This window comes from Procambarus clarkii, chromosome 52 (genome assembly GCF_040958095.1).
Source record: "Procambarus clarkii isolate CNS0578487 chromosome 52, FALCON_Pclarkii_2.0, whole genome shotgun sequence".
Taxonomy (NCBI): domain Eukaryota; kingdom Metazoa; phylum Arthropoda; class Malacostraca; order Decapoda; family Cambaridae; genus Procambarus; species Procambarus clarkii.
Window position 1 is genome coordinate 6,956,269 of NC_091201.1, and position 136,887 is coordinate 7,093,155.

A 136,887-nucleotide genomic window follows, 5' to 3' on the forward strand; every position below is an offset into this window, starting at 1 on the left:
CTTTGTAAATAAATGTACAAATACTAATAGATGTATTTATATGTTGTGTAGAATTATAAACTTGTAAAATTTAAGTGAGGGTCCTTAGCGTCCTTTATTGACCGGTCAACCTGTCCTCCTACAACCTGTCTTTCTACAAAGTACGTCGCTTTTTGCTCGTATGCGTTACATAAGGCTAAAAATAGTCATACTTGAAAATGGAAGCGTCTGGCAAGAGTGACATACTGTTCCGTTTTCTGTTTTGGGTCCTCTGGTAGGTTAGGAGATGATACTTTAAATTGACCGTTTTTTTGACGTTGGGAAACCTTAGGAGGCCGAACTGCACCATCAGCGCCGCCGGATGTTGTACGCTTCCAAGTGTACATCAGTGCTCGGTGTACATGTATTAAAGTGTACTTGTCATGCTCTACAGAGAAGTAAAGTGGAAATGAGTAGAGGTCATAATATGTTAAATCTAAAAAAATAAGTACAGTAAAATACTATACTTATTTGTTTAATTAGAGAAGAAACGAATTTATCTTAGAGGCAAAAATATTATGAAAATTAAAAGCAGAATTAATAAAAGTAAAGAAAATAAATTTTGTAGGAATATTAATTAATGATAAGAGTAATAGAAAATACAAATAATGGACAATAAAATGATAAATAACACCTTAGAATTGCAAAACATATAGACATATTACGCTGAGTTTTCTAGGTGAGATTAGTACATCCCCATCCACCTGAAGTGTGACGAATAGTGTGAGAGAAGGATCCCTCATCACAAGCTTATGTCCACTCTTTTTATAAGTGCTTACTGGTTGCTTGTATGGTGCGACCTCTTTAGGAATGGACGGAGATGTTTGGTGTCTAAGGTTTCTCTGTGGTCTGCGGAATTCAGTGAATTCAGTAGGTATAGTGGTACTCCACGGTGCAAACCGTTAGGCTAAAGTCCCAAATTCCTTACCCCACCCTGCCTACCACAGTGGCGACATCGCTCCAGAGTGAGGGGAGAGTATGCCTCGCCAGTGGCTTCAATCAGATGCGGCAGCCAATGAAAACGTGAGCGCGCAGTACTTAATGCTCTGATTGGTTGATTAGAAAGGTGAGAGTACCTCGAGGTAGCCGTGACTGCAGTGTTGCCAGACTGGGCCATAAATAGCGAATTGGGCTAATTTTGACGACCCAGCACTCCTAAATATTTAATCTCGCTACTTGGGACTTTTTGGTCCAATTTAAAATAGGTTCGGCTGATTTGGGCTACTAATGTTAAGAAATTGAATAAGTTATTAGTTATGCTTTTATAATGTAATGTGTACAAATCACAGCCGCGTCCAGCTGCCTGGTTGACCAGACCGACGACCGCAGGAGGCCTGGTCAGAGACCGGGCCCCCTGGGGTCGTTGATCTTCGGAACCTTGGCAAGTTGACCGGGACAATTACGGTGTTTGTATGGAAGCATGATATCTCGGTTACCAAGAGGCAACAGTTTACATGTATATTGCGACGGGTCGGTGGCGGAGGATGGCAGGGCAGGGTGTGGTGTCCTAATAAGGGAATATACGGAGTTTGGGACTGTGGACAGGATAATTGAACTCCGGCTTAGTAATTATATATCATCCACACAAGCTGAACTGCAGGCCATTCTGGCGTGTTTGGAGGAAGTACGTCATGACGACAAAAATGTTTTTGTATTTGTCGATAGCCGAGGAGCACTGGAGTCCTTAAACAGTCGAAACCCAGTCTGCATGTCTATAGTTGAGGACTGTAAGAGAAGAATAACTGAGATACAGCTGAAAGGTTATAGTGTGAAATTCATGTGGATTCCATCTCATGTTGGAATAGTGCTCAACGAGGTGGCGGATGACTTGGCCAAACGTGCCACATCAAAACCACAAGTTGACATTGAATGTGAATTCACAATGAGACAAATAAGAAGCAAAATCAGAAATATTCAGGCACAGGCAGGAGTGGAGAGGAGAGAGATAATGTATGAGAGAAGTCAAACCATGCAACACTACATGTATGTGAGTCAAAACACCCATTTCACTTATGGTAAAAGGAGAAATGCTTGGAGTGACTCTGTGTACATGCGGCTCAGGCTTGGGTACAAATATTACTGGGAATATGGGATAGATGTTCATGATAATGACACGAAGTGTAAACTATGTGGTATGTTAAGGTCTCACACCCTGGCCCATTATGTTCTTGATTGTCCGTTGATTAATGTATATAGAAACACTGAGATAAGGACTGTTCCTGAACAAATAGCCTGGATGTGTCACAACGGAAAGGTTGATGATATTCTTGAGAGATATAAGAATTTTGCACCAAGATTGTAATATTTTGTTGAATTATCTGCAGGTGTCTTGCAAATTGTCTATACAGTATACCTAGGTCATAAAAGTATTTGTGTGTACGTCTGATAACATACTACTTGTGAAGGAGGAAATGTATATGTTTATCTCTCAGAATGTTTGGTAATGTGTTTATTTGTGATGTGTGTCTATGTATGTATTAACACGTTGTACTCAATGGGGTGAGAATAGCTTGAGCTACCTCATCCCTTTGTGTGTATTTTACCTCAATAAACTTATTTCAATTTCAAATTCAATTGGCAAGTAAAATTAACCGCACGGTAAGGTTAAGTCTATCGCCCCTGGGAAGTGGGCGATAGACTTCCCAACCTTAATTGTCATTAATGCTTTATCCCAGGTAATGTCTCTGCAGGCAACCAATCTTCCTGAAATGATAGTACTTAACTGTTTGGTGGAAAGTACTAATATGTAGTGATGGACCAAAGGAAAACTCTTATAGATGAGAAGATTGAAGAATATTTATATGTCTATGATCGATATTATAAAGACAGACACAATAGGATTTCGTCTCAAATTTTGTGACTAGTTTGTCACAAGCTCTGCCTCAAAGCATGAGATAGCTTGTATCATCATCTTAAAGATTATACTGGCAATATTGGAGTTGATTTGAAGCAGCGTTTTGCAGTTGACACGGATATCTTTCTTCATCAAGGTGTACAGTGAAAGAGGAGGTAACCACACAGATTTGATGCTCCATCAAATCTGTGTGGACCTCATCTCTCACTCTACATCTTGGTGAAGAAAGATATCCCAGTTTTATTTCTCATCAAATGCACGTTATTCCTTGCATTTAGCCTGTGCTCACGTATCAGATGAATTACCCTCCAACATTGTTTTCATGATAAGAGAAAGCTACAGCTCCTTCCACAGAACTTCGTTAAGGAGAGAGAAAAAATGCAGATCAGTGTACCATTAACAATGACTTGCAATGCCGTAAAGAATCGTGCATCCTGATTATGCAAAGCTTCATGTTAATTTATGTAAAGCTTCATGTAAAATTCTTGAGAGAATTTTACTCGATAGACTAATGTTTCGAATTAGGTCCCACCTTGCTCCTAGCCTGTATGGCTTCCTTTCTGGAAAAAGCACCCACACTTGCTTTACTGAATATTTTATTAGAGAGGGACCACGATCTCAGGCGGCATTTATTGACCTCCATATTGCTTTTGATACAGCAAACAGAGAAATAAACTTAGAACAACTAGCCTCTTTTGGACTTATGGTAAGACTGCTGACATGGCTCAGGGGTTACCTCAGTAACAGAACTGCCTCTGTCCTTTTCAAGGGCGACAAAAGTAAACTTTGTGCAGCCTTTGAGCTAGGGTACACCCCAGGGTGGAGTGCTTAGCCCAACTCTGTTCAATGTTCTGATGTATAAATGAACAATTGATATTCCCATACTACCTGACGAACTCGTCATCTGTTATGCTGATGATATATGCAATGTTGCAAATACACAAACTAGACTGCAAGCTCTACTTCATTCACTCGCTGTTAAAAGCATTGAATGTGGTCTTGTTATCTCTATAACTAAATCCAGAGTTCTCCATCCCCAAGAGAAAACTCATGTCCCTATAACTTTCAAGATCAACAACCAGAACATTGAAATCTGTAGGCCACACAAATACCTTGGAGTTGGTATCAACAGTGACAATGTAAACGATCTACACCGTAGGCTAAAAGAAAGACTTAAAGCACTGAAAACACTTACTGGTAAGAATATTGGTATCCATATTAAATATGCTAGATTATTCTGTATGATGTTTGTTAGATTTGTAGTTGATTATCTTGCCTTGCATCTAATTAACTTCTCCGCCTCTGTGTTGGACAAACTTGAAGTAGTACAGAATGAAGCCATGAGGATAATTCTTGGTGCCCCAAGATGCACTAGAATCATTAACATGAGGGAAGAACTGAAGCTTCCAACCATACTAGAGAGAATCATGCAAGTCAACACGACCTTTTGCCTTAAAGTCATGAGACCCTACATCTCCTGCATTGATCAGAGACAAATTATTCAGTGCTGTTAACACCCTATTGACTGGTGCCGTTATACCAACTCATTCCTTTTATGATAAATGGCTGAGTAAGAATATAATCTATAATATAATGCCTATAATCTCATTAAACTCAACATTCCTTTAAGTGCAATCTACCTATCTCTGATATTCCCCTATATCTATACCCCACCATTCAAGCATCATACACGCCCATCACCAAGAAAGGTAATGAGAATCTTGCTCTTCTTAAAGCAATCACACGTGAAAGAATTGCATCCTCCATAGAAAATTTAAGATCTCACGAGTACTGTGTCTACACCGACGGCTCAATCCAATCTTCTACAGGACAGACTGCAGCAGCATGTAGGTTTTATAGAAATAATATTTACACACAGACTATCAGTGTCAGGTTAAACAACTGGCTGACCTCCACACAAACAGAACTAGCAGCATTACAACTAGCTACCAGTACATTAAAAAATATAGGAGGAATAATATTTTGTAATTCAAAGTGTTCTTCAAGCAACCGTAAACTTCCCCCGGAAGATCGACAGCAAGAACCTCATACTAGCAGTTATAAATAACCTAATTGCTGCACAATGTAAATGGTCTCGATCGAATCTCATTCCCAGCAAAGACAGAACGTTTGTGGACTTTTTAAATGGTGCCACAAAGGTAATACTGTAACTTTTGACATAATACGTATTTCTGACGTCCTTAAAACCATTAGATATAACTAAAAACATATATTCTTGAGATACAGAGTAAGAGTGACTAAGAGTGAGTGAGAGTGAGAAAAAGTGAGTGTGAGTACGAGTGATTGAGAGTGAATAAGAGTGAGTGAGAGTAAGAGTGAGTAAGAGTGACTGGGAGTAAGAGTGAGGGAGGGTAAGAGTGACTGAGAGTAGGAGTGACTGAGAGTGTGTAAGAGTGAGAGTAAGAGTGACTGACAGTGAGTGAGAGTAACAGTGATTGATAGTGAGTAAGAGTGAGTATAAGAGTGGGTATAGAGTGAGAGTAAGAGTGACTGAGAGTGAGTAAGAGTGACTGAGAGTAAGAGTGAGCAAGAGTAAGAGTGATTGAGAGTGAGAGTAAGAGTATGAGAGTAAGAGTGATTGGGAGTTGGAGTGAGAGTAAGAGTGAGTATGAGAGTAGGAGTGATTGTGAGTAAGAGTGATTGCGAGTAAGAGTGATTGTGAGTAAGAGTGATTGAGAGTAAGAGCGAGTATGAGAGTAAAAGTGATTGAGAGTAAGAGTGAGAATAAGAGTGAGTATGAGAGTAAGAGTGATTGAGAGTAAGAGTGACTGGGAGTAAGAGTGAGAGCGAGTATGAATCAGACAAAGAGTGTTTGATGTGAGAGGGTAGCTGCTGGCCAGGGAGGCAGGATGTGACGGTTGGTCACAGCTAGGCTTATTTGGCCCTGTGATCTCTAATGTTGGTTTTATATATATATATATTGGAAATAACCAACAGTTTCATACATCTTTGTATTTTTATACAACTTTTGTATTAACCACAAATAGTTACTAAAATTACTAACTAGTAGATTTAATCATCATCATGATTTACATTAAACATATTGGCAGATTCTTCCTAGTCAGAGTGACGACGCGAGGAACGACAAGCAGAAACATGAATTCTTTCCACATTTAGTTGGATTTATAACAGAGTCCAGTTTATCATTAATTTTACTAAAATTAGTTACTTACTAATAAGTTTAATTTCGTAGTATATTACTGCTTACTGGAACACCTTTATTTAGTTGATATCACACATTCTAGAGGAAATTATTTTAATGTAAATGATTTCACTTTAATTTCCTTGAATTAGCTATGCAACTTAAATAAACCAATTTGTGTTACGCAAAATTAAATATTATCACAGAAGAATTAAATGTGACATCAATACTCGTCACCATCTCTTCTTTCCTTAGTTAATTACGATATATATTTATCTATTTACGCTCGAGATGTCTATCGAGAGCCGCACATGCGCAATCGGGAAGAGGAGGAAGACGCGAGAACGTCGCCATCCACCACACGACTCGGCCGCCATTAGCAACGTGCAACAGAGATCTACGTTTCGATCTTGCTAACAGTTTGTATTTCGCTCCCACGACTAGCAGAGCGGTGCCACGTCACTTGGCACATCTAGGCAGTGTCCCAGGAACCAGTAATTACTCCAACCCATAAGTAACGTGTTATCACGGCAGCTGAGGACGAGGGATCTGGAATCGTTCCTACATCACTGGACACTCGGCCCGGCAACTAACCATTTCTAAACTATAATATTGTGCATATTTTTATATTTAGATTTTGTCGTTAGGCTGTGAGCTTACCATCAAAGGCCTGTACGTTTAATCGCCACATTTATTCCGCTTTATTGGAATATATATTGCATAATAATTTAATTAAGATCTCTGCAATAATAATAACATTCTGTAGGAATATATTTCGTAATTCAGGATGTACTTGTAGTTACCATTAGTGGAAATCTACAATGTAATTGCCTTCCAGCTCCGAGTCGACGTCAACCGAGGTGCTAGGCTTCCTCACCTTCATGTGCAACAATTTGCCCCATGCAACACGTCGTCGGTGGAGCGTGGCAACTGATTACACCTCTCTAGTTTACAGCTAAGCTGATCATGTTTATCCGTAGTAATAACTCTATAGTTATAGTAGTGATCTCCCAAAGAGATCAACTACACTAACCCGCTGATTTACCATATACTGTACTATTCTATCCAGTAGTATATTGAGGTGCATTTACCTCTAATTAATATTATATAATCAACCTTATTCACTTTCATAATTTGTTTACTCTGGCGAAAAACCAGCGTCAGAATAATGCTAGGATTGCATTAATCTTTTAGCATGTAACCTCCCAATTTTGTGCAGGTTAATTTGACTCCTTTTATATAAGAAATACAGTTTCACTAAGATCCATTGGACACTAGTTCTTGGTATCAGTTTTAGCCATTGTCTCATTTTGTTTTCCACTTTTTCTCAAAAAGTGGTGGTCCTTCACAGCTATCGAATTATTTTATTTAATTACAAAATATTGGAGTCAGATTTTCCCACAATATATGTTGGATTTTTTGTCCTGTTTTAACTTATAATTATTTAGCAGGAATGTAATAAGATATTGCACAGTAATAATGTGACAATAATATATGCATTATTTCCTTGATAATCAAACTATAATATATGGATTATTTCCTTGATAATCAAACTATAATATATGGATTATTTCCTTGATAATCAAACTTGTTGTTCAAAGATAATATACAATCTTTGAAGGAAACATTTTGAGAGGGCGAACTGGCAACTTTGGGATGGTGGTGAGAGAGAGACATGGTTAGTGTAGCTTAGGCCCTCAGTGGTGAAGGGTGTGTCCCAGCTGGCCGCCACTGCCACCTCCAGCTGCCACTGCCCGCCACTAGCCGCCACCAATGACAAAGCCATTGTCATTGCTTCTCTATTCAATTGTTTCTCCTCATCCATTGGTATTTTCCTTGGAAATGAGATCTCAGCATCCCTAACCTATGTGAAGGACTGCCTCACAGGCAGATATATTGAGTCTCTGAACTCATCCACAACACATTCCTGAGATGTTAATTATACAATTCCCTCAAAACTAAATCAAGTAACCTTTCTGGAATACAAAACTTAATTTATATAAAAGTTTATGGATTATGGCTTCAGCCATAACATTGCTCTAATGTTATGGCTGAAAAGTTTATTTGTTGCTGACTACTAACAAACGCATCCTTAATTTTGAAAAAAAAAGTATTACATATTGTTTGGAAACAAGGTAACCATTCAATTTAAGCTGAAAATTATCAATACCCAAATTTAGAACAGAGTTGATGTAAATTTCTGTGGTTTTCACTTTGACGACAAACTTAAATAAAATTGCCAAATACAAAACATAACTAACAATTTTCTAAAACGATAGATATTCTCTCTTAAATCATGAGGCTACATGTACCTCGCCCTTCCTTGGTAACACTATATTGTTCATTCATCAATCCATATCTTACCTATGGTATCTGGGCTTGGTGGATCTTCTGCCCCAAATTACCAACGTCTCATCATTACTCTACGTTATTAATTATTTATAACATTAATAACACAATTACAACATATATCAGCATTCAATACCAATACTAATTCCAAATGCAGTCCCCGTGGCATAGTGGTTAAGACACTCGCCTGGCGTTTTGCAAGAGCTTTGTCCTGGGTTCGTATACTGACCAGGGAGGATTTACTGGGCGTCAGTCCTTTACTCTAGCCTCTTCAGTTGAGGACTATAGAGGCTACAGTCCTTAACCCTCGGGTAAAAGTGTTTAGGACCCTTTTACCCAACAGTAAAATGGGTACCTGGTTGTTAAACGATTTTGCGGATCATAATCTTGGGAATATAGGATTAAGAACCTGCCCGAAATGCTACACATGATAGTGGCTGTACAAGAATGTAAGAACTCTTGTATATATAAATAAATAAATAAATCCTAGATGCCACTCAACACCATTTACTGCAATCATTATATGTGTGTTCAATATCAAGTCTCCCCACAAATTCTCTAGCGTTCACTATACTTACATAACTCTGAGCTGTAATACTAATCCGGACCTCAAACACTTCCTAGAGGCCTGTAACAGAACTCATGGGCACCAGGCGAAAAATAAACATCTATTTGATATTCCTAGAGTGAGACTCAACCCAAGCAGAAATGCTATGCAAGTCGGGAGTGGAATTGTGGAATGACCTCCCAGATGTGATTAAAATCTGTAATTCTCCCAAACAGCTTAAAAGAAAAGTTAAGAAATAAACTAATTAACTTCAGATAGTCTCAGTGGTGCAGAGACCCATTGGCTGCTTGTCTCAAACGAAATGAATTATTTTATAAATTGCACTCATATTTCCTCATCTAAAACTAAGACATTTTTGAATGTATTGTGAATTCTACATACTAAAAATGTATGCCTCTCATTTTTATCACCTAAATATTGTATATGACTTGGTAAAGTACTTAATCAAGTCATATATGTTAGCTTACTTCTTGTTTAATAGTGTTTACCCTTAAACAAATCAATAAGTAAACAATAATTAAAATTAATATGTTCTTATGTATATTTTAGGAATACAATTATTATTATCATTTGAAAATCATTTGGAGGTGTGCGAGGTTTGAACCAGCGACCCGGTAAACACCAGCCTCGTGCTGAGTAATTTTCGCAAAACTGGATCCCGCCATTGTGATTCCCTTGTGCAATATTATTTTCAAAGTTAATGCATTTTGACATTTTTTGACAGCACTTTGATAAATGTTTATCCGATAATTTGCTTTAATATTAAACTTACTCATGTATTGGATCTTTTCTTCACATTATTATTATTATTCTTATTAACCCTTGTATGGCGCCTGGCTATTTAGCATGTGTCACTCACAGGGGCATACCAAAAAAAAAGAAATATAATAATTTTTTCTTCTAAACCTGTTAATTTGTGTTCACTGATCTTGGGAAAAATAATAAAAAAATCGTAAGTGGCATATATTGCCCGCTATAGGGCGGGGAATTCTGGCAAAAAAACAGGCGCTGACTCAGCGTGCGTCACAGACGGTCTGTTGCTCGCCAGCTGTCAGACCGGAGTTGCCACAAAGAGATAATTACCTAATTATTTCAATGTCTCTGATTGATTTTTCGTAGTTTTTTTGCTGTAATATTATTCAATAGTGTGTAGTGTGATATATTTATATAAAAAAAATTGAGTGAATCATCGCTATACTCAAAAATATGGTGTGCATATTCTTGATTCAATTATTATGTTCATCAAACAGTGAACAAATACTTTGTCTGTTATTACACTATATACACAGGTTATATATAAGTATCTGCATGTTTTGTTCACCATAACGAACCACTAAGTTGGTGTTGTGAGTCAAAAAGTAGCGAGGAGTGACCGCCACACACCAGCCAGCCACTCACGCCCTCAACACCTCACTCGCCCACATTCTCCTCCCACCATACTGTTTTTTTATTTTATTCACTATATACAGACGTTATATATAAGTATCTACATTCGTGTTCACCATAACGAACCACTAAGTTGGTATGCTGAGTGGCAGTGGCAACCCGCCACTGGCTGCTACTCCCTCCCTCCCTCCCTCACTTCACCTGACTTGCCACCATTCTCCACCCACCATACTGTTTTTGCTTTTATATATAGACGTTATATATAAGTATTTACATGTTTTGTTCACCATAACTGTACATCTAAGCTTGTATGGTGAGTAAAGGCACAAAGACATAGCTACTCACACAGTCAGCTGGTGGCGGCCGCCCTCAAGGCCAGACGCACTAATATTTCTCCTCCAACAATACTGTTTGTGGTGTTATTACGCTATACACACATTATATATAAGTATCTATCTGTTTTATTTACCATACTTGTACAAGTAAGCTGGTATGGTGCCCAAAGACCATCGTGGTCACCAGTAAACAACATGATAAGTCGTGCAGACGACGTCACCTCCCTCACCAAAATGGCGGCTCCCAACCTACTCCTATTGCTGTTTATACCCTCTATACACACGTTATATATAAGTATCTACATTTGTGTTTATCATAGCGAACCACTAAGCTGGTATGGTGAGTGCAGTCAATAAAAGGTGGCCACACACAGTCAGAAGACAACGACACCAGCCTCCCTCCCACAGCATTACTCCTTCCATTGAGCACAGCGCTAAATATCACCACAATCCTGCTATTATCAGAACCCTGGTCAGTTTTATCATAGTCAGGGGTCTTCTGTAATAATATCATCGATAATAATAGCAAGAACATGTATATTATGGCATTTTTAGGCGATGCTGTGGTCACAAGCTGAACAGCATTGCTGCGAGCTCATGCTGCGTACATCAGGCTTGGTAGCTCACTCAATACAGAAGCCCCTAACACCCGGGAATTTGGCCCACGATTTTTGTTTTTAAATGGAGTCTGTTTACAAGAGCCCTGATAAAGGTGTGTTTTTTTTTTTTTTTTTTTTTTTTTTTCTTTTTAGCAGGGATATTCCTGCGCGGGCCCTAAGCCTCTGGCTAGCCCACTAAGTGATGCTCGTTTCTGGTTTACCTGGGCGGAGGATGAGTATGTATGACCCGTATGGTCGCTTCAGTAAGATTTTGCCATATGTGTTTAACAACTTCCTCTGCTCTGTCGAATCGAAGGTGAAATCTTAACGGGTTTGTAACTGTGCACTGTGTTAGATAATGTTCCAGTGGTCTGTCGGGCATTACTCCACAGTGTCGACATTTCCTCTCACCTTCCGGAACCCGTAAGCCTATTTCCCATGCACATGGGTATCCAAGCCTGATGCGATGTAAGTGCACTTCTGTTGTTCTACTGCCCAAAAGGTGTGGTGAGCCCCGTGTATCCGCGGGCCGTTTAAATCTTGCGCGGTACTCCAAAACATCATAAGATGCAGAGCGTAAGTTACTGCTGCAAGTCACTCAACGCATTATATGATGTCTTGTGCAACTAAAGGGTACAATGTTAATGTCTTCTTACAGACATAACAGGATAAAAAACACACATGCATTTTTTACATAAAATTCACAAACATAAGTTTGTGCTTTTATCCTATAATATTATTATTATTATTACTATTATTATTGAAGAAAATTTGTTTAAAGTATATTTTGTTATAAATTTTATGAAATTGAATGCCATTTAATCTTATTTTCTTTGCTACAGAAAATCATAGAAAATAATATTTTCATAAGGGAGACTCATTCTCAGTTGTTTGTTTAGTGCTTAAATATTGTAGCAGAGTATGTAAGACATATTTGCTGGTGAACGTTGCCAAGATATTGAGATGCCTTAAGTTGGGAGTAGGTCTTATCTTCCGACAACGTTACACATTATCAAATCTCAAGTTGATAAAGAGCTTTGATAAAAGTATTATTTACGATCGAAACAGCTTCAAACTAGTCAACTCTCGCCCTTGTGTTTATCGTTGTTAGGGGTCATTTTACCAACTGCTGAAGATGACTAGAACAATTATGAAATATACAATGTTTATTTTTAGATTATCTTTACATATTAATTAGCATTGATATGATAATAAATTAAAATATTTTGTATATTAAAATACACATGTGTGATTTATACATTACACACACACACACACACACACACACACACACACACACATATATATATATATATATATATATATATATATATATATATATATATATATATATATATATATATATATATATATATATATATATATATATATATATATATATATATATATTATTAAATATGACCGAAAAAGTAAGATTAATAATTCTAACACGAATTTTCTCAATCTTTCGTACATTACGCTTCACTGTTGGAGGTAAATCAAAAATCACTTCTCCAAAATTCATTTTTATTTCTAGTCTGACGCGACACGGGCGCGTTTCGTAAAACTTATTACATTTTCAAAGACTTCACAAATACACAACTGATTAGAACGTATCTCTGATTTTATATCTACATTTGAGTGAGGTGGTAAGGGTGATGTGGCATTAACACAAGACAGAACAGGAGGGGATATTAATAGGGTATTAAAAGTATCAACACAAGACAGAACAGAAACAATGGGTATTGAAAAGAAGTGTTTGTAGAAAGCCTATTGGTCCATATTTCTTGATGCTTCTATATTGGAGCGGAGTCTTGAGGTGGGTAGAATATAGTTGTGCAATAATTGGCTGTTGATTGCTGGTGTTGACTTCTTGATGTGTAGTGCCTCGCAAACGTCAAGCCGCCTGCTATCGCTGTATCTATCGATGATTTCTGTGTTGTTTACTAGGATTTCTCTGGCGATGGTTTGGTTATGGGAAGAGATTATATGTTCCTTAATGGAGCCCTGTTGCTTATGCATCGTTAAACGCCTAGAAAGAGATGTTGTTGTCTTGCCTATATACTGGGTTTTTTGGAGCTTACAGTCCCCAAGTGGGCATTTGAAGGCATAGACGACATTAGTCTCTTTTAAAGCGTTCTGTTTTGTGTCTGGAGAGTTTCTCATGAGTAGGCTGGCCGTTTTTCTGGTTTTATAGTAAATCGTCAGTTGTATCCTCTGATTTTTGTCTGTAGGGATAACGTTTCTATTAACAATATCTTTCAGGACCCTTTCCTCCGTTTTATGAGCTGTGGAAAAGAAGTTCCTGTAAAATAGTCTAATAGGGGGTATAGGTGTTGTGTTAGTTGTCTCTTCAGAGGTTGCATGGCTTTTCACTTTCCTTCTTATGATGTCTTCGATGAAACCATTGGAGAAGCCGTTATTGACTAGGACCTGCCTTACCCTACAGAGTTCTTCGTCGACTTGCTTCCATTCTGAGCTGTGGCTGAGAGCACGGTCGACGTATGCGTTAACAACACTCCTATTGTACCTGTCTGGGCAGTCACTGTTGGCATTGAGGCACATTCCTATGTTTGTTTCCTTAGTGTAGACTGCAGTGTGGAAACCTCCGCTCCTTTCCATGACTGTTACATCCAGAAAGGGCAGCTTCCCATACTCCTCCATCTCGTAAGTGAAACGCAACACAGAATTTCGCTCAAATGCCTCTTTCAGCTCCTGCAGATGTCTGACATCAGGTACCTGTGTAAAAATGTCGTCAACATACCTGCAGTATATGGCCGGTTTCAAGTTCATATCGACTAAGACCTTTTGTTCGATGGTACCCATGTAGAAGTTCGCAAACAGGACACCTAGGGGAGAACCCATGGCGACCCCATCTACTTGCTTATACATGTGCCCATCCGGGCTCAAGAAGGGTGCCTCTTTAGTACAAGCTTGGAGTAGTTTCCTTAGAACGTTTTCTGGTATGTCAAGAGGAGTACAGGCTGGATCACGATACACTCTGTCTGCTATCATCCCGATTGTTTCATCCACAGGTACTCTGGTAAACAGTGATTCTACGTCCAACGAGGCTCATATCCCTGTTGCCCGTATTCCCTGCAGTAAGTCAACAAATTCCTTTGGATACTTCAGGCTGAAGACGCAAAGGACATAAGGAGTCAGCAAGCCGTTGAGTTGCTTCGCCAGTCTGTACGTGGGTGTGGGTATCTGGCTGATGATTGGCCGAAGTGGGTTTCCAGGCTTGTGTGTCTTGACATTTCCATACGCGTATCCAGGTTTGTATTCCCCAATAATCTTTGGCAGGTGGAGTCCGGATTTCTTGGCGTTCACAGTTTCGATCAATTTGTTGACCTTTGCTTTCAATTCGGCTGTAGTGTCCTTCGTTACCCTTTGGAATTTAGTTTGGTCAGAGAGTATGAGGTTGATTTTCGCCAGATATTCGTCTTTTTTAAGAATGACGTATATTGGCCACTTGTCACCTCTCCTGACGACAATCTCCTTGTTTTCACGAAGGCTCTTAGCTGCCACTTTGAGCTCGGGGGACAGTATGGTGCTTCTGTAGTTGCCTCGATTCTTTCCTCCTTCTGCAATAAGTTCTGCTTGTAAGGTGTCTTTGGTGGTGACCCTCTTTTGTGTCTCGAGGTCCAAACTCTCTGACTAAACTAAATTCCAAAGGGTAACGAAGGACACTACAGTCGAATTGAAAGAAAAGATCAACAAATTGAACGAAACTGTGAACGCCAAGAAATCCAGACTTCAGTTTCCAAAGATTATTGGGGAATACAAACCTGGATACGCGTATGGAAATGTCAAGACACACAAGCCTGGAAACCCACTTCGGTCAATCATCAGCCAGATACCCACACCCACGTACAGACTGGCGAAGCAACTCAACGGCTTGCTGACTCCTTATGTCCTTTGCGCCTTCAGCCTGAAGTATCCAAAGGAATTTGTTGACTTACTGAGGGGAACACGGGCCACAGGGATAAGAGCTTCGTTTTCATATTCTCAGCATCTTTTAATTAATTTTTTGTATTGTTCATTTTTAGAGTAACGTAACCATTGTTTTATTTTATATAATTTTTTTTGACTTTGTAATTTTGTTTAACTCGCACTGTACATAGCCAAGGGATTATCTTTGTTCATATTTATTTTCAAGTCAATTAAATTTTCAATATTCATACGATTTTTTTGCATGTTTTTTCCTTTTACTTGATCACAGGAGGCAACAGCCACACAGTCAACTTTTTTTTCTCTATTTTTTTGTAAATGTGATTGGCATTGACACCAACCATTAGGGGGACTGCCGTACACCTACATTTTTTTTCCATCACGTTTAATGGGGGCCTGTCCTAGGAGCCTCACTCAGGTACTGATACTAGAACACCAAATTGTGGTAAGTGTACTTGGCCTTGATACAGTTGCTTTTCAATAGTTTATAGCTTTTAATATTTATATGTTGCTGTGTATTTTGTACATTCCGGCGGTAACATATTATGAGTGTTGGATAACTGTGGATTACGTGGTGACTGGAGGCCTCAGTCACTCTCTTAATTGGACGTTCATTCCTCGGTGTTATTACTCGGGTATTCTACCTTTTTCGTGCCTAGAATATTTCTCAATTAAGGCATATCATAATTTTGGTACCCTGGTACTTTGGTTTGTCTTTGGGCCATGTACCCTATCTTCTGCAGTCCGACCAAAGGAGGATAAAGAGGGCCATTGTTCCTCTAGCACGGACTATGCTGTTGAGTTGGGACCTCAACAGCTTTTCTCGTCACCAGTTGACACTCGCACCCCTACACGTCGGTCAGAGATTATGATATTTACTTAGGTAGGGACTTGGCTTTCTTTTTCAGAGCACAAAGAACGCTAATTCTGTAAGTATCATATAGTTAAGTAGGAAACCCCTTGCTTCTGTCCTATAGAGACCCGGCAAGGTATCCCTACATTCTTGGACTACCCTTTCACTTTTGAAACAATCAAAAGTTTCATTTGTTTTTTAAATTATCAATTTCATTTATTTAGTAGGATTTTCTTGCCCTTATTCTCGTATATTGAGTGCCGGGTACAAGATTTCCTGTGATTGTTTTTCCCATGTTTCTACATTTTCAGACCTTGTCAACCTTATTCTAGTCGAAGAATTCTTTCGACGTATTCCTGCTTCCATCCGTCTTCACTTAGCGGATAAGGAGGAAACGGACTACATCAGATGTGCGAAGTCGGCGGCACATGCAGCCTTATACACAGGTTGACAACTGACACATCTTCCAGTAAAAAATCTTGGTCTGATTATGACAAAGTGAGTACCGATCAAGCAACCTCTCAATTATATTGTAAGTATTGAAAGCTCTATGGACATACCATAGTTAAATGTGGAAAAGCCCAATACAAAGACTATAGTGAAACTCCTAAACCCAAACAGACTCCTCCTAAGTCCGGTAAGCCTGTGATGAATGTTGGTGTTCCTGTTAATGATCTTTCTCTCTTCAGCAAACACCTATACCCTGGAACTATCTCTGCCAACAGTACAGATTCGGAGGGATGTTCTAAAGTGAAGATCTTGAGGGACACAGCTGCTCTTCAGTCTATCATCTTGAAATCGGCTGTGCCTAACATCACCTTCACCGGGGAGACGGTCCTTATCACTGACCTCACTGCTACCACTCCGTATCCACTCGCCAGAGTCACCTGGATTGTCCTTTCGTACAAGGTGAAATCCAAGTCGCCATCCAGGAAAAGCCTTTTCCCATGTCTGGAGTACAACTTCTCCTGGGCAACGACTTGGCCGAAGATCTGCAACCTTCCAACTTGATCATCATGGACAAACCCCAGGTATGTGACTCTGTAGTGGAAAACCCCATCTTGAAATATGTTCCAGCACAGGTTCAAGAAAGTGATGAAGTCTCTCCTCCGGTTTTGGTGACAACCCGTGCGCAAGCTGCACGCCCGCAACCAGATGACTCTACTGCAACAGCTGTCCCTCAAGACCATCAGAATCTGCCACCGAATCTCACTATCCTGGAGTTCCGTAAGTTGCAGAGGGAGTATCCCTCATTAACACCATTATTCTTCCAGGCCGAGACTCAATCTGATAGTATTCCTGGGTTCTTTATAGAGAACCAGTTGCTCTACTGCAGGTACCGACCCATTAAAGTAACGGAGGATGACGATTGGGCTAATGTCGACCAACTTGTAGTTCCCACCAGCCTACGGCCCAATATTCTACACCTGGCCCATGGAGCGCTTTCTCACTACGGTTTAAATAAAACCTATCACGCCATCAGACAAGACTATTACTGGCCAGGTATGATTAAGGATGTAAAAACTTATGTACAACAGTGTCATACATGTCAGATGGCAGGAAAACCTAACATCTCTATTCCCAAGGCTCCTTTGATTCCTATCCCGGTGCCTTCGGAACCCTTTCACAGACTCATCAGTCTGTGAAAGGGACTGTGTTGTGAAAGGGAAAGACTGTGTTGGTCCTTGACCCCGGACCAGTTCTGGCAACGCTTATATATATGGCCGTTTTTTTGGTTTTATAATAAATTATCAATTGCATTTTCTGATTTTTGTCTGTAGGGATGACGTTCCTATCAACAATATCTTTCAGGACCCTTTCCTCCGTTTTATGAGACGTCGAAAAGAAGTTCCTGTAAAATAGTCTAATAGGGGGTACATGTGTTGTGTTAGTTGACTCTTCAGAGGTTGCATGGCATTTCACCTTTCTTTTTATGATGTCTTCAACGAAACCGCTAGAGAAGCCGTTGTTGACTAGGACTTGCCTTACGCTACAGAGTTCTTCATCGACTTGCTTCCAGTCTGAGCTGTGTCTTAGAGCACGGTCGACGTAAGCGTTAACAACACTCCTCTTGTACCTGTCTGGGCAGTCACTCTTGGCATTGAGGCACATTCCTATGTTTGTTGCCTTAGTGTAGACTGCAGTGTGGAAGCCTCCGTTCCTTTCCGTGACTGTTGGGTAGCTGGCCATCTAGTTCCAGGAATAATGGGTAGCTGGCCATCTAGTTCCAGGAATAATGGGTAGCTGGCCAGAAAGGCCAGCTACCCATTATTCTCCATCTCGTAAGTGAAACTCAATACAGAATTCCGCTCAAATGCATTTTTGAGCTGCTGCAGACATCTGGCATTAGGTACCCGTATACAAATGTCGTCAACATACCTGCAGTATATGACGGGTTTCAAGTCCATGTCAACTAAGAACCTCTACTCAATGGTGCCCATGTAAAAGTTTGCAAACAGGACACCTAGGGGAGAACCCATGGCGACCCCATCTATTTGCTTATTCATGTGCTCATCTGGGCTCAAGAAGTGTGCCTCATTAGTGCAGGCTTCGAGTAGTTTTCTCAGCTGTACCTGCCACTTACAGCTACTGTATCCGCCATGCGTTGCTGTGGCTGAGTCTGGTTAAATGTAAAAGAAAGAAGAGAAAGTGCACGTTTCTAATGTTTATTTTCACAATGCTTGTGGGTATACAATATCTTTTGTTGTTCTATTGTCTGTGGAGATATAAAGATTGTCTGGTTTGCAGACTCTAGAACACACAACTTATAATTGTCCATGTGAGAAGCAATCCGTGTTGTTACGACCCTGGGTTCCTCAGTGGAAACCAGATGTCAAAATTGAGCTAAATAAACTGCCTTATAGTACTGGAAACGCATCACGAGGTGCATTTGTTTGTATCTTCTCTGCCAGACGTAAGACTATTCTTGTTTCTCAAAGAGCATTTAAAGACTGAGCTTGGGGTTGATTATTAAATAATAAAATAGGCACCAACTATGTTTACTAATACTTTCTAATCATTTGTAAAGTAAACCTGAGTAAACTTGGGATAGGAATGCTGTACGATTAGTTGAGTAGTCTGCTGGCAGCGAGTGAACTGAGGGAGAAGAGTGGAGATGCTCTCTCTCTTCTCTGGCTGGCGTTGTGGTAAAAGGAAACCTTCTCCCCTTCCTCTGTTTCTTTATTTCTGTGTCGTTGTTATCCAGTTAAGTAGACTGTGTAGTATCCTCATTGTCTGGCATAAACATGTTCTATGTGTAGAGTACTGATGTGTAGCAATTAGGTGTTCACTTGTGTTTATTTTTACAAGTTACTCTAGGGGGTTCCAGGGGAACCACGTGGGCTCCAGTGTTACCAGTAAGCTCCCTAGAGTCATTGCTAGTGTCCCTTGCCTAATAGAACTTTACCCTAGCTTGTTCTCAGTGTAAACCTTGTATCCTGCTTATGTGGACCAAGGCTTTTAACGTAAGATAGTGTGGTAAAGTAATTATTATTATTGTTATTGGTGTGAGTGTATATGGGGGGTTGTTAAGGGGTTAATAAATAAGTTAGTTAAAGGAGTATCCATTCTTCCTGTGTAGGAGATCTATGATCAACCTCTAGACTGACATGATCTAGTAGCAAGTTATTATTCACTGTGGATAGTTTATTTTAGGGGTCGGGCCTTTTAGATCTCCCATATTTGATAACTCTTAATGATAACTACTGCCCCTACATCCAGGTTATACTATATCCCCCATAGTACAGACTCCCATCTATAACAAGTGGGGGCCTGTCCGGGAGGAACAGTAAATTGGAAAAAAAAAAATTAAATTTTTGAGTGCCAAAACTAAAAATTCTTGTTTTCCGCAGAACGGTTGTGTGCTAGCCTAGGGTCCAGCTCATCTAGCAAAGGATTTATTTTTACTGACTGGACACCCAGCTGGATCTCTTCACGATTGAGGTAAGTGTGGCCTTGTGTTAGGGGCCGTGCAAATTGTTGTTTTTTCCAATTTTTATTTTTTAATTTTTATTTGGCTAGGAGCTAAATTAATTAGTGGTGGAGGCTAAAATGCAGAAACTGGCAAAGGATCCTTCAGTGGTAGAGATCAAGAAACTTACCAAGTCTAATTTAGTATTGTTAGGCAAGGAATTTGGCCTAGAGTTAAATGACACGGATAAAAAGTGGACTTTGGTGAATGAAATATTACAACATTGTATGGATCAAGAACTATTGCCAGATGATACACCTTTATGCCAACTTAGCCAAGTGGAAAGTGCAGCTCATAGGGACAGAGAGTTAGCAAAAATAAGACTAGAGGAGCAAAAACTCAAAACCGAGGAGGCTAAAATTAGAGCGAATGCCACTGGACCTCCACCTGCCGGGGATTAAAACCCCAGGCATTATGAGAAAAAGCATAACCTGCCTGAATTTTCAGAGTCAGACCCTGAAAGGTTTTTCAACCATTTTCAGAGATTGGCCATGTCCATGAACTGGCCAAAGGAAGAGTGGGTGAAAATCCTACAGGGAAGACTTAGGGGTAAGGCCCAAGATATTTTTATAAATATGCCTGACGAAGAGTGTTTTGAATATGATAAAGTCACGGAACGTATTTTGCGGGCATATGAAATTACTCCTGAAGCTCACCGCCAAGCTTATCGCAACCTTAGGCCTACTCACAACCAACCGCTCACTGAATTTGCTAATGATCAAATTAGATTGTTTGACAAATGGACTCGCTCGGCTAAAGCCGAAACATACGAGGCATTAAAGAATGTAGTCCTAATGGAACAATTTATAGATATTATGCGAGAGAATGTTTCATATTACATTAGAGGTAGAGTAGAGGTAGATTCTAAAATAGGGGATTTGGCCAAGATGGCAGAAAACTACCAGTTGGCGGGCAAAAGGTCCAATAAAAATAATTATACCTCACAGAGTAGCAAAACTTATACCCACAGCCAGTCCAGATCAGCTCATTCTTACCCTTTAACTACTGCACCTTCTGTTTCAGACATAACTAACCCTGTTAAATTGTCTAACCCCACGACACCTAAGAGTAACCCGAAGGGTAATTCTGTTAGTAATGTCTCTTCTCCCCGACGTATCTGTGGTCACTGTAAACGTCCAAACCACGTTATTAGCTGTTGTTGGCAACTGTACCCGGAAAAAAGACCCAATGCTCTAGTTGTGACACAGGGCTTGAGGCCTTCGGAAGGGTTAGGGAGTAAGACCTCCAACCCGCAGTGGTTGGACTTGCTTACCCCATTCTTATCGAAAGGGAGACTACTTTTGTCTGAGGGTTCTTCCTGGAAGGACGTGGTGTTCTTCCGAGACACCGGTGCCATCCAGACTTTAATTTTAGAGAGTGCGTTGCAAGGTGCCAACACTCTCGACACTGGAGAGGTGGTACTGGTCGAGGGTGTCACTAGTGATACTCGCGCAGTACCCCTCCATAAGGTTACCCTGGAATCTGATTTCCACAAGGGTGTTTGTACAGTCGGAGTCACTTCGTACCTACCTTTCCCTAATGTTGATGTAATAGTTGGTAATGATTTAGCAGGGGATAAGGTAGGGGACTCCAGACTGCCTATTATGTTGCCTACCCCTAAGGTTTGCCTGGATCCACCTGCCGCAGAGGATAATGTTGTGTACCCTGCGTGCGCAGTGACCTGGTTTATGGGTCTTAAATGTAAGGGCAGCCCTGTGCTTGCCAAGGTGGTAAATCCCGAGGACACGAGGAACTATCCGAGTGGTGAAAGCCAAGTGGACCTTGCGGACACATTCATGGCCCGACTCGATGACGTGGCCGAGGACATTGTGGAGAGCCTGCCACCGCTGCCTACCGAGAGTAGTGGGGAGGTGGAGGAGAACACTGTTGAGCCTCGGCCAATGGCATCTGACCAAGGTCTGGATGCCTCCTTGAGGGAGTTACAAAAAGCTGATCCCAGTCTTGCAGATTGTCATGAGGCAGCCGTCTCTATGGAGGAAATTGTAGACGCAGCAGCTGGGTACTACTACAATGATCTGATTTTGATGAGAAAATGGAGACCACAGAGTGCTCCCTTGTCAAATGAGTGGGAGGTAGTCCACCAGGTTATGTTGCCAACCTGCTATAGAGAAAGAGTTTTGGCAGCTGATCATGATGATCCTATGGGGAGACATCAAGGTATTAATATTACGTATCACAAAATCTTAAAAGTATTTTTTCTGGCCCAAGCTGAAAAGCGATGTGGCAAAATTTTGTAATGCATGTAGTGTTTGTCAACTTGTTGGGAAACCAAACCAGACTCCACCTAAAGCTCCTCTAAGGCCTATTGTCGTGCCAGAGGAGCCATTTTCTCATATGGTAATGGACTGTGTTGGTCCATTACCTAGAACTAAGTCTGGTAATATTTACCTAATCACGATGATGTGTATCACAACTCGTTACCCAGAGGCTTTTGCTGTAAGGAACATCCGAGCAAAGACTGTTGTTGCTCGTATGTTGCAATTTTTTTCCACTTTTGGACTGCCTCGGGTCGTGCAAACTGACAATGGTACTAACTTTAAGTCTGATATTTTTTAACAATTTTGTAAGGACCATGGAATAACTCATAAGGTTTCCAGCCCATATCATCCACAGAGTCAGGGGGTAATTGAACGGTTCCAACTAACTCTGAAGCAGATGTTGAAGACATCATGCGAGAGTTCCCACACCTTGTGAGATGAGAATTTACCGTATGTTTTGTTTGCTGCTCGAGAGGGGTTACAAAGTTCACTGGGTTGTTCTCCTTTTGAGTTAGTCTTTGGCCATAAAGTTCGTGGGCCCTTGCAAATGTTACAGGAGAATCTGTTAGGGAACGTAACGTTAACTGAAGGTTCGGCTTTCTTTGCGCAACACCACCAGAGACTCAAGGACTGCAAGGCGGCGGCACTAAAGTATCTTGGGAAGGCCCAAGAAAAGATGAAAGAACGAAACGATGCTAAGGCTAAGTGGCGGGTATTTCAGCCTGGCGACCCTGTCCTGGTATTAAAGCCTCGACTAGGGAACACTATGTCCCACAAGTACGATGGCCCCTTCACTGTGACAGAAAAGACTCGGGACCTCACGTACAAAGTGAGGCACTCTGACAAGCGTAACCAGGTAATGCTCGTACATGTAAATCGGCTGAAGAAGTTCCAGGGCCCCAGGCCCATTGCACTAACCAATGTTTCCATTTCCAGTGAGGGAGGGGATGATTGTTCTGGGGACCCAACTAATCTCATTCTCAATAATTTTAGTTCTGTTAATGCTGTGGAGGAGGGACTGTCCCATTTGCAGATGGCCCAACGTGAAGAGGTGCAGTCGTTGCTTAATGAATTCTCCAGTCTGTTCGGGGAGGTCCCGACCCAGACTGATGCCATTTGCCATGATGTCAAGTTGACGGGCTACACCCCCATTTGCCTTCAACCCTATCGGATGAGTCCAGAAAAGAAGGCCATCGTACGGAAGGAGGTCGACTTCTTGCTCCAGCATGGCCTCATCCGGCCGAGCCAGGGCTCTTGGTGCTCGCCCTGCCTTTTGGTCCCCAAACCAGACGGCTCCTGGCGATTACACACCGACTATCAGCAGCTCAACAAGGTGCCCATTGTGGATGCCTACCCGCTGCCCCTCCTCGAGGACTGCATCGACGAGCTGGGAAACGCCAAGTACGTCTCGAAATTCGACCTCTTGAGGGGGTATTATCAAATCCCGCTCACTGAACGTGCTAAACAACTAACTGCGTTCGTGACACCCGAGGGTGTTTTTGAGTATCAAGTGTTGCCATTCGGCTTGCGTAATGCCCCTGCCACGTTCCAGAGGCTAATGAACTTTTTGCTCGCTAATGTGCCAAATTGTTGGGCGTATTTAGATGATATTGTGCTCTTTGATAGTAATTAGGCTGACCACATAGCTAGGTTATGCCAGTTGTTCACAATTTTGAAGAATGCCAATCTAACCTTAAATGCAAAAAAGTGTCATTTTGGCCAAGGCACAGTGACATACCTCGGTTATGAAGTGGGCCAAGGAAAAGTGTTACCTCGGCAAGATAAAATCAGTGCCATTCTGGAGTATCCTGTGCTTCAGTCTAAAAAGGACATTCAACAATTTATCGGTATGTGTGCGTACTATCGACGCTTTTGTCAGAACTTTTCCAGTGTTGCCACTCCTCTCACAGACTTGTTGCGGAAGGCCGTTAAATTTAAGTGGTCATCTATATAGGAGGTATATAAAAACACGCACGTATTCGAATGGAACGTTGTGTCAAAATTTCAAAGCAATTAGGGAAGAACTTTTGGAGATTACAGCGTGTGTTGCTCTTATGTCCAACAGATGGCGGTGTTTTTAAAAAAAGCCTGGTTTTTTCCTGTCACAGGTGAGGCATGTATATAATAGGTATATAAAAAACACGCGCCTATTTGAATGCAACGTTGTGTCAAAATTTCAAAGCAATCGGGAAAGAGGTTTTGAAGATTTCCTTCACATGAAAAACACAGTTAAAAAAAAAATTCTTGCCACAGACTTGACATCTATATAATATGTATAAAAAACCTGCTCGGATGTCAATGGAACGTTGTATGAAAATTTCAAAGAACTTGGTGAAGAACTTTTGGAGATTAGCGATTTTGAACAAATGAACATTTACATTTTTATTTATATGCTAGCAGTACCCGGCCACGCGTTGCTGTGGCTCAGCAATGCATGTGCGTTGCTGAGCCACAGCAACCATCCCTGTCCCCCAGTCCTCCACATCATTCCCCCCTCACCCGTTTCCTCAGCCTCCCAACTATTCCCCATTCCACCGTCCACTCGTCCTCCCCACCATTCCCCTTTCCACCATACCCTCTTCCTTTCCACGATGTCCCACTCCCCTGTCCCTTTGTCCTCCCCACCATGTCCCACTCCCCCAGTCCCTTTGTCCTCGCCACCATTCTCCATTTACCCAACCCCTCGTCCCCACCATCCCAAACTCCGTCCCCTCATCGTTCTCCACCCTTACCCCCCCTCCCTTGTTCCCTCGTCCACCCCACCATCTCTCATTTCCGTTCCCTCATCATCCCAACCATTCCCCACTCCCTCGTCCAATGCCTTCCCAAATGTTCTGATGTTTCCATTAAATAATTTGGAACATCAAGTGATCTAATGTCCCTATCACTGAAATATAAGAAAACAGTTAAAAAATGAAATGAAAATATGAAAATTTTTAAAAATAAACTATTCTCACGAAATGAATGGTCTGGTAAACAACACAGCTCAATTTCAACACAATTCACACAAAATAATTAAATCAAAATGAAAATAAATCAAAATCTAGGAAAATTCAATTTATCAATGCAAACAGAAACATTGAAATGGAATTGTAACATATCTAGTATGACGTGTGTTGCTCTTACATACATCAGATTGTGCTGTTTTTCAAGAAAAGCGTAGTTTTACCTGTCACGGGTGTGGCATCTTGATGTTATCTTGAGATGATTTCGGGGCTTTTTTAGTGTCCCCGCGGCCCGGTCCTCGACCAGGCCTTCACCCCCAGGAAGCAGCCCGTGACAGCTGACTAACACCCAGGTACCTATTTTACTGCTAGGTAACAGGGGCATAGGGTGAAAGAAACTCTGCCCATTGTTTCTCGCCGGCGCCTGGGATCGAACCCAGGACCACAGGATCACAAGTCCCGCGTGCTGTCCGCTTGGCCGACCGGCTCCCTTCCATCTTATATCATCTATACTTATACTTACGAAATGAACGGTATGGTAAAAAACACAGCTGAATTCCAACACAATGTTACACAAAATAATTCAATAAAAAATAAAAAAATCGAAATCTATGAAAATAAATTTTATCAGTGCAATCGGAAACATTGAAATGGAATTCGTGTCATATTTAGTATAGCGTGCATGCTGCCATTATGTGCAACAGATGTCGCTGTTTTTCACAAACGCATGTTTTTACCTGTCACAGAGGTGGCATCTATATAGTAGGTATATACAACAATGTAGCTACAACTTAGCTGGTTATAAAGCCACTCACAACTGCGGGCCTAATAAAAAAGGAGGTGGCACAGCAATATATTACAAAGATACCTTCATCTGCACTAGTGTCATTAGTGATTAAGACAACTATTGTGAATATACCTTTACCAAGTTCTCCAGTAAATCCCTTAAATCCTCCTTGACTTTTGGTGCCATCTATAGATTTCCCAATACCAACATAGCTTCATTCTCAGATAACGTAAGAATCTTATCATAAATAACAATCTTAACAAAAATCACATCATTCTAGCAGGTGATATTGACCTGGGTCTACAAAATAACCCCCTAGTTGACTATTTTCGTAACAGCATGCACTCCTGTATGCTAATCCCCACAATCACCAAGCCCACCCGAGTCACTCAAACATCTGCCACTACTTATGGATCACTTATGGACTAATATAACAGCTCCCCTTACACCTGGTATAATCTATGACAGAACAACTGACCACTATCCTCCCTTCATCAGAGTAAACATGGACACATCACCACCAGAAAGCAAGAAACTCTCATTCAGGCTACACAGTGAATCAGCTTTAGGCAATCTCTCAAATGCACTTCACAATATTAACTGGAAATCTGAATTCAATAATACACAGGATATAAACTCATTAACTAACCTTTTCATCTCCAAAATTCTAAGCCTCTACAACACTCACTGTCCCCTCCTTAACAAACAGGTAACTTACAAAAGAATAAACAATCCGTGGCTCACAAGTGGCATATTCAAATCAATCAACAAGAAACATGAATATGAAAAGAAATTTGGTATTGCCTAGTTACAAAGGAAGTAGCTAAAAGGTACTCATCAGTGCTTACCAGTATCATAAGAAAAGCTAAACTTTCATATTATGAGACTAGATTCAAAGAAGCAAAAGGCAACATGAAAAGCACGTGGAAAATCATCTCTAATATCCTAGGAACTAAACAACACTCCCACAACCAGATAACACTCTCTAAGGATGGCTATACACCGTCCACCGTCAACTGATTTAGAAATGGGAAATGAATTTAATAGCTTCTTTTCATCGGTTGGTGCTAACCTCGCCAGTAAAACCCCGCAGACACAGTCACATATCAACACATATCTCTCAGGCAGCTACCCAAACTCTCTTCTTTTTTCACCAGTCAGCCCGACAGATATTGTGTCCATCATACACTCACTAAAAACCAAGGCAGGGAACATCAGTGAAATCCCATCCATTGTATACAAGAGCGCCTCCCATGCCCTTGCGCCACCCATAGCTCTGCTGTTCAACAAATCCCTTGAGTGTCATACCTTCCCTGATATTCTTAAAAAAAGCAAGAGTAACGCCAGTTCTCAAAGGAGGTAATCCGGCAGACATAAACAACTATAGACCAATATCAAACTTACCCATACTATCAAAAATATTTGAAAAAATTATCTACAAACAGCTCTACTCCTACCTCGTAAAATTCGACATACTCAGCCCCTGTCAGTTTCGCTTCCGCTCCCAAAAGAGTACCAACGATACAATTATTAGTCTCCTTGATATAATTTACTCAACCCTTGACAAAAATGAGTTTCCGATTGGACACTTCATTGACCTGAGAAAGGCCTTTGATACTGTTAATCACAACTACCTCTTACGTAATCTCCATCATTATGGAATCCGAGGCCATGCCCTGGACTATATCCAATCCTAATCTTAGTGATAAACACCAATGTGTAGCCATCAATGATATAACCTCTCCCACTCTACCAATAACAGTTGGAGTGCCACAGGGCAGCATCTTGGAACCTCTCCTATTTCTTTTATACATCAATTATCTGCCTAATGTCACCAACATTCTGAAACCTATATTGTTTGCTGATGATACTACCCTCATTTAGTCTAACCCCAATCCACATACACTAAATAATGTTGTTAATAATGAACTAAAAAAAGTCCACTTATGGATGTCAACCAACAAACTAACACTTAACATAGAAAAGACCTACTACATCTTATTTGGAAGCAAATCAACAAATGCAATTCAGCTTCAGATAGACAATGTCAATATTGATAGAAAAAAATTATGGAAAGTTTCATGGCCTATTCCTAGACAAGAGACTCAACTTCAGCACCCACATACAACAGATAACTAAGAAAGTCTCTAAAACAGTTGGTATACTCTCCAAAATCAGATATTATGTACCTAACTCTGCTCTCATCTCTCTATATTATGCACTAATCTATTCCTATCTTAATTTTTGGTATCTGTGCATGGGGTTCATCCACCGCAAACCACTTCAGGTCCATCATCAACCAGCAAAAATCTGCTATCAGAATAATAACAAACTCTGCTTTCAGACAACACTCAGCCCCTTTGTTTAACTCCCTAATCATGCTACACATAATCTCACTTCACACATTCTCTTGTGTCAACTGTTACGGACCCGAGCCCAGCGTCCGAGCACGGAGCAGTGACGACCACGCCATCTGTGGGTCAGCTCCCGAAACCCCCTCCAAATGGACGACGCCATCTAGTGAGGACGAGATATACCGGCCACAAGGGCTGGTTTCCCGTCCTAATCAGCTCATAACATAGCCGCTGCTGACCTGTGGTGAGGTGATGCTTAGACAGCAACGCTATCTATGGAGTGGATAGGTGGACGTTTGTGTCTAAGCCTGTGAGTGAGGTGCCCTAGAGTGTAACTAGTACTGATGACGTGTCTGATTACAGAGTCGACCTGGGACTGCTGTAATGGAAGTTGGATCAGTCTACCCAAGGCAGCCTAAGAATCTCCAAGTGTTAGCTGCAGAAGCTGTGAGTCACCCCCCGGATGAACACTGTTGTGTTACCCTGCCTGTGACGTGGCAGTGGAGGAATTGTCGTGCCCGGGGCTGACTGGTGGAGAAGACTAGCCACTGGGGTGTTGTGGTGAGGAGAGTGATCTGTGGAATCACACGAGGCTCCTGCCTAGGGCTCGCAACCCTAGTATCGGTCGTGGAGTGGCCTACGCAGCATAGCTGATTGGAACCTGCCAGCTACAGGCTGGATTTGTGGTTGACGGCCTCCACGACGGTGCACCCAGTGGGACTGTGATTTGGCTGGCCTGTGGCCGGGGTAGACTCGCCAAGGGAATCTAAGGATTCATCGTAAGGCCACCAGAGAACCAGGGCTAAGCATCGTTGAGCACCGTGAAACCTCCTGAGTCTTCGGAAGAAGAAGTCATTGTACATACGTGTAGTCATAGTAACCGCGTGTGACGGTTTATATATTTATTTATTGGTGGTGGTGAATATATATATAATTTTGTGCAGTTTTATCCCTTCCCCTTTAATTTACTAGCATTACGGAGCACACCCCTTGAAAGCCACTACTAGCTTGGGGCCGGATACCCAAACTCTATTAACATTAGAGAAAGAACCCAGTTGCGACCCAATAGGGCCGTAACATCAACTACATTTACAAAACCCTGTTCTTAAATGCAAATCCTGCTCTGAAACTCTCCCTGGACAGATGTAATAGGACCCATTATCACCATACCAGAAATAAATATCTCTTTGATATCCCCAGAGTCAAGCTTAATCTGTGCAAACACTGTATGCAAATAAAGGGACCTAGTCTATGGAACTCACTCCCTAATGAATTGAAAAGCTGTCTAACTTTTGCGTCATTCAAAAAAAAAAAGTACCTATTTTCATCTTAGTTTTCTATCTTGTTGCTTTAAAATTGCACTGTATCTAGTGCTACCCAATCTTCCAATCTTCATGTACCCAATCCAAACAACTTTACCATTGTGATCATTGCTGTCTTGTTATATGTACTTTCAATTTGCTGTATGGTGCCTATTAATCTTCGTTTAAATTACCAATCAAGCTGTGAATGCAATCAATCAGAGCTTTAATGTAACAATGTGCTTTAATATACCTACTAATCTCTCTCATCTATTTTTTTTCTTTCTTGCAATGTATCTGTTATCATTTTATTAATTCCGCTAGAATTTACCTACTTAAAATTATCTGTTAGATTAAGGACCTGCCCAAAACGCTGCACGTACTAGTGGTTTTACAATATTGTAAATACCATGCTATGTATTCTCACAAACCCAATGTAACTTTTTGTATATAATAAATAAATAAATAAATTAATAAATAATATCTTTCAGGACCTTTTCCTCCGTTTTATGAGCAGTCGAAAAGAAGTTCCTGTAAAAAAGTCTAATATGGGGTACAAGTGTTGTGTCAGTTGACTCTTCAGAGGTTGCATGGCGTTTCACCTTTCCTTTTATGACGTCTTCAACATAAGTATTTCAGAAGCCATTGTTGACTAGGACCTGCCATATCCTATAGAGTTCTTCATCGACCTGGTTCCAACCAGAGCTGTGAATGAGAGCCCGGTCGATGTAAGCGTTGACAACACTCCTCTTGTACCTGTCTGGGTAGTTACTATTGGCATTAAGGCACATTCCTATGTTTGTTTCCTTAGTGTAGACTGCAGTGTGGAAGCCACCATTCCTCTCCGCGACTGTTACACCTAGAAAGGGCAGCTTTCCATCACTCTCCATCTCGTAAGTGAAACTTAACACCGAATTTTACTCGAATGCCTCCTTCAGCTGCTGCAGATGTCTGACATCAGGTACCCGCATACAAATGTCGTCAACATACCTGCAGTATATGGCGGGTTTCAAGTCCATGTCAACTAAAACCCTCTGCTCTATGGTACCCATGTAGAAGTTCGCAAACAGGACACCTAAGGGAGAACCCATGGCGACCCCATCTACTTTCTAATTCATGTGCCCATCGGGACTCAAGAAGGGTGACTCTTTAGTGCAGGCTTGGAGTAACTTTCTCAGTACGCTCTCTGGTATGTCAAGAGGGGTACAAGCTGGATCACGATACACTCTGTCCATCATCATCCTGATTGTTTCGTCCACAGGCACGTTGGTAAAGAGCGACTCCACATCCAACGAGGCTCTTATCCCTGTGGCCCGTGCTCCCCGCAGTAAGTCAACGAATTCCTTTGGAGACTTCAGGTTAAAGACACAAGGCACATAAGGAGTCAGCAGACAGTTGAATCGCTTAACCAGTCTGTATGTGGGTGTGAGTATCTGGCTGATGATTGGCCGAAGTGGGTTTCCAGGATTGTGGGTCTTGACATTCCCATACACATAACCAGGTTTGTATTCCCCGATAACCTTTGGCAGGTGGAGTCCGGATTTCTTGGCGTTCACAGTTTCGATCAATTTGTTTACCTTCGTTTTCAATTCGGCTAAAGTGTCCCTCGTGACCCTTTGGAATTTACGAGGGTCGGAGAGGAGGAGATTCATTTTTACCAGATATTAGTCCTTTTTAAGAATAATGTATATTGGCGACTTGTCACCTCTCCTGACGACTATCTCCTTGTTCTCACGAAGTCTCCTAGCTGCCGCTTTGAGCTCGGGGGGACAATATGGTGCTTCTGTAGTTACCTCGAATCTTTCCTCCTTCTGCAATTCCAATTCCTCATTCTCCACAAGGATTAATGTTTTTTTGTCGGTTTTTTGGCCATTTGAGCATAAAAGTTGTTATTATATATCTCGCTATGGGTCCCAAGAAAGCCAGTGGTAAGGTTCAACCTAAGAAAATAGTGTGGCGTTTCGGGCGATCGAGCGGCAGCACTGAAACGTGTATATTTTTTTCACTGTCCTGACATTAATTTTTGATGTACGTATTTCATTTTTATACCAATGTGTACGCAATAGAATGGTCTAGAAGAACGTACGTATAAAATGTCACCAAAGCATAAATTAGACCAGCACTAAATAAAGATTTACGTCAATCACTAGCCGTGAGCGCCAAACAGGGACGAAATGTTTCTACTCTCTTCAGGGTTGTCAACTCCACACTTGTCCTACAACGTTAAATTTGGTATCACTGAGATCGCAATAAAATTCCCTACACGGACATATGCATATAAATGTAGAATCAATGTCACAGCCTACCCGCAAGAGTGTGGGAAAGTGGCCAAAGTGTTACCCGTGAGGGCACATCGGCGAAACCCCTATTGAAAAGCGTATATTCTTTTCACTGTTCTGACATTAATTTTTTATGTACGTATTTCATTTTTGTACCAATGTGTTTGCAATAGAATGTTCTAGAAGAATATAAGTATAAAATGTCACACAAAAATGCGTTAGACCGGCACCAAATAAAAAACTACGTCGATTACACTCGTCGTGTCAACAATACAATGGTCTTACCACGATGATGCAATGCCAAGCCGTTCTCCTAAATAGGCTATGCGGCTATTAGAGAAAACGGACATTTCATGGCGAACATTTTCAAACTATCCCAAAGTCGATCGGATAAAAAATGGATTTTATAGAAACATTTTTTCTCGTGACTCGTGAGCGAGTCCGCTGTGCGACCTCAACACAAAAAGTGGTAATGCTCTCGAGCGCCGCATTAGTGAAATAGTGGTAGTAACCTTCTTTTTTTTTTTTTTTTTTTTTTTTTTTTTTTTTTTTTTTTTTTTTTTTTTTTTTTTGAGATATATACAAGAGTTGTTACATTCTTGTACAGCCACTATTACGCGTAGCGTTTCGGGCAGGTCCTTAATCCTATGGTCCCTGGAATACGATCCCCTGCCGCGAAGAATCGTTTTTTCATCCAAGTACACATTTTACTGTTGCGTTAAACAGAGGCTACAGTTAAGGAATTGCGCCCAGTAAATCCTCCCCGGCCAGGATACGAACCCATGACATAGCGCTCGCGGAACGCCAGGCGAGTGTCTTACCACTACACCACGGGGACTGCTTTTGTGTCTCGAGGTCGAATATGTCGTCCAATAGGATCTCCAACTCCACTTTCAGGGCCATCTCACTTGGTCTGGACATAACGTGACAGTTTATACCCAGATTCAAGAGAGTGATTTTGTCCACTGTGAGGTTGATTCCAGTAAGGTTTAAGAAGCCATCTTTGGGTCGAGGAATTGCCATAGATTCTCCGAATAATGCTGTCAAATAATGGACATATTCATCAAAGACATATTCTGTTCAAGTAATGGACAGGGAGGCATCAAAGACACTGTAAGTGGCTTAGGAAGTCATCGAGGTTCCCATACGTGGTTTAAAAGGTTAGTTAGGACATTTTCATCATTTGCTGCAATTACAATAAAAAAAAAGGTTTCAGGCAAAATAAGAAACTTTTGTGAATACCATTTTTATTCAGGAGTCATTTCTCGTGATATCATTACCATCATCAAAGTATTCTAAAAGCCGAATTAGTTTGACATAAGTGACTTTAGAAAGGTGGAAATTAATCAAAATCTACATAGAAAACTTATCTTAAAATTACAAAGCATTTATAAGCAGCCGTAATTCTTTAAAAAATAATTTTCCCCAAAAATATGTATATTGAAACACAGAACATTACATTTGTATATTGAAATACGAACACAAAATATTACATATGAAAAAGCTGTCCAAAAACGAATGACGAAGCATAATAAGAATGATTAATAGGATCATGAATGACAACGTTGATATACCATATTACGCAAATGAGGGCAAACACACACACCCTCACCTAACCCAATATTTTCAGACGATGGGTCACAATAACGTGGCTGAAGATATAATGACCAAACCACACACCAGAAGATGAAGAGACCACGACGTTTCGGTCCGTCCTGGACCACAATCAAGTCAATAATGGTCCAGGACGGACCGAAACGTCGTCGACACAGTTCATCCCATTCTCAACACTAAATGCATTAGAACACTTCAGAGATCCCATTCTCTGTTAGGCTATAATTTCACATTAAAATTATATCTCAAGATACCCACAGCTGATCTCTTCCGGTTTATGCTGCCTGCTACTTAGTCTGGACGGTAGAGCGACGGTCTAGCTCCATGCAGGTCGGCGTTCAATCCCCGACCATCCAAGTGGCTGGACACCAATCCCCCCCCCCCCCGTTCCACCCCACATCCTTATCCTGACCCCTTCCCAGTGCTATATAGTCATAATGACTTGGCGATTTCCCCCTGATAGTTCCCTTCCCTTTGGGTTTATGCAAATGAGGCGAAGCTTTGAGGAAGGGAGGGAGGGAGGGAGGGAGGCTGGTGAAGCTGGAGATGAACAATATCTTGAGGTTATCTTGAGATGATTTCGGGGCTTTAGTGTCCCCGCGGCCCGGTCCTCGACCAGGCCTCCACCCCCCAGGAAGCAGCCCGTGACAGCTGACTAACACCCAGTTACCTATTTACTGCTAGGTAACAGGGACATAGGGTGATCTCCACAGGCATGGAGATCTCCTCTACTCCACCTTCACCCACCACGTGGAACAAACAGCGGTAGACACATGTAGAGAAAACGACACAACAAAAAACTCTCTTTCCCTCCTGTCACCAGACATAAATAAATAAATATAAATATGTTTATTCAGGTAAGGTACATACATACAAGTGATGTTACATTAATGGATCAATATATAGATAGAGCTAGTACATACAATGCCTAAAGCCACTATTACGCAATGCGTTTCGGGCAGATAAGGTTCTGACATGGCGTCAGAACTGAGCAACAATCAGTACCTCCGCCCACCACCCATCCCACCATGGACGTCAACACCCACCAGCACCGCAGCACGACCACACATGCCATACACGACGCACTCCCTACAATCGAAAAATAAAATGCCAGCGTTGAGGGACCGTAGTATGAAAATATCTCATGCCCAGTTTTGCTTCACTTACATAACATTGTACCTCAACGATGGCATTCCTTCTGCTATAAATAATAGTATGGAATAATAAGTTTAGTGAGGTAATAAGTATAATTTATTTACGTGAAACAATAATAAGTAGTGAAGCACCTATAAGTATTGTGAAGCAATAATAAGTATAGTGAGGTAATAGTAAGTATAGTGACACAGTAATGAATAGAGTGAGGCAAAAATAAGTATAATGAAGCAATATTAAATATAGTGAATTAATAATAAGAATAGTGAAGCAATAATAAGTATCGTGAGGTAATGATAGGTATAGTGAATCAATATTGAGCATATTAATACAATAATAATTATAGCGAATCAATATTAAGTATAGTGAAGAAATAATAAGTATAGTGAAGCAAAAATAAGCATAGTGAAGAAATAATAAGTATCGTGATGCAATAATAAGTATAGTAAATCAATAATAAGTATAGTGAGGCAATAATAAGTATTGTGAATCAATAATAAGTAGAGTGAAGCAAAAATAAGCATGATGAAAAAGCAATAAGCATGCAGAAATATGACAAAATAAGTACAAAAAGCAATAATAAGAAATGATATAACAATGACCGGGTGAAGGGTGTTTGTGTGTTTGTCTTGTCTTCACAACCCACCTGTATAGTCTTGTCTTCACAACCCACCTGTATAGTCTTGTCTTCACAACCCACCTGTATAGTCTTGTCTTCACAACCCACCTGGTATAGTCTTGTCTTCACAACCCACCTGTATAGTCTTGTCTTCACAACCCACCTGTATAGTCTTGTCTTCACAACCCACCTGTATAGTATTGTCTTCACAACCCACCTGGTATAGTCTTGTCTTCACAACCCACCTGGTATAGTCTTGTCTTCACAACCCACCTGGTATAGTCTTGTCTTCACAACCCACCTGTATAGTCTTGTCTTCACAACCCACCTGGTATAGTCTTGTCTTCACAACCCACCTGGTATAGTCTTGTCTTCACAACCCACCTGTATAGTATTGTCTTCACAACCCACCTGTATAGTATTGTCTTCACAACCCACCTGGTATAGTCTTGTCTTCACAACCCACCTGTATAGTATTGTCTTCACAACCCACCTGTATAGTCTTGTCTTCACAACCCACCTGGTATAGTCTTGTCTTCACAACCCACCTGGTATAGTCTTGTCTTCACAACCCACCTGTATAGTATTGTCTTCACAACCCACCTGTATAGTCTTGTCTTCACAACCCACCTGTATAGTATTGTCTTCACAACCCACCTGTATAGTCTTGTCTTCACAACCCACCTGGTATAATCTTGTCTTCACAACCCACCTGGTATAGTCTTGTCTTCACAACCCACCTGTATAGTATTGTCTTCACAACCCACCTGGTATAGTCTTGTCTTCACAACCCACCTGTATAGTATTGTCTTCACAACCCACCTGTATAGTATTGTCTTCACAACCCACCTGTATAGTCTTGTCTTCACAACCCACCTGGTATAGTCTTGTCTTCACAACCCACCTGTATAGTATTGTCTTCACAACCCACCTGTATAGTCTGTCTTCACAACCCACCTGTATAGTCTTGTCTTCACAACCCACCTGGTATAGTCTTGTCTTCACAACCCACCTGTACTGTATAGTCTTGTCTTCACAACCCACCTGTATAGTCTTGTCTTCACAACCCACCTGTATAGTCTTGTCTTCACAACCCACCTGTATAGTCTTGTCTTCACAACCCACCTGTATAGTCTGTCTTCACAACCCACCTGTATAGTCTTGTCTTCACAACCCACCTGTATAGTCTTGTCTTCACAACCCACCTGTATAGTCTTGTCTTCACAACCCACCTAGTATAGTCTTGTTTTCACAACCCACCTGTATAGTCTTGTCTTCACAACCCACCTTTATAGTCTTGTTTTCACAACCCACCTGATATAGTCTTGTCTTCACAACCCACCTGTATAGTCTTGTCTTCACAACCCACCTGTATAGTCTTGTCTTCACAACCCACCTGTATAGTCTGTCTTCACAACCCACCTGTATAGTCTGTCTTCACAACCCACCTGTATAGTCTGTCTTCACAACCCACCTGTATAGTCTTGTCTTCACAACCCATCTGTATAGTCTTGTCTTCACAACACACCTGGTATAGTCTTGTTTTCACAACCCACCTGTATAGTCTTGTTTTCACAACCCACCTGTATAGTCTTGTCTTCATAACCCACCTGTATAGTCTTGTCTTCACAACCCACCTGTATAGTCTGTCTTCACAACTCACCTGTATAGTCTTGTCTTCACAACCCACCTGTATAGTCTTGTCTTCACAACCCACCTGTATAGTCTTGTCTTCACAACCCACCTGTGTAGTCTTGTCTTCACAACCCACCTGGTATAGTCTTGTTTTCACAACCCACCTGTATAGTCTTGTTTTCACAACCCACCTGTATAGTCTTGTCTTCACAACCCACCTGTATAGTCTTGTTTTCACAACCCACCTGTATAGTCTTGTCTTCACAACCCACTTGTATAGTCTTGTCTTCACAACCCACCTGGTATAGTCTTGTCTTCACAACCCACCTGGTATAGTCTTGTTTTCACAACCCACCTGTATAGTCTTGTCTTCACAACCCACCTGGTATAGTCTTGTTTTCACAACCCACCTGTATAGTCGTGTCTTCACAACAAACCTGGTATAGTCTTGTTTTCACAACCCACCTGTATAGTCTTGTCTTCACAACCCACCTGTATAGTCTTGTTTTCACAACCCACCTGTATAGTCTTGTTTTCACAACCCACCTCACCAACCAGCAAGTATACTTTATCCCAAATATAGTCGTGGACTAAATTATGCTCTCAGTGAATAAACATGCACCTAGGAACATGGTATATCTCTCGGTTATATATCCCTTATATGGTATAAACCCTATACAACCATGCAGTATATTGATTTATAATCATCAGGAATTTTTTGCAAAACATTGTATGTATATTACTTTTAGTGAACTAACTCGTCATTTTCAATTTACTCGCTTGGTTGAGATTTTGATATAAAATACTTAAAATAATTTTATAAGTTACAAAATAATGGTGGATTACTTTTGATGAATGGTGATGATACATGCTCATCATTATAGCACGTTTTTGTACATTATACATTTGCGTGTTGATATATGTGAGATCAATATCTCGTCTATTTATATATAATTTATATTAGATACATTTATTAAAAACTTCCGGTTGTCAATATTCTTCAAGAACACAGTTATGTTGATGCCTAACTTAGTCTTCCCTTTACAAAATACTTTTCATAGCTATGTGGACCGTCGTACATATACTGACGTAGTGGACAAGTAGATAGTAGAATTTGGTACTATTCACTTAGTATATAGATCATGAAAAAGTCTGTAAAAAAATAGAGCTAAAAAAATCTAAATATTCCTAGGCCTTGTATAGCACAAATATGTACTACATTAGGCCTCAGATAGCGTGTATTAGGCCTAGGAAGATTAAGTTTGGTTTTATTAGCAACAAAAATACAAAACGTTTCCCGATTTGTCAAAATTCAACAGTAACAAATCCTACTTTCTAATTGGCCATTACGTCAAAATATGTACGATGGTCCACAACATTACTATAAGTACTATCTAAACAGCAGGATGGGTTGGTTAACACTGTACGGCCTCATATGTTCTATAACATATTCATGACATTTGTTATCATAGTCTTCGGGTACATTAGCTACGACTCATTGGATTCACTGCATGATAATCTAATATATTTTTGTGATTTATTCTTGCAGTGATGATAACAGATAAAATGAATTATTTCGTTAATATACGTTATTTTCAGTTTATTATAAACGTGCTGAACGAAATGGAAGATTACTGTGGATTGGCCATCTTCTTACTGGCGACTTTAAGAGGAATTCCCTGTCATATTGAGACGAATTGTAAATATATATATATATATATATATATATATATATATATATATATATATATATATATATATATATATATATATATATATATATATGTATGTATATATATATATATATATATATATATATATATATATATATATATATATATATATGTCGTACCTAATAGCCAGAACGCACTTCTCAGCCTACTATTCAAGGCCCGATTTGCCTAATAAGCCAAGTTTTCATGAATTAATGTTTTTTCGTCTACCTAACCTACCTAACCTAACCTAACCTAGCTTTTTTTGGCTACCTAACCTAACCTTACCTATAAATATAGGTTAGGTTAGGTTAGGTAGGGTTGGTTAGGTTCGGTCATATATCTACGTTAATTTTAACTCCAATAAAAAAAAATTGACCTCATACATAGAGAAAAGGGTTGCTTTATCATTTCAAAAGAAAAAAATTATAGTAAATATATTAATTCAGGAAAACTTGGCTTATTAGGCAAATCGGGCCTTGAATAGTAGGCTGAGAAGTGAGTTCTGGCTACTAGGTACGACATATATATATATATCTATATATATATATATATATATATATATATATATATATATATATATATATATATATATATATATGTCGTACCTAGTAGCCAGAACTCACTTTTCAGCCTACTATGCAAGGCCCGATTTGCCTAATAAGCCAAGTTTTCCTGAATTAATATATTTTCTCTAATTTTTTTCTTATGAAATGATAAAGCTACCCATTTCATTATGTATGAGGTCAATTGATTTTTATTGGAGATAAAATTAAAGTAGATATATGACCGAACCTAACCAACCCTACCTAACCTAACCTAACCTATCTTTATAGGTTAGGTTAGGTTAGGTAGCCGAAAAAGTTAGGTTAGGTTCGGTTAGGTAGGTTAGGTAGTCGAAAAACAATTAATTCATGAAAACTTGGCTTATTAGGCAAATCGGGCCTTGCATAGTAGGCTGAGAAGTGAGTTCTGGCTACTAGGTACGACATATATATATATATATATATATATATATATATATATATATATATATATATATATATATATATATATATATATATATATATATATATATATGTCGTACCTAGTAGCCAGAACTCACTTCTCAGCCTACTATGCAAGGCCCGATTTGCCTAATAAGCTAAGTTTTCATGAATTAATTGTTTTTCGACTATCTAACCTACCTAACCTAACCTAACCTAACTTTTTCGGCTACCTAACCCAACCTAACCTATAAAGATAGGTTAGGTTAGGTTAGGTAGGGTTGGTTAGGTTCGGTCATATATCTACGTTAATTTTAACTCCAATAAAAAAAAATTGACCTCATACATAATGAAATAGGTAGCTTTATCATTTCATAAGAAAAAAATTAGAGAAAATATATTAATTCAGGAAAACTTGGCTTATTAGGCAAATCGGGCCTTGAATAGTAGGCCGAGAAGTGCGTTCTGGCTACTAGGTACGACATATATATATATATGCAAACAAGCCTGAATAGTCCCCAGGACAGGAGTTTTCAGTCGTCATATATATATATATATATATATGTCGTACCTAGTAGCCAGAACGCACTTCTCAGCCTACTATGCAAGGCCCGATTTGCTTAATAAGCCAAGTTTTCCTGAATTAATATATTTTCTCTAATTTTTTTCTTATGAAACGATAAAGCTGCCCATTTCATTATGTATGAGGTCAATTTTTGTTTATTGGAGTTAAAATTAGCGTAGATATATGACCGAACCTAACCATCCCTACCTAACCTAAGCTAACCTATCTTTATAGGTTAGGTTAGCTTAGGTAGCCGAAAAAAGTTAGGTTAGGTTAGGTTAGGTTAGGTAGGTTAGGTCGTCGAAAAATCATTAATTCATGAAAACTTGGCTTATTAGGCAAATCGGGCCTTGCATAGTAGGCCAAAAAGTGAGTTCTGGCTACTAGGTACGACATATATATATATATATATATATATATATATATATATATATATATATATATATATATATATATATATATATATATATATATATATATATATATATATATATATATATATATATATGTCGTACCTAGTAGCCAGAACTCACTTTTTGGCCTACTATTCAAGGCCCGATTTGCCTAATAAGCCAAGTTTTCCTGAATTAATATATTTTTTCTAATTTTTTTCTTATGAAATGATAAAGCTACCCATTTCATTATGTATGAGGTCAATTTTTTTTTATTGGAGTTAAAATTAACGTAGATATATGACCAAACCTAACCAACCCTATCTAACCTAACCTAACCTATCTTTATAGGTTAGGTTTGGTTAAGTAGCCGAAAAAGTTAGGTTAGGTTAGGTTAGGTAGGTTAGGTAGTCGAAAAACAATTAATTCATGAAAACTTGGCTTATTAGGCAAATCGGGCCTTGCATAGTAGGCTGAGAAGTGCGTTCTGGCTACTAGGTACGACATATATATATATATATATATATATATATATATATATATTAGTATATTTTGGTAGCAGTCTTTCCTGTAGACATATATTATTAAATATGACCGAAAAAGTAAGATTAATAATTCTAACACGAATTTTCTCGATCTTTCTTATGTTTCTTTTCACTGTTGATGGTAATTGAAAAATTAATTCTCCAAAATTCATTTTTATTTCTAGTCTGACGCGACACTTGAGCGCGTTTCTTAAAACTTATTACATTTTCAAAGACTTTAGTTTACACACATACAACTGAACTATAACTGAATAGAGCTTAAACATCTTCGATTTTTTATACCTGCATTTGGGTGAGGTGATATGTTACAACAGTTTTGGATGAGGTGAAAACAAACTTTCAACACAAAACAGAACACGAAACAATGGGTATTGAAGGTAAGAATGGAAGTAATTGCAGAGGGCCTATTGGCCCATATTTCTTGATGCTTCTATATTGGAGCGGGTATAAAAATTCAAAGATGTTTAAGCTCTATTCAGTTATAGTTCAGTTGTGTGTGTAAACTATAAAGTCTTTGAAAATGTAATAAGTTTTACGAAACGCGCTCAAGTGTCGCGTCAGACTAGAAATAAAAATGAATTTTGGAGAATTGATTTTTCAATTACCATCAACAGTGAAAAGAAACATAAGAAAGATCGAGAAAATTCGTGTTAGAATTATTAATCTTACTTTCTTGGTCATTATTTAATAATATATATATATATATATATATATATATATATATATATATATATATATATATATATATATATATATATATATATATATATATATATATGTCGTACCTAATAGCCAGAACGCACTTCTCAGCCTACTATTCAAGGCCCGATTTGCCTAATAAGCCAAGTTTTCATGAATTAATGTTTTTTCGTCTACCTAACCTACCTAACCTAACCTAACCTAGCTTTTTTTGGCTACCTAACCTAATCTTACCTATAAATATAGGTTAGGTTAGGTTAGGTAGGGTTGGTTAGGTTCGGTCATATATCTACGTTAATTTTAACTCCAATAAAAAAAAATTGACCTCATACATAGAGAAAAGGGTTGCTTTATCATTTCATAAGAAAAAAATTATAGTAAATATATTAATTCAGGAAAACTTGGCTTATTAGGCAAATCGGGCCTTGAATAGTAGGCTGAGAAGTGAGTTCTGGCTACTAGGTACGACATATATATATATATATATATATATATATATGTCGTACCTAGTAGCCAGAACTCACTTCTGAGCCTACTAGGCAAGGCCCGATTTGCCTAATAAGCCAAGTTTTCATGAATTAATTGCTTTTCGACTACCTAACCTACCTAACCTAACCTAACCTAACTTTTTCGGCTACCTAACCAAACCTAACCTATAAAGATAGGTTAGGTTAGGTTAGGTAGGGTTGGTTAGGTTCGGTCATATATCTACGTTAATTTTAACTCCAATAAAAAAAAAGTGACCTCTTACATAATGATATGGGTTGCTTTATCATTTCATAAGAAAAAAAATTGAGAAAATATATTAATTCATGAAAACTTGGCTTATTAGGCAAATCGGGCCTTGCATTGTAGGCTGAAAAGTGAGTTCTGGCTACTAGGTACGACATATATATATATATATATATATATATATATATATGTCGTACCTAATAGCCAGAACGCACTTCTCAGCCTACTATTCAAGGCCCGATTTGCCTAATAAGCCAAGTTTTCATGAATTAATGTTTTTTTGTCTACCTAACCTACCTAACCTAACCTAACCTAGCTTTTTTTGGCTACCTAACCTAACCTTACCTATAAATATAGGTTAGGTTAGGTTAGGTAGGGTTGGTTAGGTTCGGTCATATATCTACGTTAATTTTAACTCCAATAAAAAAAAATTGACCTCATACATAGAGAAAAGGGTTGCTTTATCATTTCATAAGAAAAAAATTATAGTAAATATATTATTTCAGGAAAACTTGGCTTATTAGGCAAATCGGGCCTTGAATAGTAGGCTGAGAAGTGAGTTCTGGCTACTAGGTACGACATATATATATATATATATATATATATATATATATATATATATATATATATATATATATATATATATATATATATATGTCGTACCTAATAGCCAGAACGCACTTCTCAGCCTACTATGCAAGGCCCGATTTGCCTAATAAGCCAAGTTTTCATGAATTAATTGTTTTTCGTCTACCTAACCTACCTAACCTAACCTAACCTAACTTTTTCGGCTACCTAACCTAACCTAACCAATAAAGATAGGTTAGGTGAGGTTAGGTAGGGTTGGTTAGGTTCGGTCATATATCTACGTTAATTTTAACTCAAATAAAAAAAAATTGACCTCATACATAATGAAATGGGTAGCTTTATCATTTCATAAGAAAAAAATTAGAGAAAATATATTAATTCAGGAAAACTTGGCTTATTAGGCAAATCGGGCCTTGCATAGTAGGCTGAGAAGTGAGTTCTGGCTACTAGGTACGACATATATATATATATATATATATATATATATATATATATATATATATATATATATATATATATATATATATATATATATATATATATATATATATATATATATAGGGTTAAGTCCTATTACACTAAGCTGGTTCCTCTTCTCAGAACCCAGATGAGGCTACGACATGAATATTTGGTTATCACTGAGCATCAAAGGTGCTTACGCGGTCCTCAGCCCTTCAAGACACTCTCAGGGCCACTTGGCTTAGTTTGGCACTAATCTCCCCTCTCACAGCATCTCCGGTAGAGGTCTGGAGGGTGGCTTTAACTCAGGGTGTTTTTCTCTACCTTCTCTCCACGGCGCCTCAGGTTGTGGACTGCAGATCGGAGAGTTACTTGGAACCTCGATGTAAGCCTATTCCTCCAGCCAAAATTTTTGAAAAGTAGAAAATGATTTCGGCTGCACTAAGAATACTGAAGCCCAAGAACAGGCCAAGAAGACCCCCGATGTTGGCTGAAAATAAATAACAGATGAATAAGTAAGATAGTAAAAAAAAATAATATAATAACAGCATTGAGTTTGTTTATACCATAAAGACATTAAACATATTACATTTTGAAGGAGAAATGGCATTTCCAATTGTGATTTTGAAGCAGCTTAAACAGCAGTGAACATCTTGATAAAGATGGAGACCAGAGTCATCGGTAGTCACATAAAAATATTTTTAAATTTGTAGGCTAATTTGGCAGCAGACATTACATTCAGACGCTTACCAACAATTTGACTGACAGAGGCGATGATGTCCCTTTTGTAGAGGGTAAAGGTTGAGTACTCGAAATACACGTGAACCAGGACACCGTTCTTCCTGTGATGAGAACGTTACACATACAGATTACAGCAAGTATTTTCTTGACAAATACAAAAAATACTTAAAACAAAAAATATATACTTTAAAAACACATGAATCCTCTTTAAAACATATGTTCTATTTAAATACTTTAAAAGGGCTAAAGTTTATAAAATGCAACCAAGCTCATTTTATTACAAAAACACACACACACACACACACACACACACACACACACACACACACACACACACACACACAGGTGTTGAATTAAAGATTAACTGGCTGCTTCACCTGGCAATAAAATCAACAGAATACGGAAATTCACGAAGAACATTTCAGCTCTTGAGAATACGTCGGCTGGAAGGTTGCCATAAAACGCCAAGAATTGCCACAATATTAATTTTACCAACATAACGGATAAAGCCTATTATGTCATAAGTCAACTTTAGAATCCAACATTTGAAGCCATTTAAGAATCCGCTGAAGCAGCTTCATTCAGAATGAGAGCAGCTGCTTCAAAAGCAGGAGCATCTATATCTCCAAGGTATGAACAGCTGTTTCCTAAGTATAAACAGTTGTTTCTGAGGTAGGAACAGGTGTTTCCATGGTAGGAACAGTTGTTTGTGAGGAAAGAACAACTGTTTCTGCTGTAAGGACAGCTGTTTCCGAGGTAAGAACAGCTGTTTCTGAGGTAGATAGAGCCGTTTCTGTGGTTGGAACAGCTCATTCTGAGTTAGAAACAGCTGTTTATAAAGAAGGAACAGCTGTGTCTGTAGTAGGAACAGCTGGTTTTGAGGAAGGAACAGATGTTTCTGAGGTTGTAACTGTTGTTTCTGTAGTAGAAACAGCTATTTCTCAAGTAGGAACAGCTGTTTCTGAAGTAGGAACAGCTGTTTTGAGGTAGAAACAGCTGTTTCTGAGGTAGTAACAGCTTTTTTTGAGGTAGGATCCGCTGTTTATGAAGTAGGAGCAGCTGTTTTCTGACGGAATGACACGGGTCCGATATTATGGCACGAAAGCAGAAATTCTCCTTAACATATATTCTGTGTTTAAGCATCAGATTTTACCCCTCTCGAGGCCACTAGTGTTGGTGGCACTCAAGTCTTCCTGTGCCCAAGAGTATTGAGAATTAAGAATAATTTTGTGGTTTTGGGTTTAAGGTCTTTCAATCTTTGGAGGATTATTAAGGTAATCATAACAGCTTAATGAGCAGCCTGCAATTATACTTCAGTCCTGTTCCCAGTCCATTACTAAGGTAAACTCACAATATATAAATACACTGAGAAGCAAGTATACTTTACATACACTGAGAAGCAAGTATACTTTACATACACTAAGAAGCAAGAAATACATCTTCCCGAGTAAAGAATCAAGAGTCAACTTACTCAATATAGTTGCTGAGAACTTGAACCACATTGGGGTTGTCCTCCAGCAGGTGCTCAAGTTCCTCCTCGTCCTTGAGGTGACACAGCTTCCTCACCTCACTCTTGTGGTCAGCACGCGCGGGGACACATACACAGCGAGTAATATTACTCATATAGCGAGCACATTAGAAATTAACCATAGTATGAGAAATATAAAATTTGATTACGTGTAAAAGTGTGGAATGTTACACATAATAATATTTATTCCTGAATGATACTTTATCAGATTACAATGATTGCATATTAAAATAATAATGTTATTGAGTATAAAAGAATTATTATAAATCAATAACTTTGGTCTTCAGTAAATATGAAATTGTATATTTTATGAAGGTCGTAAACACTGGGTACCAACATGCAGATGAGCAGCATGAGTGTTCTAACAGTGTTATGTCGTGTTATTGAGGTGGTGGCAGTTACTGAGGCTCCTTGCCCTCACCTTATAGTACCTATGTGCCATGATCTACAAGACCAAAGTTGTTGGAAATTTCCAACAGTAACAAACTACTATTGTATTATAATACATCATCATTATTATATACTAACTACAGTAGTTACTAATTTCACTAACAGCAGTGTCAACATAAATTAACCATTTCATCTGCGTATTAGTGCTAGAATTCTCATGAAATCGAGTAGCAACATTGCGTCAGATAATATCTAGATAGACACGTTTATTACCAATGGGTTAGAGAATTGAATATGGTTCTCTAAAATTATCAGTATTCCGTGTAATAATTACTTACGGATAATATTACTCTCAATAATCTCAAACCGAGAGTTATTAACTAAAATTGTTATGTAGTAGCAGTCCTTTCTGTTACGTACGAATGTCATGGAGAAAAATAAAATCTTCTCCATTTCTCGTTTAACACCATAAAACGAGAATATGATAATATTTAAATCCCTATAATTGCAACCCAGTTCTCATTAACGTATTACATCCATAATTGCGCGGAAAAGAATTATTCGTGATTAATAATTTCTGTGGTGAATGCGAGAGACGGGTTGAGGGAGGCGGCGACGCCATTGTGCGAGAGAGGGGATCCCTGCCGTGAAGAGTGGCGAGACACGTGGTAGTGACTGGGGAATTTATCGGCAAGAATTACGCTGATACTCGGTCAACAGTTAATAATTACTTATCCACGTGTTCTATAGTGCCCAGCCAGTTAATAACGCGTCAACAATTGAAGCCAAGACCCGTAATTACACGTACACAGCAGTGGACGTCAGCGCTGGCTGACGCGGTTCCAGCAGACCTCAGTATTCAATACGCTCATGTTAAGTATATGTTTCTCGTTTGATGCATCATCCTAGATTATATATTTGTGAGTAGTTTGTCGTCATATAGCGAGGATACCCAATATACGACGTTAGTAAAAGTTCGACAATTTCCTCCGTTTTCATGAATATTGAAAATAAAACGTAGCCTATTCAAATGCTACTTAAATTTCTCTGATTTCAGCGTGTATGCGAGGAGTCATCAAGTTGTTTCTCTTCATTCGTGATATTCACCTCGAGTTCTTTCTTTGTGGAGATCCTGTGAACACGAGGACGAATGACGAAATGATGTTACCGAAATCGTCTTAAAGCTAAGACCTTTTTCGTACAAATTTATTTAATATGATTTTGATTCTTATATACTTCCTGTAGAATCTTTGCTTTGAATAGATTATTACCAGAAATGATGATTGGTAATTAATGTATTTGCTCTGACTGTTGCTCAGTAATTCATGATCTTTAATATTCACAATTTGAGTTCTCGTATTTGAATCTATAGTAGTTTAGATTTATAATATCATTTACTCAGCAATGAACTGGTGGCGAACCACACTGGTTCCTAGATGTATATGAATTTCTAGAAATACCCCCCCCCCCTCCAATGTAGGTCTCTGAGGCTCTGACTTTAATTAATTAATAATACAGTCCATTCATTATTTCAAGTGATTATCCTTTTAATGATTATCCATAGACACTGGTTCTGAGTGAAGTGCTGGATGCTCTCCGAGGCAGCACCATCATGGCGTCCGTCGACTTCTTAGAAGATGGCGGCGGAGCTGGACTGATCTTCTCTATTCAAGAAGTACTCCAGAGGCTCCTCACCCTTGTAACTCAAACCGCACAGGAAGAGGTGAACCTCCTACTCCAATTACCACGCCGTTAACAGCCTGAGAGTACCAGTTTCATCACATACCTTCATCACCGAAATTGTTGAGAGCTTCAGCACCCTATACCCACCATGTCTGCTGTTTCAGCATCAGGCTTCTGGAGGGAAGCCACGCAGCCATCAACGATGAAGCAGACATTCAACTCTCCAGATGAACCAACCATTGCTGAAGAAAATGGCTTCAGGCACTTCGGCATCTCAACGACACCAAGTCAAAATGAAAATTGAAGAAATGCTTCCAACACAAACAAAATACTACAGTGCAATGTAGTTTAACCATGTAGAACAGTTGCAGAGCTTTTGTGCATGTCGTGGTGTAGTGGTCTAAGGCGTGTGCTTGGTAGTACACTGAACATAAGTTCTAATGCTCTTCACGGGACATTGTCTCAGTGCTAAAGGGTTTGTAAATATGACCAATATTCACAGAAGTGTTCACTACACGGAGAACGCAGCATCTGCTCACTCGACACTCCGGGGACTGTCAATCACCCCATCAACGATGCATCGCTCGTTACAGTTTTTTTTTTTTAGATATATACAAGAGTTGTTACATTCTTGTACAGCCAATAGTACGCGTAGCGTTTCGGGCAGGTCCCTGGAATACGATCCCCGCCGCGAAGAATCGTTTTTTCATCCAAGTACACATTTTACTGTTGCGTTAAACAGAGGCTACAGTTTAGGATTTGCGCCCAGTAAATCCTCCCCGGCCAGGATACGAACCCATGACATAGCGCTCGCGGTGTGTGTCTCGTTATGAGGCGATACAGTTAACTGTGTCACAACACCGAGTGCCAGTACACCAGTCCGCCCTCCTAACGTCCCCAACGTCAAGAAACTGTTGTACTAAAGTGCCCCTTATCCTATAACCTACCAGAGGATCCGAAACAGAAAACGGGACAGTCTGTCGATTTTGGAAGCCGCTACTATTTTCTAGTACGACCATTTTTGGCCTTAGGTGCAGTATACGTCAAAATGCGACGTTCTATTAGGAGGACGGGTTGTTAGTAGCCACCAACGAGTGCTGCTACACTACGGCCAAACAATTGTGTAGACCATACCGAGCCACGACGTGAAACAGTACAGTTTTTGTACTGTTCAACCTGCTGATAGAATTACAGAGATTGAAAAGAAGCATATTTGTTCAGGCAATTATGAATTACTAACGGAAAGTTGCTTGGCAACCGGAGCAGCACACGTTCATCTCCAACACGCTCCTGCAACACTAACTGCAGCATCCTCTGGTCCTGCAACACTAACTGCAGCATCCTCTGGTCCTGCAACACTAACTGCAGCATCCTCTGGTCCTGCAACACTAACTGCAGCATCCTCTGGTCCTGCAACACTAACTGCTGCATCATCTGGTCCTGCAACACTAACTGCAGCATCCTCTGGTCTTGCAACACTAACTGCAGCATCCTCTGGTCCTGCAACACCAACTACAACACCTCCTGGTCCTACAACACCAACTACAACACCTCCTGGTCCTGCAACACCAACTACAACACCTCCTGGTCCTACAACACCAACTACAACACCTCCTAGTCCTGCAACACTTCCTGGTCCTGCAACACCAACTACAACACCTCCTGGTCCTGCAACACCAAGTACAACACCTCCTGGTCCTACAACACCAAAATACAGCACCTCCCGACTGCTATAAACCCGTCACTGACCATTGTTCCACAAACTACGATACCTTCTGTACCGGAATCATCTGAAGCTGCAGTACCCGACTAATACCACTACATCATCCACTATACCATCACTATATCATCACTATATCATCTGCAATTCCTGCAGGCTAGGGAGCCGTTCGGCCGAGCGGACAGCACACTGGACATGTGATCCTGTGGTCCTGGGTTCGATCCCAGGCGCCGGCGAGAAACAATGGGCAGAGTTTCTTCCAACCTATGCCCCTGTTACCTAGCAGTAAAATAGGTACCTGGGTGTTAGTCAGCTGTCACGGGCTGCTTCCTGGGGGTGGAGGCCTGGTCGAGGACCGGGCCGCGGGGACACTAAAAAAAAAAAGCCCCGAAATCATCTCAAGATAACCTCAAGATAGATCTTTCCTCTGAAGCCATGATGCAGACTCGGGTGATAGCGACACCAACAGCATATCGACGAGGAGACAAATCATCGAGAAGAGGAAAGAATACGATATATAAAGAATCAAGAATAAGAAGCATGAAGAATGAAGAACAGGAAAGAAGAATGAAATCTCCACTATCACAGCCACGCCTCCCGTCATCACCCCCCCCCCCCTGTCACCTTACACAGCACAGCAACAAGTCCTGTCTCTCCTCCTACAGCGACGCCCGTCTCTTCTTGATGATAGTAGACAGTGTATCTTCTGATCCTTCTTATGTATCCTGATATAGACTTCTTTATAGTTCTTCTTGGACTATATACCCACTTCACGTTGGCCATTTCGACTATACTCATAATCCCGCTCATAATATATTATTTTCAATATGAGGACATATTATTATCCTGATGTTACAGGATAGAACTTTTCAAAGGAATGGAACTGGTGCAACGGGATAAAACATATTGGGATAGCGGGATATTACATTGAATAACGTGACATAACCTTGAATAACAGGACAGAACACTGAATAACGGGATAGAACACAGAATAACGTGACATAACCTTGAATAACAGGACAGAACACAGAATAACGGGATAGAACACAGAATTACAGGACAGAACACAGAATAACGGGATAGAACACAGAATAACTGGATAGAACACAGAATAACTGGATAGAACACAGAATAACGGGACAGAACACAGAATAACGGGACAGAACACAGAACAACGAGACAGAACACTGATTAACGAGACAGAACACTGATTAACGAGACAGAACACTGACTAACGAGACAGAACACTGAATACCGGGATATAAACTTGAATAACGGGACAGAACACTGAATACCGGGATATAAACTTGGATAACAAGACAGAACACTGAAAAACAGGACAGAACACTGAATACCGGGATATAAACTTGGATAACAAGACAGAACACTGAAAAACAGGACAGAACACTGAATAACGGGACACAACACAGAATAACGGGACACAACACAGAATAACGGGACAGAACACTGAATAACGGGACACAACACAGAATAACGGGACAGAACACAGAATAACGGGTACACAATACAGAATAACGGGTACACAATACAGAATAACGGGTACACAATACAGAATAACGGGACAGAACACTGAATAACGGGTACACAACACAGAATAACGGGTACACAATACAGAATAACGGGACACAACACAGAATAACGGGACACAATACAGAATAACGGGACACAACACAGAATAACGGGTACACAATACAGAATAACGGGTACACAATACAGAATAACGGGTACACAATACAGAATAACGGGACACAATACAGAATAACGGGTACACAATACAGAATAACGGAACACAACACAGAATAACGGGTACACAATACAGAATAACGGGTACACAATACAGAATAACGGGACACAATACAGAATAACGGGTACACAATACAGAATAACGGGTACACAATACAGAATAACGGGACACAACACAGAATAACGGGTACACAATACAGAATAACGGGTACACAATACATAATAACGGGACACAATACAGAATAACGGGTACACAATACAGAATAACGGGTACACAATACAGAATAACGGGTACACAATACAGAATAACTGGTACACAATACAGAATAACGGGTACACAATACAGAATAACGGGTACACAATACAGAATAACGGGACACAATACAGAATAACGTGACACAACACAGAATAACGGGACACAACACAGAATAACGGGTACACAATACAGAATAACGGGTACACAACACAGAATAACGGGTACACAATACAGAATAACGGGTACACAATACAGAATAACGGAACACAATACAGAATAACGGGACACAACACAGAATAACGGGTACACAACACAGAATAACGGGTACACAATACAGAATAACGGGTACACAATACAGAATAACGGGTACACAACACAGAATAACGGGTACACAATACAGAATAACGGGTACACAATACAGAATAACGGGACACAACACAGAATAACGGGTACACAATACAGAATAACGGGTACACAATACAGAATAACGGGACACAATACAGAATAACGTGACACAACACAGAATAACGGGTACACAACACAGAATAACGGGTACACAATACAGAATAACGGGACACAACACAGAATAACGGGACACAATACAGAATAACGGGACAGAACACAGAATAACGGGACACAACACAGAATAACGGGTACACAACACAGAATAACGGGTACACAATACAGAATAACGGGTACACAATACAGAATAACGGGTACACAATACAGAATAACGGGTACACAACACAGAATAACGGGTACACAATACAGAATAACGGGTACACAATACAGAATAACGGGACACAATACAGAATAACGGGACACAACACAGAATAACGGGTACACAATACAGAATAACGGGTACACAATACAGAATAACGGGACACAACACAGAATAACGGGTACACAATACAGAATAACGGGTACACAATACAGAATAACGGGACACAATACAGAATAACGTGACACAACACAGAATAACGGGTACACAGCACAGAATAACGGGTACACAATACAGAATAACGAGACACAATACAGAATAACGTGACACAACACAGAATAACGGGTACACAACACAGAATAACGGGTACACAATACAGAATAACGGGTACACAACACAGAATAACGGGACACAATACAGAATAACGGGTACACAATACAGAATAACGGGTACACAATACAGAATAACGGGACACAATACAGAATAACGGGACACAACACAGAATAACGGGACACAACACAGAATAACGGGACACAACACAGAATAACGGGACACAACACAGAATAACGGGACACAACACAGAATAACGGGTACACAATACAGAATAACGGGTACACAACACAGAATAACGGGTACACAATACAGAATAACGGGACACAGCACAGAATAACGGGACACAACACAGAATAACGGGTACACAATACAGAATAACGGGTACACAATACAGAATAACGGGTACACAATACAGAATAACGGGACACAACACAGAATAACGGGTACACAATACAGAATATCGGGACACAACACAGAATAACGGGACAAAACACAGAATAACGGGACACAATACAGAATAACGGGACACAACACAGAATAACGGGACACAACACAGAATAACGGGTACACAATACAGAATAACGGGTACACAATACAGAATAACGGGACACAACACAGAATAACGGGACAGAACTGGAATAACGCGAGAAACCACTGAGGAACTGTAAATAACGGAATAAAAAGCATTATATAACAAGTAAAATCTAATTTAACTGAAGATGAAAATAAAAATTATATAATTACACTATAAAATAACAAATGCATAACAAGGAATAAAGAGAACATTGAGATAAGACTTGAATAATTATATTCCAAACACTGGTCAGAGCGAATACATCCGGCCCCTGGTTGGCTTCTGATGGCAAAACATCCGGCCTGGCTGGCTTCTAATGGCAAAACATCCGGCCTGGCTGGCTTCTGATGGCAAAACATCCGGCCTGGCTGGCTTCTGATGGCAAACCATCCGGCCTGGCTGGCTTCTGATGGCAAAACATCCGGCCTGGCTGGCTTCTAATGGCAAAACATCCGGCCTGGCTGGATACTGATGGCAAAACATCCGGCCTGGCTGGCTACTGATGGCAAAACATCCGGCCTGGCTGGCTTCTGATGGCAAAACATCCGGCCTGGCTGGCTTCTAATGGCAAAACATCCGGCCTGGTTGGCTACTGATGGCAAAACATCCGGCCTGGTGACGTAGTGTCGATGTTTACCAATGTGATTTAATATCACTATAAAAATGGAGATTTTAAATGAATATTAAACACTTGTGCCCACAAAAATAGTTAATACTATACAATCCACAACAATATTAGGTAAAATATATCTATTAAATTATACGACAATTCAGCTGAGTAGGAGGCCTGGTCGACGACCGGGCCGCGGGGACACTAAGCCCCGGAAGCACCTCAAGGTAGGTTTCGTTCAATCATACACCCGCCCGTCCTCTTAAGATTTCCCATCGTCAAGAAACTGTCGAACTAAAGTGTCCTTATCCTAACCAAACCTTGAGGTTACCTTGAGGTGCTTCCGGGGCTTAGCGTCCCCGCGGCTCGGTCGTCGACCAGGCCTCCTGGTTGCCGGACTGATCAACCAGGCTGTTGGACGCGGCTGCTCGCAGCCTGACGTATGAGTTACAACCTGGTTGATCAGGTATCCCTGATCATACACAAGATTTTCACTGTAGTTCATTTTTTGTTTATTAAAACTACATTTTGCTAGGCTAGACTGGAGTAGGTTGAGTTGGGTTAGGCTAGGTTAGGTTGGGTTGCACTGAGTTAGGATGGTTGGCTTGAGTTTGGCTGGGTTGGGTTAAGTTAGGCTGGGTTCGTGTGTGTTACGAATCATCAAGTGTACGAAATGACCCGCCTCATCCTAGGAAATAAATGTGATAACATACAAATGAGGAATGTTGGGTACCTCGTCCAGGAAGCCCAGACGGCACATGGTGTCGACGGTGGGCATCAGGAACCTGAGGCCAAGCCAGGTCTTCTCCATGTTGGGTGAGGGCAGGGAGGCGTAGCTTGGGGTGGCCATGTAGGTGGTGGAGTTGCACCCCGAGTAGCAGGAGTCGCTCACGCTCTCCGAGTGGATGTCATTCAGATGCCAAGCTTCTGTGGAGAATAGGGTCTAAGACCTGAGAAAATTTATTACCCCCTCTACGTCATCGCTACTTGGTAAACTAACCTAACTCATACCAACCTAACTCTCTTTAACCTAACCTAACCCATCTCAAACTAACTCTATTTAACCTAACCTGACCCAACCCATCCCAGCTTATCCCTACTTAACCTAATCTATCCTAACCTATCTCTATTTAACTTAATCTGATCAAAAGTCTGAGGGAGGGCAGGCAATCCAGGAGAGGGGTGCATATGCTTGACTAGAGCGAACATGTCCTTCATATAAGGTTTTGCTGCCTTAGCTGTCAAGAAGATGTGAGATGACCTACAGTGTTGTAAGTTTCCTAGCTACCCTTTGTACTAGGATAAGCACGTGCCTTTTCAGTTTGTTACGTGGATCGTTTAAATATGCTCCTCGTCCGTTCATTAAGAGTCATATTCTCCCATGAACATAACCAAGAAGGCATCTTGTTTCGTTTAATAACATTTAGAGGGAGGTGAGATGCCAAAGATTTGAATTATTTAAGTTTTAAGTTCGTTGGAGAGGAGGGGAGAGTGAACACTGCAGCAAATATGGCGGATCGGCTAAGGGATGAGATGACAAATACCCGCAAAATACTTCAGACGCGGTGCAACCCACTCTCGCATAAGACAGCACATATATGACTTATTGCTTATAGTCACTATTTCGCTTATAATTAATTACATACGTGACATATTCCAAGCCATATTTTTTTCAAGGCACTAACTTCTCCTCTCAGTTTTTTTAAACAATTGAGATTTTATACAAAATTTGACAATATCCTGAGTTACATTACATATTATTTAAATATTTTAGTTTTGTTTTATTTTGTTTATAAAACTGTAATATCAATATAGGTAAAGGTTCAGTACTAATTGTAATATCTTAACATACTAAGAAGGTTAGGTTTTGTTGTGGGTTTCTAATCAGCTTTTCAAGGTAAACTAAAAATATTCACAATAAATTAGTATGTCACATATGCACTTATTCATAAGCAAGATAAGTGCTTATGATAAGTGCTTGTTCTCGCACTTAGAAAGTGCGAGAACGGGTTGCGCGGTGACACTGTGTCACCTGGTTTTGGGGGAATATGATTGGTCGAATGCGTGTGTGTGTATTCATTTTGACCAATCATTGAGCGCCCATGGCCTGACGTAGTGACCAATCAGTGAGCGCCCATGGCCTGACGTAGTGATCAATCAGTGAGCGCCCATGGCCTGACGTAGTGACTAATCAGCGAGCGCCCATGGCCTGACGTAGTGATCAATCATTGAGCGCCCATGGCCTGACGTAATGATCAATCATTGAGCGCCCATGGCCTGACGTAGTGATCAATCATTGAGCGCCCATGGCCTGACGTAATGAAACGTCAGCGCCCAAGGTTCTTGACAGAGCTGGACTGGAACAGGTCACAAGAAGCTCAGGGACGTGTATGTCTCAAGAGGCGGAGCTGGGGGCTCGGGCGATGATCCGCGGGCCGTTCCTAGTGGTGAAATTGTGAGGTTTCCCCACCAAGGGAAACCTCACAATTTTGTTTGTGTGGAGGGAATACCCCTAGGGGGAAACCTCAGAAATTTGGGGTGGCAAGTCCTGGTCTCAGTGGCTCTGCAGCAGAGCAGCCCTGGGGAAAACAAGTGAGCTAAGGCATTTCTACAGGGGAGAAGGAGACCGGAAATCAGAGTGGAAGACGAATGAAGGTCTGGGAGACATTCGCCGAACCTTAGTAAGATTGTCTGAGGAGATCAATCATCGGAGGTGCGTCGACCAGCTGCCAGAAGATATGTACATTGCTTTACAACAGAAGACTCAGAAGGAACTCCACAGGAACCACATAGTTTTTAATGCTCCTAGGAGGGAGCATAGTAGATGCCCCTAGAGGGACCATAGTAGATGCTCCTAGATGGAGCATAGTAGATGCCCCTAGAGGAAACATAGTAGATGCTCCTAGAGGGAACATAGTAGATGCTCCTAGAGGGAGCATAGTAGATGCTCCTAGAGGGAGCATAGTAGATGCCCCTAGAGAGAGCATAGTAGATGCCCCTAGAGGGAGCATAGTAAATGCTCCTAGAGGGAGCATAGTAGATGCCCCTAGAGGGAGCATAGTAAATGCTCCTAGAGGGAGCATAGTAGATGCCCCTAGAGGGACCATAGTAGATGCCCCTAGAGGGAGCATAGTGAATGCATAACAGCAAGTCCACCAACATCTTGATGGAGTTGGAGTTTCAGATGTTCAGACCACTCCAAACAGAATTGGTCAATACTAGGGAGGAGTCCTCACGCATGGTTTTTCCAATTTGTTCAAAATTTTGTTGGATGATGGACGGCAGACAATCCAGGAGATGGGCGCATACGTATGATGGAAACAACCTTGTGTTTCATTTAAGGTTTTGTATCCCATGCTGCCAAGAAAGTATGTGATGCACTGTAAGGCTCGATGTTTACGTGACATTTCATGGTCACTGACGAGTCAAACTTCATCGCCAATATCTCAATTTCATCTCTGAACTCTAGGACAGTTTTTTTGTCATTAGTTTGTAAGCCTGCCTGATTTTCAACATTGCTGTCTAGTTATCACCATTGCCTGTGCTTTGTCATCTGTCAATGTGACCTGTCAATCTAATTCTCCTCGGTTGAAAATAGTAGGTAGTAAAGAGTTTGTGATTAATGAAGTATTGTAGCAGTTGACATTTCTTCTTTACCATGTGTAAATGTTAGAGTGCAGTCGTCAACATAGGCTTGAGCTTCAGGAATGAGGTATAGTATATTGTAGAAATAAACATTCCCTAGTGTGAGGAGATGGTTCACCAGCTTACTTACAATAGTGCTCTTATGCCTGTGGGAGCCAGTACACTTGTTAAGTGGGCGGACTTAAGTTTGGTAACCAGCAACTGAAACATCTAGTGTTTGGGCTCATGTGAGAGCCCCAGTCATCAGCAGTCCAGAAATGTTACCCTGGCCGGGGTAGCACGTCTGTACACAGAGATATGCTGATAGCATCATCTCATTGTATGGCTTCAGCGAGACTCAACTTTGCGCGGGAACAGCTAGGCCGCAGGCGTGGGTGAACTGTGGGCCTCCCGCGCGCTAGCCAGTCGTCGCCATGGAAACAGCCGCCATCTTAGTAAACATCTTGAGCCGCCATGTTGGTCGACCATCTTGGAGTTGCCCTAGGGGCTATGGTACACCGTCGCTGATTGGTTGGGAGGGGTAGGCCACTGTATGCCTTCCTCTCATTGGTTATTTCGAGGAGGACGCGGGAATCGCCTGTGTAAGCGTCATTCTGAACACAGCTGCCACTTTGTCAAGACGCTCTCTGTACTCAATTCGGCCAAATTGAGTATTAGGGCGTCGTGGTGGCTTGACTACTCAACTGCTTCACCTCCTGCTTCATCTACGACGGCGGTCGTCACAGAATCCGGCCGAAGTCATCGCTCGAAGGGGAGAAAGACAGAGTTTACAGTGGGTAGAGATCTTGTGATCTGGGATTGTGAGGTAATGTGCATACGAGCAGTAACAGACTCGTAGATCCCATACCAGTGATTAAAAAGAAAACGTTCCATGTAGCTATACGCTCTGTAGCAGTCGATGGGAACGAGGGAAATTCAGTGCCAAGTGTTCAGGGGCAGTTTCTCAGAAATTCGTGAATAAAATCTCGAGTCAATGTTTTGGCGGCAAAAGTGTTGGGGGCGATTACGCTCACTCGGGAAGGGTGGGGAGGTCACCGCCACCTACGCCACCTACCGCCTGCCACTGCTGTGAGCGAGCCAGCCACCCGTAGCTGGGGTGCCTGATGTATGGGAATGGTGTGTAGGCCGGCAGTATGAATGAGTAAGTACCTATGTGTGTATTTCTGGTGATCAGTTAGTCTCTAAAAGCTTGAATTCGAAAGTCAAGTGTTCCGTCACATTGTCATACAGCACCTGTGGAGGTGAAGTGGAGTGTGGGCAAGGAGATAATCACCCTTTATTGTCATCTTGTCAGTCCAGAGGGACTTATGTCTGGTGTACACAGGCGTACAGTGTGTGTGTGTGGGTACACACAGGAACAGAGTATACATAGATTAGCCAAGAACTGAGAGGATGTCCATGTAATATATTATTCCATTGTGGTAATTAAATCATTTTTGATCGTCCGTGGGATGGAGTGATATTATTTCCATGTGTAATCTTGCAGGTGTGGAATTCCAACACTGAGCGCTCAGGTTAATGTGTGTGTAACGTCAGTGATTCCTGGCAATGATTATTGTGGAGTGTACCACAGTGTGGTCTTAATTTCTTGTATTGTTCCCAGGGCAGTGACAAGTGTGATATATATATATATATATATATATATATATATATATATATATATATATATATATATATATATATATATATATATATATATATATATATATATATATATATATATATTGTAGTTGCAGTATTAACGTAATTTTGGTAGAATTTGGTGAGTGACGAGGCTGTCGCGAGAGACCGCCATGTGATTGCAGTTCAGTAAAGTCTTTGTGGGGCAGTGTTCTAGAAGGTTCATGTCCAGTATGTTATTTTACTAGGTTGTGCAGTATTGTCATTGCAACCGGATTGTAACGTAAATCACTGTAATTTGTTAGTGTGATTTGTCATTGTCGTGGGTGAACTCGGCTGTAGACGAGTACTTGGGGACACATATATTCTCCTGGTTATCTGGTAGGACATCGAAGTCCAGTATTCAGTGAGGTGATTGCGAGGCAATTAATATAACGTAACCAAGGGAACGCCCATTGCTTTAAGAGAATTTGTTCTTTGACAATTTGAGTAACGTAGAATACGTTTGGGTTAATTTACTTTCCTGCAAGCAGCTACGGTAGTCTCAGGGAGCCTAGCCATCAGCCAGATAAGAATTAGAGTATTGTCTGTCGTAATTAACGGTCAGTGGGCCGGGTAACTGACGTGTTTCAGGAAGTCAAAGTAATTAACCTCGATCCTTGTTTGATCGACTCATACGAAGGCTCCATTGTTCCATTAACGTAACGTCGTTATTTATCTGCCCGGAAGTACCAGCACTTGAGTGACTTGTGGGAGGAGTAACGTCATTTTAGAATAACGTAACCGTGGGGCTAATTACTGTTATTAGCCACTTGAGTTGGTCTGAGTAAGGAAGGCTTAGACGGAATTCATACCTTAATGTAAATTGCTGAGCCAGTGTGAAAGGTTGCGTATTTTAATTGTTTAATTATTGATCTTGAGGATAATAATTAATTACTCTAAAGGTAATCACGAGTGATTACCGTTCTCTTAGCACTTTGGACATTGTAAATCAGAGTTTACCATCGCTGAGTGATTGTAACCGATTAACGTAAATTAACGTAACTAGTAAAGAGATTAATCAGCTGTCTGGTAGGACAGGGATTAATGGGATTTTCTCACTGAATGCTCGACGGGTAGAGTGTTGTGTAATTTCCGCGTTACTAGTGACAGTTGTAAGAGTTATTAAATTAACGTAAATGTTATTTTGTTATTAACGTAAATGTTATTGTGTTATTAACGTAAATCAATTGTTATTGATTGTTGATCGTCCGTGGGACGGAGTGTTAACGTAAGGATTAATTTGAGGAAGGGTTGCTGGAGTTGCCAATGAACCCATTAGTTATTGTTGTCATTGAAAGACTACTGATTTGATTGCATTGCAACCGCCATTGCAGATGTAGACTGCACTGAGGCGTAGAACAGTTAGGAGGTTACTGGAGACGTGTTTCAGAACCTACTGTGTCATTTGTTGTAATTGTAATTATAGATCTGTTAGTTCTTGTTTCTTGTTGATTCCTCTGTGGTCACGTTTATGTTCGAGTTAGTTCATTATGCAGTCCGAGGGGCTGGTGTCTAGCTGTCATTGATAGTGTCACAGGAAGGATTTCGAGTAACGTCATTGAAATTTCTTTTTGTTTTGTTGTAGTAGTTAGTACTTTATTGAGTAAACTAAGGTGTTATGGTTAACACTGTCTTTTCGTTACACCCCCACACATTATTATTGTTATGCAAGTGTTCTTCACGCTCGACTAATAAAATTGAGACTGATTCTGAGTTTTGGACCAAATATACGGCACCACACAACACTAAATTATTGTTGTGAGAGCCCAGGACCTACTCGCTAGATTCGTTTCGGCGAATGGCGAAGGTCAGCGACCTAAGAGGAGGGATTTCAATTTTCATTGGGGTCTCGGCGTTTGCTCGCGCCTAGTCAATTGTTCATACGTGGTCCCAAAGTGAGGAATGAGCTGCCTACTACACTGGTGTGTTAGCTAAGCAAGTCCTTCCTCAGGCGACCTAATTGAATATCGCGACAGGAATAAAGGTTAAAGAATAAAGAAAATTCTTAGAAATTTTTCGAGCTCAATTCCTTATACCAATTTCATTTAATTCCACTCACCAAACTCTCACAACTAGCAGAGGCCCAATCACTCTACCCTGTTTTACGTTGGCATCAATAGAGTGGCTTTCAGATTTTGCTCCATTGAGTCCGTTCTTGAAGGTAGTCCTTGATTAGGTCTAAACTGGAGCCTGAGATGCCTAGTGCTTGAAGCTTCACTACTAATCCAGAGTGCCAGACCCGATCAAAGGCTCCTGTTATGTCTGGAGCAACAACACAACTGATCTTGAACTCATCCAGTGACTGATGCCACTTAGTGGAGATCAGCAGCAGATCGGCCTTTTCTTAGACCATACTGTCGATCACACAGTAGCACATGATGGCAAAAATTATGAAATTTGCTGAGAGATTAATGTTTTGAGAATTTTACCAGTAATGGAGAGCAGCGACACTGGTCTGTAGTTACCAACCACTGAGCGGCTCTTCTTTATGTGTACTGGAACAACGTCTGCCTTCTTCCATGAGGAGGGCCACTTTCCTTGAGACAGGCAGAGTTGGTAGAGGCAGGTGAGAGGTGGAGCCAACAGGTCAGCGCAGCTGCGTAATGCTCCTGAGCTGACCTTATTTGGTTCCACAGCTTTAGCTATGTCAAGCATTTTAAGGAGATGGAGAACTTCAGCCTACTGTATAACCGCTTCCGTCATCCTTCAAGCAGTGCGCGGAACAAGATGTGGAGGCCACTGAAACATTGTCTCCTCATGTGTAGGATTGGGGACTTGCACCTCAGCAGCAAAATGGTTTGCCAGAAAATCAGCCTTCTCCTGATTGCTGATTGCAACAGCTTCATCCTCCCAGTTTAGAGGCTGGATTGTGTCCTCAAATGATTATCCTTGCCGATCTTTAACCAAGGATCTCCAGACCTTTGCATCCAACTCTTCCAGATGCAAACTGTCTTCGAGTTTCTGATTCCAATCTGGATCTAGCCAATGTTTGAACTTCTTTCATTGTACGACAAGATCGTCTATGAATATTTCTATTATGAACTAAGGGATGCCTGTTATATCTCCTCCAGGTCTCGGCTGCCATGCGGCAGCGATATCCAAACTAAACCTGATCGGTACGCTTGGTCACATACCACCAGTGAAGAATAATGTACATCTATTCACATAGCAGTAACTGGTTGCTTTACTCTAGGTTAAACCTCGACGATGAGCAGACGTCTGCTCTGCATGGCGGTTGCCGGGAAACGTGGCACAACTTTACCCTTTTGTTCTCGACACTGCTTCAGACATTCCTATTCAACGGTCCGAATTATTATGACGCCTGGCGGGCTTATCGATTGGCGTCACGGGGAAGGTGATAGATTTTTTTCCGTCTCCTGGGTGGTTCTTTTGGGTGGTAAGCAGCCCTGGCTTGGCTGCGATTTCTTGTGCCCTCAGGGCGCTGCTAGCAGTTTGCTCCTGAACTGTCAGAGGCCATTAGAAGACGGTTTTTGCCCATTTTCGTATGGGTTTAGAAGAGACCATGTTTTTGCCTTGACTTTGTTTGGCTACCCAGTGCAGGCGATGAGTCACAATAACGTGACTAAATTATGTTGACCAGACCACACACTAGAAGGTGAAGGGACGACGACGTTTCGGTCCGTCCTGGACCATTCTCGAGTCGATTCCAATTTCATAAATTGGAACACTAGGTTGGCTACCCAGTATTCTCTGTGTGGGGTGGGGGCCGATGTTTGCCTCTCTGAGGGACTCCTTAGGCTCCCCCAATCTTCTGACAATCAGTGTGTTTATTTGTTGCTAGGTGCATTCATTTTCACCCACAGGTGACGTTAATATACCCAAAAGGCCCTTTATTTTCTGCTCCCTATTGGGTGCTCTGAGCACCGTTAGGGGCACCAACAGCAATGCGGGGAGGTAGACAAACCCGTCCTCCTATTAGAACGTCGCAATTATATTTGCAATTATATAAAGAACATTATATTATGTTAACCAATATGCTTTTATTACTAACAATTCGTAAATATGAACCGTGTAGTAACACTATGACACATACACTATGCAAGAGCGTTAGTTATATATTCATATGGATTAGGCTAGCCGTAATTGAATTTGAAATAGCCTAGGCTAATTTGAATATGTAATTTGCATACTAGAAGTTACGAGATTAATTAAAAACAGCAGTAAGATGAAATGCTGTAGATACATCTAGCATCTGAAATATGTAAATGTGGATTAACAATTAACAAATAATATGAGAAAGCTGTATACAGATTTGACGACTAAAGTATTATTTAATTTACGTGAAAATATTATACTTAGCGTCTGAAATACTGTAACTTATTGCTAAAGTAATAAGTAGTAATAAAGTTGCCTGTTGGTTCTTTGTTCTGTTTATCTTACCTATTTTACTTGGAACTAATTACTGTTTTGTTAATTCAATTTACATTCCTAATTTCAAAGAAGAAATGAAAGTTGACAACTCCAAGAAGTTGTCGACATGTCGACAATATTCGACATGTCGACAATATTCGTCATGTCTACAATATTCGTCATGTCGACAATATTCGTCATGTCGACAATATTCTGTGCAATATCTGAAATATAGATTCATTCCCGCAACAAGCAACGAACTTCCACCAATGTGCCTATTATGTGATTTTTTTGCTTTATGAAATATTGAAGCCCTCCAGATAGCAAGAAGTTCTTTCACTGAAGTGAATTTCGTTCATGGCCGACCTTCCTGGCTAAACACTTGGATATATAAATATTTGTCATGCTCTGAACACTTAATACAGGTCCAATCACATTTCCTTTGTAAACGGGCAAGTAAAAATTTGTAATTCATAAAGATTTTTCTCAAATTTTATGTGTATTGAATCATAATTCCATGGTTTAAATTATAAATTGTGTGATATACTCGTTTTCTTTGATAAGATCTAAGTGCAAAATTTTCTTTAATGTCAAATTCTAAGGGATACAAAAAATAATTGAATTTATCATTTCAAATATTTGAGAATAATACACGGTTTTAAACAAACCTAACCTAGCCAAAACTAACCTAACCTAACCATGGATAGGGAGTAGACTACAGCATTAATTACATAGTTGTTTTGAAATGATTACCACGAGGACAACTTGTCAGATTGATAAATCATTTCGCAATAACATTCACACATTAGAGACGAATTAATCTTTCATTCAATCCCTCTGCGATAAATTTAAAATGCTTCTAACACTGTTAAACCCGGTTTCTAAGTCTTCGCAAGCAATACTGATGGTATGCATGCATTATACAACAATTCCTTGTTAATTGTTAAATCTTGAAAGCCAAACACAGCCGAGAAAAACTTGGCTGAAAGCAGTCAATGAGGTCTTGAGTACTCACATTATATTATTATAAAAGTATATTATTAAAATGATTTAGCTCAGCAATACTACAGTGCAAAGATGTATAGATGAAATGACGATGAATGTGGAAAATATACCATCCCACTTATGTGGAAAATATATATATTGTGTACAGCATACTAAGGAAACAGAATTTGCATTATAGTTTGATGATTCAACTTGCGGGGCAATGATACCTTTCTACTCGCTCATGGACGCTTTATAAAAGTTAATACTTGGTGACCAACTTCTAGTAATTTATAAGGCAACTAAGAGAGGATACTAGGAGAGTCAGTGTTGCTGTTGAGCAGTTCTTCAAAGAAAACGAGATTCTGCTTACTAACATACTCTCCTGTGCAGCTAATCAAACGCCCTTCAATGATTGGTTGCCATTGTGGTTATGTCACATATTAAAAAAAAAAAGCTGTCCCAAGTATCTTTACTGTTCACCGCGTAATTTATCATCAACATTTGTTTGTGAGTGTGTGCAACCCTTCCTCCAGTTTTGGTAGTACTCATGGTGGCGGTGAAGACCATAGTACACTGAACGTCGGTTACGTTGAACCGACGTTCAACGTAATTAGAAAGTAGAAATTGGACATATTGAATTTGGACAGACCAGAAAAGATTTTCTATTTATGTTGCAAAGACAAACTAGCCAATCTAGTTTGGCTACCATGCAAGCTGACCATAGCTACCATACCTAGCTACCATACCCAAGCTACCATACCTAACCTTCTTAGGCCTAATACACGTTATCTGATGCCTAAAATAGTACCTATATGTGCTATACTAGGCTTAGGAATATTTAACTGTGTTTTTATCTTCATTTGTTTTTCTGACTCAATAAAGTGAATAGTACTAAATTTGATTATCTAATTCCTTAGTATGTCAATGTTTGTACTATGGTGCACATAGTTACAAAAAAAGTACTGTATAAACAGAAGGATGGGTTGGTGTGAGGGGGTACTCGCATAGTTGTGCTTGCGGGGGTTGAGCTCTGGCTCTTTGGTTCCGCCTCTCAACCGGTGTACAGATTCCTGAACTTCTCGAGCTCCATCATATCTATATTTGAAACTGTGTGGAGTCTACTTTCCCCACATCACTTTCTAGTGCATTCCATTTACTAACTACTCGGACACTGAAAAGGCTCTTTCTAATGTCTCTGTGGCTCATTTGGGTACTCAGATTCCACCTGTGTCCCCTTGTATACGTACCACCTGAATTAATAAGTCCATCCTTGTCTACCCTGTCAATTACCCTGAGAATTTTGTATGTGGTGATCATGTCTCCCCGAGCTCTTCTGTCTTCGGGGGACAGTATGGTGCTTCTGTAATTGCCTCGATTCTTTCCTCCTTCCGCAATAAGTTCTGCTTGTAAGGTATCTTTGGTAGTGACCTTCTTTTGTATCTCGAGGTCGAATATGTCGTCCAACAGAATTTCCAACTCCACTTTCCGGGCCATCTCACTCGGTCTGGACATAACGTGACAGTTTATGCCCAGATTTAGGAATTAACCTCACTGAGGACCAAGTCACTCTCCTAAATCTGGCCATAAACTGTCACGTTATGTCCAGACCGAGTGAGAGGGCCCGGAAAGTGGAGTTGGAAATTCTGTTGGACGACATATTCGACCTCGAGACACAAAAGAAGGTCACTACCAAAGATACCTTACAAGCAGAACTTATTGCGGAAGGAGGAAAGAATCGAGGCAATTACAGAAGCACCATACTGTCCCCCGAGCTCAAAGCGGCAGCCAAAAGCCTTCGTGAGAACAAGGAGATAGTTGTCAGGAGAGGTGACAAGTCGCCAATATACGTCATTCTTAAAAAAGACGAATATCTGGCGAAAGTGAACTTCATACTCTCTGACCAAACTATATTCCAAAGGGTAACGAAGGACACTACAGCCGAATTGAAAGCAAAGGTCAACAGACTAATCGAAACTGTGAACGCCAAGAAATCAGGACTCCACCTGCCAAAGATTATTAGGGAATATTAACCTGGATATGCGTATGGAAATGTCAAGACACACAAGCCTGGAAACCCACTTCGGCCAATCATTAGCCAGATACCCACACCCACGTACAGACTAGCGAAGCGACTCAACGGCCTGCTGACTCCTTATGTCCCTTGCGCCTTCAGCCTGAAGTCGCCAAAGGAATTTGTTGACTTACTGCGGGGCACACGGGCCACAGGAATAAGAGCCTCGTTGGACGTAGAATCGCTGTTCACCAACGTACCAGTGGACGAGACAATCGGGATGATAGCCGACAGAGTGTATCGTGATCCAGCCTGTACTCCTCTTGACATACCAGAAAATATCCTAAGGAAACTACTCCAAGCTAAAGAGGAACCCTTCTTGACTCCGGATGGGCACATGTATAAGCAAGTAGATGGGGTCGCCATGGGTTCTCCCCTAGGTGTCCTGTTTGCAAACTTCTACATGGGTACCATCGAGCAAAAAGTCTTAGTCGACATGAACTTGAAACCGGCCATATACTGCAGGTATGTTGACGACATTTTTACACAGGTACCTGATGTCAGACATCTGCAGGAGCTGAAGGAGGCATTTGAGCGGAGTTCCGTGCTGCGTTTCACTTACGAGATGGAAAAGGATGGGAAGCTGCCCTTTCTAGATGTAACAGTCATGGAAATGAGCGGAGGTTTCCACACTGCAGTCTACACTAAGGAAACGAACATAGGAATGTGCCTAAATGCCAAAAGCGACTGCCCAGATAGGCACAAGAGGAGTGTTGTTAACGCATATGTCGACCGTGCTCTCAGCCACAGCTCAGAATGGAAGCAAGTCGACGAAGAACTCTGTAGGGTAAGGCAGGTCCTAGTCAACAACGGCTTCTCCAATGGTTTCGTCGAAGACATCATAAGAAGGAAAGTGAAACGCCATGCAACCTCTGAAGAGACAACCAACACAACACCTATACCCCCTATTAGACTATTTTACTGGAACTTCTTTTCCACAGCTCATAAAACGGAGGAAAGGGTCCTGAAAGATATTGTTAATAGAAACGTTATCCCTACAGACAAAAATCAGAGGATACAACTGACGATTTACTATAAAACCAGAAAAACGGCCAGCCTGCTCATGAGAAACTCTCCAGACACAAAACAGAACGCTTTAAAAGAGACCAACGTCGTCTATGCCTTCAAATGCCCTCTTGGGGACTGTAAGCTCCAAAAAACCCAGTATATAGGCAAGACAACAACATCTCTTTCTAGGCGCTTAACGATGCATAAGCAACAGGGCTCCATTAAGGAACATATAATCTCTTCCCACAACCAAACCATCGCCAGAGAAATCCTAGTAAACAACACAGAAATCATCGATAGATACAGCGATAGCAGGCGGCTTGACGTTTGCGAGGCACTACACATCAAGAAGTCAACACCTGCAATCAACAGCCAATTAATGCACAACTATATTCTACCCACCTCAAGACTCCGCTCCAATATAGAAGCATCAAGAAATATGGACCAATAGGCTTTCTACAATCACTTCTATTCAATACCCATTGTTTCGTGTTCTGTCTTGTGTTGATGAAATTAATACCTTATTAAATACCACCTCACCCCATCCACCTCACTCAAAAGTTGATATAAACAAATCGGAGATGTGTAAGTTCTATTCAGCTGTGTATGTGTTAACTAAAGTCTTTGAAAATGTAATAAGTTTTACGAAACGCGCTCAAGTGTCGCGTCAGACTAGAAATAAAAATGAATTTTGGAGAATTGATTTTTGAATTACCACCAACAGTGAAAAGAAATGTACGAAAGATTGAGAAAATTCGTGTTAGAATTATTAATCTTACTTTTTCGGTCATATTTAATAATATAAAATTTATATGTATATATCTTCAGTCGTAAGGGAGAAATATTTAAATCAACCTGTGCCAATTAAGGGGTTACACTGGTGACCCGCTCTAGAGAACAGCAGTTTGTAGTAGGCCTTGACATTTAAGGTCTTGCTGTTGTTAGGGTTTCGAGCCGTAACGAACGATTGGTAACACACATCACTTCCAAATCCATTCCATTTGTATATTACTCTGACACTTAAAAAATTATTTCTAAAATCTCTATGGCTCATTTGGGCTCTCAATTTCCACCTGTGTCCCCTAGTGCATGTGCCCCTGGTGTTAAATAGTCTGTCTTTATCTACCCTATTAATTCCTATAAGAATCTTGTACGTGGTGATCATGTCCTCCCCTAACTCATCTGTCTGCCAGTGATGTGAAGTTTAATTCCCGTAGTCTCTCCTCGTAGCTTATACACCCTCAGTTCGGGTACTAGTCTGGTGGCAAATCTTTGAACCTTTTCCACTTTAGTCTTATGCTTGACTAGATATGAACTCCATGCTGGAGCCGCATACTCCAGGATTGGCCTGACATATGTGGTATACAAAGTTCTGAATGATTCCTTGCACAAGTTTCTAAAGGCCGTTCTTATGTTGGCCAACCTGGCATATGCCGCTGATGTTATCCTCTTGATATGGTCTGCAGGGGACAGGTCTGGCGTGATATCAACCCCCAGGTCTTTCTCTCTCTCTTTGACTCTTGAAGTATTTCGTCTCCCAAATGATACCTTGTATCTGGCCTTCTGCTCCCTACACCCAAGTTCATCGGTGTGTGTGCGTACTCACCTCACCTATTTGTGCTTGCAGGATAGAGCAGTGACTCTTGGATCCCGCCTTTCTAGCCATCAGTTGTTTACAGCAATGACTCCTGTCCTATTTCCCTATCATATCTAGTTTTAAAAATATGAATAGAGGGTAACTTCCACAACCTGCTCCTTAAGTGCATTCCATTTTTCCATTACTTTCACGCTAAAAGAATACTCCCTAACATTTCTGTGACTCATCTCAGTTCCCAGTTTCCACCCATATCCCCTCGTTCTGTTACTATTACGTGTGAACTTTTCATCTATTTACACTTTGTCAATTCCGAGTATTTTATACGTTCCCATCTTATTCCCCTTCTCCCTTCTTTTTTCTAGTGTTATAAGGTTCAGTTCGTTCAGGCGTTCTTCATATCCCATCCCTAGTAACTCTGCGACACGACTCGTCGCTGACTTTGGAACCTTTTCCAGTTTCCTTATGTGTTTCTTCAGGTGGGGACTCCATGATGGCACGGTATACCCAAAGACTGGTCTCACGTAGGCAGTGTAAAGCGCCCTAAAAGCCTCCTCACTTAGATTTCTGAATGATGTTCTAATTTTTGCCAGTGTAGAGTACGCTGCTGTCGTTATCCTATTTATGTGTGCCTCAGGAGTTAGAATAGGTGTTACGTCCACTCCCAGGTCACATTCTCGAATCGTTACAGGTAGGCAGTTCCCCTTCATTGTGTACTGTCCCTTTGGTCTCCTCTCACCTGATCCAATTTCCATAACTTTACATTTACTCGTGTTGAATTTCTCTGGCCATTTCTGTAACCTGTCCAGGTCCTCCTGGAGGAGCCTACAATTCTCATCTGTCACAACTCTTCTCATTAGTTTTGCGTCATCCGCGAACATTGACATGTAGGATTCCACTCCTGTAAACATAAGGGTAAATTAGAAATAGAATTGGCCCCAGCACCGATCCTTGAGGTACCCAACTCGTTACTGTTCGCCAGTGCGACTTCTCGCCCCTTACCATTACTCTCTGGTTTCTTCCTGTTAGGTAGTTCTTCACCCATGCTAGGGCCTTTCCACTTAATCTTGTCTGCCTCTCAAGTTTGAATAGCAGTCTCATGTGCGGTGCTGTATCGTGTGTGTGTGTGTGTGTGTGTGTATGTGTATGTGTGTGTGTGTGTGTGTGTGTGTGTGTGTGTGTGTGTGTGTGTGTGTGTGTGTGTGTGTGTGTGTGTGTCCGTGTGACAACTAATTGACCACTCTAGCTAATTATGTAATTAGCCTTCTCATCATGAATTCACTTAGTGGGAGAGGATCTGTCAGAGTCTGTCAGTATTTGTGTTAACGGAATTTGCTCGGGATTAATTACCTTTCGGGGGTATAGCAATTAGTGGCTCATGATAATTAGTGGAGTAATTAACGTCTGGAGTCTTGAGGACTCAGATGACTCGGTAAAGCGAGGTCATGGCGCTAGCATAATTCGTTATATTAATCATATCCTGTCTGAGGACAGTGGATTAATTGCACTCATGTTAATTAGGGTAATTAACTCCTTTCCCTTGAATTCACAGTGTTTGATGAGACCTGCTTAGGCAGTGCAGAGTGAGACGTATTTATGTATGATTAATTATCGGTCCTGGTGACAGTCAATTAATTGCTCGGAGTTAATTAGGGTAATTAACACTCATTATAGTAATTTTTGACACCGACTGTTGAGAAGCTACCAAGTTAGGGTAGGCTTAGTTAACGTAACTCAATGGGGATGTAATTAGTGGTCCGTTTGACCTTAATTAAGAATTACTCACTGAATACTTGCAAGGAGTCAAGTGTGATGTAATATAAGAGAGTTTCGAGTTATTGTTAACAAGATGACATGTGTTAAGAGAAACAAGTGTTAATGATTAACGTAGAGTACCATCATGTTGTTGTCTATGACAGACAATTGGTTGTGATTAACGTAGTACTTTGTTGCTGACTGCTGCGATCAATCAATTAACGTAATTAATCACATAATCAGTGGTAATTGATTAAGACAATTTCTGTTGTTTATTGTCAGGTGACGAGAGTAGAGTAACTTAGGGATTACTGGAGCTGTGTCCTAGAATCCCGCCTTGCCTGACTTTGTTTACTGTTTACAGTGTAACTTCTTGTAGGGAGTTGCAAAGAGTGTTCACACTGGGTTGTGATAGGGGGAGTCACTGTTGGACTACCCGCCTAGTTACGGGGGTCACTTCTGTTTGGAAGGAGGACCCTTAAGCTTGTGATTAGAGTAGCTGTCAGGGAAGCCGTGACACTATTGATTGCATGCTTGTGTCTTCAGTGGGCATCATTGTCGGTTAGTTCACTTGTCAGCCGAAGTGTCAGCAGAATGGACCCTGCTGTCATTTCTCGAGGGGCTGTTGAATAGCTGTGTTGCAATTGCCACTGGATGGACAATAACGTAACCATTTGCTGTGGTGTAACTTAGTCTGTGATATTTTTTTTGATTTGCAATATTGCGTCATCAGTGGGCACACCTGTGTTCAGGTTAGTTCAGTATGCAGCCGCACAGCAAGGGTTGCTATTTAGCTGTTTGTTATCGTGCCACTGTATGAACATTAACGTAACGTAAACTCGGTAATGTAGTAGTTAGTCTCTTGTTATTAATAAATTGTTATGTTATAGAAAACGGTCTTTGATGTCAACCCTTCAACCATTCTTTTCCACCCATGTTCTGCTTGTTACGATTGAATGTTCATGTGATCTTGATATGACGGCTGTTCTTGGGAATTCGAATTCCAATTCATAGCGCCACATCAAATATATATATTTGATTGTGAGAACCCGTCGGTTACCCTTTATTAGTTTTAACGTCCTGTTTAACTAGGAGGAACCAGCGGCCTATTGTGGACAGGTTTTCACCCCTAGTGGTGGAGGCCTGGCGGTTTGCTCCCGCTTTTCCTTTTTCTATTGGACTCATGCTTAACTGCCGTGAGCAGCCTTTATACTTGTAGTCCACCTCCTAAGGGAGGTAGGCGTAGAAAACAAATCTCACACAAATGATCGATGTCTTCTACATTCTGGGTGAAAATGAGGTCTAATAGGCTGGGCGTATCCCCTCCTCTTTCCCTAGTGTCTTTCTTCACATGCTGTGTGAGGAAATTCCTGTCAATAACGTCTACCAGCTTCACTCCCCAGGTCTCCTCCCCGCCATAAGGATTCCTCGTATCCCAATCTATCTCTCCATGATTTAGATCCCCCATGATCAGCAGCTTCGCCTTCATTCTATGCGCTATAGTTGCTGCCCTCTGCAGTTCATCGTATAGCCTTGTTGCTGTCCTCATACTCCTGCCTGGACTTTCTACTGTTTGGTGGGGGATTGTAGAGTATCAAGATTACAATCTTCTTCCCATCCACTGTCAGAGTTCCATGTATGGAGTTCGTGCTTTCATTGGTACCCGGATTTTCCAGCTCATCAAACTTCCATTTCCGCTTTATTAGGAGTGCCACTCCTCCTCCCTGTCTCTGTGTCCTTTCTTTTCTTATCACCTGGTACCCCTCTGGAAAGATTGCATCCGAGATCATGCCATTTATTTTAGTTTCCACTATTGCCACTATGTTTGGGTCTGCCTCACTAACTCTTTCTTTTATCTCTTCTGCTTTATTGGATACCCCATCAGCATTGGTGTACCAAACCTTGAGACTCTTTTTGGAAATTCTGGTGCCAGAGTTCCCCCTTTCGCCAGGGATCTGGGGGGTACTGGGGGGTGTCTGGGGGGCGAATGGGGGATGCCAGGGGGTGCCTGGGAGTGCCTGGTAGGCGAATGGGGTCTGGGCATCTAGGGGGGGGGAGTAGGAAGCGCATAATGGGTCTGAAAGTTAGGGAGAGAACAACAATGCACTCGAAGGTTGAGCCTCTCATAAATAAGAAAGAGTGATACTTGTGTCAAAGACCTACCTACGAACTTCCTGACGCAGGCGATCTCGTCCTGGCTCAGGCACACCTTTCCTTCACCTGCTGTAGGGAGAATCCACCTTCACTTTCACTTCAAAACCCAGTTATTTAATTACATTATAATCCATTTATGTGAATTATTAATACTGGGTCACATTGACCGATGCACTTGAATCTGAATATGTTATTTATGTTAAAAAGTTACTCTCAAGCCATAAGTTATGAATATCATAATGTTTATATCTACATATAAAATAGTTTGAGTATTCATACAGTTTGCAGTAGTTGTATGCTACTGCGTATAGCCTGTGAATGCTAACCTGCTATATAAGACACCTGCCACTATAGCATTTGAGTGCTAACCTGCTATAAGACACCTGCCACTATAGCGTGTGAGTGCTAACCTGCTATAAGACACCTGCCACTATAGCATGTGAGTGCTAACCTGCTATAAGACACCTGCCACTATAGCATTTGAGTGCTAACCTGCTATAAGACACCTGCCACTATAGCGTGTGAGTGCTAACCTGCTATAAGACACCTGCCACTATAGCATGTGAGTGCTAACCTGCTATAAGACACCTGCCACTATAGCATTTGAGTGCTAACCTGCTATAAGACACCTGCCACTATAGCATTTGAGTGCTAACCTGCTATAAGACACCTGCCACTATAGCGTGTGAGTGCTAACCTGCTATAAGACACCTGCCACTATAGCATTTGAGTGCTAACCTGCTATAAGACACCTGCCACTATAGCATTTGAGTGCTAACCTGCTATAAGACACCTGCCACTATAGCGTGTGAGTGCTAACCTGCTATAAGACACCTGCCACTATAGCGTGTGAGTGCTAACCTGCTATAAGACACCTGCCACTATAGCGTGTGAGTGCTAACCTGCTATAAGACACCTGCCACTATAGCGTGTGAGTGCTAACCTGCTATAAGACACCTGCCACTATAGCGTGTGAGTGCTAACCTGCTATAAGACACCTGTCACTATAGCATGTGAGTGCTAACCTGCTATAAGACACCTGCCACTATAGCGTGTGAGTGCTAACCCGTTATATAATACTCCCTGCAGCCACACGCCTCCAACAGCATGGTTGTACGGTGCTCCATAACACAAGCCTCGTGGGAGTACACCCCTGTGTACACCTTCAGTTTCCGCTCAGAGTTCAGGAAGCACCTGTTTTGGATTAGGGAACGATTATTAGGGATTAGGGAGCGTCTGGTAGAGCTTAGGGAACATCTGTTAGGCATTAGTAAACACATGTTAGGGATAAGTGAACATATATTAGGATTAGTGAACATCTGTTAGGGATTAGTGAACATCTAATAGGGATTATGGAACATTTTTAGCTATTTGAAAACATTTAGGGATTAGGGAACATTTTTAGCGATTAGTTAGAAAACATTTTTTTTTAGGGATTAGAGAACATCTGTTTAGGATTGAGGATCAACTTTTAAGGTAAAATAAACTATCTCTTAAGGAGACGACGAGTCACAGTAACGTGTCTGAAGATATGATGACCAGACTACACATCAGAAGATCGCACTCAAACTACACATCAGAAGATCGCACTCAAACTACACATCAGAAGATCGCACTCAAACTACACATCAGAAGATCGCACTCGAACTACACATCAGATGATCGCACTCGAACTACACATCAGAAGATCGCACTCGAACTACACATCAGAAGATCGCACTCGAACTACACATCAGAAGATCGCACTCGAACTACACATCAGAAGATCGCACTCGAACTACACATCAGAAGATCGCACTCGAACTACACATCAGAGATCGCACTCGAACTACACATCAGAAGATCGCACTCGAACTACACATCAGAAGATCGCACTCGAACTACACATCAGAAGATCGCACTCGAACTACACATCAGAAGATCGCACTCGAACTACACATCAGAAGATCGCACTCGAACTACACATCAGAAGATCGCACTCGAACTACACATCAGAAGATCGCACTCGAACTACACATCAGAAGATCGCACTCGAACTACACATCAGAAGATCGCACTCGAACTACACATCAGAAGATCGCAACTCGAACCTACACATCAGAAGATCGGCACGCGAACTACACATCAAGAAGATCGCACTCGATAACTACACATCAGAAGATCGCACTCGAACTACACATCAGAAGATCGCACTCGAACTACACATCAGAAGATCGCACTCGAACTACACATCAGAAGATCGCACTCGAACTATACACTCAGAAGATCGCACTCGAACTACCAGCAGAAGAATCGCCAGAAGATCGCACTCGAACTACACATCAGAAGATCGCACTCGAACTACACATCAGAAGATCGCACTCGAACTACACATCAGAAGATCGCACTCGAACTACACATCAGAAGATCGCACTCGAACTACACATCAGAAGATCGCACTCGAACTACACATCAGAAGATCGCACTCGAACTACACATCAGAAGATCGCACTCGAACTACACATCAGAAGATCGCACTCGAACTACACATCAGAAGATCGCACTCGAACTACACATCAGAAGATCGCACTCGAACTACACATCAGAAGATCGCACTCGAACTACACATCAGAAGATCGCACTCGAACTACACATCAGAAGATCGCACTCGAACTACACATCAGAAGATCGCACTCGAACTACACATCAGAAGATCGCACTCGAACTACACATCAGAAGATCGCACTCGAACTACACATCAGAAGATCGCACTCGAACTACACATCAGAAGATCGCACTCGAACTACACATCAGAAGATCGCACTCGAACTACACATCAGAAGATCGCACTCGAACTACACATCAGAAGATCGCACTCGAACTACACATCAGAAGATCGCACTCGAACTACACATCAGAAGATCGCACTCGAACTACACATCAGAAGATCGCACTCGAACTACACATCAGAAGATCGCACTCGAACTACACATCAGAAGATCGCACTCGAACTACACATCAGAAGATCGCACTCGAACTACACATCAGAAGATCGCACTCGAACTACACATCAGAAGATCGCACTCGAACTACACATCAGAAGATCGCACTCGAACTACACATCAGAAGATCGCACTCGAACTACACATCAGAAGATCGCACTCGAACTACACATCAGAAGATCGCACTCGAACTACACATCAGAAGATCGCACTCGAACTACACATCAGAAGATCGCACTCGAACTACACATCAGAAGATCGCACTCGAACTACACATCAGAAGATCGCACTCGAACTACACATCAGAAGATCGCACTCGAACTACACATCAGAAGATCGCACTCGAACTACACATCAGAAGATCGCACTCGAACTACACATCAGAAGATCGCACTCGAACTACACATCAGAAGATCGCACTCGAACTACACATCAGAAGATCGCACTCGAACTACACATCAGAAGATCGCACTCGAACTACACATCAGAAGATCGCACTCGAACTACACATCAGAAGATCGCACTCGAACTACACATCAGAAGATCGCACTCGAACTACACATCAGAAGATCGCACTCGAACTACACATCAGAAGATCGCACTCGAACTACACATCAGAAGATCGCACTCGAACTACACATCAGAAGATCGCACTCGAACTACACATCAGAAGATCGCACTCGAACTACACATCAGAAGATCGCACTCGAACTACACATCAGAAGATCGCACTCGAACTACACATCAGAAGATCGCACTCGAACTACACATCAGAAGATCGCACTCGAACTACACATCAGAAGATCGCACTCGAACTACACATCAGAAGATCGCACTCGAACTACACATCAGAAGATCGCACTCGAACTACACATCAGAAGATCGCACTCGAACTACACATCAGAAGATCGCACTCGAACTACACATCAGAAGATCGCACTCGAACTACACATCAGAAGATCGCACTCGAACTACACATCAGAAGATCGCACTCGAACTACACATCAGAAGATCGCACTCGAACTACACATCAGAAGATCGCACTCGAACTACACATCAGAAGATCGCACTCGAACTACACATCAGAAGATCGCACTCGAACTACACATCAGAAGATCGCACTCGAACTACACATCAGAAGATCGCACTCGAACTACACATCAGAAGATCGCACTCGAACTACACATCAGAAGATCGCACTCGAACTACACATCAGAAGATCGCACTCGAACTACACATCAGAAGATCGCACTCGAACTACACATCAGAAGATCGCACTCGAACTACACATCAGAAGATCGCACTCGAACTACACATCAGAAGATCGCACTCAAACTACACATCAGAAGATCGCACTCGAAACTACACATCAGAAGATCGCACTCAAACTACACATCAGAAGATCGCACTCAAACTACACATCAGAAGATCGCACTCAAACTACACATCAGAAGATCGCACTCAAACTACACATCAGAAGATCGCACTCGAAACTACACATCAGAAGATCGCACTCAAACTACACATCAGAAGATCGCACTCAAACTACACATCAGAAGATCGCACTCAAACTACACATCAGAAGACCGCACTCAAACTACACATCAGAAGATCGCACTCAAACTACACATCAGAAGATCGCACTCGAAACTACACATCAGAAGATCGCACTCGAACTACACATCAGAAGATCGCACTCGAACTACACATCAGAAGATCGCACTCGAACTACACATCAGAAGATCGCACTCGAACTACACATCAGAAGATCGCACTCGAACTACACATCAGAAGATCGCACTCGAACTACACATCAGAAGATCGCACTCGAACTACACATCAGAAGATCGCACTCGAACTACACATCAGAAGATCGCACTCGAACTACACATCAGAAGATCGCACTCGAACTACACATCAGAAGATCGCACTCGAACTACACATCAGAAGATCGCACTCGAACTACACATCAGAAGATCGCACTCGAACTACACATCAGAAGATCGCACTCGAACTACACATCAGAAGATCGCACTCGAACTACACATCAGAAGATCGCACTCGAACTACACATCAGAAGATCGCACTCGAACTACACATCAGAAGATCGCACTCGAACTACACATCAGAAGATCGCACTCGAACTACACATCAGAAGATCGCACTCGAACTACACATCAGAAGATCGCACTCGAACTACACATCAGAAGATCGCACTCGAACTACACATCAGAAGATCGCACTCGAACTACACATCAGAAGATCGCACTCGAACTACACATCAGAAGATCGCACTCGAACTACACATCAGAAGATCGCACTCGAACTACACATCAGAAGATCGCACTCGAACTACACATCAGAAGATCGCACTCGAACTACACATCAGAAGATCGCACTCGAACTACACATCAGAAGATCGCACTCGAACTACACATCAGAAGATCGCACTCGAACTACACATCAGAAGATCGCACTCGAACTACACTTCAGAAGATCGCACTCGAACTACACATCAGAAGATCGCTCTCGAACTACACATCAGAAGATCGCACTCAAACTACACATCAGAAGGTCGCACTCAAACTACACATCAGAAGGTCGCTCTCAAACTACACATCAGAAGATCGCACTCAAACTACACATCAGAAGATCGCACTCAAACTACACATCAGAAGATCGCACTCAAACTACACATCAGAAGATCGCACTCAAACTACACATCAGAAGATCGCACTCAAACTACACATCAGAAGATCGCACTCAAACTACACATCAGAAGATCGCACTCAAACTACACATCAGAAGATCGCACTCAAACTACACATCAGAAGATCGCACTCAAACTACACATCAGAAGATCGCACTCAAACTACACATCAGAAGATCGCACTCAACCCACACATCAGAAGATCGCACTCAACCCACACATCAGAAGATCGCACTCAAACCCACACATCAGAAGATCGCACTCAAACCCACACATCAGAAGATCGCACTCAAACTACACATCAGAAGATCGCACTCAACCCACACATCAGAAGATCGCACTCAACCCACACATCAGAAGATCGCACTCAACCCACACATCAGAAGATCGCACTCAACCCACACATCAGAAGATCGCACTCAACCCACACATCAGAAGATCGCACTCAACCCACACATCAGAAGATCGCACTCAACCCACACATCAGAAGATCGCACTCGAACCACACATCAGAAGATCGCACTCGAACCACACATCAGAAGATCGCACTCGAACCACACATCAGAAGATCGCACTCGAACCACACATCAGAAGATCGTACTCGAACCACACATCAGAAGATCGCACTCGAACCACACATCAGAAGATCGCACTCGAACCACACATCAGAAGATCGCACTCGAACCACACATCAGAAGATCGCACTCGAACCACACATCAGAAGATCGCACTCGAACCACACATCAGAAGATCGCACTCGAACCACACATCAGAAGATCGCACTCGAACCACACATCAGAAGATCGCACTCGAACCACACATCAGAAGATCGCACTCGAACCACACATCAGAAGATCGCACTCGAACCACACATCAGAAGATCGCACTCGAACCACACATCAGAAGATCGCACTCGAACCACACATCAGAAGATCGCACTCGAACCACACATCAGAAGATCGCACTCGAACCACACATCAGAAGATCGCACTCGAACTACACATCAGAAGATCGCACTCGAACTACACATCAGAAGATCGCACTCGAACTACACATCAGAAGATCGCACTCGAACTACACATCAGAAGATCGCACTCGAACTACACATCAGAAGATCGCACTCGAACTACACATCAGAAGATCGCACTCGAACTACACATCAGAAGATCGCACTCGAACTACACATCAGAAGATCGCACTCGATCTACACATCAGAAGATCGCACTCGAACTACACATCAGAAGATCGCACTCGAACTACACATCAGAAGATCGCACTCGAACTACACATCAGAAGATCGCACTCGAACTACACATCTGAAGATCGCACTCGAACTACACATCAGAAGATCGCACTCGAACTACACATCAGAAGATCGCACTCGAACTACACATCAGAAGATCGCACTCGAACTACACATCAGAAGATCGCACTCGAACTACACATCAGAAGATCGCACTCGAACTACACATCAGAAGATCGCACTCGAACTACACATCAGAAGATCGCACTCGAACTACACATCAGAAGATCGCACTCGAACTACACATCAGAAGATCGCACTCGAACTACACATCAGAAGATCGCACTCGAACTACACATCAGAAGATCGCACTCGAACTACACATCAGAAGATCGCACTCGAACTACACATCAGAAGATCGCACTCGAACTACACATCAGAAGATCGCACTCGAACTACACATCAGAAGATCGCACTCGAACTACACATCAGAAGATCGCACTCGAACTACACATCAGAAGATCGCACTCAAACTACACATCAGAAGATCGCACTCAAACTACACATCAGAAGATCGCACTCAAACTACACATCAGAAGATCGCACTCAAACTACACATCAGAAGATCGCACTCAAACTACACATCAGAAGATCGCACTCAAACTACACATCAGAAGATCGCACTCAAACTACACATCAGAAGATCGCACTCAAACTACACATCAGAAGATCGCACTCAAACTACACATCAGAAGATCGCACTCAAACTACACATCAGAAGATCGCACTCAAACTACACATCAGAAGATCGCACTCAAACTACACATCAGAAGATCGCACTCAAACTACACATCAGAAGATCGCACTCAAACTACACATCAGAAGATCGCACTCAAACTACACATCAGAAGATCGCACTCAAACTACACGACAGAAGATCGCACTCAAACTACACATCAGGAGATCGCACTCAAACTACACATCAGGAGATCGCACTCAAACTACACATCAGGAGATCGCACTCAAACTACACATCAGAAGATCGCACTCAAACTACACATCAGAAGATCGCACTCAAACTACACATCAGAAGATCGCACTCAAACTACACATCAGAAGATCGCACTCAAACTACACATCAGAAGATCGCACTCAAACCACACATCAGAAGATCGCACTCAAACCACACATCAGAAGATCGCACTCAAACCACACATCAGAAGATCGCACTCAAACCACACATCAGAAGATCGCACTCAAACCACACATCAGAAGATCGCACTCAAACCACACATCAGAAGATCGCTACTCAAACCACACATCAGAAGATCGCACTCAAACCTACACATCAGAAGATCGCACTCAAACTACACATCAGAAGATCGCACTCAAACTACACATCAGAAGATCGCACTCAAACTACACATCAGAAGATCGCACTCAAACTACACATCAGAAGATCGCACTCAAACTACACATCAGAAGATCGCACTCAAACTACACATCAGAAGATCGCACTCAAACTACACATCAGAAGATCGCACTCAAACTACACATCAGAAGATCGCACTCAAACTACACATCAGAAGATCGCACTCAAACTACACATCAGAAGATCGCACTCAAACTACACATCAGAAGATCGCACTCAAACTACACATCAGAAGATCGCACTCAAACTACACATCAGAAGATCGCACTCAAACTACACATCAGAAGATCGCACTCAAACTACACATCAGAAGATCGCACTCAAACTACACATCAGAAGATCGCACTCAAACTACACATCAGAATATCGCACTCAAACTACACATCAGAAGATCGCACTCAAACTACACATCAGAAGATCGCACTCAAACCTACACATCAGAAGATCGCACTCAAACTACACATCAGAAGATCGCACTCAAACCACACATCAGAAGATCGCACTCAAACCACACATCAGAAGATCGCACTCAAACTACACAACAGAAGATCGCACTCAAACTACACATCAGAAGATCGCACTCATACTACACATCAGAAGATCGCACTCAAACTACACATCAGAAGATCGCACTCAAACTACACATCAGAAGATCGCACTCAAACTACACATCAGAAGATCGCACTCAAACTACACATCAGAAGATCGCACTCAAACTACACATCAGAAGATCGCACTCAAACTACACATCAGAAGATCGCACTCAAACTACACATCAGAAGATCGCACTCAAACTACACATCAGAAGATCGCACTCAAACTACACATCAGAAGTTCACATCAGACCCTTGTCCACATCAGAAGATCGCACTCAAACTACACATCAGAAGATCGCACTCAAACTACACATCAGAAGATCGCACTCAAACTACACATCAGAAGATCGCACTCAAACTACACATCAGAAGATCGCACTCAAACTACACATCAGAAGATCGCACTCAAACTACACATCAGAAGATCGCACTCAAACTACACATCAGAAGATCGCACTCAAACTACACATCAGAAGATCGCACTCAAACTACACATCAGAAGATCGCACTCAAACTACACATCAGAAGATTGCACTCAAACTACACATCAGGAGATCGCACTCAAACTACACATCAGGAGATCGCACTCAAACTACACATGAGAAGATCGCACTCAAACTACACATCAGAAGATCGCACTCAAACTACACATCAGAAGATCGCACTCAAACTACACATCAGAAGATCGCACTCAAACTACACATCAGAAGATCGCACTCAAACTACACATCAGAAGATCGCACTCAAACCACACATCAGAAGATCGCACTCAAACTACACATCAGAAGATCGCACTCAAACCACACATCAGAAGATCGCACTCAAACCACACATCAGAAGATCGCACTCAAACTACACAATCAGAAGATCGCACTCAAACTACACATCAGAAGATCGCACTCAAACTACACATCAGAAGATCGCACTCAAACTACACATCAGAAGATCGCACTCAAACTACACATCAGAAGATCGCACTCAAACTACACATCAGAAGATCGCACTCAAACTACACATCAGAAGATCGCACTCAAACTACACATCAGAAGATCGCACTCAAACTACACATCAGAAGATCGCACTCAAACTACACATCAGAAGATCGCACTCAAACTACACATCAGAAGATCGCACTCAAACTACACATCAGAAGTTCACATCAGACCCTTGTCCACATCAGAAGATCGCACTCAAACTACACATCAGAAGATCGCACTCAAACTACACATCAGAAGATCGCACTCAAACTACACATCAGAAGATCGCACTCAAACTACACATCAAAAGATCGCACTCAAACTACACATCAGAAGATCGCACTCAAACTACACATCAGAAGATCGCACTCAAACTACACATCAGAAGATCGCACTCAAACTACACATCAGAAGATCGCACTCAAACTACACATCAGAAGATCGCACTCAAACTACACATCAGAAGATCGCACTCAAACTACACATCAGGAGATCGCACTCAAACTACACATCAGGAGATCGCACTCAAACTACACATCAGAAGATCGCACTCAAACTACACATCAGAAGATCGCACTCAAACTACACATCAGAAGATCGCACTCAAACTACACATCAGGAGATCGCACTCAAACTACACATCAGAAGATCGCACTCAAACTACACATCAGGATTTCGCACTCAAACTACACATCAGAAGATCGCACTCAAACTACACATCAGAAGATCGCACTCAAACTACACATCAGAAGATCGCACTCAAACTACACATCAGAAGATCGCACTCGAACTACACATCAGAAGATCGCACTCGAACTACACATCAGAAGATCGCACTCGAACTACACATCAGAAGATCGCACTCGAACTACACATCAGAAGATCGCACTCGAACTACACATCAGAAGATCGCACTCGAACTACACATCAGAAGATCGCACTCGAACTACACATCAGAAGATCGCACTCGAACTACACATCAGAAGATCGCACTCGAACTACACATCAGAAGATCGCACTCGAACTACACATCAGAAGATCGCACTCGAACTACACATCAGAAGATCGCACTCGAACTACACATCAGAAGATCGCACTCGAACTACACATCAGAAGATCGCACTCGAACTACACATCAGAAGATCGCACTCGAACTACACATCAGAAGATCGCACTCGAACTACACATCAGAAGATCGCACTCGAACTACACATCAGAAGATCGCACTCGAACTACACATCAGAAGATCGCACTCGAACTACACATCAGAAGATCGCACTCGAACTACACATCAGAAGATCGCACTCGAACTACACATCAGAAGATCGCACTCGAACTACACATCAGAAGATCGCACTCGAACTACACATCAGAAGATCGCACTCGAACTACACATCAGAAGATCGCACTCGAACTACACATCAGAAGATCGCACTCGAACTACACATCAGAAGATCGCACTCGAACTACACATCAGAAGATCGCACTCGAACTACACATCAGAAGATCGCACTCGAACTACACATCAGAAGATCGCACTCGAACTACACATCAGAAGATCGCACTCGAACTACACATCAGAAGATCGCACTCAAACTACACATCAGAAGATCGCACTCAAACTACACATCAGAAGATCGCACTCAAACTACACATCAGAAGATCGCACTCAAACTACACATCAGAAGATCGCACTCAAACTACACATCAGAAGATCGCACTCAAACTACACATCAGAAGATCGCACTCAAACTACACATCAGAAGATCGCACTCAAACTACACATCAGAAGATCGCACTCAAACTACACATCAGAAGATCGCACTCAAACTACACATCAGAAGATCGCACTCAAACTACACATCAGAAGATCGCACTCAAACTACACATCAGAAGATCGCACTCAAACTACACATCAGAAGATCGCACTCAAACTACACATCAGAAGATCGCACTCAAACTACACATCAGAAGATCGCACTCAAACTACACATCAGAAGATCGCACTCAAACTACACATCAGAAGATCGCACTCAACCCACACATCAGAAGATCGCACTCAACCCACACATCAGAAGATCGCACTCAACCCACACATCAGAAGATCGCACTCAAACCCACACATCAGAAGATCGCACTCAAACTACACATCAGAAGATCGCACTCAAACTACACATCAGAAGATCGCACTCAACCCACACATCAGAAGATCGCACTCAACCCACACATCAGAAGATCGCACTCAACCCACACATCAGAAGATCGCACTCAACCCACACATCAGAAGATCGCACTCAACCCACACATCAGAAGATCGCACTCAACCCACACATCAGAAGATCGCACTCAAACCACACATCAGAAGATCGCACTCAAACCACACATGAGAAGATCGCACTCAAACCACACATCAGAAGATCGCACTCAAACCACACATCAGAAGATCGCACTCAAACCACACATCAGAAGATCGCACTCAAACCACACATCAGAAGATCGCACTCGAACTACACATCAGAAGATCGCACTGGAACTACACATCAGAAGATCGCACTCGAACTACACATCAGAAGATCGCACTCGAACTACACATCAGAAGATCGCACTCGAACTACACATCAGAAGATCGCACTCGAACTACACATCAGAAGATCGCACTCGAACTACACATCAGAAGATCGCTCTCGAACTACACATCAGAAGATCGCACTCGAACTACACATCAAAAGATCGCACTCGAACTACACATCAGAAGATCGCACTCGAACTACACATCAGAAGATCGCACTCGAACTACACATCAGAAGATCGCACTCGAACTACACATCAGAAGATCGCACTCGAACTACACATCAGAAGATCGCACTCGAACTACACATCAGAAGATCGACTCGAACTACACATCAGAAGATCGCACTCGAACTACACATCAGAAGATCGCACTCGAACTACACATTAGAAGATCGCACTCGAACTACACATCAGAAGATCGCACTCGAACTACACATCAGAAGATCGCACTCGAACTACACATCAGAAGATCGCACTCAAACTACACATCAGAAGATCGCACTCAAACTACACATCAGAAGATCGCACTCAAACTACACATCAGAAGATCGCACTCAAACTACACATCAGAAGATCGCACTCAAACTACACATCAGAAGATTGCACTCAAACTACACATCAGAAGATCGCACTCAAACTACACATCAGAAGATCGCACTCAAACTACACATCAGAAGATCGCACTCAAACCACACATCAGAAGATCGCACTCAAACCACACATCAGAAGATCGCACTCAAACCACACATCAGAAGATCGCACTCAAACCACACATCAGAAGATCGCACTCAAACCACACATCAGAAGATCGCACTCAAACCACACATCAGAAGATCGCACTCAAACCACACATCAGAAGATCGCACTCAAACCACACATTAGAAGATCGCACTCAAACCACACATCAGAAGATCGCACTCAAACTACACATCAGAAAATCGCACTCAAACCACACATCAGAAGATCGCACTCAAACTACACATCAGAAGATCGCACTCAAACTACACATCAGAAGATCGCACTCAAACTACACATCAGAAGATCGCACTCAAACTACACATCAGAAGATCGCACTCAAACTACACATCAGAAGATCGCACTCAAACTACACATCAGAAGATCGCACTCAAACTACACATCAGAAGATCGCACTCAAACTACACATCAGAAGATCGCACTCAAACTACACATCAGAAGATCGCACTCAAACTACACATCAGAAGATCGCACTCAAACTACACATCAGAAGATCGCACTCAAACTACACATCAGAAGATCGCACTCAAACTACACATCAGAAGATCGCACTCAAACTACACATCAGAAGATCGCACTCAAACTACACATCAGAAGATCGCACTCAAACTACACATCAGAAGATCGCACTCAAACCACACATCAGAAGATCGCACTCAAACTACACATCAGAAGATCGCACTCAAACCACACATCAGAAGATCGCACTCAAACCACACATCAGAAGATCGCACTCAAACTACACAACAGAAGATCGCACTCAAACTACACATCAGAAGATCGCACTCAAACTACACATCAGAAGATCGCACTCAAACTACACATCAGAAGATCGCACTCAAACTACACATCAGAAGATCGCACTCAAACTACACATCAGAAGATCGCACTCAAACTACACATCAGAAGATCGCACTCAACCCACACATCAGAAGATCGCACTCAACCCACACATCAGAAGATCGCACTCAAACTACACATCAGAAGATCGCACTCAAACTACACATCAGAAGATCGCACTCAACCCACACATCAGAAGATCGCACTCAAACTACACATCAGAAGATCGCACTCAAACTACACATCAGAAGATCGCACTCAAACTACACATCAGAAGTTGGGACAGAATATGGTATCTCCAGGTGGTGTTTTATACTTTTATCAGGTCAAAATATGGCAGCAACAACGGAGGTCTATATTCGTATTGCAAAGGCATTACGAATATCAACCCCGTTCACTAAAACATCAGCTCTGCTGCGACACTTTTGAATGCCAAATTGAGAAGGGGAGAGCTGGTTATAGTGTTCTAAGAACCACATAAGACGGACATTGACCATACATCCAAAAAGTTGGCAGACGCAACTAGTTATAGCAATGGGATGGAAGTCTTTAGCAGACGTCCAAAGAGATCCCAGTTTCCGAATAGTAAGAACAACCGCTTCGAGCCAGTCCTCAGGGATTGATGACGACCCCCAGATACGGTTATAAAAAATCAGTAAATACTGAAACGTGCATGGAGGGAGATAGTGAAGCATCTCATAGTGAGAGTCATCCGAGCCGGCTGCCGTAGAACCGCAGAGGATCAGGGCAGACTGAAGTGCCGAGAGAGAGAGAGAAGGGATCATTATAGGGGAAGGAAAGGGAACTATCAGGGGAAAGTGCTAAGCCATTATGACTAAATAGCACTTGGAGGGGATTAGGATAAGGATTTGGAATGGGATGGGGGGGGGGAGGAATGGTGCCCAATCACTTGGACGGTCGGAGAGCCGACCTCCATGAAGCAAGACCGTCGCTCAACTGTCCAGCCCAAGTGTAGATGTGTGCGAAAATCTAAGAGACAAGTTTCAAGAAGGGTTTTACGAGTAAGGAAAGTGGAAGGAAGATGAGAACCAGAGCTAACAGTCGAAAAGTGTCAACCCCGTTCAGATGTGATGCAGGATCTACCACAACAGAACCACGGACATGAAGGACTGGCGAGACATTTGGAACAAACTTACCTGCTATCTTATGGATTTTCTTCCAGATCTGAAGGAGAGGAGTGTCAATCATTATGGTGGAGACATAAGATTTCCAACTCTCAGGCTTAGCCGCATGGATGGCCCACACGGGCCACCGCACTCACCTTCCGAAACAAAATAAAAGAATCAAGCGCCTGTCAGCGTCGGCGTATCTTTCAGGCTGCACTGTTACAGCGGACAACCCAGTCTGCACTCCAACAGGAAACACACTTCAGTGTGCCTCGGGAGGTAGAGCGAGGAACAGAGCGGAAGGCAGCGTCGCATATGGTGTCATGATAAAGAAGGAGGGCTCGAGGGAGAGGCAGATCTGTGGTCGGAAAGAGTAGTGTGAGTAAAGTGAAGAGATTTCAGTCAGTCTTGGCAAACTGCCACCTAGGAAAGAAGAGGGGAGGGTGAAAAGTGAAGGTGACAAAGATGGTGAGATGGCTACTGTTATGGAGGTCATCAAGAACCCGCCAGGTGAAGTCTAAATAAAGAGAAGATGAGCAGAGAGAAAAATCAAGACAGGAAAGGGTGTGAGTACAGGAATCTACATGAGTGGGTTCACCAGTATGAGTACAGACAAAGAAGAAGAGAGGACAAATGGTTCAGGAAGGCGGCCTCGGGTCTTTGCCAGAACTTTGCCCTAGGGGACATGACAACATTTAAAAATCACCCAAAAGGAGCACAAACTCCATCAGGAATCCACAGGTGTTTAAGATCAGGGAGAGAAAGAGGAAAATTTAGGGGGGGTGATTATCTTGAGGTTATCTTGAGATGCACACAGAAATCACAATAGCGCGGTGCCTCAAATGAACAAATCCACAAGGGCCGTGATGAGGATTCGAACCGACGTCCAAGAGCATCCCAGACGCTGTCTTAATCAACTGAGCTACAACATGGTATAAGAATTGCAACCAGAAATTCTACTGAATTTTACTTGGATCCTGCAGCCTCTCCGAGACACAAACCAGGATTTTACACAACTCCCCCCCATGCACTCGAGCTGTGTCAATAGGTCGTTCTACCTCTTCGCCCTTACTTCATTACACTCGTCACGGCCCTTGTGAATTTGTTTATCTTGAGATGATTTCGGGGCTCAGCGTCCCGGCGGCCAGGTCCTCGACCAGGCCTCCTTTTTGTTACACACCCCCAGGAAGCAGCCCGAAGCAGCTGTCTAACTCCCAGGTACCTATTTACTGCTAGGTGAACAGAGGCATCAGGGTGAAAGAAACTTTTTGCCCATTTGTCTCCGCCTCCACTGGGTATCGAACCCGGAACATCAGGACTACGAATCCGAAGCGCTATCCACTCAGCTGTCAGGCACGGAGATAAATGAAACAGACAGTATACCATTTATTCACATAGATACAGGCAGCAGAGGAAGGAATGAGTGACTGGAAAAGAAGGGGGACAAAGGGAATATCATTACGGATCAAGAGTGCAGTGAAGATAGGGGGCCCCAGCAGGAGCTTGAGGGGAGGAGAGAAAGAAATAATCGTGGAAGGGACTATAGGACGAGCGCCAAGCATCGACTCCTTGAGACAGACACAAAGCGGCGAGCATGATTAAAAGTTAGAGTTCATGGAAGTTGGCACAGAAACAACGAATATTCCACTGAAGAATAGACATTCTCAAAAAACATAGATAACAGAAACAGAGATAACAAGGGAAAACAAAGGCAACGATTCGCACAGTATACTCGATATGATCAGGATCAGGTCCAGTGAAATCAGAGGTATGGGACAGAGGTAAATCAAGCAAAGACGATTATTGAGTCAAGAGAGCGGTAGGATGGACCAGTAGCTGACAGTCAGAGTCTGGAGTGGAAGGAGGCCTCGGAAAGGGGCGGTCAAGGGAAGAGGGGGGAAGGGGCGGTAGAAGGGCAGAAACAGGGCAGTGCACTTGAGTAATGGCAGCATCTGAGAGAGAATCAAGGACCAAGGGAAACTCCATAGTTGGGACAGGCGACCCCACCACTGAAATGGGAAGAGATGCAAGGACAGAGGCGGAGGCAGAAGGTGAGGAATATAGCGATGCCGCTATATTCCGACGCCAGGGTGGAAGAAGGGGAGGAGCCAGGTCTACATTTCTTACTTAGAAAGACAGACGTATTATCAGCAATGTACTAGTTGACAGCTTCCAAAGTTTCAACAGGAGAGGGAGAACGGGAGCAATCAACATGAAGATGGCTGGGAGGAGGATGGACAACGACCTGGACGGGCAGGTGTTGCAGAAGGCCAAAAGACAGAGGGCAGGGCTGAGAGAAATGATTGTATCAAGAAGGGAAAGAGGGCACAGGCGACAATGACGACTGGGAAGGAAGGGGGGAAACACCAGATGAGAAACCAGGAGGAAGACCTTCAGTTCCAGAATGCAAAGGAGAAGAAGGTGCTGGTGGCGTCAGGGTTCAAAGCCTGGAAACAGTTGTGGAACCGAGTGGGTGTAAGAGAGCTAGGAGGTCATCAAGAAGAGTTGATTCTCTGGCATAAGACATGCCAAAGAAAGCGGCGAGACGGTAAACCTGGCGTGTCTCGGGAAAAGATAAATGATCGCAGTGTTTCAATTTGAGGATGGCTTCCTCAGATTTGTAGTGAACACATGTGCGAGAGGAGGCAGGATGGGCGTCATCACAATTGATGTAGTGAAGTTGGCGAGAAGAGCACTAGACACACCTCACTTGTGCACCTGAAGGGACAATGCCCAAACCACCTATTGCAGAGACGAGGAGAGAGGATTTACTCCTGAACGGAGCATCTGGCACCCGCAAGAATGACGGAAGACGGAAGGGACCTACTGTCAAACGTGATTTTTACTATGCGAAGAGGCCGACGACGACGACCCCGAGGGGATTGATTGAACTTATCAGTCTGGAGAGTAGAATTGCCTTGGGCCTTTAGGATGTATTTAATATCATCATGGCAGTTTTTGAGGTCCTTATCACCAGTAGTGACATGGTGCGGGAGAATAACTGTGCCAAAGCCGCCATTTAACCCGGCATTTTTGGAGATCCTGACTGAGATCTCACCAGTGCAGCACAACATAGCGAAGTGGTTTGATGTCTCCTGAAAAAGGGCTGCAACTCCTCACGTTCCAGTATGGGTGGGGTTAATAGTGACAAAGGTATCCACTGAACCAACAAGGTTTTTATGGATGAACACCTTTCAGTCTCTGTGGCACAGTGGTAAAACACTCGCCCAATACTTTGCGAGCGATTTAGCCTGACTTTGTATCCTGGCGGCAGAAGGGTTGACTAGATGCCAGTCCTTAACTGTAGCCTCTGTTCACCCAGCAGTGAATGAGTACCTAGTTGTTAAATGATTTAGTGGATCGTATTCCAAGAGAAATTAAGATTAAGGACCTGCTCTAAATGCTATGCATGCTAATGGCTTTACAAGAATGCAAAAACTCTTGTATATATAAGTAAATAAAAAAATAAGAAAGTAATAAATCATCAGGACGTGTATGATCAACATGATTATGATCAAAATACTTAGTCTATTTAGAAGAACCAAACAATTCCTTGGAGGAATGATACGTTTACAAGTGTGGAGGCGACGGCACCGAGCATCCCTAGTAAGAAGGGGAGTAAAAGGCACAGTTGTCACAACGGGAGATGGAGCCACGCCAGGTGATGAGGTGGTCACCAAAGGGCTTGGGGCTCGACCCTGTCACGGAGGTGGGAGAGGAGTGGAGGGGGTTCGTCGGGAGAGTTAGAAAAGCAGCTTGGTCTGGGCCCAGTGTAGCGGGGGCAACAGAGCCCGGCCTTCCATCATACTCCGACTCAGGGGCCTGGTCGCCCACCCCACGATTCTGAGAAGTGGAATGAGGGTCAGAAGTCGTGATGAACAAGCTGGATGGATGAACAAGAATACAATTTCATCCACGATTAAGCCTACCATGGAGCCATAATTAGAGGATAGGACACCTGATAAGACCCCCCCATGATGCAGATGCATGGGAGGTCTTGAGGCAGATCCATGATGCACCCCCTTCCTGGAGGTGCAGCATGGATATACACCCGCAACTGTCATCTTAAGAGCCGTCAGTCTGTCGAGATCGGGCTCAGCTACGAAGGCAGTGTTTGACATAAAAGTTCCCCCTCGCTTGACCACGTCAGGTACTACAGTTCTATGGGTGAAAGAGAATGCCTTTTTAACTAACCCGGCGTCATAACAGAAAATGAATACGGAAGGAATATTCAAGAATGGCACGAAGTTGGGTGGAAGGAACAATCAGAAAGGAGAAGAGGTGGAGAGGAAAGATGAAACACGAGGAAGAGGAAAAAGTGACCAGCAAAATTAGTAAAGACAGCTGCTGGAGAATATGGCTTCAAAATGACAAGAGGTAATGCTGTCCCACGGAGCATCACGCTCCGGCAGCCGCCCACCAAGCCAGCAACGGACTGGAAAGTGAGGAAGCACAATGATAAGCGGATGCCGTTCTGGCTTAGTGCTAAGCCGGCGCCACTTCATCCGACTCACCATATTACAAGTGCCGTACACGGTCTTCCATCAACATATCTTCATCTCATTTTATCTTCAAAATCTCCAACATACTGCAAATCACATCGGCCCAAAAACAGTCATGTTTTCTATGCGTGGGTCGCTCGAATAGCATAGGTTAGGTTAAGTTCTGAATGATGGTTGATGAAGATTAAGCGCACGGGCCTGAGTAGCCCGTGTAGGTTCGGATGTTATAGTGCATTATTTTCTGTCCGTTGTGGTAGCTCGAGAGGATTGGCTAATCCCAGGACTCCTTCACATAACTTTTATTTTTCAATTTCTACACATTGTTTTACCACCGCCAACAGGGGTGTGTGGGGGGTGTGGGGGTAAAAATAGCCTAAGCTATTCTATCCCTTTAAACCAGCAGCTACAACCCCCCAATCTACAACCTCCTATCTCCCTTTCATCATTTCCTCGAGTCCACAACTCATCCCTCAAATCAGCCCGTCCTCCTAAGGTTTCAAAACGTAAAGAAAACGGTTAATTTAAAGTGTCCTCTCCAAACCTACCAGAGGACCCAAAACACAAAACAGGACAGTACATCACTATCCTGAGCTGCTTCCATTTTAACGGGAGACATCTCCCGTCATGCAGGGTGCAGTCGCACCTCCACAGATCTCCAGTATCGGCTATTGATACTGGTAATGGCTCAAAAGGGCCACCACTTACAGGCTATTCATGCCCGTGCCACCTTTTGGGTGGCTTAATCTTCATCAATTAATCTTCCATTTTCAAGTACGACGATATGTGGCCTCATGTAAGACACCTGAGCGACAAGCGAGGTTCGCTGTAAGAGGACAGGTTGCTCAGATAACCCCCCCCCCCGCTCCTTACACTCCATCACAACTTACTTCCTCTGGTCTGGACGCAGCTGGAGGGCGGCGGGCGTAGTGAAGGTGGAGTGAGCCTGGATGGGTATGAAGGCCTCCTTCCCAGGAGACATGACCACGCCCTCGTGGTTCAGTCCCGGGGCTCCTGACGGCTCCTGTAGGTGCATCTATGGCCACCCCACCAAACCATATACATTTTATTCTTGGTAATACATTGCATACATTAAAGGCACTAAGTACGTTAATTCTAATATATTAATTAATTGCATTATATATATACATTCATTTCAATAAATACATTGCAGAAATTCAATAGTTGCAATAAATATATGAATTTTAATTAATGTATTGGTTGTAGTAAATTCATTCCTTGCATTAAATACATTCTTGCGGTGAATATTATTTTTTTATTTCACTATTATAGTTCCCCCAAACCCTTGTGGGTAACTCAACATGGTATACATAGTCTTTGTTGCTTACTCAGAATGGTAAACATAGCCAATGTGGCTTACTCAATATGGTATTCATATCCCTTGCGGCTAACTAATAAGGCATTCATAACCTTTGTGGATAACACGACATATCATACATATCCCTTGTGGGTAGCTCCACGTGGTATACATACATTTCCTAGGCACGTGGAAACGTGCCACGTTACACGTGGAAAATAATTGAGGGGCTGGTCCCAAACCTGCACACAGAAATAACATCACATGAGACCAGGAGGCATGGCAGGATGTGCAGAATACCCCCGTTGAAAAGCAGAGGTGCAACAGGTACTCTGAGAGAGAACTCTATCAACATCAGAGGCCCGAGACTGTTCAACACACTTCCACTACACATAAGGGGCATAACTGGCCGACCCCTCACAGTGTTCAAGAGAGAACTGGATAAGCACCTCCAAAGGATACCTGGTCAACCAGGCTGTGACTCATACGTCAGGCTGCGAGCAGCCGCGTCTAACAGCCTGGTTGATCAGTCCAGCAACCAGGAGGCCTGGTCGACGACCGGGCCGCGGGGACACTAAGCCCCGGAAGCACCTCAAGGTAACCTCAAGGTAGGCGGCAAGATCTACATGTTACTCGAATATGTATCATAATCTCAAATTATGGTAAAAAAAAGTTGTGGATTTTGTTTTGGGAGAATCAAATATTATAGATTTATCTCCTACTCATCACGGACATGTTCAGTGCGATTTCAACCAACAACAGTGGATTGTCCAGTCACTTGGGCTGGGGGGTATAGCGACAGTCTCGCTTCATGCGGGTCGGCGTTCAATCCCCGACCGTCCAAGTTGCTGGACACCATTCCTTCCCCCCCCCCTCCCCACCCCCCGGGCCCATTTCAAAATCCTTATCCTGACCTATTTTCAGTGCTATATAGTCGTAATGGCTTGACGCTTTCCCCTGATAATTCCCTTCCCTTCCTATTCGTCACAAAATATTTGGTTATCCTGAAATTAATAGAAATTAATTTTTCAAATGGAAATTATGCGGAAATTAATATTTTGTGTAATTGATGGCTTTATAACACAGGCAAATGCTACATGCAAACTATTAACTGTATAGTATATCAGCAAATTATTTATGGTATATTAAATCATTTAAATTTTGGCAATAGTTAATAATGACAATAATAATTAAATAACAATTTAAATTCTCCCTTTGCCAGAAACGCTATGTCGGAAATTTCCGACACCCAGAGTCGGAAATGGCACAGCAAGATAGGTCCACTACGGGCTCACCATAGTCCGTGATACTTGAACTTTTTCTTCCAGGTAGCGAATCTTAAACAACAACAAACAACAGCAAGATAAATACGTTGTGTCAGGAAAATAATTTTACTAACAATATTAATTTCTAGTAAGGGAATGTCAAACGTTTCCAGGAACCAAAGGTGAGCGATTACGTCAGCCAGCACAGACCACGCACTGATCATTTCCTGGCTTAACTCTTAATAAATCCACTCTACAATTTGCTTTCATTTGCAATTATTATTTTGGACTGGAAATTAATTAAACTTATAGAGAAATAAGGCGTTCTTCCACCCCGAAGTAAATTACCGCAGGAGTGAATGTTAAATAACTGCTGGCATAATACTAGTCACAACCCATTCAGCATTTATTAAATGTGCTTTAAAACTCCTCAAACATCTAGCCCAGCGTTAGGAACAGTCAAAGACTCTTCTCTGGAATTTGGAGTATTAAATTAGGACGTAAAATAACGCTACTATAGTCTCGTTAATGAACGAGTTGACTAAAATAAACATAACTATTGTTTGAACACGCACCACGATAGGGGAGAGAAGACGCCATTCAGCAGTCGTCCTGTGTGTTCAACAGGACCACCAGCAGGTCCCATATGGAGTAAGCTGATTACCATCGTCATATATTTGGGTCATCCGAAGTGCCACAAGCCTCAGACGTTGCTGCCTAGCTCCACACAACAAGGCAAATTGTCAAGAAACGGCATCCCATACCTTGTATATACTGTTGCTCTTGTTTAAGATACAGATTCTCAAAAAAAATTTCAGTAGCATGGCCATGGTGACCTGTAGCAGACATATCTGGCATAGGAGCGAGTTTATAACTGACTTGTTGACACTATGTTGTTGTTGTTAAAGATTCGCTACCTTGAACAAAAAGTTCCAAGTAGCACGGGCTATGGTGAGCCCGTAGTCGACTATACTGTTACCAATCCAAAGTCCACATATTTAAATACCATATTTATCTGAATAAATATTTTTTTAATCTAATATTTGGGAGATAGTGATCCATGTTTTCTTAATGTTGCCCTTAATTTGTGTAAATTTATTTTCGTAGTATTTTATTTTGGCTCTTCTAATTATTTTAGAGAGCATGGATGAGTAAATCTTTGAAAATTCTTTGGAGACGACTCCTAACCTATACTTCTTTTCAAAGTCATGTTTTTTATTAATAGATTAAGTATTCCCTTTGTACGTTTTGGAGTACTTAACCTTTTATTTGTAACTTGTTTCGTTAGCATTGGACAGTGGGAGTTATAAAGGTTCAGAGTTTTGTGAAGAAATGTTTGCACTGTTAGGTTGATATTCACTGTGTCACCTAATTCAGCCTCCCAGTTGATATTAGCAGCAGCAATAAAGCTGCTTATAGAAGTTTCATTGCGCAGCCTAAAGCTTATCTTCCTTGTATCAAGAGGTGGTTTATTAATGTTGGTTAGGAGAAATGAGGGGTAATGGTCTGTGGTCCTATCAATGATTATCCCTGAAGTAAGTGGAGAGGTTATGTTAGTCCAGATGTGGTCAAGAGCCGTGGCAGTACTATCAGTGATTCCAGTAAGTCTAGTGATTAAGGGTATGAGGAAGCAGGAATTCATACAGTTGAGGAAACTAGCAGCAGTAGGGTGTTCAGGCTCGCAGAGGTCAATATTAAAGTCCCCTGCGATAATTAGATGGTTTTTGTTCAGTCTGTTATCTAGTATTAGATTTCTAAGGATAGAGTTGAATTCGGACAAATCAGTGTTAGGAATTTTATAGACTGCTCCCACAGTCAGGACAGACTCAGCACACTTGACTCTGAAACTGGCAAAAATATACTCCTCACAGTAGTCTCTAGTTCTAATTAATTTTAAGCATGTTAGTTCATGGTGGTAGTAAAGAACAGTACCACCACCTCTCTGAATTGGTCGACAGTTGTGAATTGCTGAGTAGTTTGGGATGTTAAAGAGTTGAGTAGTATCCTCTTTTAACCACGTTTCAGTAAGTATAATAAAAGAGAATGTGTTATCAACAGTTTCAATCAAGGCACTAACATCATCAAAGTGTTTGCTTAGAGATCTTACATTCAAGTTAATTACAGAGATATTGTGATTATGTGTTAATACATTGTTTACATAAGTAGGGTGGTTGTAGGAAAACAAGGCAAGAATGGCAATTACAAAATAAACAATTTTTGATATAAAAAGGAGGGGGGGGGGAATATAAATATAAAGAAGACTATTCAACACAAACTCTAAATGAACAAAAAAAATGAGGTAGATTGCTTACAAGTACTCTCAGGGGTACAATGGAGTAAGGGAGTATGGCGAGGCTAGGCAACCTGGGTAATAATGAAAGCAAAGAAAAAGTTGAATAATAAACATAGGCAAGTTTAATCTAATGATAATTAACTATAAATAGTTTAGTTATGATCCTAAAATTAATAAGAACTAAAGAAAATATTAATGCACTCAATTAATTAAGTCCAATAAATGACTAATAAAAATGAAATTAAAATTTAATTTAAAAAACAGTGTAACAAAGAGACTTAGGATACCTAGCCCGCACTAGGTGACAAGGGGGTTAATTATGTTGAGTCATTGAGAGTGATAATAAGGTGAGACAAACCACATTGAGAGAGGAAAGTGTTGAGGTTATCCTCATTAGCAGTTGTAAACATTTTACCCTCAGACGTCTTTCTCACTTTAATCATGCCATCTCTAACGAAGCACTGATGAATCGCATCTGGGTTTTGATTACGGATTTGACGCAGGCGGTGGAGGAGTTGCTGTCTTGTTTATGTTTATTGAGTCTTAAAAATGTGAAGCATCTAATGTTTCCTCTATTGTTCTTAAGAGTTCATTGATGGTGACGTTAGTAGTGTCTTCAAAATAGCCTTTATTTTTATTATTGTGAGGAAGTTGTAATAAAGTATTGCTAGTGACAAGGGGAGACAGCAAACATTGAGAGACAAGAGAACACACACAAGCCCCACACACAAGCCCCACACACAAGCCCCACACACAACCCCCTTCAAGTTTCGCCTAATGTTTCAGATATTCTCCAGCCGTTAACGAAGTCGGTTTGCAACCGAAAGGTCCTAGGTTCGATTCTCGGGCAGGAAAAGTCAATTGGGCCACGTTTCCTTTCGCCTGATGTATCTGTTCACCTAACAGTAAATAAGTGTCTTGGAATTAGGTTAGTTTTCTGTGTTGTATTTTGCACAAGTTCACTCGTTGGCCCTTGGGAACCTCACACATCATGCTTCTGTTCACCCGGAAATTAGGCACCTGTTGTGGGTTGCATCTTGGGAATAATCTGTCGCTGACCTATATTGAGGTTATCTTGAGGTTATCTTGAGGTTATCTTGAGATGATTTCGGGCCTTTTTTTAGTGTCCCCGCGGCCCGGTCCTCGACCAGGCCTCCACCCCCAGGAAGCAGCCCGTGACAGCTGACTAACACCCAGGTACCTATTTTACTGCTAGGTAACAGGGGCATAGGGTGAAAGAAACTCTGCCCATTGTTTCTCGCCGGCGCCCGGGATCGAACCCGGGACCACAGGATCACAAGTCCAGCGTGCTGTCCGCTCGGCCGACCGGCTCCCTACAGTTCAAGTTACACTGTAACTTGAAAGTCCTAATATAGCTCATTATACCGGCCGTGGCCCCAGAACTAATCAGGAGGAGGAAGGCACTGACCTTGAAGCCCACAGAATGGTAGGTGCTGTAGGTGTACTCGTAGACCTGGGCGTCCAGGAGCACGGTCAGGCCCTGGTTAATGCCGGCGCTGCTCAGGTCTGGTATGATGTCTCGAAGCCTCGTCCCGTCTGTGTGGTTCCTCACTCGCCTCTCTCCCGGACACAGGTCAGTCATATTTGGCTTGGTCAAACTGACATTGGAAATGGCCAGAATGTTGATTTTGTATTCAGCATTAGTATTAATTAACGCATCAGATGAATTCAAATACTTGAAAGAATTAAGCACTACAAAAATCATAGGAAACAGCTAAATCATGTTTAGGACCATGAGATCGACCCCGATTCATCATGTTGTGCTTTCGTTGGGAATAAGAAATAACATTTCATTCAGAATCAATACAAACATTTCAGTTTCCAAAGCAGAATGACAAGGTAATTGATCAAATCTTAAAAAAAACAGGTGCCATCAAACCGGCAAGAAAACAACGTCGCGCCAGCAACGTAATAAACACATCGTTTCAACGAGAAAATAAACGCTTTGGTGTGTGTGTGTGTGTGTGTGTGTGTGTGTGTGTGTGTGTGTGTGTGTGTGTGTGTGTGTGTGTGTGTGTGTGTACACTCACCTAGTTCTAATTGCGGGGGTTGAGCTCTGGCTCTTTGGTCCCGCCTCTCAACCGTCAATCAACAGGTGTACAGATTCCTGAGCCTATTGGGCTCTATCATATCTGCACTTGAAACTGTGTATGGAGTCAGCCTCCACGCGTGTGTGTGTGTGTGTGTGTGTGTGTGTGTGTGTGTGTGTGTTTACTAGTTGTGTTTTTTGCGGGGGTTGAGCTTTGCTCTTTCGGCCCGCCTCTCAACTGTCAATCAACTGTTTACTAACTACTAACTTTTTTTTTTTTTTTTTTTTTTTTTTTTTTTTTTCTCTCTCTCTCACACCACACACACACACACACACACACCCCAGGATGCAGCCCGTGACAGCTGACTAACTCCCAAGTACCTATTTACTGCTAGGTAACAGGGGCATTCAGGGTGAAAGAAACTTTTGCCCATTTTGTTTCTGCCTCGTGCGGGAATCGAACCCGCGCCACAGAATTACGAATCCTGCGCGCTATCCACCAGGCTACGAGGCTCCTGTGTGTGTGTGTGTGTGTGTGTGTGTGTGTGTGTGTGTGTGTGTGTGTGTGTGTGTGTGTGTGTGTGTGTGTGTGTGTGTGTGTGTGCGTGTGTGTGTGGTGGCTGAGTGAGCTGATTTATCTCAGGTGAACTAATTACCTGTTGGCCACGTTAATGACGCAGCAGAAGCCGTTCCTGGTGGAGACCTGGGTGAAGAGGCCGGCGCAGTCTATCGTCCCTCGCCATAAGCAGAACAACACCATCTCCTCACATCGCTGTGAGCTCTGTCATCACGGAACACCACATTAGGGGGTCACAATATTACAGAACACCATATAAGGGGTCACAATATCACAGAACACCATATCAGGGGTCACAATATCACAGAACACCATATCAGGGGTCACAATATCACAGAATACCATATCAGGGGTCACAATATCACAGAACACCATATCAGGGGTCACAATATCACGGAGCACTATATCAGGGGTCGGCATATCACGGAACACCACATTATGGGTCAAAATATCACGGAACACCATATTAGGGGTCACAATATCACGAAACATCATATCAGGCGTCAGATTATCACGGAACACTATACCAGAGGGCAGAATATCACGGAACGCCCCATTAGGGGTCAGAATATCACGGAACGCCACATTATAGGTCAGAATATCACGGAACGCCACATTAGGGGTCAGAATATCACGGAACGCCACATTATAGGTCAGAATATCACGGAACGCCACATTAGGGGTCAGAATATCACGGAACGCCACATTATAGGTCAGAATATCACGGAACGCCACATTAGGGGTCAGAATATCACGGAACGCCACATTAGGGGTCAGAATATCACGGAACGCCACATTAGGGGTCAGAATATCACGGAACGCCATATCAGGGGTCAGAATATAACGAAACACAACATGTGGGATTTTTTGTTCTCAACTCTCTTCCCCATTCTAATTCTTAACACAAAATATAAATTCAAATGACTCAAGTGAAATACTGACTGAGTACGAACTAGTCGAAAACAAATCTGCAGAATTAAATCAAGAAATTTGTACAAGAGACTGAGGAAATTCTCTAAGTGATCTACTGCTACTTACATTGAACACAAAATAAACAACCCAAGTGTATATAGCTGGGTATGAGAGTGTGGATTCTGTCTCACGACCCACTGTTAGGGAAGAGGTTATAATAATAATAATAATAATAATAATAATAATAATAATAATAATAATAATAATTTATTTAGAAAAAGTACATACATAGTTGCAGGGTTACAGTACAAACATCCTGTTAGATTTAAAGAGAGAGGTAGTACATACAATACCTAAAGCCACTAGTACGCATAGTGCTTCGGGCAACGGTCAACTTATTTCAGGGATCCTGCCACTGCTCTTGGATAGCTGTCAAGAAGCCTCATATTTACATTTATGAAGATAAAATTATATCATGGGTAGCGAGGCACTGATCTTTGCTCTGCAAGTGACCCACATAAAGGTAAGGTAATTATCAAGAGAGAGAGCGCTGTGCCACTACCACTATATAGTACTTGCAAGGGATGAGGATAAAGATTTGGGATGGGACGGGGGGAAAGGAATGGTGCCCAACCACTTAGACGGTCGGGGATTGAACGCCGACCTGCATGAAGCAAGACCGTTACTCTACCCTCCGGCCCAAGTGGATCAACTAGTAGTTGTTAATTGACGTAGTAGTTGTTAATTGTTAATTGAATTTAATTGTTCGATTGTTAATTGAATTTAATGTAATTCTCTGATTGCAACGTTAATTTACTGACAATAAATTCTTAACAATTAATTTATATCAACATCCACTTACTTATGTTGGGGTAAAGACTCCCCATAGATAACCCTATTTGGCTGTGTGTAACAATAAGTAATTATGTTTATTAATTTTAGTAAATACCTTAGCACTATAGCTTATTACCTGTTACAGCTTATCACATGCTAAGTTACATGTGATAAGCTGTAACAAATATTGGATGAAACAAAACGCCTTATTACCACCGTAAATGGGTCGCTGGTCGGGGAATGCTTGAGCTCATCAGGGTAACGCCCTGAGATGCCCAGAAGCGAGAGTTGACACTTGGGCAAACTCCAAATAGTTTATTTTCAACGTTATTATGTGGATATTTTCCGCGCCATATCAGAGGTCAGTGGCCAGATTCACGAAGCAGTTACATACGTACTTACGAACGTTTTCCTTCTTAGCATCTTTGTAGCGGCTACGTCGGTATTCAGGTAGGCACTTAAAGTATGAACATTTTCCTAAGTACACACCGTCACGTTAAGGTCACTTTCGACCACTCGTAGCTTTACATAAACTGGATATTACTCATTTTTTCTCTACTACACAACACATGGGATTGATTTTATTATATAGAAACATTTTTGTTGGCGAGTCTCATCAAGGAATCCTTCGTGTTAGCTATATGCATATTATATATTGTATATTATATAGATATTGTATATTATATAGATATTGTGTATTATATAGATATTATACATATCTATATTATTCCAGTATATTTATTATTATACATCTATATTTATTAAGTAAATAAGCACTGGTGACCATGAAGTATGAGAGAAGGTGATGATCCCGGGGTGGTGGGAGCATTTACTATCACCAAGTGCCCCTGTTCACCGAGCAATAAGCATAGCTAGGGGGTGTATCTTAGCTATACATACCCATTTTTAATATATTTTGGTTGGTTTTATTTTGAAATTAAATCTGGGTGAGACATAAAAAACATGCTGCACAAATGATGTTAGGTAAGGGTAAGGGTAAAAAAATCAAAAACTTTTGTCATTGAATACTCAGGCCTATAATTATGACTAAATGGACTATTATGGCCTGTTAAAAATTTAGGGAGAAGCAGGGGTCCAAGACCTCTTCCTGTAACACAATTTGGCTGTGTGTAACAATGAATAAGTAATTATCAAAAGAAGGCACAAAGCCAGGAAGGCTATGTAGCAGTAAGGCAGTGAGGTGAGGCAGCTACTTATTTGAGGAATGCTTATTTTATTATTTACCCTATAAGCTGAGGCAGCTTATTTTATTTGATGAATGCTCAGCTGATTCCTCTACATTTAGCATGGAACAAGTTTGTGTCTAAGACCTCTTCCTGTTACACAATTTGGTTGTGTGTAACAATTAAGTAATTATCAAAAGAAGACACTAAGCCAGGAAGGCTATGTAGTAGCATTGTGTGTAACAATAAACCTAGTTTTTTAACAGATAATGCACCTGTGAGTGACACAGGTCACTCCCACAATGAGTGACCCGTGTCACTCACATCTGCATCTCACATGTTGCATCTCTTAGAATTACGTAGGTAAACAAAAAATGTAACAATTTTATTTACTGCAATGTCGGTGCTGGCTGCAGAAGTTGAAAAAACATAGTTTTACTTCAAAATATACTAATTTAATAAGAAAATTCGACGTAAATAGGTGGCAAGTGTACGCAGATAAGATCCGATATGCCAGCATCGTGATTGGCTACAGCTGTTAGAAGAAAAATGCTACCTTCTCTCTGATTGGCCAAACGAAAAACCCTAGTGACATCTAGCGAAACTTAAGTGAAGTTGCTAAAATCTTCGTAAGTATATCTTTCTGAATCGGATGTAGGAACGTTCTCAGGCAATACTTAAGGACCTTCGTAGCACACTTACTTACGAAGAAATACATGGAACTTCGTGAATCTAGGTCCAGAATATCACGGAACACCATATCATGGATTAGAATATAACGGAACACTATATCACAGATCAGAATATAACGGAACACTATATCATGGTCCAGAATATAACGGAACACCATATCACGGGTCAGAATATCACGAAAAAAATTAAATACTTTAAGCGACAACTTAAAAAAATTATCAAACTATATTTGTCATGTAATAGAATTTAAAAAAAAAACAGTTCTAGAACTTGATAAACTTCAGTTCCTTTCGCTATATGACAGCAACCATAACAACTAAAGTTAGGTAATTATGTGCTGTATTAGTTGTTAGTGCTGCTGTATTAGCGCTGTATAGTGTATAACGCTGTATAGTGTACTGTATTAGCACTGTATAGCACTATACAGCGCTGCTGTATAGTGCTGTATTAGCTGTATTATATGTTATGTGTGTATTAGTTAGGTAATTAGGTAATTGTGTGCTAAGCCAGAAGGATTATATAGCAATTTGAAAGGGATATATGAGAGACTATGGTCCGTGATAATAAAACAGATTTTGAGATGCAATATGAGAAAATGAACAGGGATATGAGGACAGACAACAAAGTGAAAAAATCGTCTCCATCTTAGAGTCAGGCACTGATGCCGCCATTGTTGGAACTAATAGCGGAAGAAGGACACTAACTGACCTCTTTAATGGTGCAGTAAACCTCGCGGTTGTCAAGGAGGAGGACGCTGGAGTTCACCAGCTCCCACAAGGGCTCGACGCTGAACAGGTTCTGGTACACGCCGAAGGTCATTGTGGCCCACTGGTCCTCCTTATACTTCACTCTATAACGGAGATAGCAGGATAGATTATCATTTAATATCAGATTATTTTTTCTAGATTATCATAACTCACTACTACTAAGTAAAGTGCCCAAACACTTGGGCTGGACGGAAGAGCGACGGTCTCACTTCATGCAGGTCGGCGTTCAATCCCCGACCGTCGTGGTTGGTAACCATTCCTTTCCCCGTCCCATCCAAATCCCTTCCCAGTGCTATAGTCGAAATGGCTTGGCGCTTTCTCCTTATAATTCCTTTCCCTCTACTCCTGAGCTAACATAAATTATCATACCTCACTCTGCACCCGATATAACACAAATTATCATACCTCATTCTTCACTAGATATAACACAAATTATCATACCTCACTCTGCACCCGATATGACATAAATTATCGCACCTCACACTGCACCAGATATAACACAAATTATCATACCTCACTCTGCACCCGATATAACATAAATTATCGCACCTCACACTGCACCAGATATAACACAAATTATCATACCTCACTCTGCATCAGATATAACACAAATTATCATACCTCACTCTGCACCAGATATAACAAAAATGATCATACTTCAATATGGACGAGAGATATAAATGATCATAACTCACACTGCACATGAGAAAACATAAATTATCATAGCTCACTCGGCACCAGAAAATATAAGTTATCATTTATGTTCCCTGGTATAATAATTTATGTTACGGAGAAACTTACCACAATTCCGTAGTGCCTGGATGAAGGTGAGGGAAAGACTCAATATTTTTATAACTGTATTAAAAGATCACATCACACAGATCACAGGAAAACGATCAGATCAGATCACGATCACAGATCACGAAAACATAGAAAACTTGCAGCGCTTCACTCTAGACGATCAGCCCCACACCCAACCCGGTTTCCTCTACCAAGAAGAGATGGAAGGCCTTCTTCAGTGATGTGAGGAGCGAACCAGCCGGCCGCACCAATATTGAGAGGGCATCTTCCACCAACACTCCCCCGTGTAAGCTAGCTGATTGTCCTGGTCGAGCTGTCTGCCCATCGCCACTGAGACCTGCCTACCATGCGTCACAAACGTCACAAGGTCCTGGGTACGCCCCTCGACCGAGCATTCGTTCTCCAAGATCGACCTAACTGAAGCTTCTTAAAGAAGTCGCTGACGTAACACCTAACGACATCGGCCAGGAAGGCAGGGACTTCGACTTCTACTTCGTGAGCGAGGAAAACCTCGACAAACTAGTGCATTACGAATGCTTCGCAGAACCTAGTTTTCCACTTTTCACTTCAGTATCTCGCTGCACGATCTGTCTGTCAGTGAGCTTATCAAGTGGATCCTGAAACGGGACAGAGAAACACCAACAATTTCGGACCACATCGGGAAAGCAAACCCGGGCTTGTAAGTATATCAATTAGGCTCTGTTCTGCAACAATAATCGCACCATGAAGATACCTTCAACTCCGTAGCTGCAGCTATCCTGGCTACCACAAATGGTTTCTACTGCTTCGGCACCCACATCCCATCATACCAAGTGAAGATGGGAAGATTCTACAAAATCACTCCGGTGCTACGAATACTCCGACCACACCAGCAAGCGTCAACAGCCCCTCCAAAAGTGCAACATCTGCACAGAGGACCACCACCATTCTATCTGAACGGCGGAAACACCACACTACCTGCTCTGCAACGACGATCATCCTTCAATCTCCCATCGATGTACCCGCAGACAACAAGGTATCAAGAACCTGGAGGTAAATCAAATCTTCCACTGCAGCTAACAACAGCACAAACACTTCAGCTCCAACCAACTAATTAGCGACCACCTCATCCTTCAACTTTCAAGCCGCTATTTTCCCGGTAGCTACCGGGAAGAGGAGGAGAAGCCACCGCACACCAACCAGCCAATAGGGGCCCAGCTCCCAGTCTGCCAGCCACTCTCCGAACCAGCAGTCGCCGCCACCTCTCGCCGACCAATCACTGTACAGCAAGGCATTTGCTTTGTCTACAGACGCTTCACAAATTACTGGCTCTGATTCCCAGGAATACATGAGGATTTTGAACATTCTCTACACTGCGAATGGCCTCACGACATTCATAGTACCCGATGAAGTCTACACCACCTCTACTCCAGTCACGAGTTCTTCTCAAGCTTTAGACCCAGTCTCTGCCATCACTGTGAGCACTGCCGCTCTTACTGACCTACTGTCTACAACTGCACCACCCGTGTGGGAACCGACCTGTGAGATTTATATTTATTTAATTTATATGAATTTATATTTACGTTAATTTATATACTTCGATAGCAATTTGTATAATGATAAGTGGACTGTATTTCTGCAATAATCTCATAAATCTCACAAATCGATCCTCTACACATTAGGGGGGTTATTAAATTAATATATATGCAGCCAATCAAACTGCAGAATTAACTACATACATTGAAGAGGTTCCTTATCTTATAGTACAGCAGGTTAGTCCACCAGGTATAACTAGGGTGTAGACACCAAATTATCCTCTTTGAGGTAGCTTCCATATCACCCAGTAACTGGTGCACAAATCTTGCTTCCTCGTCTTGACCTGTCAAAAGTGCGCTAGCTGTGAAGCCAGAATCCTATATATGACAAGTATATCAGAGAAAACACTATACAGTACATGGAACAATAAAGACCTGGCTTAATTACCTTTAGTTTGAGGCGATTTCGTGATCTAACCGGTCACCCTATATCCTGACATTAATGGCCATAAATGAATGATAAACGGGTTTCGGATAGACACTTAACTTGAATTTGTAGACAGCGTGTTGATAATGGTACACTTTTAGTTTCCATAACACAACGTCCAAGTAAATTTAACAGGAGCCGAATTTGCTCCCGTGTGAGCCTCTGGTCTCGTATAAACAATGGCTGCCCTCCTTCCTCCCTCTGACGCCTGGCTTACATTGTCCACATGTCAGAAAGTGATAGAAGGGTCACATTTACTCTACTTTAATATTGATAATTAAGTTAATTTATATAAGATGTTTTTATGATGGTAAAGTCCAAAGACTAATGTATTTAAGAACAATTCCCAGCAGAATAGCTGGTGAATTATAATAGTATGTGGTGATGATATCCCGTTTTCTATAGACGGTAATTCCACTACAAGTTACGTTTTCTATGGGTAACTTGTTTATAATACAGCTATTATCTGTATGATTATTAAATGGTGTCGGATTTTCCGACATAATTCCCCAGGGGCTGCTCACGGGTCGAAGTCCTATTTAGAACAGACGAACACCGATACTCCTCCTTCGGATTATTAGATTAATTTGATGTTAGTAGTTAGTAATCACACATTTGTGCGTCTGTTCGTACAGGACGGATGTCCCGTACTAGAGTTGCAGGGGTTAGAAGTCTAATGCGATTTCATTTCCCTGTCAACTCTTGAAAGGCTAATATTCAAGCCTTATTACATATTATTTAACCCAGAAGACTGAATGTGATCAAGTACTACAGTCAAGTATGATTCAGGGACTGCAGTGAGATCAGTGACATTAGATATAACTTGAAGTTTGTTCAGGTAACTGGTCACTGATATATAAACACTGAGGCCCATGGAATACATCTTGATTAAATAATAAATGTATCAAATCAGTCATCAGATTTATTGGGGTTTAATTTAGTTAATTGATTCAGAAGATTGAATAGCTCATCATTAAAGTAAAGTATGGTTCTGAGACTGCAGTGGGTTCAGTGACATTGGTCGCAGTGACTTGTAGCTGCTTAAGCTACTGTTCACTGATTTGCCACTGAGGCCTCATGAAATCATCTTCAGCTTTAAATGATGATACTAACATCAACCTCTGTTACTATAGTCAGCTGTAATCTCCTTAGTATAATGCTACTGGAGAAATATAATCAGCTGACAAATTTAGATTTCTATTGGTATTGTTTATCTGCAGGCATAGGTCTCCTCAGGCTTGATACTGGGCCTGAGAGTAATTTACCTCCTGCAGAGTTTAACATGGTTATACCCTGATATTTAGTAGGGCTACCGATGAATCGATGACAATAGTCTGTCCCAACAAGGAGACCGAAGTCGGTGAGGTGATCAGACTTAATATTATCTGCCAATTTTATTCCTCTATTTCTCAGGAATTTGGCTGTTGCTCTCAGACCTTGAACTTGTAGGTCTACTGGTATTTTGTCCACCACAATGGCTTGTACTCGACAGACGTACCTGCCTAAACGTACTGATGGTTGTACCACCTGGTAGACTTGAGGTCCTGCATCTGTTACAAACCCTGAGATGTTGAATGACGTCTGGGCTACAGGCCTTAATTGTAGTTCATCTGCCAACTTTTTAGTGATATATGTTCTCTGGGATCCTTGGTCAAACAACCCACGGGTATGGACCTTGGCCCTCTTATTCAGGATGGTAATTTGGGCAGTAGGCAAAGTCGTATTACCTTTAGACTTTGCCGATTGGACACTCTTTGTTTGTTGCACCCTGCAGTACTGTACTGTGGTGGGAATGCTATCTTCCACCTTGGGGTTTGGAGACGTTGTTTTGGTGTCTCTGCACAATGCTGCATGGTGCTGACCTTTGTTACACCTATTACAGGTGTGTAATTGGGTCTCACAGTCGTTGATGTTATGTTTCCTGAGGCACCTCGTGCAATGTTGCAAATCTTTGAGTCGCTCAACACGGGCGTCACTATCAGGATAATTAGAGCAGTGGTACATTGAATGTTTCTCATTGCAGAACAAACATGTTCCATAGCTTCCAGTACCCTTTGGTGTCACGTTCTTGGGTGACACAGTAACTATAGGCTTGGAGGGTCCCACTGCATATACGCCCACACTGCTACTGTTCCACTTTGGTGTTGAATTATATTGTCTAGATTGATTTGGAGTACCTTTGGTACTCTGTGGTTTACTATTATTGGTTTCTGAGGGTTTACTTGGTGGTTTTAATTTGTCATGTGTTCGTAATTGATGAACTACTGACTTTAAACCTTCAGATATTTCATTCATAGATAAGATGCTTTTATTGTAATGAGCACTCATTTGTCTCAATATGTCCCTAGGTATTTTCTCCTGGACAATTATTTTCAAGACCCACTCAGCCCCGTTTGTATCTGCTGTCAGGCTGAGGGCATTGATCAATGATTCTACCTCCAGCTTGAAGACTTGGAGTGAATCAGCTGAAGCCTCCGATGGGGGTAAATGCAACAGGTCATGAACTAAATGTGATGTTCTTACTTCTGGATCAGCATAATTATCCTTGAGGAGTTTTACTGCCAGATCATAGCGTCATTAGTTAATCTCAGATGGGATACTACTGTTTTAGCCTCACCTGATAATTGACCTTGCAAATAAGAGAATTTACTACTCTTTGGTAAAGATTGTTTTGAGTCTACAAGGTCAACGAATTTGTTCCAAAATTCGTCCCAATCTTCCTCATCTTTTCCTGAGAAAGTGGGTAAATTAATTGGAGGGAGTCGAGCTTCTGCTTGACTCGTATTAGATGCAACTGTTGCTGTTGTTGCTGTTGTTGTTGCCTTGTTCTGGGCAATTAATTTGACATAAGGCTGTAACGTGGCCTGAGTTTGATCTTCATAATTCGCAAGATCAACCATAATGTCGTCGATTTCTGTTTCTGATAAATTGGTGTTGGCAAGTTCAGCCACATACGTTGCTATTTGACATTTGATTTGCTCAAATTTACCTGCAGCTGCTTGATAATAGCTTTCCAGGTCAGCATAATCAACTTGAGATTGTTGTGACAAATCTTCACATTTCTTGATCTGTCTTGTTAAGTGGCCTTTAAGACCTGCAAGGGTTCTTTTCATTCTCCCTGCATTATCCATACTGGCTAGTTGGTGAAGCCTTGTGGGGCTTGTACATGGGCTGCTCATAATACTGAACAAGCACTGATGGTAGCCTAGGGTAAATTCTGCACTCGCTAGGCTGTAATCCTACCTCTACTAGAGGTTAGCACTTAAAATTAATACACATTATATATATACAATCATCCACACTAATGATTTGAGTGATAAACCAGTGTCAATGGAAGTACCTTTAGGTTAGCTCTTCTATATCACCCTAGGATGGTAGAGACACTAATTAATCACTCAAAGGTGTAATGATCATAAGTAAATTATTATATATACAACTCAATTCGAGTTGATAAAAATTACACCCAAAATAGGGTCTGGACCATTCATTAATGGTGTTAGGTTGATCAATATAGTACAACTGACTATGGTAATAATGGGACTAGGATGAACGATAATAGTTCAACTAGTTATATCCTACCCTGTTGTGGGTTGGCAATTAGTAAATATTATACTGTGATCACTAGTGCAATATATATTAAATGATTCTCTATTTTGGAGAAATAATATACACAATTATTGATAATAGCCTCTTAATTAGCCTCTATGAAACTTCTAATATTATCAAGAAGTATTAAATATTATTAGTGACCTCGCGAAATAAACTCCACAAATTCGTAGATAATCTCTCGCGAAATGTAACACCACGAAATCCGTGAACAATCTTGCAAGGACACAGCCACTAATTTGGCTGGCTTCTATATTAGCGCTGTCATTTCACGAAATAACACGCCACCAAATATCTGTGGGTGTGCATGAAACCGCTGACGAAGCTGAACTCGGCTGAGGGAGGCTCCTGAGCTCCCTCGAGGCTACGCTGCCGTCTTGACTGCTGGCTTTGTTTAAATAACACTGCACTAGTATATTTAATGAATCCACTGGATAACTGGTTCATCCGGTACTAAGATGACCAAATATGGGTTCATAGGATCAAATAATCCGTCATCCGGTTCGAAGATGACCAATTAATGTGGGAACCGACCTGTGAGATTTATATTTATTTAATTTATATGAATTTATATTTACGTTAATTTATATACTTCGATAGCAATTTGTATAATGATAAGTGGACTGTATTTCTGCAATAATCTCATAAATCTCACAAATCGATCCTCTACAGATTAGGGGGGTTATTAAATTAATATATATGCAGCCAATCAAACTGCAGAATTAACTACATACATTGAAGAGGTTCCTTATCTTATAGTACAGCAGGTTAGTCCACCAGGTATAACTAGGGTGTAGACACCAAATTATCCTCTTTGAGGTAGCTTCCATATCACCCAGTAACTGGTGCACAAATCTTGCTTCCTCGTCTTGACCTGTCAAAAGTGCGCTAGCTGTGAAGCCAGAATCCTATATATGACAAGTATATCAGAGAAAACACTATACAGTACATGGAACAATAAAGACCTGGCTTAATTACCTTTAGTTTGAGGCGATTTCGTGATCTAACCGGCCACCCTATATCCTGACATTAATGGCCATAAATGAATGATAAACGGGTTTCGGATAGACACTTAACTTGAATTTGTAGACAGCGTGTTGATAATGGTACACTTTTAGTTTCCATAACACTACGTCCAAGTAAATTTAACAGGAGCCGAATTTGCTCCCGTGTGAGCCTCTGGTCTCGTATAAACAATGGCTGCCCTCCTTCCTCCCTCTGACGCCTGGCTTACATTGTCCACATGTCAGAAAGTGATAGAAGGGTCACATTTACTCTACTTTAATATTGATAATTAAGTTAATTTATATAAGATGTTTTTATGATGGTAAAGTCCAAAGACTAATGTATTTAAGAACAATTCCCAGCAGAATAGCTGGTGAATTATAATAGTATGTGGTGATGATATCCCGTTTTCTATAGACGGTAATTCCACTACAAGTTACGTTTTCTATGGGTAACTTGTTTATAATACAGCTATTATCTGTATGATTATTAAATGGTGTCGGATTTTCCGACAACCCGGTCCTGCAGCTACTGTAACGGAAGATACCCAGGAGCCGACGCCTTCTCATCTATCAACGTCTGCTACAGTTCCAGCCATAGTACGTGCACCCACAGAACTCTACATCTGCTGCATGACCTGCTGCTTCTTCTCAACCTTCAAGATTCTCCGCCTCTGCCTTTGGCTTAGCAGATTCATTGGATGAGGATGTCTGTTAGAACACCATCTCCTCCTCTACAGAAGTGCCGCTACTCTCCTGACAATTTCCTTAAGGACACTATGCCTTTAACCTCCAACGACGGCACTACAATGACAACACGAAGTCAAACCGCCACGTCGGCCAAGAAGCCCAATAAGAAGATCAACGATCAGAGCTTGCTGAAAACATCAGGAAAAAAGAAGAACACTGACGAAAGGAAGTAACACAACACCTTCTATCAACCATCAACTGCCAGCTGTTTGCGAGATACTATTAACCGTAAAATTATTCTTAATGAAGCCAAGCTGACTAACCTTATTAACTCTAATAAGCAGAGACGACCATGTGGTGTCCAGAGTGGGAATAATGACTCCGCGGAACCCTGACCACAGTTCCCACAAATCTGAATAATTGAGCATTCTTCTGAAATTTTGATGTCCCTTGGAGAGTCCCTGGAAAGTCCCTGGGGAGTCCTTGGAGAGTCCCAGGGAACTCCATGGGAAGTCCTTGGTGAATCCCCGGGAAACATAATCACATCGACGTCTAATAATAGACGCTAAGTGAGGTGCTCTGCCATATTTACGTAAGGGAGGCTCCTAGAATCGTGTTCAGAATATTGTATACAGCACCTTGAGAAAAGATGTAGGTTAAACCCTAAAATTTGGGTTTTAATACATTTATACATAAATTGGGTCTTTTTACACCTTAATTTGTGGTATCTATGGTTTAGAGTATAGTACGATAATTAGTTTTCCAATGATAAAGGGTGAAGTTGATGATAATCATACTTCGCTTTGCACCACATATAATAAATAATCGTATCTTGCTCAGCACTAGAGATTACAAATTATCGTACCTCACTCTAGAAAAGGAATAACATATATTATCATACCTCTGCACCAACGAGAACAAATTATCATGTCTCACTCTGCAGCAGTGATAATAAATTATCATGTCTCACTCAGCAGCAGTGATAATAAATTATCATGTCTCACTCAGCAGCAGTGATAACAAATTATCATATCTCACTCTGCAGCAGTGATAACAAATTATCGTACCTCACTGCAGCAGTGATAACAAATTATCATACCTCACTGCAGCAGTGATAACAAATTATCAAACCTCACTCTGCAGCAGTGATAACAAATTATCATACCTCACTGCAGCAGTGATAACAAATTATCATACCTCACTCTGCAGCAGTGATAACAAATTATCATACCTCACTGCACAAATGATAACAAATTATCATGCCTGTTACGGACCCGAGTCCAGCGTCGGAGCACGGAGCAGTGACGACAACGCCATCTGTGGGTCTGCTCCTGAAACCCCCTCCAAATGGACAACACCATCTAGTGAGGACGGGATATACCGGCCATAGGTGCTGGATTCCCGTCTTGATCAGCTCGTAACATAGCCGCTGCTGACCTCTGGTGAGGTGGCGCTTAGACAGCAACGCCATCTATGGAATGAAGAGGTGGACGTTTGTGTCTAAGCCTGTTAGTGAGGTTCCCTAGAGCGTTCCAGTATTAATGACGTGTCTGATTGCAGAATCGACCTGGGACTGCTGTGTTGGACGATGGATCAGTCTACCCAAGGCAGCCAAGGTCTCTTCACGAGTCTGCTGAAGAAGCTGTGAGTCACCCCTGGACGAACTCTGTTGAGAGTATTAGCCTGCCTGTGACGTGGCAGTGTCGGGAATCGCCTTATCCGGGGCTGGCTGGTGGAAGAGACTAGCCACTGTGGTGCTTAGTGAGGAGAGTGATCAGCGGGATCACACGAGGCTCCCGCCTAGGGCTCGCAACCCTAGTATCGGTCGTGGAGTGGCCTACACAGCGGAGCTGATCGGTACCTGCCAGCTACAGGCTGGATTGTGGTTGAAGGCCTCCACGACGGAGCACTCAGTGGGACTGTGATTTGGCTGGCCTGTGGCCAGGGTAGATTCGCCAATAGAATCATAGAGGATTCATCGTGGGCCACGAAAGAAGGAACCAGGGCTACCCAGAGTGAGCACCATGGAGCATCCAGTGTCTTCGGAGGAAGACAACCCTGTACATAATAGTGTAGTTATAACCCCCGCGTGTGACTGATATTTATTTATTCTTGGTGATGAAAATATATATATAAATCAGAACATTTGTATCCCTCTCCCTTTAATTTACCTTGCGTTATGGAACACACCCCTTGAAAGCCTCTACTAACTTGGGGCCGGATTCCCAAACTCTACTAACATCAGAGAAGAACCTGGTTGCGTCCCAGTAGGGCCGTAACAATGCCTCACTTTGCACCAGATATAACATAAACATTTACCGAAATGAATCAAAATTAACAAGTATATATACTCAATTTATATGCAAATTACAACAAAAGATAGCAGTTGTAGTAGTAGCAGCGTCCAGTATATCCTGGTGAAGACGCTGGCCTTGTTCCTCCAAGTACGCTACCATGTTCTTCTTGAATTTATGAAGAAGAGCATCAAGCATGTGGGTGTTTTGGAGGGACATGATGCAGCCCATCGTGCCGTAATTCTTCACTAGAGTGTCAACCACATCCGCATAACTATTGACCTTGTTAGTGCCCAGGAAACCCTGAATCACTATAGCATGGTTGTGCCAGGTGACCTTCCTTATGACGTTCTTGGAGAATTCCTCGCAAATCAGGATTTTTATTACATGTGGTCCAACGAAGACAATGGCTTAGATCTTGGCCTCAGACATCTTAGTGAAGAAATCATGAAAGTAATTGATGGCTGCAGACTCCTTATCTAAAACTGTGGCAAAACATTCCATAAAGTCCAATTTAGTGTGCAGTGGTAATAACTGCAGGGAAATTGGGAGATTGACCCTTAATGGAGTGCATTATAAAAGCTGGTCTTTAGGCGTACCTCGTTACCGGAGGCAAGGTATCTAGTCGTCTTTGTGCATGCGTGATACGGTTTCAAGCATCCATAAGACACCCGTGGGAAGGGGCGAGTCCATTTCTATATTTGCCTGTGACTGCTTTCCTCCTCTGCCAGCTTCTCGCATTCCTCAATTTATCCTCTGACAGTGCAGGAACAATTGGCATGAACAGTTGAGCACTCAATAATAATTTTACAGACTCATTCCTTGTTTAATACCTGAAATGCAAACACAAATAGGATAGAGTAGGATAAGTTAGGTTAGGTTAGACAGGAACTAGAATGAACTTTGGAATGGTTCATCGAGGTGAAAAGCTTGACCCAAGAGCCGGTCTCTAGTCCCGGCCCGTCGCCATCAACAAAGGCGCAATGGTCGTTAATCCAAACGGCAAACCACCTGTTTATGAATGAATTACGGTTTACACTCGACCCACAACTGACAACATATGTACTTTTCTCGAGCATCGGTGACGTTCTCTGTTCGATTCGTAAATCTGAAAAATGCTTCACCCACGTGATACAAACACAAATAATCGCCAACAGTACCTAAACACCTAACCTAACACAACCTACCACTATAGCCATAACCACACCTAACTATACATTGAATTTAATTACATAATAATTTATATTAATATTATAGAACATACCTATTTTTATTACACTTCAAGCATCATGATGTGCTCAACATGGAACACTTCAAGCATCATGACGTGCTCAACATGGAACACTTCAAGCATCATGACGTGCTCAACATGGAACACTTCAAGCATCATGACGTGCTCAACATGGAACACTTCGAGCATCATGATGTGCTCAACATGGAACACTTCGAGCATCATGATGTGCTCAACATGGAACACTTCGAGCATCATGATGTGCTCAACATGGAACACGTCAAACATCGTGATGTGAACAACAACAAACACTTCAAGCATCATGATGTGACCATAACGAACACTTCAAACAGCATGATATAATCAACAAGTAACACTTCAAGCGTCATGAAGTGATCAACATGGAACACTTCAAGCGTCATGATGTGATCAATAAGGAACACTTCAAGCATCATGATGTGATCAATAAGGAACACTTCAAGCATCATGATGTGATCAACAACGAACACTTCAAGCATCATGAAGTGATCAACAACGAACACTTCAAGCGTCATGATGTGATCAATAACGAACACTTCAAGCATCATGATGTGATCAACAAGGAACACTTCAAGCATCATGATGTGATCAATAAGGAGCACTTCAAGCATCATGATGTGATCAATAAGGAACACTTCAAGCATCATGATGTGATCAATAAGGAACACTTCAAGCATCATGAAGTGATCAACAACGAACACTTCAAGCATCATGAAGTGATCAATAAGGAACACTTCAAGCGTCATGATGTGATCAACAAGGAACACTTCAAGCATCATGATGTGATCAACAAGGAGCACTTCGAGCATCATGAAGTGATCAACAACGAACACTTCAAGCATCATGAAGTGATCAATAAGGAACACTTCTAGCGTCATGATGTGATCAACAAGGAACACTTCAAGCGTCATGATGTGATCAACAAGGAACACTTCAAGCATCATGATGTGATCAACAAGGAACACTTCGAGCATCATGATATTGTTGGAAATTTCCGACTCCAAATAACTAACCTCTGACATACCATATTAGAGTAGTTATGTCAAACAATTACTAACATTACTAACTTTGCAAAGAAAATGTTCCTAGAGACTCCTCGGAAATAATGGAAGAGTATTGCGTTAGCCAATGTCGACGAATCTAATAAAGTTGTTAGTAAACGTAATTCTTCCTGTATACAAGTTAAATTTACTAGAAAACTCTTTATTAAAATCAGATTCAATTGAAATCTGCGAATAAATATCATATCATCATTTCCCCGCTGATAATAAATTTTGCTGAAAATTAGACGCTACCAAAATCTGTGGGGATGAGAAGCGGGTGACGCCGCGGCGCCCCAGAGTTTACGCAGACCTCCAAGGCGAGCAGACGGGTCAGTACGCGTTCCTGATTAACACGTGCATACCAAATATTTCCAGAAATTCGTGCCACAGGATCTCTAAAATCCCTCAAATCCACGAATGTGCTACTTGGGGAGTATTGTACCCGGACTACTAGTAAGGCTGATATTGCTTTGGCCATTGTAATAGTTCTTGTGGTTTCGGTTATGAAGCCGGCCACGTACCCATCAAGGGTAAGCTCATATCACACTAGAGACAGTCCTTTCTGTTAATAACACCTTAGTTTACTGCTGGTGTTAAATCTAACCATTTCACAGGTAAAATTTGGGAGGAAGAAGAAACTACCTACAAGCATCATTCCGACCCTAGTGCCCTGACGCCATAATATTCGAGAATCTTCGACGTGGCTTCTCTTGATCAGGTCGGGTGTATGAATACAGTACTAATTAGCCTGATGCTTCATCCATAACAGATGGGATTTCTTGAGCCTGGAATCAGGCCATTCCTATGTTTTAAGCTAAGGCCTTAAATTCTCCATGCAATAAGTAGATTAACCAGTAGAAGTAGTAGTAGCCTATCGTTATTCAGTTCATACTGATTTAGACTATATACACATATAAATAACTCCCCATATATGTGCAGGGTGTAAACCCAGTAGGAGATAAATTTAATCCCGTCCACTTAATCATACAGTCTGTTTACTCCAATAAATATATACAATAACTACCTGCTGGGAAACCCCCCACGGATGTGGTCAGTGATCAACAAGGAACACTTCAAGCATCATGATGTGATCAACAAGTAACTCATCAAGCATCATGATGTGATCAACAAGTAACTCATCAAGCATCATGATGTGATCAACAAGTAACTCATCAAGCATCATGATGTGATCAACAAGTAACACTTCAAGCATCATGATGTGCTCAACAAGGAACACTTCAAGCATCATGATGTGATCAACAAGGAACACTTCAAGCATCATGATGTGATCAACAAGTAACTCATCAAGCATCATGATGTGATCAACAAGTAACTCATCAAGCATCATGATGTGATCAACAAGTAACACTTCAAGCATCATGATGTGATCAACAAGGAACACTTCAAGCATCATGATGTGATCAACAAGTAACTCATCAAGCATCATGATGTGATCAACAAGTAACTCATCAAGCATCATGATGTGCTCAACAAGGAACACTTCAAGCATCATGATGTGATCAACAAGTAACTCATCAAGCATCATGATGTGATCAACAAGTAACTCATCAAGCATCATGATGTGATCAACAAGTAACTCATCAAGCATCATGATGTGATCAACAAGTAACTCATCAAGCATCATGATGTGATCAACAAGTAACTCATCAAGCATCATGATGTGATCAACAAGTAACTCATCAAGCATCATGATGTGATCAACAAGTAACTCATCAAGCATCATGATGTGATCAACAAGTAACTCATCAAGCATCATGATGTGCTCAACAAGGAACACTTCAAGCATCATGATGTGATCAACAAGTAACTCATCAAGCATCATGATGTGATCAACAAGTAACTCATCAAGCATCATGATGTGATCAACAAGTAACTCATCAAGCATCATGATGTGATCAACAAGTAACTCATCAAGCATCATGATGTGATCAACAAGTAACTCATCAAGCATCATGATGTGATCAACAAGTAACCATCGCTCTCACCTGCCGAGGACATCCTCTTGACGAGGCGGACGCCGGCTCTTAACAATATGGTTGAAGTTGCAGAAGGTCACCGATGGAAAGTCGACCTTGGAGATGGGGTAGTTGGTGGAGTCGATGGACGTGAGGGTGGGCGCACTCCTGTACTCCGTCAGGTTCTGGCCGATGTAGTAACAGCAAGCAGTGAGGGACATGACCCAGCTCACCACCCAGAACAGTCTGAAAGCAAGCAAACTCCTCAACTCAAAGCCAGCATTCAAAATGGTAAGGTAATTACATATGAATATATATTACTTAGAGTTGAAATATGAGGACAAGGAGCTGGGATATGAGGACAAGGAGCTGGGATATGAGGACAAGGAGCTGGGATATGAGGACAAGGAGCTGGGATATGAGGACAAGGAGCTGGGATATGAGGACAAGGAGCTGGGATATGAGGACAAAAAACTGGGATATGAGGATAAGGAGATGAGCTATGAGGACAAGGAGCTGGGATATGAGGACAAGGAGCTGGGTTATGAGAAAGGAGTGAAGGAAAGGTGTCCATTCACTTTTCCGCGGATCGAACGAGTATCCTGTAAGAAGCCATAGTACGACTATATCACACTTGAAAAGAGTATGAGGACACAGTGTGTAAAATTGTACTAATTTAAGACTTCCTGTGCCTGCGCTGTCACCAAGAGCAGACAGTACCAATATTCCGTTCACCTGGGCTGTAGGAGGCTCGAACCACTGACTCCATGTGATGTGAGCCCGAAGCTCTCTCGACTGGGCTATGAGTAGTCCTTATAAGGAAAGTTTCCAGAAGCATCATCCTGCTGCCAAACTGTAGTTTCTACCAGTAGTTTCTTCTGTTTTGCCAGACCAACGGCACTCTTATTCATCTGGGAACTCGTTGAGGTAAGGGCCCTCAGGTGATGAGGGATTTGCAAGTACTCAAACGTTTGTGATCTTGCTGGGTCATGTGTTCTCCAGAACAGTTCCGGGAAGGGAGAACATGTTCTCCAGAACAGTTCTGAGCAGAGAGAACATGTTCTCCATAACAGTTCTGTGCAGGGAGAAAGTAGGGTTAATTAGGACTAGAACCGCGTGCAACACCTGAGCAGGTGAGCCAATTAGGCCCCCCTGTTCAGATGTTGCACAAGGCTCTAGTCATAATGGGTTAAAGGGGGGATCTTCGGGGGAAGGGGGGGGAGTGTCCCGCGTGCGGAGTTGTTAGCAGGTGGCACGTTATGGGTCAGGTGGGGGGTTGTGAGTAATGTGGGTGTAAGGGTGTAAGGATTAAGTACAGGAACAGGTATGTAAGCTGCTAAATTAAGCACCATAGAACACATTCACAATATACAGGCTGAAAACAACATAGCACAGACCATATACACTGACGGATCACTCAATACAGCTACAGGGAGGGCAGGAAGTGCTGTTATTGCTCATCAGCCCGATGGCAGCACAATTCAAAAGAATATCCGAATTAGTAACCGGGCATCCACAATGTAAGCCGAGTTGGTAGCAATACTGGTAGCACTCAGAATTATTGACAACACTGAACTAGACAGCTTAATTATTTCCGACTCCCTTTCCTCACTACGAGCAATAAACAGTTTATGTCGGAAAATCCGACACCATTTAATAATATTACATGCAATTGCAGATATTGTTGCTGCGTTGTATACACAAGTTACCCATAGAAAATGTAGCTTGTAGTGGAATTTTCCGTCAATAGAAAACAGGATATCATTGCCACATACTATTGTAAATTCACCACTTATTATGGTGGGAATTATTCTTAAATACATTAGTCTTTGGACTTTTACATCATAAACACATCTCATATATGAATTAATTTAATTATCAATATTAAAATAGAGTAAATGTGACCGTTCTATCACTTACTGACATCTGGACAAAGTAGGCCAGTAGCGTGGTGAGGGAGTGGTCAGCCATTGTTGTTAACACCACAGGCGCATGGGAGTAAACAGCTTCTATCATTTCTCTTGGACGAAGTGTAATGGAGATCATATTAGTGCTCTACCATCATCAACACGCTGTCAACAATAATCAAGGGAAGTGTTCTGCCGAAACCCGTTTATCTAATCATTTTTGGCCATTAATGCCAGGTAGATAAGGGCGAACCAGTTAGAATGCGAACAGCCTCTTAATAAAACGTAATTAAGCCTTGGTCTTTATTTTATCAATTATACAGTGTTTTCTCTGATATAGCTGTCATATACTAGGATTCTGGCTTTACAGCTAGCGCCCTTTGACAGGTCAAGAAGAGGAAGCAAGCTTTGTGTATCAGTTACTGGGTGACGGAAGCTGCCTCACACGAGGAAATTTGGTGTGTACATCCTAGTTATATCTGGTGGACTAAGCCTGTTGTAAAATAAGATAAGGAACCTCGTCAATGTATACTAATATATGTAGTTAATACTGTAGTTTGATTGGCTGCATATATATAAGTTCAATATAAACCCCCCCCCCTAATGTGTATGGATCGATTTGTGAGATTATTGCAGAAATACAGTCCACTTAACATCATACAAATTGCTATCGAAATATATAAATTAACGTAAATATAAATTCTATATAAATTCATATTAATTAAATAAATATAAATCTCACAGGTCGGTTCCCACAGTTTGCACTCAAGAAATAACGTGCTTGTTTTGGAAGCTAGACATAGATATATAAGAATACTTAACAAGAGGATATATATAAAAATGTTGTGGATTTCTTCTCACATTGGCATGCAGGAACATGACAAAGTTGATGCCCTTGCTAAGGCTGCAGTAAATAAAGACAGTATTGAACAGAATCTTGAGTTATCAAATAGGTCCCTTAAAAGTGTCATTAGACAAGAACTCCTGGATGGATTTGAAGAAAGTAGAACTGTGCAAACTGGAACTAGCAGGTCCATTGTTCATCACAATGAAATGTGTGAAGTAAAACATGTGTATGGGGCAAGTAACAAAGTAAGTAGACTAACAGATGTTGTCACAGTTTGTATAAGACTTTGCTACAAATATCTCTGGAAGTTCGGCTTGTATAGGGATCTAGATGAAGTAAAGTGTAAAGTGTGTGGACAAAGACAGTTCACACACTCGAACACTATATCTCGAATTGTAGTAAAATTGAGCCATTTAGAGATAAATCTAAGCTCACTCTGTATGATATGGCAACCTATCTTATTACCATACATAAATTACTTGAAATCCTTGCACTGTATCCATATTTTGCTTCCAGTAGATAATCGACATATGAGATGAAGAAACAAGTAGTGTATTGTGAAGACTAATAATAAACAGAAGCTACCCTATGACTATCTCCATTGGTCAACTATTATGTATTAGCGATAAGACCTACCATTAATGTATAATGACTTACTGTACATGTATAGCTCTTGAAATAGCACTTTCTCTGTAACTAGCTGACATTGTAACTATATGGTGTGAAGGATAGATGATATTGTTTATGTAATAATCTAAGATGAGGTCTAATAAAGACCTTTTGTGCCCTCTGTAATGCTTTTTGCGCTACCGTTCACAGGATGGGTATGGGGTGCACAATAAACTAGCTGCCTCCGGCGGCAACAATCAATCAAAGATGAAAGAGTGCGTGTATGTAACATAGAGTTAAGCATGATATTGGTGTACACTGGCAGCAGGTTTTCTTTTATGAATGTTTCATTGAAAATGATAGCATATTCCGTATTAACTATTTTCAGATTTAGGGCTTCTATCCCTCTTACTAGTGTTCTAGCATCAGGGTTCAGCTGGAAGAGGAGTTCACCAAAAGTCATGTTAGTTTTTTCAAGGTGAAGAAAAAGAAGTGAATAACTGAATAATGTATTGCACGTATTATAAAATCGCACGACATTTCGAACCTACATGGTTCGTTCTCAAGTGATAAGAAATTACAAAACTCGGTAGATTTATACCAGTACGGGGTCAGGTGAAAACATAAGTGGAAAACGGGGGTAAATACGGGCACATACAATGATTAATCATATGCAATAGGCCTATTATGTTGAGCAGTGTCTTCTGTGTTGGCATTGTTATGTTCCGGTCTTGCTCTTACCCTCATGGTGGGTAGAGTAAATAGTTCCAAAATTTGGGTATTCATGGTATGTTGTTCTATTTTTATATGGATTGCTTCAAGAATTTGTAATCATCTTGCATCTTGGGTTTTGTCTATTATACAAGTATTTTTATTTAACATTTCTCTTGTTAGGGTGATGTCATGGGCTTGTCTCATGTGATTTCTGGGGGCACCGGATTGAAGTTGACATGTCAAACGCCTTGTCAGCTTGGTCGACGTTATACCTATGTACTTAGATTGAAGGTTACATCCTTTGTGGGGGCAAGTGTACATGTATACAATGTTTGACAGCTGTAGAGGGTTCTCCGTCGGCTTTGGGTTGTTTTTGATAAGGAGGTCCGAAGTCTTCTCTGTTTTGTAGAATATAATCAGGTCTATAATTTGGTTAGGAGAATGCTTTTTACTCCTTTACGGATTATTTCTTTCATTATTCTTTCTTCTATTTTATGCTCACTGTGCATAGTTGATTTGTAATATAGTTTTATTGGAGGTATTGTGGTTTCTGTACAAGGTTCAGGATTGTACCATCGGTCCAGATGTCATCTTATAGCAGCGTTTATTTCCATGTTGCTATATCCATTGTTACCAATACCTGAGTTATTCTTTCAAACTCTCTACTCACGTTGCTCCATTCGGAGCAGTGGGTAAGCGCTCGACGGATTGAAAATGCTGGCTTTGTATCTTTGGGGCACTCACTTTTACTGTTCAGACATACTTCTATTTTGGTAGGCTTAGTGTATACCCTGGTGCTTAAAGAGGTTCCTGGTTTTATTATTAGTACATCCAAGAATGGCAGACTGTTATTTTCACTATTTTCATGTGTAAATCGGAGTACTGACTCTCTCTCTATATATATTTTTAGATCAATTAGTTCATCTGAGTCTTTTACTATGCATGCATGATATGTGGATATATAGTTATAAAAGTATGTAGGATCGAGAAGAGTATGTGGAGGGAGGAGAGGGGGGGGAGGGCCAGCCAAGGGAAGATATACCTAGGAAGCCGAGTTTATTAAGGTGTACGGTTAGGGAAGGGTGTGTGAAGTAGGTGAGAGGAGAGGAAGTGAAGAGGGCCACCCATGGAGGCCTTTGGCTGGCACCGTCAGTGAGCCTCACACTCACATTCTCTCTCTCTTGTTTAAACAATAATGTCTGCTGTCTGTAGGAAAGTTAAGATGTTGGCAGAAAATGTATAGATGACAGAGTGAAGTGAGTGTATATTTCCAAAATGTGTGATTTTCTCACCACTGCCTCCACCGCCTCTGCCTCCGCCTCTGCCTCCGCCTCTTCCTCCTAGGCCTTCAACACAGGGTGTAAGAGGGGTGATTAGTTTTGTGTCATACACGAGTGTTCACAGCGGGATGTCTCGGTGGCTACTGAGCTGGGAGAGAGAAGTAACCATAATAATATTTGTAAACAATGGATACCTCACCCTGTCCCTCCCCTCTCCTCCAGCTAGAAGCATAAGGAGTTCCACATGACACATACCACATAGCGCATGGGGGCATACCACATGGTAGGAAAGCAGGCACAGTGGCGGTGTGGCCTCTTTGATGGGTTTGGTGTGAGTGAGGTACATGAGTGGGAGGGGAGTATTTTGTCAACAATACCCCAGCACCCCTTCCCCCTTGCGTGCTCCCTCCAGCACTTTCCACTTATCGGTGGGTGTGTTTTGTAACATTGAGTAGAATAATATGGAAGGAACACACACACATTCTGTTTATTTGTGTTAGCTTAAAAAATCGGGTTGGCAGGTAGGTTGTTCCACATCACTGTTGTTAGGTTTTTCAGAGTAAAGAAGGAGGTGTGTGTATCTGTTCCTCTCTCCACCTCAGCTTTCATAGTTGTTGTTGTTGACTGTTAACCCACCATTTCAGTCACAAGAAGTGTCTGCTTCCAAGCTATGCGAGTTCAACACCTGGTGGGTGGGAGCAGTGACTCGAACATCTGGAGTATATAGCCTTTAGCCTACTCGAGAGGAGGTTCTCGCATGTTTACATCAGAGAAGCGGGCGCTCCTGGCCGCTCCCTCCCCATACACTTACCAGTCACTTGACATCCCTCAAGTTAACAGCTTACACACATTTCTCGGTATTCAGAATAATAAATAAATAGTAGATGTAAACCCGTTAATATCATCATCCATGTATTGGGTGTTTCAGACATTCAGTTAACAACTCAGTAAGTGTTTACTGAACGTGGAAATCACTTCATGGTGTGCAAATTTTTAGTTTCGTTTAATGTTTTCCATCTTAAAATAAAATAATATTATCATCAACCCTGTATTGGGTGTCTCAGGTATTCAGTTAACAACTCAGTAAGTGTTTACTTAACAGGGAAATCATTTCATGTGTGCACATTTTTAGTTTCGTTTTAAGTTTTCTACATCTTTTAAGTTACAATATTGCATAACAGTTTTAGAAAAAACTCTGAAAGGGTTACTATGTTTCAATATTATATTCATATATTGTGTGTTCAGTGAGGATTTTTCTTTAATTTTTCATCCCTATGCTCTGACCGCTTAATCCTATTATTCTAAGCTAATCTGTACCTGCTTTTGGGTAATTCTTTACCTGGGAATAAGTGGTCGGATTCAGCTGTTGACCTGAACCCTCCTTTTGTTTCTCCTAGTCAGTCTGGTGCTGACAACGGCCTTGAACAGCCGAAACGTTCATCTTCCTTTCCGATTTCTTTGTGGATTTTCTGCATATATATATGCAGATATATATATATATATATATATATATATATATATATATATATATATATATATATATATATATATATATATATATATGTATATATATATACATATATGTTGATGAAATTAATACCCTATTAATGCCACCTCACCCCATCCACCTCACTCAAATGTAGATATAAAATCGGAGATGCTTAAGTTCTATTCAGTTGTGTATTTGTAAACTAAAGTCTTTGAAAATGTAATAAGTTTTACGAAACGCGCTCGTGTCGCGTCAGACTAGAAATAAAAATGAATTTTGGAGAATTGATTTTTGATTTACCTCCAACAGTGAAAAGAAATGTACGAAAGATTGAGAAAATTCGTGTTAGAATTATTAATCTTACTTTTTCGGTCATATTTAATAATATATATATATATATATATATATATATATATATATATATATGTGTCGTACCTAGTAGCGAGAACGCACTTCTCAGCCTACTATGCAAGGCCCGATTTGCCTAATAAGCCAAGTTTTCATGAATTAATATATTTTCTCAATTTTTTTTCTTATGAAATGATAAAGCTACCCATTTCATTATGTATGAGGTCAACTTTTCTTTATTGGAGTTTAAATTAACGTAGATATATGACCGAACCTAACCAACCCTACCTAACCTAACCTATCTTAATAGGTTAGGTTAGGTTAGGTAGAGGAAAATGTTAGGTTAGGTTAGGTTAGGTAGGTTAGGTTGTCGAAAAATCATTAATTCATGAAAAAACTTGGCTTATTAGGCAAATCGGGCCTTGCATAGTAGGTTGAGAAGTGCGTTCTGGCTACTAGGTACGACATTATATATATATATATATATATATATGACAACTATATCAGAGAAAACACTGTACATGGAACCATTAAGACCTGGGCTAATTACCTTTAGTATGAGGCTATCTCGTGCTCTAACCGGTTCACCCTATATCCACTGACATTAATGGCCATAAATGAAAGATAAATGGGTTTCGGAAGAACACTTAACTTGAATTTGTTGACAGCGTGTTGATGATGGTATACCTTTGGTTTCCATAACACTTCGTCCAAGTAAAATTAACTGGAGCCAAATTTTTCCCGTGCGCCTCTGGTCTCAGTATAAACAATGGCTGACCACTCCCTCACCACTGACGCTACTAGTCTACATTGTCCAGATGACAGTGATAGAAGGGTCACATTTACTCTATTTTAATTCTGATAATTAAGTTAATTTATATGAGATGTTTTTATGATGGTAAAGTCCAAAGACTAATGTATTTAAGAATAATTCCCACCATAATAGGTGGTGAATTATAATAGTATGTGGTAATGATATCCTGTTTTCTATAGACGGAAATTCCACTACAGTTACATTTTCTATGGGTAACTTGTTTAGACAATACAGCAGCAATTATTATCTGTCTGTATGATATTATTATTAAATGGTGTCGGATTTTCCAACATAATTCCCAGGGGGCTGCTCACGGGTCGAAGTCCTATTTAGAACAGACAAACACCGATACTCCTCCTTCGAATTATTAGATTAATTTGATGTTAGTAGTTAGTAATCACACATTTGTGCGTCTGTTCGTACAGGACGGATGTCCCGTACTAGAGTTGCAGGGATTAGAAGTCTAATGCGATTTCATTTCCCTGTTAACTCTTGAAAGGCTAATATTCAAGCCTAATTACATATTATTTAACCCAGAAGGCTGAATGTGATCAAGAACTACAGTCAAGTATGATTCAGGGACTGCAGTGAGATCAGTGACATTAGATATAACTTGAAGTTTGTTCAGGTAACTGGTCACTGATATATAAACACTGAGGCCCATGGAATACATCTTGATTAAATAATAAATGTATCAAATTAGTCATCAGATTTATTGGGTTTAATTTAGTTAATTGATCCAGAAGATTGAATAGCTCATCATTAAAGTAAAGTATGGTTCTGTGACTGCAGTGGGTTCAGTGACATTGGTCGTAGTGACTTGTAGCTGTTTAGGCTACTGTTCACTGATTTGCCACTGAGGCCTCATGAAATCATCTTCAGCTTTAAATGATGATACTAACATCAACCTCAGTTACTATAGTCAGCTGTAATCTCCTTAGTATAATGCTACTGGAGAAATATAATCAGCTGACAAATTTAGATTTCTATTGGTATTGTTTATCTGCAGGCATAGGTCTCCTCAGGCTTGATACTGGGCCTGAGAGTAATTTACCTCCTGCAGAGTTTAACATGGTTATACCCTGATATTTAGTAGGGCTACCGATGAAACGATGACAATAGTCTGTCCCTACTAGGAGACCGAAGTCGGTGAGGTGATCAGACTTAATATTATCTGCCAATTTTATTCCTCTATTTCTCAGGAATTTGGCTGTTGCTCTCAGACCTTGAACTTGTAGGTTTACTGGTATTTTGTCCACCACAATGGCTTGTACTCTACAGACGTACCTGCCTAAACGTACTGATGGTTGTACCACCTGGTAGACTTGAGGTCCTGCATCTGTTACAAACCCTGAGATATTGAATGACATCTGGGCTACAGGCCTTAAGAGTAGTTCATCTGCCAACCTTTTAGTGACATATGTTCTCTGGGATCCTTGGTCAAACAACCCACGGGTATGGACCTTGGCCCTCTTATTCAGGATGGTAATTTGGGCAGTAGGCAAAGTCGTATTACCTTTAGACTTTGCCGATTGGACACTCTTTGTTGGTTGCACCTTGCTGTACTGTACTGTGGTGGGAATGCTATCTTCCACCTTGGGGTTTGGAGACGTTGTTTTGGTGTCTCTGCACAATGCTGCATGGTGCTGACCTTTGTTACACCTATTACAGGTGTGTAATTGGGTCTCACAGTCGTTGATGTTATGTTTCCTGAGGCACCTCGTGCAATGTTGCAAATCTTTGAGTCGCTCAACACGGGCGTCACTATCAGGAAAATTTGGGCAGTGGTACATTGAATGTTTCTCATTGCAGAACAAACATGTTCCATAGTTTCCAGTACCCTTTGGTGTCACGTTCTTGGGTGACACAGTAACTATAGGCTTGGAGGGTCCCACTGCATATACGCCCACACTGCTACTGTTCCACTTTGGTGTTGAATTATATTGTCTAGATTGATTTGGAGTACCTTTGGTACTCTGTGGTTTACTATTATTGGTTTCTGAGGGTTTACTTGGTGGTTTTAATTTGTCATGTGTTCGTAATTGATGAACTACTGACTTTAAACCTTCAGATATTTCATTCATAGATAAGATGCTTTTATTGTAATGAGCACTCATTTGTCTCAATATGTCCCTAGGTATTTTCTCCTGGACAATTATTTTCAAGACCCACTCAGCCCCGTTTGTATTTGCTGTTAGGCTGAGGGCATTGATCAATGATTCTACCTCCAGCTTGAAGACTTGGAGTGAATCAGCTGAAGCCTCCGGTGGGGGTAAATGCAACAGCTCATGAACTAAATGTGATGTTCTTACTTCTGGATCAGCATAATTATCCTTGAGGAGTTTTACTGCCAGATCATAGCCGTCATTAGTTAATCTCAGATGGGATACTACTGTTTTAGCCTCACCTGATAATTGGCCTTGCAAATAAGAGAATTTACTACTCTTTGGTAAAGATTGTTTTGAGTCTACAAGGTCAACGAATTTGTTCCAAAATTCATCCCAATCTTCCTCATCTTTTCCTGAGAAAGTGGGTAAATTAATTGGAGGGAGTCGAGCTTCTGCTTGACTCGTATTAGATGCAACTGTTGTTGTTGTTGCTGTTGCCTTGTTCTGGGCAATTAATTTGACATAAGGCTGTAACTTGGCCTGAGTGTGATCTTCATAATTCGCAAGATCAACCATAATGTCGTCTATTTCTGTTTCTGATAAATTGGTGTTGGCAAGTTCAGCCACATATGTTGCTATTTGGCATTTGATTTGCTCAAATTTACCTGCAGCTGCTTGATAATAGCTTTCCAGGTCAGCATAATCAACTTGAGATTGTTGTGACAAATCTTCACATTTCTTGATCTGTCTTGTTAAGTGGCCTTTAAGACCTGTAAGGGTTCTTTTCATTCTCCCTGCATTATCCATACTGGCTCGTTGGTGAAGCCTTGTGGGACTTGTACTTGGGTCGCTCATAATACTGAACAAGCACTGATGGTAGCCTAGGGTAAAATTCTGCACTCACTAGGCAATAATCCTACCTCTACTAGAGGTTAGCACTTAAAATTAATACACATTATATATATATACAATCATACACACTAATGATTTGAGTGATAAACCAGTGTCACTGGAAGTACCTTTAGGTTAGCTCTTCTATATCACCCTAGGATGGTATTGACACTAATTAATCACTCAAAGGTGTAATGATCATAAGTAAATTATTATATATACACAACTCAACTCAAGTTGACAAAAATTACACCCAAAATAGGGTCTGGACCATTCATTAATGGTGTTAGGTTGTTGAATATAGTACAACTGACTATGGTAATAATGGGACTAGGATGAGCAATAATAATTCAACTAGTCAATGGTAATATCCTACCCTGTTGTGGGTTGGCAATTAGTAAATATTATATTGAGATCACTAGTGCAATATATATTAAATAATTCTCTATTTTGGAGAAATAATATACACAATTATTGATAATAGCCTCTATAAAACTTCTAATATTATCAAGAAGTATTAAATATTATTAGTGACCTCGCGAAATAAAGTCCACAAAATTCGTGGATAATCTCTCGCAAAATTTAACACCACGAAATCCGTGAACAATCTCGCGACACAGCCACTAATTTGGCTGGCTTCAATATTAGCACTGTCATTTCACAGAATAACACGCCACCAAATCTGTGGGTGTGCATGAAACCGCTGATGAGGCTGATCTGAACTGAGCGGGGCTCGTGAACTTCGCTTGAGGCAACGCCGCCGTCTTTGACTGCTGGCCTTTGTTTAAATCACACTGCACTAGTTTATTTAATGAATCCACTGGTTAACTGGTTCATCTGGTACTAAGATGACCAAATGTGGGTTCAAAGGATCAAATAATCCATCATCCGGTTCGAAGATGACCAAATAATGTGGGAACCGATCTGTGAGATTTATATTTATTTAATTTATATGAATTTATATTTACGTTAATTTATATACTTCGATAGTAATTTGTATAATGTTAAGTGGACTGTATTTCTGCAATAATCTCATAATCTCACAAATCGATCCTCTACACATTAGGGGGGTTTATATTAATTAAATTTATATATATGCAGCCAATCAAACTACAGTATTAGACTACATACATTGAAAAGGTTCCTTATCTTATTTGTACAGCAGGCCTTAGTCCACCAGGTATAACTAGGGTGTAGACACCACATTTTCCTCTTGTGAGGTAGCTTCCATCACCCTGGTAACTGATGCACAAGGCATGCTTCCTCGTCTTGACCTGTCAAAAGGGCGCTAGCTGTAAAGCCAGAATCCTAATATATGACAATTATATCAGAGAAAACACTGTACATGGAACCATTAAGACCTGGGCTAATTACCTTTAGTATGAGGCTATCTCGTGCTCTAACCGGACCACCCTATATCCACTGACATTAATGGCCATAAATGAAAGATAAATGGGTTTCGGAAGAACACTTAACTTGAATTTGTTGACAGCGTGTTGATGATGGTACACCTTTGGTTTCCATAACACTTCATCCAAGTAAAATTAACAGGAGCCGAATTGCTCCCATGCGCCTCTGGTCTCAGTATAAACAATGGCTGACCACTCGCTCACCACTGACGCTACTGGCCTACATTGTCCAGATGACAGTAAGTGATAGAAGGGTCACATTTACTCTATTTTAATTCTGATAATTAAGTTAATTTATATGAGATGTTTTTATGATGGTAAAGTCCAAAGACTAATGTATTTAAGAATAATTCCCACCATAATAGGTGGTGAATTATAATAGTATGTGGTAATGATATCCTGTTTTCTATAGACGGAAATTCCACTATAGTTACATTTTCTATGGGTAACTTGTTTACACAATACAGCAGCAATTATTATCTGTCTGTATGATATTATTATTAAATGGTGTCGGATTTTCCGACACTTATTAACTGTCACATATATTAAAATAATTTAAAATCCATTAAACTACAAGATGAAATTTATAACTACTAAAACAAACCATTCTATTAAACTTACGTGAAGTGTTCAAAAGTGAAACTTGATACCTAACACATAGATACTAAATACTATAACAAATATTTATATAATGACTACAAATCTACAAAAAATGTATGTTAAATACAAACAGAATAAACGACAATTATAAAGTACTAACCAAAATCTTATAAAAACTCAAATATTAAATAAAATTAAATACCAAAAAATGTATTATATATCCTAAATAAAAGATTATAATAATGTACAATGTCAAGACTTGAAATAAGTAAGAAAGGGCAAAGACATGGTAAACTAAACAAAAAATTAAACTACCAAAATGAACTAAAAATCAAATTACAGGGCCAACTGTGCACTATACAGTGTACAATTGAACAGCTGAAAGGTTGCTATTTAACAGAGGCCGCCGCTCCTTTATATATAAGGATTCCATTACTCTCAAATCTGACTGGCCATTCATACAAGTCTCCAGAATTTTAAAATCAGATTCCAGCAGAGAATGATCAAACTCATAACAATGGTTTCTAATCTCCGAAAATGCAGGTTTAGACAATGGTAATCCAGTCCTAAAAGATAATCCCCGGTGCTCAAGTATCCTAATCTTAAAGTTCCGAATGGAACTCCCGATATATCCAGCATTACAACTGGAACAATTATACATATATACGACATTTGAGCACAAGGGGGTAGGCACTTTATCTTTAAATTTAATAAGAGCCTATGGTATTTGTGTTGACAAAAATAAATCTAAAGTCTACTTGAGGATAACACTGCTGTAACAGTCTCCTCAAACGACTCCTTACAGAAAAGCTAATACTGCCATAAAATGGTAATTTAATATATTTAAGATCCCTTTCCACTGTAGTAATCCTACACGATGGGTGAAACTTCTTATTTAAGAAATTTCTTATAAAAGTATAAACCATATGCAAAGGATAACCATTATTTGAAAAAAATTTCACAAGAAAATTAATTTCCTGATCAAAGTTATTCCAATTAGAACATAAAACAAAGGCCCTATTCAGTAGAGTGTTAATTGCATTTTTCTTAAAAATATCAGGAACAAAGGAATTAAAATTTAAACCTAAACCAGTAAAGGTTGGTTTCCTAAAAACATTAGTGTTGAACCCATTAAGGTTATTCACTTTTACATCAAGAAACGACAATGAATTATCAACTTCACACTCTGCAGTAAACCGTATATTACTATGTTGTGCATTAAGATACTCTCTAAATTTCTCAATATGACATTGGTCCCTAAACAACAAAAAAGTGTCATCTACATATCTCCTGTACAAGACTGGTTTAATGGCCGAAGGACAATTATCAAGCCAATTTATTTCGTGAAAACTCAAAAAAGCATTAGCCAGTGCAGGACCTAAAGGAGACCCCATTGCTACTCCATCAATTTGTTTATAATAAATATTATTAAACATAAAGATGGAGTCTTTAACTGCTATTTCTAACAGTCGTCTGAATATTTTACTGCAAAATCCAGACACTAAGTTAGTGTCAGCAAATAATTGACTTACACAGATATCAATGGTTTCCAACAGAGGAATATTAGTAAAAAGTGATTCAACATCGAAACTGGCCATTATAGTTGGGAACTCAAAATTTAAAGAGGAAAGTTCTTTTACAAAATCCTGAGAATTTCTCACAGTAAATTCATTATGCGTTAATGGTTCTAATAATGGAACCAGAAATTTAGCCAGTTTATAATTAAAAGTGCCAATTGCTGATAAAATAGGACGAATCGGTATACCTGTTTTATGAACTTTAGGTAACCCATATAAGATGCCAGGCTAAGAGCCAGTTGCAAGTAATTTAGTATAATCAAAAAGAGAGTCTTTCAAACTTCTTAAAACTCTATTCAGTTTATCCTCACATTTCAAAATATACGAGAATGGGTCTATATCAACCAACGTAAATTTAGAGGGGTCTTCTAACAACCTTTCCACCTTATTAACATACTCTAACTTGTCCAAAACTATTATACCCCTACCTTTATCTGGCCTGGTAATGCAAATACTCCTATCATTCTTTAAGCCATTAATACACTCCAATTTCCTTTTGTCAAAAGGAGGGAATGTAGATTTATATTTACCAAAGTCGTTAAAGACTTCATGTGCTAAGGAGGAAACAGTACTGATTCAAAGAGAGTTCTGTCTCCCATTGAGAAAGAACTTCTCTCTCTAGGGTTAGACTTCGGGTTGACGTGTAAAAAACCTAAATTTGTTAATCATTTTTTAGGTTTTGAGCGGTTATGCAACACATTGAAAACTTGTACCCTAAGGACTGGTACAAATTATAGTTGGACCAATATCATCAGTACTGCTTCCTCCTTAGCACATGAAGTCTTTAACGACTTTGGTAAATATAAATCTACATTCCCTCCTTTTGACAAAAGGAAATTGGAGTGTATTAATGGCTTAAAGAATGATAGGAGTATTTGCATTACCAGGCCAGATAAAGGTAGGGGTATAGTAGTTTTGGACAAGTTAGAGTATGTTAATAAGGTGGAAAGGTTGTTAGAAGACCCCTCTAAATTTACGTTGGTTGATATAGACCCATTCTCGTATATTTTGAAATGTGAGGATAAACTGAATAGAGTTTTTAGAAGTTTGAAAGACTCTCTTTTTGATTATACTAAATTACTTGCAACTGGCTCTAAGCCTGGCATCTTATATGGGTTACCTAAAGTTCATAAAACAGGTATACCGATTCGTCCTATTTTATCAGCGATTGGCACTTTTAATTATAAACTGGCTAAGTTTCTGGTTCCATTATTAGAACCATTAACGCATAATGAATTTACTGTGAGAAATTCTCAGGATTTTGTAAAAGACTTTCCTCTTTAAATTTTGAGTTCCCAACTATAATGGCCAGTTTCGATGATGAATCACTTTTTACTAATATTCCTCTGTTGGAAACCATTGATATCTGCGTAAGTCAATTATTTGCTGACACTAACTTAGTGTCTGGATTTTGCAGTAAAATATTCAGACGACTGTTAGAAATAGCAGTTAAAGACTCCATCTTTATGTTTAATAATATTTATTATAAACAAATTGATGGAGTAGCAATGGGGTCTCCTTTAGGTCCTGCACTGGCTAATGCTTTTTTGAGTATTCACGAAATAAATTGGCTTGATAATTGTCCTTCGGCCTTTAAACCAGTCTTGTACAGGAGATATGTAGATGACACTTTTTTGTTGTTTAGGGACCAATGTCATATTGAGAAATTTAGAGAGTATCTTAATGCACAACATAGTAATATACGGTTTACTGCAGAGTGTGAAGTTGATAATTCATTGTCGTTTCTTGATGTAAAAGTGAATAACCTTAATGGGTTCAACACTAATGTTTTTAGGAAACCAACCTTTACTGGTTTAGGTTTAAATTTTAATTCCTTTGTTCCTGATATTTTTAAGAAAAATGCAATTAACACTCCACTGAATAGGGCCTTTGTTTTATGTTCTAATTGGAATAACTTTGATCAGGAAATTAATTTTCTTGTGAAATTTTTTTCAAATAATGGTTATCCTTTGCATATAGTTTATACTTTTATAAGGAATTTCTTAAATAAGAAGTTTCACCCATCGTGTAGGATTACTACAGTGGAAAGGGATCTTAAATATATTAAATTACCATTTTATGGCGGTATTAGCTTTTCTGTAAGGAGTCGTTTGAGGAGACTGTTGCAGCAGTGTTATCCTCAAGTAGACTTTAGATTTATTTTTGTCAACACAAATACCATAGGCTCTTATTTTAAATTTAAAGATAAAGTGCCTACCCCCTTGTGCTTAAATGTCGTATATATGTATAATTGTTCCAGCTGTAATGCTGGATATGTCGGGAGTTCCATTAGGAACTTTAAGATTAGGATACTTGAGCACCGGGGATTATCTTTTAGGACTGGATTACCATTGTCTAAACCAGCATTTTCGGAGATTAGAAACCATTGTTATGAGTTTGATCATTCTCTGCTGGAATCTGATTTTAAAATTCTGGAGACTTGTATGAATGGCCAGTCAGATTTGAGAGTAATGGAATCCTTATATATAAAGGAGCGGCGGCCTCTGTTAAATAGCAACCTTTCAGCTGTTCAATTGTACACTGTATAGTGCACAGTAGGCCCTGTAATTTGATTTTTAGTTCATTTTGGTAGTTTAATTTTTTGTTTAGTTTACCATGTCTTTGCCCTTTCTTACTTATTTCAAGTCTTGACATTGTACATTAATATAATCTTTTATTTAGGATATATAATACATTTTTTGGTATTTAATTTTATTTAATATTTGAG

The 136,887-nt window shown here is 41.1% G+C and overlaps 3 protein-coding genes and 1 long non-coding RNA gene across 7 annotated transcripts in view; 2 read left to right on the forward strand and 2 right to left on the reverse strand.

Moving 5' to 3' along the window:
- LOC123763689 (uncharacterized) overlaps positions 1–2,592 on the forward strand; it is a 16,635-nt gene extending 14,043 nt beyond the window's left edge. For all 4 annotated transcript variants that reach the window (XM_045750975.2, XM_045750973.2, XM_045750974.2 and 1 more), the window contains exon 3: positions 1–2,592. This exon is cut by the window's left edge and continues 527 nt beyond it. The gene's annotated coding sequence lies outside the window, so the exon portion shown is untranslated.
- A 41,258-nt stretch (positions 2,593–43,850) lies between these two features.
- On the reverse strand, positions 43,851–45,959 carry LOC138351994 (uncharacterized). Its single transcript, XR_011222680.1, has 3 exons — positions 45,902–45,959; positions 44,440–44,531; positions 43,851–44,179 (listed from the first exon to the last, which is right to left on the reverse strand). It is a non-coding gene; the product is annotated as an uncharacterized lncRNA (long non-coding RNA).
- Positions 45,960–48,179: 2,220 nt separating this feature from the next.
- Positions 48,180–49,767, forward strand: LOC123763748 (uncharacterized). Its single transcript, XM_045751069.1, has 2 exons — positions 48,180–48,318; positions 49,253–49,767. The coding sequence occupies exons 1-2, from the start codon at positions 48,180–48,182 to the stop codon at positions 49,765–49,767; spliced, it is 654 nt and encodes a 217-aa protein (XP_045607025.1).
- Positions 49,768–53,529: 3,762 nt separating this feature from the next.
- LOC123763747 (pickpocket protein 28-like) lies at positions 53,530–121,537 on the reverse strand. The gene is made up of 11 exons (XM_069304241.1): positions 121,491–121,537; positions 119,597–119,812; positions 104,823–104,964; positions 100,571–100,695; positions 99,294–99,483; positions 93,879–94,024; positions 74,323–74,450; positions 73,266–73,325; positions 70,087–70,248; positions 54,743–54,936; positions 53,530–53,538 (listed from the first exon to the last, which is right to left on the reverse strand). The coding sequence occupies exons 1-11, from the start codon at positions 121,535–121,537 to the stop codon at positions 53,530–53,532; spliced, it is 1,419 nt and encodes a 472-aa protein (XP_069160342.1).
- Positions 121,538–136,887: the final 15,350 nt, after the last annotated feature.

Coding starts and splice junctions, on each gene's coding strand:
- LOC123763748 (XM_045751069.1), top strand. CDS start 48,180: ATGTCTGCTGTTTCAGCATCAGGCTTCTGGAGGGAAGCCACGCAGCCA. Junction 48,319..49,252: donor CGGCATCTCAACGACACCAA/GTCAAAATGAAA, acceptor ATATTTGTTCAG/GCAATTATGAATTACTAACG.
- LOC123763747 (XM_069304241.1), bottom strand. CDS start 121,537: ATGGCTGACCACTCCCTCACCACGCTACTGGCCTACTTTGTCCAGAT. Junction 94,025..99,293: donor ACCATTCTGTGGGCTTCAAG/GTCAGTGCCTTC, acceptor GGGTGGCCATAG/ATGCACCTACAGGAGCCGTC. Junction 73,326..74,322: donor CAGGGAGTATTATATAACGG/GTTAGCACTCAC, acceptor TTCTCCCTACAG/CAGGTGAAGGAAAGGTGTGC.